This window comes from Thamnophis sirtalis, unplaced genomic scaffold (assembly GCF_051295495.1).
Source record: "Thamnophis sirtalis isolate CommonGarterSnake01/CBP01778 unplaced genomic scaffold, rThaSir2_p1.2 scaffold_3, whole genome shotgun sequence".
Classification (NCBI taxonomy): Eukaryota; Metazoa; Chordata; class Lepidosauria; order Squamata; family Natricidae; genus Thamnophis; species Thamnophis sirtalis.
The window spans coordinates 173148405-173280904 of record NW_028261383.1 but is presented as its reverse complement, the minus strand read 5'-3'; the positions used below and the strand labels follow the sequence as shown (position 1 = coordinate 173280904).

Here is a 132500-nt window from a genome sequence, read left to right as displayed (position 1 = left end):
AGATTTTGTCCAGTGTCTTAGTGCAACTAAGTTGTGCTGTCAGTTAACAAGTCAGAGAAAGCCTGCAGAGCATGGTTTCAGAAATTCTTTTCAGCCCCTTTGCCACTCATGGCCCCCAGAGAGAGTGAATTATATTCTGTAGAAGGAAAAAAAAACATGTTTTCTCTCTGTGTATATGTGAGGACCTAATTGGGGCAGGTGCATACATATGGGTACGTGGGAGTATGTAATCAAGGTGGATACTGTTTTCATGTGGCATTTATGTGCACAAGGCAGATGGCACATGGTTCACCCTGGGTCATGTGACCAGAAGAGTAGTAGAAGGGGGCTTAGAATGGAGGAACTGGCAGCATTTGGAATCTCTGTTCAATTGTCCTTCCCATGAGTGCTTGTGTGGAGAGGAGGCTTTTTTCTTTCTTTCTCTCCACTCCAAGCTGGATCAGGCCTGTTTCTGACCCTGATCAGCCAATAGTAATTTATTCAATAATAAGTGATCACATATCAGGGACGTGCAGTCACTAGAGGCAAGGGAGGCGTGGCCTCACCAGTCATGAGGAAAAGGAAAGGATTTTAAAGAATTTTTTAAAAATAATTAAAGCTAAGGTAGTTGCTGCCAGATTCACAGTGACTTGGAACAGTGCTTTGTGTTAACCATAGGAGGAGGCCAGAGAACTAGGGGCCTCTTTTGCATAAGGAATTTTTCGCCTTTTAGGGATAACCAAGGGTTAACAAGCAAAGAATTCCTTATGCAAATGAGGCACGTGTTCTCTCGCCTCCTGTAGAGGGCATTTTTAGAGGCTTTTTAGAGTTCTCTGGGAGCAATTAGCTCAGTCTGACTCAGAGCTCTGGCCTTTCATGAGGGGAGGGCAGGGCAGGGCAGGGAGAAGCAGAGTTGAAATCGTCTCTGAAACAGCTGGAAAAGGTGCATGTGTGGGGAGGGGGGAGGAATTCAAAAAGTTTGATCGGAAGGCAGCAGGGGAATGGGGGGGGTATATGGCAGAGGAGCTGCTTTCAAGCCTTTGGAAAATATATCCAATCCAACTTCTGTGTTTGTGTTTGAGAGTGAGTGAATGAGAGAGGGATCGAAGTTCTCTGTGTGCGTGTGTCTGTTTGAGAGAGGGGGGAGGGTGGGAGGAAGGAGGGGAGGGAGAAGAAAAAGAATGGGAAAACTTATTTTGCAAGGGGGAAAAATGCTGTCGCTTTAAATCGGAACTGAGCATGCCTGGCTGTGGAATTCTGGGAGTTGAAGTCCACAAGTCTAAAAAGTGCCTCACCAGGGCTAAAGCTGACCGCACGTCACTGTCACATATTAACCTAATGCAACAAATGCAGGCATAGTCATGCAGCCTTCTATCTGTATTCTGAAAACAGACAGGAAATTAAAATAACAGATGGTACAGCAGATGTAAAAAGTGCCTCTGTTTGAATTTTTCCATGTTTTATTATTCCCACAGTTTAAAATGGCACTGCAGTTATTTCCACAATGTAAACTTTATCATTCCATTATTAGCTCAAATCCAAAGACAGTAAAAATCTTGTGTTACTTTTAATTTTCTCTGTCTGAAGATATGTTTGAATAATATGATATAATCTTTTTTTTTAAAAAAAAAATGCTTCAGGAAGTTGTGGGATTTTGAAGGTGGAAATTTTAAAAACCACAAGATCGATACATATACATATATATAATTTGGTTTTAATTTACATGTCTCAAACAGGGTGGAAAGCAAAAGCTTTCCTACCCTGATAAGGCAACTGTGAACTATGATAAATCTCAAGAGAGTCAAAGATTACACAGGTTGAAACAGCAGTAGTTTATCTCCTCTCCCTTTTTCCTTCCAACCCCCCCCCCCTCCTTTCCCTCCCACTAAATAGTACAGAGTCCATCTTCACCATTTCTTCTTGTGCTCATCCATGGAAACTCCCCCAGGTCCTAATGCCACAACAAGCAGCAGGCCACCAATGACAGACATGGTCTGGAAAAAGTCATACTTGAGGAAATCATGAAGGGGGCTGTAGTTGGGGATGTGCCAGAAGGCATTCTGGATCAGGTTGATGATGAAAAGCCAGACCACCAGAGTGAGAGCAGCAAGCTTGGTCTTGAAGCCAATGGCTACCAAAATAATAAGAGCCATGCCAAAAATATCTTGGAAAATCTGGGAAAGGAAAGGACAAATGCAGTATGTTAGCTCCTTACAAATTCTTGCCTTAATGGCAATTCCCCCCCCCCTCTCCCGCAGATCCAAAATATACTAAAGATACAATTTCAGGATTTTAATTTGCACGAAATGTACTAGAACAAGACAAAATAAAAATATAAAATAAATTGTCACACTCTATTCTATATTGTGTCCATGCGCACACACCTGTCTGTCTGTCTGTCTGTCTGCCATGATTTACTTTAGTTTTACTGTAAATGTTAAGAACGGCAAAGTGTAATGCAGTGGTTCTAAAGAAAAAATAGACCTTGGAAAGAAGGAAAGAAATGCTAATGATGTTTTAGCAAAAGAGCCGCAGGATAGGACCCAAATCAGACAGAGTTTTAAGTTCTAGAACAACAGTCCCCAACCTTTCCATGAGCCGTGGTGGCACAGTGATTAGAATGCAGTATTGCAGGCTAATTCTGCTGACTGCCAGGAGTTTGATCCTGACCGGCTCAAGGTTGACTCAACCTTCCATCCTTCCGACTTGGGTAAAATGAGGACCCAGATTCTTGGGGGCAATATGCTGACTCTGTAAACCGCTTAGAGGGGGCTGTAAAGCACTATGAAGCAGTATATAAGTCTAAGTGCTATGGCCGTTGCTTTCCAGCTTGGCAGATTGATGGGGGGAGAGGATGGTTCTGTAAGAGCAGCTTGTGCAAATGCGTGCACCTGTTTTTCTCGGCCCACTTCTGAATGGGCCATAACCCAGTCATTGGCCGCAGCCCGGGGGTTGAGGACCCCTGTTGTAGAAGATTCTTCCATTCCTGTCTTTCATCACTACTGGAATTTGAGCAGCCTGGGCTTATAAACCAGTAAGCAGTTGAAATTCGCTGGCTGAGAAGACTTGCTTAAAACTGAAATATCCAATTAATTGTCTGATTTAATCTTGAGGGAGTTAATTCATGAGTAGTACTACAGATAGTCCTTGACTTGACCATAATTGAGCCCAAAATTTCAGTTGCTAAGTGAGTTTTGCTCCATTTCACAATCTTTTTTTGCCAGAGTTATTAAAAGTGTCACTGCAGCTGTTAAGCAAATCATGTGGTTGTTAAGCAAATCTGGATTTCCCCATTGGCTTTGCTTGTTGGAAGCCATCTGTGAAGGTTACAAATGGTGATCACATGACCCTTGGATGCTGCAAAGATTGTAAATACATGCCGTATGCCAATTGTAAATACATGCCAAGTGCCCAAATTTTGCTTGTGTGACCATGGGGATGCCGAGGTGGCGCAGTGGTTAGGGTGCAGTACTGCAGGCCACTTGAGCTGACTGTTATCTGCAGTTCAGCGGTTCTAATCTCGCCAGCTCAAGGTTGACTCAGCCTTCCATCCTTCCGAGGTGGGTGAAATGAGGACCCGGATTGATGGGGGCGATATGCTGACTCTGTAAACCGCTTAGAGAGGGCTGAAAGCCCCATGAAGCGGTATATAAGTCTAACTGCTATTGCTATGCTGTAATGGCTGTGTGAAAAATGAAAAAAAATGAAATGAAATGAAAAATGATTTTCAGTGCTGTTGTAACTCTGAACGATCACTAAACAAATGGTTGTAAGTTATGAATTACTACCAGTACAGGTCGTCCTCAAGTTATGATGGCTATTGGGACCAGGATTGTCCTCACTAAGGGATGTGGTGATAAAGTGTGACATGTGAGCGCATTGCTTAGCAATGGCAAACTAAAAAATCCTGATGGTTCTTGTAACCCCACGACATGTGGGTTTTTAAGCAGGAAGCGAAAGGAGTCCCGGTTGAGGGTTGAGTGAAGCTTGGTGTAGGTTGTGCATGAATTGGAAGGTGCTACAACGAGCTATGAACACAGGGAAGCCAGGGAAAGAGGATGCGGAGTGCATGTGTGACTGCAAATGCAGGGAAGCCAGGGAAAGATGGTCTTCTCTAGGATGTGTTGGTGGGTTCCATCACAAAACCGCTTTCGACTAAACCGCGCTCGACGAAACCGCATAGCTGACGTCATCAACAGCGCGACAACAGCGCGGAGACAGAAGCACGCTGTAAACGCTAAACCTAAAATTAACCCCTAAACCTAAACCTAACCCCACTAAACCTAATCCTAAACCTAACCCTTAACCTAACCCTAAACCTAACCCTTAACCTAACCCTAACCCTTAACCTAGCCCTAAACCTAACCCTTAACCCTAAACCTAACCCTTAACCTAACCCTAAACCTAACCCTAAACCTAACCCTTACCTTAAGTTGAATCGGCTTGCTTTCAAAGCTCTATTTAAAGCGCCCTTCTTTCTCTGCGCTGGCTGTTGTCGCCCTGTTGATGACGTCAGTGACGCGGTTTAATCGGGCACAGCTTAGTCGAGCGCGGTTTTGTCGTGCCACGGTGTTGGTGTGAGTGCGGGAAGGTCAGGGAAAGTGACCGGGAGGCACACGCGTTTAAGTCCAGGGGCAAGTGAGGGTGTAAGTGAGTAAAGAGGAAGAAGAGCACAACGGGAGTTTTATCCAAGTAACGACGGATGCTGCGAGTGTCTGAATTTCGTCCACATGATCATGGGGGGGGGGAGGATTGCAACTTTGAGGACTGGTTGTTAAGTCCCTTCAGTGCCATCATAACTTTGGCCAGTTGCGAACAAATGATTGTAAACTCCATACTTATAGAGTGACTACCTGAACAATTCCTTAGACAGAAAATAAACAAAACGACACGCCACTCACCATGAAAGGACTGAGTTCAAAATGCAGGAGGGTCATGAACATGAGAACAAGGAGTAACCGGCCACCAAGTTGCATGTACTGCCGCGGTGAGATATCGTCCACAGTAGGAACTCCAGCAAACATAGATTTCCCCTCAGAGCGAGATTCTGCAAGTAATAAAAGCAATCCACCCCCAACAGCCAAATTCCTACAAAGAAGAATGGGGGGAAGGAAGGGAGGGGCACTCAGTATCATTCTTCAGGCCAGGATAGAAGTATCCAATGTCATAATTTGCATCAAAGTAATACCTGGCACCTAGATTTTCCCTAGTAACCTTTTATTACTTTCTAACCTTATAATGTTTAACTGTGAAGGATTTGATGTTTTTTTCCCCCCTGTATAGCATATATCACAAAGTAAAACGTATAATTCTGGCCTCGACGGTATAAAGGACCAGTCACCATAACAGAAAGCAGAACGGGGAACCATAACATAACCTTTCACGAGTTTGGTTAATAATCTCCTTAATGTATTGAAGAGTTAAAAGTAAAAAAAAGGTCAGTTGTAGATACTTTTATTTGGTTCCACCACAAAACCGCGGTAGACAAAAGCGTGCTCGACGAAAGCGCATACGTGACGTCATCACAGCGCGATGAAAACATCACGCTGTGAGCGGTAAATTTAAAATTAAAGCGAAAACCTTACCCTAACCCCCCCCAAACCTAACCCTAAACCTAACCCTTAACCTAACGCTAACCCTTAACCTAACGCTAAACCTAACCCTAATGCTTAACGTAACGCTAAACCTAACCCTAACCCTTAACCTAACCCTAAACCTAACCCTTACCTTTATGTGAATCGGCTTGCTTTAATTTTATTTTAATTTCAATTTAATTTATTTTTAATTTTTTTGTCGCGCTGCTGATGACGTCAGGTACGCGCTTTCGTCGAGCGCACTTTTGTCTACCGCGGTTTTGACGGGTCACGCTTTTATTTCTCAGTGTTGACATTCTTTCAATAGGCAGGGGCTCGTAGAAACAAATTTAATTCAAGAGTGCTACATGGAGAATATTGAAACAGAAACAGAATTTAGGTAGGCACTTCTAGAGTAAAAATCACAAGGCAGTTGGATCAAGTTCCTCCCGGTTACTGAGTTGTGTATCACTAAACTGCTCTCTTGGCGCTAGACCAACCTAGCTCTCCCATTTATTCCACAGTAATTTATTTCTATCACCAGCCTGGCAATAAAGCTCTTCTCAGACATAAATGTAAACACACAAAATGTTTACGTTAATTAAAATTAACACCCTTGCTTTATACGAATACAGGGAATCTTTGCCAAAATATCTAGCCAGTTTTCCTTGGGAAGACCGAACAGATAGGGCCTTGGGGCTTCACTTACCTCATTAAGAACTTGAGGTCCCATAAAATACTGTAGACAATTGTCTGAAAAACAAACAGATGTTGGGATATAGTAACTATATGGACACCAATTACCATTTTGGCTGAATAGCTATGAACAATTATTGCAAGGCTTCATTTTATTCACTTTTGAAAACCATTCCTCCTTTTCAAAGGACCACTGTGCATGTTAACTGGACACATTCATACAACTAAATCTGTGATTTAGGCTTGGTTCTTTCATCTTCGGCTGGGGTCTCAGTCCTCCTTGGAATGGGCTAATAAACTGGCATCACCCTATTTTTTTTTCCCTAAATGATCAGAAACACAGTAACTCAATCAAAAGCAGTTGGGAGAGCTACTCCTTAAATAATCCAGCAGCAATGGGAGGTAACTGAGTGGGAAGTTTCCAATTTGTAGCCATCTTAAATGAGGAGAAGTGATAGCTAAGCATGGTTTAATTCCTCCATTTAGGTTTAGATAGTAGAACCTGGGTTCCCAAACTGCTGGTGAAATACCATTATGCTATGCTTTTCTTTTTTACAAAATAAAATTTAAATATATTAATTATGAAAGTGTTGAAATACAGAGAGTATGAAAAATTAAATTGAATGCAAAGAAAGCAGAAAAAAAGATGACATAAAAATACTGTTTAAATTAAAAAGCAAAGGAATCATATTGAGAAAGAAAAAGTGGGTTGCATCTTCCCCTTCTCTTCCCTTTTTGCTGCTAACTATTAAGACTTTGTTTAGATATTTGATATCTTATCTATATCAAACACTAGTCACTTTTTAAAGTTTCCGTTTAAATCCTAGAAAAAAGGTATTCAACATTTAAGTCTGCCTTGCTCTGTAAAAGTATCTGTAAACATATATTGTAAATATATAATGGCAATTTTGCCATTGCAGCATATTTTCCAATATTAGTATCCCAATCCAATATCATAGCCAAGATATCTATTTTCCAATATTGTGGTAGGCTTATTCTTGCTGCAGTTAATATGTATCTTGCTAAATACCGGTAGTTTTTATTTATATTTATTAGGATTATGCTTAGGCTGTTTTTACTATTTTTTTCACGCAGTTCTTTTCAATACTTTGCGAGATTTTTTGCATGACTATCTCAGGTTACAAAATGATATTTTGTATTATGGCATATCCAACATTCGTGGGTTTTTTGCTTTATCTATTTTGGCAATCACTGGCAATGTTATAGACCACCTGTAAAACGTTTTATATCAATTTTCCCTTAAACTGTTTTGCCCAACATTTCTGACATTACTTTATTGTTTCTCACATAATAAATCTGTGATGAAAGTAGAAATAACTCAGAATAATGTGGTAACAATCACAAGAATCATGAAAAAACATTCTATATTCATTCTCCCCCTAAAATACCCAGAAGCTCTAGAGAAAAAAAAACATTGTCAATTGACTATTTAATATGTACTAACCAAAGCTAGTTGATAACGTTATTTAGGTTTCTAATAATAGTTATACAAATAGCTGTAATATTTTAGACTTTCACAATACATGTAGAAGTCTGCATGAGTCCCGTATATATTAAACTGTAATGTGATTATAGAACTAAATCCTGTGAATGAATTGCACCACACATTCCGGCTGTGGGATTTGGATATTATTCTGTGTAATTTTCAACTTACCTGCATAAAAATAATTCCAAATAAGCCAAAACATGCATAAGGAACAAACTTTCTTGCTAGGACAAACACACACCCAGCTAAAAGAGAAAAAAAAAGAGTAACTTTGGTAACAGGAAACTAATATTCTGTGAAATTAAAAAACAGAAACTATCTCTCTTACGGTTCTTTCCAATATTTAGCTTTAAATAGCTTAATATTTTTTACTTTCAAAAAAGCACAAATAATTTATTTTCTCATGTTGGTTTTGTTTCATATGGACTGAACCATCTACAGGTAGTCCTCACCTTACAACACTATTGGGATAACTTCCTTTGCTAAGGGATGTCATGGTGAGTCACAACTGATTTTGCAACCTTTTTTTTACTGTGGTCGTTAAGTGAATCACATGGTTCAGAGGTGGGTTCCTATCAGTTCGCACCTATTCGGTAGAACCGGTTCGTCAAATCTACTGAACCGGTTAGAAGAGGTTCCACCAGTGGACCCGGAAAGCAGGCCACACCTACAGAAGAGGTTCCAACATTTTTTGAAACCCACCACTGGTCCTTGGATATGATTATTCTACACTATCATGCTCCTATTTATAAAACTCAGTGCCTCTGTGAAAGGTAAGGATGACTCCTGCGTTTGTGGTGCAATCAGAACATTGCGTGTGTTGAAGTTGTTTTAACGCAAACCAAAGATGCCTTTTAAAAAACAAGTTTGCATCCTATTCTTATGCAGGCCAGTGCTGTGTGTGGGGTAATTTAAGGTGGTTCTGACAAGTCTCGTCGGCATCTTCATATCCGGTCACATGGGCGGCAAGCCACTCCCATCCAGTCACATGGGCGGCAAGCCACTCCCACAAAGGAGGCCACACCCACAGAGTAGGTTCGAACAATTTTTGAAACCCACCACTGACATGGTTGCTGGGACATTGCAACCATCATAAATACATGAAGATTGCCAAGCACCCAAATTTTGATCACATGACCAAGGGGACACCACAACAGTTTTAAGCCTGAGGACCAGTTGTAAGTCACCTTTTTCAACACCATCATAATGACCATTTGAATGGTCATTAAACAGTTGTAAAACAAGGACTGCTTGTATTACATGTAGCAAGTGCACGCATGCAAACTTAAGCTTACCAGGGGCCCTTTTATGACTTCTATTTTTTTAGATGACATTAGAGACTATTATAGCAGCACCTTCCTGATCTAGAAAACTATATAATCAGTACTTAAGTACTAATCGGTCTGGCTCTGATTAAGACTTGAAAGAGGTGCATTGGATAAGTTGACTATACTAGAAAAAACATATTAGAAGGCAAAGGCAAACTGCTCCTACAACAGCATGGATCCAGTTACATCTGACTCAAGGAAATGTTGGCCTCTTTTACTATCTTGTTTTTTTTCTGGCTAAAATTTCAAGAATAAATGTGGAGTTATCCTTAGTTTATTAACCTACAAACAAACCCAGTTTTTTTAAACTGGACTCTTGTTCCAAGAAACTCAAGGCAACTTAAGTTAATCCACCTTTCTGCAATAAGCTTCATGCTGGAGGACAGATCTGAGGTTCAATTAAAGTTTTGTTCTCATACTTTGGAGTATGCTTTAATTCAGTGGTCTCCAACCTTGGCAACTTTAAGACCTGTGGACTTCAACTCCCAGAGTTCCTCAGCCAGAGGAGATGGGGCATAAATAGTAAATGATTTTTAGCCAATTATAATAACAAGGAAATGTCAATGGACATTGTTTAACAATATATACATGCTATGGTATTGGCAAAAGTAACTTGGATATAAATTCTAAACAGTGAGATGGGGAAAAAGTGGGGGGGGGAGGTTTAGAAACTTTATTAATTGACTTTTATTTAAAATATGTTATAAAGGTGTAATGTTATTGGAGGATTTTTTGAAATAGCTAATGAATGCCATTATGTGGTTGTGTCTTTAAGTATGAATGATTTGAGGTAAAAGCACGTTCAAATAATTGTAGTCAAATGAGAATTGTGGTACATTAATGGTAAGATATACAAAGATTTTTGATTTAAAGCGTATAATCTAATATGAACTATAAGTAATGACTGTGGAAGAAATGCACGAAAGTTATCTGTAACTAATCGACACACTTTCTACAAGATGTAATGAAGGATGATTCTTTTTTTGTGTTTTTGTTCAATTAAAATGAAATAAAAATTTAAAAAAAAAAATTCAGGCATTTGGCAGCGGACAGGGTTATTTCAACTCCTCCATCTGCGTATCTCCTGCCTCATTTCTGTCCTTTTGGCTGCCCTCCATTCAGATGCCCCCTGTTAACCTTTAGATAGATAGATAGATAGATAGATAGATAGATAGATAGATAGATAAATTTATTTATAGGCCGCCCTTTTCCCTGAGGGGACTCAGGGCGGCTTACAACGTATAGGGAAGGGAGTACACACAATGACATATAAAACAGTACGTAATTAAAAATAGAAGCAACATTCATCATTCGGGAGGGGACGGATTATAATCTTTAACCCCAGGCCTGACGGGATAGCCAGATCTTGAGGGCTGTGCGGAAGGTCTGGAGGGTGGTGAGGGTACGAATCTCCATGGGGAGATCGTTCCAAAGGGTCGGAGCTACTACTGAAAAGGCTCTCCTCCGCGTAGTCGCCAGTCGACACTGACTGGCGGATGGAACTCGGAGGAGGCCTAATCTGTGTGATCTAATAGGTCGCAAGGAGGTAATTGGCAGGAGGCGGTCTCTCAAATACCCAGATCCACTACCATGGAGGGCTTTATAGGTGGTAAGTAGCACCCTGAAGCGCACCCGGAGGTCAACAGGTAGCCTTCCCCATCTTGCTCTCTCTGCTGACCATCCACACCTGGCCTGGCCCCTTCATAAGGCAGCTGCTGGCCTCACAAGGCCTTCTTCCCAAGGGGGTTTCCTCACAAGACCTTGGAAGGAAAGCATGGTCAGCAGCTGTCTTGTGAAGAACCAGGCTGTGTGTGTCCCCATCAGCACTGGGAGCAAGAAGACTGAGGGTCAGCTGGGGTGGAGGAGCACAGGGTGGCAGTGAGGGTGACTGCATCTTCATGCTACACTGAGCTGGAGTTGCTGGAGCTTCTCATCATTGTGTTGAGCTGTGGTCGCTGCGCTGCTGTGCTGGGGCAGCTGGGGCTTCATGCTTTCTTACTAGTGGGTAGGCTTTGTCAATGCTGGGCTCATCTCCACACCCCATCAAAGCCTCACAGGCAAGTTCTCCAGGAACACTTTCAATGTGAACTGTAGAGCGTGCATCGGAAGGGGTCCTTGAGAATCGGCCAGCAAGCTTTGAAAGCTGTTGTCCCTTTCTGAGGCTTTACAGGAGAGAGGCAATGAGACACAGCTGGTGTGTGGAGCCCTGGCAGATAGACTGGATGTACACATGGAAATGTGTAATAGTTGTAGTTGTAGTTTATTATGATTTATAGGCCGCCCTTTTCCCTGAGGGGACTCAGGGCGGCTTACAATACATGGGAAGGGGGGTGCAAAACAAAAACACAAGACAGTGCATAAATAAAAATAAAACAATAAAACACAACTTTCATTCAACATTCGGGTGGGGCAAATTAGAATCTTATCCCCAGGCCTGACGGGATAGCCAGATCCTAAGGGCTGTGCGGAAGGTCTGGACGGTGGTGAGGGTGCGAATCTCCACGGGGAGATCGTTCCAAAGGGTCGGAGCTGCTACTGAGAAGGCTCTCCTCCGCGTAGTCGATCTAATCGGTCGAAGGGAGGTAATCGGCAGGAGGCGGTCTCTCAAGTACTCAGATCCACTACCATGGAGAGAGTGTTAATAGATTGAGCCTGCTGAAATGACGCAAGCTACCAGGAGCTGGGTGGGAGGGGGACGAACGACTGCACTGGAGAAAGATGGCTAAAGGTTCAGCTGGGGATGATTGGGGTAATTGGCAGAGTAGCAAAAAAGAAACAGGTGAAGGAAGATAGGCAGGTGGGAGTTAATTGAAGCAGAGGTGAATGCAGCAGGGCAGAAGTACCCTAACCCTAAAAATGGCATTATTCTGGCTTAATGACTGCAACCAAGAATACTGGAATTATCGTCACTAAACAACACCATCATGTAACATTCAGTCTAAGGACCATTTACACTGAGCAATGAAAATTCATCCCAGTTAGGGTGGTTAGGATAGGACTATCTGCATGCATAGTTACAAATTTTCTAAGCACACACTAAGTTAAAATAGAAAGAAAAGTACCTTTGCTAACAATAAAAGAAATGCACCAACAAAATAAAACAGAGGGTCTCATTTTTTTCTCATGTCCAACACTCTATCCATTACCTTAGTGCTTTTTTGAACATTTTAAATGAATTGTGTAAATATTATATTAGAGTAAAATACTTATTCATTTTTAGCAAACTGGGTTTTTCTGAATGCAGCCCGAAGGCAGGGGGAGAGTAAATTCATTCCTCTAATTCAGTGTTTCTCAACCTTGGCGACTTTAAGTCCTGTGGACTTCAACTCCCAGAATCCCCCAGCCAGCTTTGCTGGCTGAGGGATTCTGGGAGTTGAAGTCCACAGGACTTAAAGTTGCCAAGGTTGAGAGACACTGCTTTAATTAACTCCTATTCCCAGTACAATTTTCCCAAGCCTTCTAATTTCATCCTATTGTCTCACAAATACAGACATGAAAATTCACTAGCAATAAGACAGAACAGTCTAGTTTATATTCAGAGAGATGTTCTTGAACGTACGGTAAGGAAAATACATCCTAAAAAAAAAAATCAAACCATTGAAATCTAGCCCCAATTTCTGCCTCAAATTCTATGGAGGACACTACCTCACTGTCAGTGTTCTTCCTAACCCACCAAAGAGAGGTTCTTACCCAGCTGTCCACACATATTGATTAAGACAAAAAGTGTGGCTACGAGTATGCCGCTTCCCCAAGATATGTTGATGTAGTCCCGCTGCTCATTCCATTGGAACCACATCCTGATGCCATCTTCCAAAAATGTGCTGATTAGGCAGAGGTGAGCCAGATGAGGTAGTACATGCTTTGTCACGCGCAAGAACTAGAATAATAGGGGAGAGGGGAATAGCATTAGAGAGCCGTAAGGAAAGAAGTTAATTTTAACAACAACAGTTGGTCAAGGGATTTTTGGATATTTGAGCATTAAAAAGCAGCTACACTTGCTTCATTTATAGATGCAGAAAATACAGTTTTACTCTTGGTGCAAAGTCACTTAGCATTAGGATTAGAAAAAGGTCACGATACCTCAACTTTAACTAAAGCTAAGCTACCAACCACTCTGCTTTTTTTAAATTTCACCTGAATAAGGTTTTGTCCCTTCTAATATGTGTACTTAAAATGAGGTGATGAAACAGAGTACAAGTGAATAGAAGCAAGATCAAAATCTACTGATGGTGTTTTGGCTCATTTTCACAGTCAGCAAGATGATGATGATGATATTTCTTTATTAAATTTATAATCTACCTGACTCCTAGAGATATTGGATGGTTAAAAATTGTTACAAATATTTAGAATAAGAAACCAACACAACACAAAAAGAAACAAAGATTACAGAGATATCAAATTTGGAGGGAAAGAAAAAAAAAAAGCAGATCCTCCTGAGCTAGCCGCCAGATCTGAAATATCAGTGGGGTAGAGGTAATTTAAATCTAAAGGGGGAGGGGGGAAATTCATTACAGAGTGCAGGTGCGACTCCCAGGTGCCAATAGATGGCATTGTTTAATTGAAAGAACCCAGAGTCTCTCAACTCTGCCAGGTTGGATTGGCCTGGCAAATACTGTGGGAGTCAGACCAGAGGTGGGTTCCTACCAGTTTGCACCTATTCGGTAGAACCGGTTCATCAAATCTACCGAACCGGTTAGAAGAGGTTCCACCAGTGGACCCGGAAAGCAGGCCACACCTACAGAAGAGGTTCCAAAATTTTTTCAAACCCACCACTGGTCCTTGGATATGATTATTCTACACTATCATGCTCCTATTTATAAACCTCAGTGCCTCTGTGAAAGGTAAGGATGACTACTGCGTTTGTGGTGCAATCAGAACATTGCGTGTGTTGAAGTTGTTTTAACGCAAACCAAAGATGCCTTTTAAAAAACAAGTTTACATCATATTCTTATGCATGCCAGTGCTGTGTGTGGGGTAATTTAAGGTGGTTCTGACAAGTGTCGTCGGCATCTTCATATCCGGTCACATGGGCGGCAAGCCACTCCCACAAAGGAGGCCACGCCCACAGAGTAGGTTCGAACAATTTTTGAAACCCACCACTGAGTCAGACCATCTCTCTTCTCTATGGATTTTAATCGCCATTGAGTTGAATGATCACAACTAAAATGATCACAACTAAAAACTAAAACAAGCAATACCCTCTGGCTGATTTTTGCTATTTCTTTTTCATTCTGTTTCAGTATTTCCTTCCTATGAAATATGAGCATTAATGTACTGTTAGTTTTAGAGCTAAATGAAATTCTGCATGCTGGTTTATAGTATTGAATTAGTATCGTTAAAGTGTAATAACTCAGATTCAGATCTGTAGTTGTATGTGCAGATTGGGTCAGTATATAAGACACAAGATGCAATATATACGTAATTGGCTCTAATTTGGAGTATTATATTGTGCTTAGATCTAATTGATAGACATGTATAGCCAATACAAAAAAGCATGTAGGTCCTGGAAGCTTAACCTTTGGAATCGATGGCTGTCTAATTAACAATTAGATATTTAAGTCTTGATTTTCTTTTCATTGATTTCTAAGTCCATTGTTTTCAGATTATCGGCTTCCAATTACTGATTAACATGGTCTGTTTTGTTCTATCAAGGATCTTAAATGTTCTTCAATAATTATCCATAATGTGAGTATGAACTCCGTGTAGAATAGTTTTAAAAGCACTATAAATATCTTTGTGCATGGTATTTGGCATCTGCCTTGGTGAGCAGAAATCATGAAGGATATTTATACTTTAATGCTTTCCTCTAATTAACGAACCATTTGTCCTACTTTAGGAAGTCTTTTTTTCCTCAAAAAATAATATATTTAGCTGTGCCTTCCAATCAGACAATTTTGTTTTAATCTAGCTCTAATTCTGACTCAAAATAAATTGCTTATTTTGACATCTGTTATCCAGCAAAATCAGACTGTGTGGACATACAACATTGAGGTAGGAAAAAATTAGATTTCAAATAGGTTGGTCTATTTGATATTGCTTTATTTAAAAATCTATTTCCCTAGAAGCCAACTATTTACTTTAAACAGCGATCTGCGGGGTCTGATCAAAGGATTGAATATATTCACTTATCTGTGATTTATCTAAAACTAGTTATGTAACCTGTGGGCTCCTATCCAGAATCCAGACCGCAACTTACTTTTTTTTCAGTTCTTAGTCAGCAGCACTAACTATATTGCGGGTAACATACTTATTCATTAATTTGCCTTTTTACTGAGTTTCCAAAATTTTCAGTTGACTATAAACTAAGCTTTATAGTAAGCAAAGGAAACGTCAACATTTATCAGTATAATAAACACTGAATCCACCTAATAGATACAAGGATGCATGTCGTTTCCATTTTTAAACCATACAATTCCTGAACTGATACCACTGGTGTTTTTTTTTTTAAATCCAAGGTTTCAAAGATGGATCATCCATAATTGCTTTAAAAGAAGATGACAAAGTATAAGACAGTTTATATTTCTGGACCACTGAGAATTGTTCTTCTTAACATGTTCCTCTATCTTTATGTTGTTATTCAGTGCCAGATTTATATGAACGTCTCCATACACAAAGTACTCCTCCTTTGACTGCTTTTATAATATTTGAAAGCAATGAACTCACGTATGTGCGCCAGAAGAGGAATAGGCGACGGCGTGTGTGCCAGGCAACATGGCTCCATGTGCCACTTTGGCCACGCGTGCCATAGGTTCGCCATCATGGGTATAACATACTCTCTGGCCAACACAAAGTGGAGATGCAGATACAACTTTCTGCATTTGCCATTTTAAGGCAGAGATGGGAAATCTGCAGCTCCAGAGCCATATATAGTCCTTAACTTTTGAACAAACCATGTCTGTTCAAAACCAAGAGCAGTTTCTTGACTTCTTGAAATGGGCAATTATAATCTAATATCTACAATAGGCAGATTATACTAGTTTGAAACATACATTTTCCCTATTCACTATTGTGATGTGGTTTCATTTTTTATTTTGCAGCCATAAAACTCCTAAAAAATAAATGTTCTGTTACCTCATTCTGTAAAGGTAGTCCTTATATTACAATCATCTGTTTCGTAACCATTCAAAGTTACAATGGCACTGAAAAAAGTGACATGACCAGTTTTCACACTTATGACCGTCGCAACATTCTCATGGTGGCATGATCAAAATTCAGGTGCTTCATAACTGGCACGTATTTATGACAGTTGCACTGTCTCGGGGTCATGTGATCACCAGTTGTAACCTTCCCAGCTGACTTCTGACCAGCAAAGTCAGTAGGGGAAGCCAGATTCACTTAACAACCACATGACTCACTTAACAACTGCAATGATTCACTTAACAATTGCAATGATTCACTTAACTGTGGCAAAAAAGATCATAAAATGTGGCACAACTCACAACTACCTTGGTTTGTTGTTAGTTGCAAAGTCGTGTCCAACCCATTGCGATCCCATGGACAACGTTCCTCCAGGCCTTCCTGTCCTCTACCATCCCCCGGAGTCCATTTAAGCTCACGCCGACTGTTTCAGTGATCCCATCCAGCTACCTCATTCCCTGTTGTCCCCTTCTTCTTTTCTTCCTCAATCTTTCCCAGCATTAGGCTCTTCTCCAGTGAGTCCTTCCTTATCATTTGATGGCCAAACTTTTGAGTTTCACCTTCAGGATCTGGCCTTCTAAAGAGCAGTCAGGGTTGATCTCCTCTAGGACTGACCAGTTTGATCACCTTGCAATCCAAGGGACTCACAGGTATCTTCTCCAGCACCATAGTTCAAAGGCCTCAATCCTTTGGCGCTCAGCCTTCCTTATGGTCCAACTTTTGACAGCCATACATTGCAACTGGGAAAACCACAGCCATGACTATACGGACTTCTGTTGGCAGGGTGATGTCTCTGCTTTTTAGTATGCTGTCTAGATTTGCCATAGCTTTCATCCCCAGGAGCAAGCATCTTTTAATTTCTCGGCTGTAGTCCTCATCTGCGGTGATCTTTGAACCCAGGAAAATAAAATCTGTCACTACCTTCATTTCTTCCCCATCTATTTGCCAGGAATTGAGAGGGCTGGATGCCATGATTTCTTAATGTTGAGTTTCAAGCCAACTTTTGCACTCTCCTCCTTCACCCGCATCAAGAATCTCTTTAGTTCCTCTTCACTTTCTGCCGTTAGAGTGGTATCATCTGCATATCTGAGGTTGTTGATATTTCTCCCGGCAATCTTAATTCCAATCTAGCCTCGTCTTTCTCATGATGTGCTCTGCATATAAGTTAAATAGGCAGGGTGACAGTATACAGCCTTGCTGGAATCCTTTCCCAATTTTGAACCAATCAGTGGTTCTGTGTCCAGTTCTCACTGTTGCTTTTTGACCCGCATATAGGTTTCTCAAGAGACAAATAAGATGGTCTGGTACTCCCATCTCTTTAAGAACTTGCCACAATTTGTTGTGCTCCACACAATCAAAGGCTTTCGCATAGTCAATGAAGCAAACTATGTTGTTTTTCTGGAAGTCTCTAGCTTTTTCCATGATCCAGCGTATTTTGGCAATTCGATCTCTAGTTCCTCTAGCATCCATTATTTAGGAAAAATATAAATCTATGCATCGGTCAACTGAGACACAGAATGGAGTGTCAGTATGGATCATGGGCACTTAGATGAAAGATGGCCTTCAATTTACAACCAGAACCGAGCCCAGAATTACGGCCATTAAGTCAGGCCAAACATTAAGCAGGTCATCATGTGTCCAACCCAATTTCATAATTTTTTTTAGGTGGTCATTAAGCAAATCACCGTGATTAGATGACACCACGTTCATTAAGCGAACCCACTGTCTACAATGGGAAATCAGAAGTAAACACCAGTTTCTAGCAAAACAAAAATTCATTCATTTTGATTGTATGACCATGGGATACGGCTAACAGCCATATATGGTAAATGCAGGCCAGTTGCCAACTACTTAACGTGCAATCAGGTGACCGCGGGGGGGGGGGGGGAGGTGTTTTCAAATCTGGATTGTAAATACTTTTTTGGGTCTGTTGTAACTTTGGATGCCCACTAAGCAACTGGCTATATGTCGAGGAATACCTGTACTGTACTTGTATACTAAGCTTGCACTCATATTGTGTATGCTTATTTTTTAAAGAAAGGCCTATATTATATGTTTTAAAATAACATAGGAAACTTGTAATTGTTCATATTCAAAAATGTGCTGATTGCCAGGAGACTGCAAGGCAGGACATAGCACGCTTTGTTCCTGCTGCTGAGTAAATGAATCTGTCTTCCTAGCTAGGTTCACTGCAAAGATTAAGAGAACAACTCTTTCATTATGGAAAGACCTTATGTGTATATCTATAAAGATATCTTTAATGATATCTTTTTAAAAAAATCTACTGAGAGTAGATTTATATATCTAATTTAAAGTAGACCGATTTCTATAAATATTAGTACAGTGTTTCTCAACCTTGGCGACTTTAAGTCCTATGGACTTCAACTCCCAGAATCCCCCAGCCAGCATAGCTGGCTGGGGGAATTCTGGGAGTTGAAGTCCACAGGACTTAAAGTCGCCAAGGTTGAGAAACACTGTACTAATGTTTATCACATTCTTTATTTGCGGATTCTTCTGGAAGAACTGAAACCACCTAACATGGCTCCATCTTCATAATCATTTACGTAAATAACCATCCCAGTCTATGCCTACATGTAAAATTTACCTTCCCTTGCCCACTGTAATTAAAGCATGGAAAAGCACAGTGCGTGCTTTCACTGAGCACACTATAAATTAGATTTATGAAATAACCTGCAATTGTGGTGTATGGAATTCCTTCTGCACAGATGAATTTAGTATTGCCTAAATGCAGAAGACCTGGATAAATGAGCCTGATGCAGCTTGACCTCAATCTGGTGGTGGCAGCTCCTTTGATACACTCATAACATATACATCTCTGCACATGTGCGCTTTCAAGTCAGTATTATTCCTGGTGATTGCTTACACTAGTCCTTGCAGCTTCTAAGTGGTTTGCCATTGCCTTTCCCCCAGGGCTGAGAGCGTGTGACCGGCCCAAGGTCACCCCAGCTGGCTTTGTGCCCGAGGCAGAACTAGAATTTACAGTTTTCCTGTATCTAGCCTGATGTCATAGTCACTACACCAAAATGGCTCTCACACATATCATGAAGGCCATAAAAAAAGAGAGAAAAATCAGAATGAACAATATAAGAATATATTGCTTTAACTTAAGATGCTCTGTAGTTCTTAAATGTCACAGAACCAGTTTTCTCAACACAAGACTGCAATTCTTTGACACAATCAGTTTGTTTCAGCACTGAATTTCATAACCATTTGAAACAAAATCCCTAAATAAGGCACCGAGTGCATGCCTTGCAAAATCTCAGCCTCTCTCTCAAAAGAGGGCAAATTCATAGGCTAGGCCAGGGCTCACCAACCTTCCGGACCTCAGGGACCACTAAAATCATAATTTTAAATCCCGCAAACCACTAATATGATTTTTTTTAAAAAGATAAATAGTATTTAGTGCAATATAAAAAATGCAAATAATTTTTCCGCGGACCACCAATGGTCCACACGGATCACCAGTTGATGACCACTGAGCTAGACCACAAGAGCTGGCAAGGAGTCACCCTAACAGCTGGCTAGCAGAGCTGGATGAGGTACAAGCCAGAAGGTTTCACCTCCGTTGCGCATGTAGCTTTAGGAAGGCAGCAATTTTTCCCAAGTCCCCGTTGCACCAGACTTTTATCAATGTTCTGCCTTACACTGCAGTTGTTAGGTAACCCAGATAATGTGCCCAACACCCTTTGAAATCTCATTTTGGAATAATTTTATTTTTCTTTAAAAGTTTTGTATGGCTACTCACCTTATTAGTTCCCGCCAATAAAACCCACTAACTACAAAATTATAACCCATAAAAACAAAAACCCAAACGCCTCGGTCACCCCCTTGAGGTGCCCCACAATCAGCTGTAGATATCTCATCCCAGGGTCTGGGTAAAATGCCAGGGCTTGATGGGCTCCGGGAAGGCTAAAACGGTGGGGCCTGCTGAATCATGGAGGGAGGGTGATCTGTAAGCAGGGCTGGGTTCCTGCCAGTTCTAAGCTCTTCCATAGAAGAGGTTCCACAAATCTACAGTGCCGTTTAGAACCGGTTCCAGCTCCCTCCCCCCCGCCCGTCCTCACATCATCAAGATGAAGAGCGAGAGGAGGAACTCTGGGAGTTGAAGTCCACAAGTCTTAAAGCTGTTAAGTTTGAACACCCCTGGGTTTTTTTTTCTAAAGGGTTAGGGGGTGCAAGGGCCTTGTAACTTGACAGCTTTAAGACTTGCGTGCTTCAAATGCCAGAGTTTCTGAGCCAACATTTTGGTTGCTAAGCAAGAGCGTTGTTAAGTGAGTTTCACCACATTTCACAAGTTGGCCATGCCCACCCAGTCACATGGCCGGCAAGCCATTCCCACAAAGCAGGCCACACCTACAGAAGAGGTTCTAAAAAAATTGAAACCCACCACTGTCTGTAAGGTAAGGTAAGGACTATGGAAAAGGACTATGCTTCTGAGGTCCCACTGTATGGCAAGATTTCAGGGAAGAGACTTGGAGAGAGCGTGAGTTACAGTCCTGCTTTAGCCATGGAAGTCAGCCGGGGTGACTTTGGGCCGGTCATCTCAGTCCAACCGCCTTACAAGGACGTTGCTGTGGAGGCCAACGGGAGGAGGAGGAATGCGTGTTTTATCACTTTGAGTTATTGAGAAATTAGTAAACGGACCTGTCCTATCTGATCTGGTAGGACGGGCATATATACCCTCAAGAGAGGAAAGAACCCAGTGTGCTCTGTAGGGCTTTAAAGGTGTGAACCAGCTCCTTAAAATCACACCTGGAAGGAAACAGTGGAGACTGTCAGGCGGCAAAGCATTGAGGGGGACTCGATCGTGACCAGCGGATGAACTTGTTCTCAGGCTTTCTGTTAAGGCAGATGTCTCCAACCTTGGCAACTTTAAGACCTGTGGACTTCAACTCCCAGAGTTCCTCAGCCAGCTTTGCCAAGGTTGGAGACCCCTGATCTAGACCACTGTTTCTCAACCTCAGCAGCTTTATGTTTTGTGGACTTCAGCTCCCAAAATTCCCCAGCCACCATGCTGACTGAGGAATTCTGGGAATTGAAGTCCACAAAACATAAACGGGCTGAGAGGTTGAGAAACACTGATTATAGACTCTTCTCATTTATGTTCAGCATCCCAATTTCTATGCCAGATGGCTGGTTTTCCAATATTATTGCCTAAACTAGAAGGCGCTTCCACACAATATAGGCTCCTGTGGCTATCAGTTGCAAAACAGCGTATACCTATTTTGCACTCCCCAGTCTCCTAATGCAGTGGTCTCCAACCTTGGCAACTTTAAGACCTGTGGACTTCAAATCCCAGAGTTCCTCAGCCAGCTTTGAAATGTCAAAACATGGTTGAAATAAACAAATTTATATATAGACTCGCAACACAAAGAGATATGTTGTATATAGGCTTCAATTTATGAAAAGTACCGAAAGAAGGATATTGCCACGTTTAGAGAAAGCCAGAAATATTCATAGAAATACCAAGCACGTGTATTTTGATCTCCTAATCAAATTTTGTATTAATTGATATCTATTCCACCAAGTTATTTTTTTAATTAATTTTTTTTATCTAACACCTCTTTTAACATATGAACAAATTTCAACCATAGAGCTTTGGTTCTCTCTATATAGACCACATGTCTATAGTCTATGGCAGTGTTTCTCAACCTTGGCAACTTGAAGATGTCATTCACATTCGCTGGCTGGGGAATTCTGGGAGTTGAAGTCCAGACATCTTCAAGTTGCCAAGGTTGAGAAACACTGGTCTATGGCAATTCACAGTTAGCAACAGGCTCCTAATCAGTTTATAAGTGTGACATAATGGCATGATGTGGTCCTTGATAAAACATTGTGTGCACTAAATAGGGTAGATTTATTTCCAATCTAGCATTATAAAAATGTATGTAATGAAAATAACCAATTAAGCTTTGCTGGCCGAGGAACTCTGGGACTTGAAGTCCACAAGTCTTAAAGTTGCCAAGGTTGGTGACCCCAAGCTGGCTGAGGAACTCTGGGAGTTGAAGTCCACAAGTCTTAAAGTTGCCAAGGTTGGTGACCCCAAGCTGGCCGAGGAACTCTGGGACTTGAAGTCCACAAGTCTTAAAGTTGCCAAGGTTGGAGACAATAGCAGTAGACTTATATACCGCTTCATAGGCCTTTCAGGCCTCTCTAAGCGGTTTACAGAGAGTCAGCATATTGCCCCCAACAATCTGGGTCCTCATTTTACCCACCTCGGAAGGATGGAAGGCTGAGTCAACCCTGAGCCGGTGAGATTTGAACCGCTGACCTGCTGATCTAGCAGTAGCCTGCAGTGCTGCATTTAACCACTGCGCCACCTTGGCTCTTCAAGACCCCAAGTTGGCTGAGGAATTCTGGGAATTGAAGTCCACAAGTCTTAAAGTTGCCAAGGTTGGAGACCCCAAGCTGGCTGAGGAATTCTGGGAGTTGAAGTCCACAAGTCTTAAAGTTGCCAAGGTTGGAGACCACTGTGTTAAGGCACCCAGAAACTCCACACCTGCCTCACTGAGAGAAGTTAACGACCTGTGGACTCCAGGGGGGAGGCGGATAAGAGGTGTGAGGGAAAAAATTCACCTTTCCTCCTCCCGAAAATTAAAGGGGGGGCGACAGGAGACTTAAAAGGCAGGAACTCTCCATGAGGGATTCGCGCCTCAATGGCCCAAGATCGCCCCTCGTCTCTCGTTCTCGTTATGTCCCTCAGCGCCGCTTCCATCCCCGCTGCCTGCAAAGCATGGGCACACCGCGGCCCGTCACTGTCGAGGCGGGCAAGAAGCGAACGGGGAGGGTCGGCGAAATGGGCGTGATGATGCACCAACTCTCCCCCACCCCCCTACTCCCGAGGAAAGATGGTACGGCTCCCCTCGCTGGCTCGTTCGCGGAAGGAGTAGGTCGGGCCAGACCATTCAAAGCTCGGGGGGGGTGGGGGGAGGTTCTCACCTGATCAGCGACATCTTCGGCGGCCCCCATTAAATCGCCGTTAGGCGCCATTGCGGGAAAGGCGCGCGACCCCAGGTTACCCACGCGGGCTTCAATCCCCTTTTGGGTCTCTTCGCTGAAGGGCTCCGCGAGAAAGTGGGAGGGGACAGCGCGCAAACCAATCACACACCCAGGGGGCCCTGCTTGTGCCCGCCCCTTTCCGGACCACGTGGATTGAGCCTCCGTTAGCTCCCCTAAGACAAGACCGGGTTGGCTGTTGCCGTGCAAGATAGATCTAGGAAAGAGTGCAGAGAGTTAAGTAAGAGTCGCCGCCTCTCGTAGACTTTACAAAGCGCTCCAAAGTCCCGAGCTGGATAATGGAGCGGAATTTCCCATCCCGTTTTTCAAATCAGTGCAAAAAAAAAAAAAGTACGAAGGATTTTTTTCCCCCCCTCACAGATACGATAAGTAAGAGCAACGCTTCCCGCACGGAGAGAAACCGAATCCTCGGGCCACTCTTGGCTTTTTGTATCGATCCCCGTGCTCGTTGCCATGGCAACATTGCAAAAATGGGCGCTTCGGCCTGTTCTCAGGAAGGAGAGTGTTTCACAAGAGCCAGCAGAGCCGAAGCGACGGGAGAAGGGCGAGCGCCACGTGTACAGCTCCCATAAACCGCGGAGGAAATGGCAAGCGTTAGTATTTTGAGTGACGCATACTTTGATGCTGAATCCTTAGGGGTGGAATTCACTTTTGGGGCAATACGTCAATCGCCATATCCGCAGTGTTTCTCAACCTTTGGCCACTTGAAGATGCCGGACTTCAACTCCCAGAATTCCCCAGCCAGCGAATGCTGGCTGGGGAATTCTGGGAATTGAAGTCCGGACATCTTCAAGTTGCCAAAGGTTGGGAAACACTGCCTTATGGTACATTAAAAGCATATCCTATTTTTTGGAAAAGGATCAAAAATTGTGGCTGGAGGCAATAACAAGGGTTAAAATAGATTGGAAACCTGAAGTGTGTTTTTTTATTATTAGGAATTATGTCTGCGAAATACAAAAAAAGAAATCCAGTATTTTAATACTACATATAATTACGGCGGCAAGGATTGCCTTTGCCCAGAAATGGAAAAAACAAACTAACCCCAAATGAAGATGAAATAATAAGAAAGGTTATGGACTGTGCCGAAATGGATAAACTAACTAAAGAAATACAGGGAAAGGGAAATAAATGACAGTGAAGATATAAAGCATAATGTAGGTAAATAATATTTGGTCATAAGTAGCTAAGTTTAAATAAATAAAGAAATGTACATAAAAATGGGAGAACGAATAAGGAGATTGTGAAAGATAGAAATGTATAGAAGGGAAAACACTAACTGCAAAGAAACTGATTCGGAACTGCGGTATATGATATACGATGGGACTTATTGTTCCTATGTTGTTTTTAAGTTATGTGTTTGTTTTTGTTGATGTGCTTATGTGTTTAAAATAAAATAAAAATTATAATAAGAAATACAGGGAAAGGAAGAATCAGAATTCTACCAGATATGGGATAAATGGTATAGGTGGGTGGAGGAAAGAAACAAAAAGCAATGAAAGACTATAACAACAAAAGCATAGCAATAGCAATAGCAATGGCAGTTAGACTTATATAGCGCTTCATAGGGCTTTCAGCCCTCTCTAAGCGGTTTACAGAGTCAGCATATCGCCCCCACAGTCTGGGTCCTCATTTCACCCACCTCGGAAGGATGGAAGGCTGAGTCAACCTTGAGCCAGTGAGATTTGAACCGCTGAACTGCAGATAACAGTCAGCTGAAGTGGCCTGCAGTACTGCACCCTAACCACTGCGCCACCTCTGCTCCTAGCATGTCCTAAGGGTGTCTCAACCATCTGTGCATGCCTCCTGCTTGGTGGGAAGAAAGCAGCTTGTATTTGTCTGCAAAATAGTTTCAGATTCTGAATAGCATGAGGTACAATTAGGCATTGATTGCCTCTTTGTGACATAGAGCCACCAGTATGCCCAAAACTGATCAGTTCTCCGTAGGGTATGGAAACCAAGTCTTATTTTCTCTGTCTTGCTAAAAAAATGCTATGTGAAAACCTTGATTGATCATATTAGATTGTTGGAAGAAATGTCCTTCTGGGTTCGGCTCCAAGTGGGGAAAAAGACACTGGAGACACGGAGACTGCTTGGAAAGATGGCTTTAATGGTGGACAGGACCACATGGCTTGAGCCCTGAACAGAAAAGGTGATCACATGCTTCAATGTTGGTGGAGAAGAAGAGAAGGAAGGGCTGAGATGCTGAAAGTCCCTGGTTTTATGCCCTCTCTGGCCTTTGATCTTGAGCTTGTATTCTGATTGGTTGTCAGACTCCCATGGAGCCATGCAGGGGCAACTCTCTAGGCTGCGTTTTGAATCCAGGTTTGGTTGAGTTCTCAGATGCCACGTAGGGAGTTGGGTAAAGTGCCAATATTATCATGCCTTAATCCCATCCCTCTGGAGCTGAAGGGGAGAACTCTTTGTTATGTAAGGTGGACTAGTTCAGGCTTTAATGGCCCATTGACAAAGTGGGGTGGGCAGGAAGCTGCAGGCAGCTATTCTGTCTTTTAAAACATGTTTCTTCCTTTTAACATCCAGAGAAATATTCTGCCTTTTCAATATTTCCTAGGATATTTCATTTTTTTTCTGGGAGAGGGCTGGGTGATAACTTCCTACAAGGTGATGCAAGTCAATATCTATGAGGCCATCAATTGATGGCACTAATAAAGGTATGTGGAAGATTATGATTTAGAATGCCAGAGGAGTAAATAGGAAGGGACAAAGATGAAAGGAAGGGATCTCTTGAGTCTGTGAAACTAAGAATAAAGGAAGGATGTAAAATAGGTGAATGAAAGTGTAATGGTCTGATGGAGTGCAGTCTTTGTGTTTTAGATTCTGGGCACAATTTCAGAGAGAGAGCCGAGGTGGCACAGTGGTTAAATGCAGCACTGCAGGCTACTTCAGCTGACTGCAGTTCTGCAGTTCGGCTGTTCAAATCTCACCGGCTCAGGGTTGACTCAGCCTTCCATCCTTCCGAGGTGGGTAAAATGAGGACCCGGATTGTTGTTGGGGGCAATATGCTGACTCTGTAAACCGCTTAGAGAGGGCTGAAAGCGGTATATAAGTCTAACTGCTATTTCAGGTCCTGATTGTCTGCAAAGCCCTAGATGACATAGGACCAGATTATTTATAGGACTGCCTGATCCAAGGGTACCTGCCTGTCCCAAAGGCTTCCCAAAAGGGGGGTGTGTGTGTGCACTCCAACTGATGGGACGGGGGCAATATGTTTTCTCAGTGCTGGGACCTGCGCTTTGGAACAATCTTTCCCCAATAAATGGTTGGGCCTGAACCTTCTTGCCTTTAGAAAAGCAGCTATCACCTGGCTCTTTCTCCAGGCCTTTTGATTACAATGAATAGACTTCCAATTGAATAAGTTACAGTATAGTTTAGCCCGAGTCATTATTTTATTATTTTAATTAGTTTCTAATGTGGTAGGTTGTTTTTCACTGGGTTTTGTGTTCGTTGTAGAAGATATTTGCATGCCATCTGGAGTCACACTGTTTGAGTGGCCAGCTAAATGCCCTTGATAAATATCTAAACAACATCAGTGGAAATTATTAGACCGTCAAATTGGGGAGTATTTGAAAAACTCAAACTGTTACTTATTCATATCATATTTTATTTCCAGATAGATGAAAAGCATACTGAAATACTGTGATTTGTATGGCATTGTGCCTTTCACAGGTGGGTGACAGTTGATATTTCTAGTTAGGTAGCAAAACATTTTGCTACACACAACAATGGAAATGTCAAAACATGGTTGAAATAAAAAAAAATTATATAGAGACCCGCAACACAAAGAGAGATGTTGTATATAGGCTTCAATTCATGAAAAGTACCGACAGAAGGATATAGCCACGTTTAGAGAAAACCAGAAATATTCATAGAAATACCAAGCACGTGTACTTTGATCTCCTAATCAAATTTTGTATTAATTGATATCTATTATACCAAGTTATTTTTTTATTAATTTTTTTTATCTAACACCTCTTTAGCATATGAACAAATTTCAACCATAGAGCTTTGGTTCTCTCTATATAGACCACATGTCTATAGTCTATGGCAGTGTTTCTCAACCTTGGCAACTTGAAGATGTCCGGACTTCAACTCCCAGAATTCCCCAGCCAGCATTCGCTGGCTGGGGAATTCTGGGAGTTGAAGTCCAGACATCTTCAAGTTGCCAAGGTTGAGAAACACTGGTCTATGGCAATTCACAGTTAGCAACAGGCTCCTAATCAGTTTATAAGTGTGACATAATGGCATGATGTGGTCCTTGATAAAACATTGTGTGCACTAAATAGGGTAGATTTATTTCCAATCTAGCATTATAAAAATGTATGTAATGAAAATAACCAATTAAACCAATTTTATATTATTTCATAGTATGTTTTGACAAATGCTCTTATAGTTGTAGGATAGTTGCCACTATCATATAAATTAGCATGTACCCACTAAAATACAGAAGAACAAACCTCTTAACTAGCAAATTGCTCGTTGAAATAATGGCCAGGAAAAGGGTTTCATACTCCTGCTCAAAGAACATGTGGTGGGCATGGCTAGGAAAGCTTTTTTGCCCAACATTGGTCTGTGCACCAGCTGTGGCCTTTCCTGAATCAGGACTCTGTGTGCTTAGTCCTGCAAGCCCTAGTAATGTTTTGGCTGGACTACTGCAATTTACTTTACATGGGGCTACTCCTGAAATGCATTCAGAAGCTTGAGTTAGTGCAGAGTGTGGCAGTGTGAACAGTCTTTGAGGCCTCTACAATGGCCCATGTTCCACTGCTACACGAGGAGCTGCACTGGTTGCTGGTTTGCTTCCGGGTCAGTTCAAGGGTCAAGGTGTTGGTTATGACCTTTAAAGCCCACCATGGCGTGAGTCCAGATTACTTGATGAACCGTGTCAACTTACTAGGCCAGGCGCATCTTACTAGTGCCAGCAAAAGAGACTTGTCTGTCAAGGAACTCTGGTCGGTGGGATCAAGGAGAAGTCTTCTCTGCCTCAGCACCAGGGGTGGGTTTCAAACATTTTTCGAACCTACTCTGTGGGTGTGGCCTCCTTTGTGGGAGTGGCTTGCCAGCTATGTGACCTGGTGGGAGTGGCTTGCCAGCCATGTGTTTGTTTTCTTTCTTTCTTTCTTTCTTTCTTTCTTTCTTTCTTTCTTTCTTTCTTTCTTTCTTTCTTTCTTTCTTTCCTTCTTTCTTTCTCTCTCTCTCTCTTTCCTTCCTTTTGTCTCTCTGTCCCTTTTTTCTTTCATCTCTCTCTCACACTCTTTTTCTTTCTTTTTTTCTTTCTTTCTTTCTTTCTTCCTTTCTTTCTCTTTCTTTCTCTCTCTGTGTCAGTCTGTCTGTCTCTGTGTGTGGGGGGGGGCAGTGGTGGGTTTCAAAAAAATTTTGGAGCCTCTTCTGTAGGTGTGGCCTGCTTTCCGGGTCCACTGGTGGAACCTCTTCTAACTGGTTCGGTAGATTTGACGAACTGGTTCTACCAAATAGGTGCGAACTGGTAGGAACCCACTTCTGCTCAGCACCGGAACATTCTGCCCCCCCCCCTCCCGCGGTGGAGATCTGCCTCCATCTTCCTGTTCCTCCATAAGTGCTGGCTCTGCCCATTGGCCTGGGGACACAATAGGGGAGTATCACATTGGAGGTGGCTATTATATTAATAGCAGAGCCCACCTCCCCCTTTGCTCCTCCTGCTGCCTCCCTGCCCATCTTTTAATTCATATTGTACTTTCATTATTTGTTTTTATTGTTTCATTATTTTACAGTAGTTCTATTTACCTTTTTTATAATTTTACATTCTACATTCTAAGCTGCCCAGAGTAGCCCCACCGAGAGATGGGCGGCAAACCAATGCAATTATCAAATGTAATAATAAATAAGTTATTGAAGAAACCTCCAATATGTGCCATCCAGCCAAACATTGTGGCTTTGATTCTAAAACAAATTCTCTCAGCGGGTCTTTCAATCTACAGTATTTTATGGTTCCTTCAATACAGTACATCAGTGTTATTTCTTCTGTAATATTAAAGGAAGTATTGCATTTGGGGCTTGGTTCCCATGATGTTTCATTTTATTTAGGATTGGGAGAACTTTGGATGGGCAAACAAACAATGTCCATATTTTGCTTCTTTGCATTTCTTAAAATGAAGCTCGTTTCCTTTTTCCCCTGTATAATAGCGAAGGGGAAGGCTACAGTTTTACAAAAGGAACTCAACCATTAGAATCACTACTAGGCCGTGTCCCACAAACTAAAGATCTAGCTTGGCTTGCTTTCCTGTAACACGAAGAGCATTGGTCTGTAAAACAGTGAGATATGTGCATCTTCAGTATTTTGCACAGCACTACATTCCGTCCCTTTTCCAGGCCTGCTGGATAATCCAGCAATCCCTCCCTTCCCAGTTGGCTTGGCTATGAGCAGCTAATCCTAGTGCAGAGAGTGAGGACAGGCAATAAGAAACACTATAAATAACCACCTGGGAACATTAAGTTCTATGCTGATGCATGTTATATAATGAATGCACTGCTATGACCTCCCCCAACCCACTGTACACACATGTTCACCCTCCTTGCTGGTCTTTTATTTCTTATATTTAAAAAAAACAACTTATCATTCTTCATCCTTCTGCCATTCTACTTTTTCTCTTTCCTGGAGTGGCATAAGACATTTCGAGGGGAAAAATATCACTCTAGTTTTCTCACTGTTTTTAGAAGGCGCTTTTAGTGCATTTCAATGGAGTGTAGAGCAACCACAAAAAAAAAAAAAGAAAATCAGATGAATCTGCTCACAATGACTAGGTTGCCTTTCCTTATCTTTCAGGCTCCCCTTGTCTCAAACCAGCTATCCACAGCATTGTGCTTTAATTCAAAAGCAGGATTCTCCCTAATTAACATAAAGGACCTCGTTAGAATTTACATTGTTCTTTGTTTCATATTGATAATCCTTTCCTTGGATAGAGCTGTCACGTCTCGAAATTCACCACAACTTTTTAGAGTGAATTTCAGCTACCCATTCACAGGTCAGATAAGAGAACGAGAGGATCCAAGTGTTATTAAGCATACTGTATTTATTTATTATCAAGATTTATATGCCGCCCAATCCCAAAGGACTCCGGGCGGCTTACAAAAAAAAGATAGAAAAAAAAGAGAGAAAAAAAGACAGTTTAAAATCACAACATAAATTCATTCTAATCGGGGCTGGACCTCAACAGTGAGGTCAACAGCCCCAGGCCTGCCGGAACAGCCAGGTTTTTCAGCTTTCCTGAAGGCCATGAGAGTGGGCGAGGTCCGGATCTCTGGGGGTAGCTGATTCCAAAGAGTTGGAGCCCCTCCGGGGGCCTGCCAGCCGGCACTGTCTGGCTGACGGCATCTGAAGGAGGCCCAATCTGTGGGATCTTACTGTATGCACCCAGCCTGATAGCATGGCACCTTAGCATATGTTCTTCATGGGTAATAATGTGTTGTTTCTGTTTTCTCCCTACCTCATCTGTGGGTTTTTTTTGTTGATGTTTCCCAGCTGTTATGAAACGATCTGAGATACAGTACAAGGTATACTGGTTTGATGCCAGTCCCTTACATAACAGTAATAAGTGCTTGCGTAATCTATGGAGCGTGTTTGCAAGAGAGAGGCTGGGAAAGAGGTGGATTACATCAAGTACACCTGCACAATGCGATGGCAGTTTGCCCATTTGTTTGAAGTACCTTCCACCTGGCAAAAAAAGTTAATCACATCCTGGATCAGCGCTTATGTAATCCTAGGAGAGGATTAAGCGAGAATCAAAATCTCGGTTTCACTGGAACCGCACTGCCAAAACAAACACAAGCTTGAGCTTGCAAGTAGATACTGAGGATATAAGGCATTTACTGTACACCTCATATCTGTAACTCCATTTTTTTGTGTTCTCCTTTTGGGCCATATGGATTCACAGGTTGGAGTCATGCTGTAATACTGCATGATAGAAAACATATTTTCAAGGTTCTCGTGTGTTTCACATTCAGATATTGCTTTCGCACAATTTCCAGCACTACAAATCGAAAGATATTGTAAAACTAGCCACTCTATTTCATTTACTTATTTATTTTATATGGTTGCGCTCAAAGACGACAGGCAGACAGACTTAAAAGGAAAGAACTTTATCAGTCCTGGCTCACACTGGCTGCGAGCCCAAAAATAAACATAAATAAAGTCTCTGGCAAGAAGATAACAGAATGCAAAAACAAAGATCTCTTACGGCCAAACCAGGTGTACAGAAAGAAAGCAAATCACTTCTCCAAGTGTCTCTTTGAATCAGGGTTACAGAAAGCAAATCACTTCTCCAAGTGCCTCTCACAAACAAACCACGACCGATGAACCATGAACCATGAACGAACGACGAACGTTGACTTCTGCAACCAGGGCGTGGCACCATCAGTCCTTTTATCTCCAGAAGACGACACTAACGAGCCCCAGCTGCATTGTTATTCCTGCATCCTGACTCAACTCACAGCAAACTGCTGCTGAGTCACAACAGTTGCCTATCTCAAACAATGATCCTAGGTGGCTCAGAAACAATCAAAAACAGGAATAAACACACACCCAACCGTCCCACCAGCGCTTAACGGATGTAGTGCACTGAAAAAGCAACAGAAAAAAAAGATGAGAATTGCAAACAGATGATGGCCCTTTTTAAATCCCACCCCTCCCCCTGCAGCTGCAGTGGAGAAGCCTTTATTATGTAAAGTGGACTAGCTTTGCCTTTTTAATGGCCCATTGACAAAGTGGGGATGGGCAGGAAGCTACAGGCAGCTATTCTGTCTTTTAAAACATGCTTCTTTCTTTTCACATCCAGAGAAATATTCTGCCTTTTCAATATTTCCTAGGATATTTCATTTTTCTGGGAGAGGGCTGGGCGATAACTTCCCACACTAGCTACTGTAAATAATTATCATTTTAACACACACAGACCATACTTGTTCCATTTTGTTTGCCTCTTTCATTTCACCTTCCTCCCATCAGTACTAGTTTCCTAGAAGGTGCGAGTAAATTATTACCTGCTGTAGGAAGCTGCCAGAACCACAGAGTGGAAGAGGTGATGGAAGAATACAAAAGGACTGATGGTGGGAAAGTTGATACACAGAAGAGAATCAGTGGAAAGCTGGTTGATCACATCAATACCTACAGGATCAAGTCTAGATGCACTTAATTTTTCAGAAAATATAATAATAGTAATAGTAGCTATAATGTTGGATTTTTTAAATGCTTAAATGCATTTTCAGTGATTTCAAATTAATCTCAATATTCAATTAAACACAAAATATTATTCATTCTTTGCTCACCATTAGGGAAGGCAACTGAAATATTGTGCAATTCTACTTAGAATTACTGAAAACACATAGGAATGCATTTTTAACTTACATGTGGGTCTCTAGAGGGCTAATTCAATTCAAAATAAAATCACAGAAAGTATCTCAAGAATTATAGTCCAAGTTCAACTTTGGATACCTGTCAGTATTTCATCCCTCTGTTTCATTTGGCCTCTCTTGATTCCTATTCCAAAAGATGAATGCAAGTTGCTTAGTGATGCTAAGTGATACATCACTTAACAGCAGGGGTGTCAAACCCAATCATGTCGCGGACTGGATCGTAATGTATTGTGACATTTTTTTCCCTTTGTGAAGCTGGGATGGGTATGACCTGTGCGGGCCATATCCGGCCCATGAGCTGCCAGTTTGACTGACCTGCCTTAAGAGTTTATGCTATTCACCTCCCTTAATTGCATTTCAGAAACTAGTTCTATACCGTATCAGTAAAATGTTCTGAGTGCGTATACATTTGGAGATAAGTCCAATGAATTGTATAGGAACTATAAGTAGTCCTTGACTTATAACCATTCATATAGCAACCATCTGAAGTTACAACAAAGTTAAAAATAAGTGACTTATGGACTGGTCCTTGCACGGATGACCACTGCCACAGTATCCCTATGATCATGTGATTACAATTCAGGTGCTTAGCAACTGTGCGATTCGCTTAACAACTGCAGCAAAAGACATAAAATCGTGTGTGACTCAATTTTAACTGCATCACTTAATGATGGAAGTTAAAATTGTGGTTGTAATACAGCTGGCGAGAGAGAAAGGACCATTTTGCTACTGGAAAGACACTGGTTGATAATGCCACTCGATGATAAAAATTAGCTAACTTTTGATGATTAATAAGTAGGGATTTTAGTATTTTCTGGACTGTTTTAGATCATCATTGAATGTTTATTCGTTAACATATAATTTACTATGATATTAATAATGAAATGATAACCTTAATTAGGATAAATAACCGGGCCATAAATTGTAAACTAATATTTGGTGAAAAGACTTATAAAACTTGCAAATTATTTGTTCAGATCTTGTTATGATAATAATTTGGATCAGAAGAGAGGAGATGTGATATAAATAGCAAACAATTGGTTTTTTCCCCCTTAACTATAATAACGAGAAGGAAGTGTTAATGTATAATTTTGGTGATTATTAACTAGAAATTCAACATCTTTTAGATTGTCTTAGACTTTAAATGGTTATTTTGTTAATACTTATTAATAAATTTCTGTTTAGAGATGGTTATAAAGGTAAATCTCTCTTGGGCCTGTTGAGAGGAGAGGTGAGAAAAATAGTAAATAATTTTTTAGCTAACTACAATAACAATAAAGAAATGTTAATGGATAATATTTAATGATACCTACATACAGTTGTATGTAAAGGTAAAATGGACAGAAGTGTTAATCTGTGAGTTGGGGTGGAGGAGAGGGAATGTTAGATATTTTTTAAATTGATTTTCTCTTAGAATATGGTATAAAGATGTAAAGTTATGGCAGATTCATTGAGACTGGGAAAAAAAATGCCAGTAGGTGGTTGTGTTTTTAAAATCCTAATTAAATGAAAATTGTGGTATAGTGACAGTAAAACATACTAAATTCTATAATGTACAACCTAAACTGAATAAAATATATGTAACAATTTGTGGAAGAAACGCACGAAATGTACCTGTAACCAGTGGATACGCTTTCTACAAGATGTAATGAAAGATTATTATTTTTTTGTGCTTTTTTCCTTAATAAAAACAATAAAAACTTTTTTAAAAAATTGTGGTTGTAAGAGGGTTTCCATTACAGGGCTGAAACATGCATAGAGGAAGACATACCTTCAATTTATAGCCCACATATATTTTGTTGACTACATTTGCATTATTCGGGTGACCCTGAGGACACATAAACCTCCAAGTGTGTCAACACCTCTCTGAAAGGATGCAAATGACCAGCTGTCTGTAAGAAATATAAATCCTTACCTCCCCCCCCCCCCCAGCCCCATAAGAGCCGGGGTGGCGCAGTGGTTAAATGCAGCACTGCAGGCTACTTCAGCTGACTGCAGTTCGGCTGTTCAAATCTCACCGGCTCAGGGTTGACTCAGCCTTCCATCCTTCCGAGGTGGGTAAAATGAGGACCCGGATTGTTGTTGGGGGCAATATGCTGACTCTGTAAACCGCTTAGAGAGGGCTGAAAGCCCCATGAAGCGGTATATAAGTCTAACTGCTATTGCTATTGCTATCCAGTCAGAGCTGAAGAAGCTTCTTGGATGAGAAGCGAAACATCTTCAAAGAAAAACCAGAAAGTCCAGTTGCCTCTTGAAAAAAAGCATCTTTGGGACAACCATGAACTGGATGGCAGAGAATCTCCATAGAGCTGAAAATGACTTTCAATGGCACATAATCAGCCACTCCAGACTGCCTCATCCTTTCTTTTATTTTTGACAACTTTTGCTTATTTTAAAAACATGTTACCCTCCTTCCCAGCAATACAGTCAAAGATCCTTTGGCCTAAAAGAGCAGAGGTGGTGCAGTGGTTAGGGTGCAGTACTGCAGGCCACTTCAGCTGACTGTTATCTGCAGTTCAGCGGTTCAAATCTCACCGGCTCAGGGTTGACTCAGCCTTCCATCCTTCCGAGGTGGGTGAAATGAGGACCCAGACTGTGGGGGCGATATGCTGACTCTGTAAACCGCTTAGAGAGGGCTGAAAGCCCTATGAAGCGGTATATAAGTCTAACTGCTATTGCTATCTATCCATCCATCCATCCATCCATCCATATCTATCTATCTATCTATCTATCTATCTATCTATCTATCTATCTATCTATCTATCTATCTATCTATCTATCTATCTATCTATCTATCTATCTATCTATATCCGTCTGTCTGTCTATCCATCCATCCATCCATCCATCCATCCATCCATCCAATCTCTTATTTATCTATCTATCTAGAGCCGAGGTGGCGGAGTGGTTAGAGTGCAGTACTGCAGGCCACTTCGGCTGACTGTTCAGCGGTTCTAATCTCACCAGCTCAAGGTTGACTCAGCCTTCCATCCTTTCCGAGGTGGGTAAAATGAGGACCCGGATTGTTGGGGGCAATATGCTGACTCTGTAAACCGCTGAGAGAGGGCTGAAAGCCCTATGAAGCGGTATATAAGTCTAACTGCTATTGCTATTTGGCCCCTGTGAACGGGGAGGGGAGAGGAAGGGGAGGAGGGGAACCCGAACTGGAGGCTTTGAACGAGGAGAGTCCTGGCAGATTCCCCAGCCGGAGGCACCGGCTTCTTGCTGCTGTGCTGTTATTTGCTGACTGCGCTGCCTGTTGTCCTCCGGAGGCTCCGGCGAAAGCCGAAGCGGTGGAAGTCGCCCGGCGGCACGGAGCCAAAGGTTCCTCCGGGGGCAGCCCGAGGCGGTAACGCAAGACACCCCGGTGTGAAACACGAGCCGAGCCGCTGGCCTGGCTCGGCGGCTCCGCGCTTCCTTCCCTCTGGCCGGCTGCCGGAGTGAACTCGGGTAAGGCGGCGTCCTCGGCTGAACTCCGCTCGGCGAGGGCGTCTCCGATGCGCTGGGGAGGCGCCTCTCAGGGGCGGAGGCGAATTGTCGCTGCGGCGCCCCCCCCCTCCGGTCCCAGACTGCGCAGCGGACGCCCTCCGGCCAAGCGAAGGGACGCCGCCGGGGCGGAAGGGAGACGCGGGCCCGGCCGCAAGACGCCTTTGGGTGGGCTTCTCTCTCTCTCGGGGGCCGCAGCAGGTCGATTGAGCCCAAAGCCTCGCGGGTTCTCTTTGGCTTCCAAGCTCTTAATGGGTGGGTGTGTTGTGTTGTGTTGTGTTGTGTTGTGTGTGTGTCAAAGTGACGCTTGTACACGTCGCTCTCCTGTTTGATCCCAGATCTTCTTGCTCCAAAGAATCTCAGGCTTGGGAAGGGAGACTTATACTCCGTCTGCGTTTTTGTGTGTTTGTGTGTGTGTGTGAATCTCAGGCTTGGGAGGAGAGGGTTATACTCCGTCTGTTTTGTGTGTTTGTGTGTGTGTGTGAATCTCAGGCTTGGGAAGGGAGGGTTATACTCCCTCTGTTCTTGTGTGTGTGTGTGTTTGTGTGTGTGTGTGTGTGTGAATCTCAGGCTTGGGAGGGGAGGGTTATACTCCGTCTGTTCTTGTGTGTGTGTGTGTTTGTGTGTTTGTGTGTGTGTGTGAATCTCAGGCTTGGGAGGGGAGGGTTATACTCCGTCTGTTTTGTGTGTTTGTGTGTGTTTGTGTGTGTGTGTGTGAATCTCAGGCTTGGGAGGGGAGGGTTATACTCCGTCTGTTTTGTGTGTTTGTGTGTGTTTGTGTGTGTGTGTGTGTGTGAATCTCAGGCTTGGGAGGGGAGGGTTATGCTCGGTCTCTCGGTTACTCGGAGGTTACCCGTAGTTACGAACAATTATTACACCTTCGCGTGTCAGGAGGCTGTGCAGGATATGTAGGTCGCTCCTGTTGAGAACTGGGTCAACCCATCCCTCCTCCCTGCGCTTAACGACCGAGGAGGCTTTTCCCAAGGGCAGCCGCGCCGCTCCGCTCCTTTGTTCGTAGGCTTGTAGGATCTTCCTCTTTGCCCCCTTTCATTCCGTCCCGCCGCCGCCGCCGCCCTCTTTCCCTCCCGCTGCCCCTCCGCCGCCTCCCTGCCTTCCGCCGAAGCGCCCACGAACCCGTTATGAGCTCTACGGAGAACGGAAGGGAAACACCCCCCCCCCAGCGCCCCCATCACCATAAGGCCTGCCCGGCTTTCTCCACCGATCCGTGGGAACAAAGAAAGCAGCACCCGCTTCCCCCCCCCCCCTCCCCAGCTCCCGACCAGGAGATGCGTTTCTGGATCTCTTTCCATTCAAGGCTTGGAGGTCCCTATCTTATTAGGGACGGGAGATGCCTCTGAGCATGTGCAGAGAGAGAGAGCGTGCTTCCCTTGGACTTTTGAATGGCTAAGCAAAGTTTTCTCCCATCTGCCACTTGGCATAAGAGGGTTTTGAGGAATTGGAAGATAAACTGTCTGTGAACAAGTTTAAACTTACCTGGTTATTTATCTCTTAAAAAAAAAAAAAAAAGAAATTAAGGGATGAAGTATATGATTTAAACAATGTCAAATCATTTTAATCATAGGAATGTCGATATGCTTATATAGTTTGCTTATATAGTACTTCGTGACCCGTCAAAACCGCGGTCCACTAAAGCACGCCCAATCAAAGCGCGTACGTGACGTCATCAGCAGCGCGACAAATAAAATTAAAAATAAATTAAATTAAAATTAAAATAAAATTAAAGCAAGCCGATTCACATAAAGGTAAGGGTTAGGGTTAGGGTTAGGTTAAGGGTTAGCCTTAGGTTTAGCGTTAGGTTTAGGGTTAGGTTTAGGGTTAGGTTAAGGGTTAGGGTTAGGGTTAGGTTTAGCGTTAGGTTAAGGGTTAGGGTTAGGGTTAGGTTAAGGGTTAGGCTTAGGGTTAGGTTTAGGGTTAGGTTAAGGGTTAGGGTTAGGGTTAGGTTTAGCGTTAGGTTAAGGGTTAGGGTTAGGGTTAGGTTAAGGGTTAGGCTTAGGGTTAGGTTTAGGGTTAGGTTAAGGGTTAGGGTTAGGGTTAGGTTAAGGGTTAGGCTTAGGGTTAGGTTAAGGGTTAGGTTTAGGGTTAGGTTTAGCGTTAGGTTAAGGGTTAGGGTTAGGGTTAGGTTAAGGATTAGGGTTAGGGTTAGGTTAAGGGTTAGGGTTAGGTTAAGGGTTAGGCTTAGGGTTAGGTTTAGTGTTAGGTTAAGGGTTAGGTTTAGGGTTAGGTTAAGGGTTAGGCTTAGGGTTAGGTTTAGGGTTAGGTTAAGGGTTAGGTTTAGGGTTAGGTTTAGCGTTAGGTTAAGGGGTTAGGTTTAGGGTTAGGGTTAGGTTAAGGATTAGGGTTAGGGTTAGGTTTAGGGTTAGGTTTGGGGGGGTTAGGGTAAGGTTTTCGCTTTAATTTTAAATTTACCGCTCACAGCATGCCGTTTTCATCACGCTGTGATGACGTCACGTACGCGCTTTCGTCGAGCGCGCTTTAGTCTACCGCGGATTTGTGGTGGAACCATAGTACTTGTGGGTGCGGAATATTGTGACACCACAAAGTGCCCGCAGTGATGATATAAAGTCGGGAAGGGAGGGAGGGTTGGAGGGGGGAGGGTTGCGGTGCGGGGAGGGAAAGGGAAATATTTGTAAAATTTATTAAAACTCTTCAATTAAAAAAAGCATATTACATCTTATTAACTGATAAATTGTTTATAATCTATGTGACATGTAATTTGCAGATTACATGCACAAAACCTGCAAATTACATGTCACATAGATTATAAACAATTTATCAGTTAATAAGATGTAATATGTTTTTTTTAATTGAAGAGTTTTAATAAATTTTACAAATATTTCCCCTTCCCTCCCCCCACCCAACCCTCCCCCCTCCAACCCTCCCTCCCCCCCAACTTCCCAGAGCAAAATACAAGGTATAAACATTTAACAATCATAACTAATATAAGCTAACTAACTATATAGCATCCTCCCTCCCTCTTGTACTTTAACTCCCCTTTTATTAAACTAAATTTAGATAAATTATAACATTCCTTGTTCATTCATAAGCTAATTGAAATTTCTTAGTATGATATTTATTTTGAATGTAATCAATCCATCTTCTCCATTCCAGCTTGTATTTCTCATCTGAATGGTCCTTCAAATATGCTGAGATTTTCGCCACCTCTGCTAAATTTACTACTTTTAACGTCCATTCTTGAATAGTAGGGAATTCTTCCTTCTTCCAGTACTGATAATTGTAATATGTTAACAACCCATTGTGTTTGTTGAAACCTTCTGAGATTGGTTCCACCACAAAACCGCGGTAGACAAAAGCGCGCTCGACGAAAGCGCGTACATGACGTCATCACAGCGCGACGAAAACATCGCGCTGTGATCGATAAATGTAAAATTAAAGCGAAAACCTTACCCTAACCCCCCCAAACCTAACCCTAACCCTAACCCTAAACCTAACCCTTAACCTAAACCTAACCCTAAACCTAACCCTTAACCTAACGCTAAACCTAATGCTAACCTAACGCTAAACGTAACCCTAACGCTCTAAACCTAACCCTAACCCTAAATCTAACCCTTACCTTTATGTGAATCGGCTTGCTTTAATTTTATTTTTATTTCAATTTTTAATTTTTTTCGTCGCGCTGTGATGACGTCACATACGCGCTTTCGTCGAGCGTGCTTTTGTGGACCGCGGTTTTGACGGGTCACGCTGAGATTGCCTGAAATTTTTTTGATGAATTGAGTGAGAAGTTCCTAAATTCAGATCCCCTTTTAAATCCTATATTAGTCTAGTGGTCCAGCCACTCTTAAGTATCTGACGAAGTGAACTGTATGTCAAAAAAAGTGCTACTAGGCTTCTGATTTTTTTGGTCATCATAAACTAATCTAGCTCTTCTCATACAATATCTGCAAGTGGTGATAAGAACAGTGTAAATTTTAAGAAATACTACAGAAGCAGTGTGTGGTTTAATGCTGTAGCGCTGTGCATATAAAATCCCCTGGATTGATTAAAAAAATGTATATTTTTTTGTGGAATTCTCTTCACTTACCTAGATGCAGTTCTAACTACTCAAACCTCTATCGGAAGCCAATATTCTGTAGCCAGTCCATTTGTACTCAATGGAAGATCCACGTTGGAGGAGATCAGGAGTATGTTGTATTTCCTCTGAAATTGTTCTGAAACATTAGACCTAGTGCAGCACGTGACTCTTTTTAAGTACGGAGGCGTGCGCAGAATCCATGCTGCTGCTATGGTCATCGATGTTGTTAGATGTTAGAAAAGAACTTTGGGCAATGCCAGTAGAAGTATTTCATATTCCTTCTTTTCCCAAATGATAGATAGGTCAGAATAGAGCTGAATATAGAAGAGCCGAGGTGGCGCAGTGGTTAGAGTGCAGCACTGCAGGGCACTTCAGCTGACTGCTATCTGCAGTTCGGTGGTTCAAATCTCACCGGCTCAAGGTTGACTCAGCCTTCCATCCTTCCCAGGTGGGTAAAATGAGGACCCGGATTGTTGTTGGGGGCGATATGCTGACTCTGTAAACCGCTTAGAGAGGGCTGAAAGCCCTATGAAGCGGTATATAAGTCTAATTGCTATGGCTATTTGCTATAATATATTGTTGGCTCTGAGTTTGGAGTGTTATGTTTTCAGAATAAGGCATAGCTATCTTAAAACATTGATTGCTTCACGAGTTGCCACTCAGTAGCCTGAAAATCAAGGCTCCCCCCACCTACCCCAAGGCTCAAAAATGCCTCTCTTAACTATCTAGTCAAGGTTCTGGTCTCAGCCCTTCCCTGCAGAAATGGCTACCTATGACCCAGATTCCACTGGCATAGGGTAAGCATCAGTCAACAAGCAGGAATCAATGTTCACAAGAGGAATATGGAGTTCTCCTTCTGTACTCATGAGGCCTTTTCTCTCTTGCACCCAGCCGTGACCCAAACATGTCCTACCAATGACTATTTCCTCATGATGGTAGAGTGCAGCACTGCAGGCCACTTCAGCTGACTGCTAGTTCAGCGGTTCAAATCTCACCGGCTCAAGGTTGACTCAGCCTTCCATCCTTCCGAGGTGGGTAAAATGAGGATCCGGATTGTTGGGGGCAAGAGGCTGACTTTGTAAACCGCTTAGAGAGGGCTGAAAGCCCTATGAAGCGGTATATAAGTCTAATTGCTATTGCTATTTGCTATAATATATTGTTGGCTCTGAGTTTGCAGTGTTATGTTTTCAGAATAAGGCATAGCTATCTTAAAACATTGATTGCTTCACGAGTTGCCACTCAGGTAGCCTGAAAAGCAAGGCTCCCCCCCCACCCCCAGGCTCAAAAATGCCTCTCTTTACTATCTAGTCAAGGTTCTGGTCTCATCCCTTCCCTGCAGAAATGGCTACCTATGACCCAGATTCCACTGGCATAGGGTAAGCGTCAGTCAACAAGCAGGAATCAATGTTCACAAGAGGAATATGGAGTTCTCCTTCTGTACTCATGAGGCCTTTTCTCTCTTGCACCCAGCCGTGACCCAAACATGTCCTACCAATGACTATTTCTTCATCATGGTAGAGTGCAGCACTGCAGGCCACTTCAGCTGACTGCTAGTTCAGCGGTTCAAATCTCGCTGGCTCAGGGTTGACTCAGCCTTCCATCCTTCCGAGGTGGGTGAAATGAGGACCCGGATTGTTTGGGGCGATATGCTGACTCTGTAAACCGCTTAGAGAGGGCTGAAAGCCCTAGGAAGCGGTATATAAGTCTAACTGCTATTGCTATTGCTATTGCAGTTCAGCGGTTCTAATCTCACCGGATCAAGGTTGACTCAGCCTTCCATCCTTCCGAGGTGGGTGAAATGAGGACCCAGATTGTTGGGGGCGATATGCTGACTCTGTAAACCGCTTAGAGAGGGCTGAAAGCCCTAGGAAGCGGTATATAAGTCTAACTGCTATTGCTATTCCATCCTTCCGAGGTGGGTGAAATGAGGACCCGGATTGTTGTTGGGGGCAATATATGCTGACTCTGTAAACCGCTTAGAGAGGGCTGAAAGCCCTATGAAGCGGTATATAAGTCTAACTGCTATTGCTATTGCTATTATTCCAAACTCGTACTTAAGGCAGGTCAAATTTGTTTTCGGTGGCTCTAGTTTTGCTGCTGAACCTTTTTTTTTTTAATTGAAATTTTTTGGAAAAAAAAACTTTTACAAATGTTTAGGTTTAGGTTTAGGGGTTAATTTTAGGTTTAGCGTTTACAGCGTGCTTCTGTCTCCGCGCTGTTGTCGCCCTGTGATGACGTCAGCTATGCGGTTTCGTCGAGCACGCTTTAGTCGAACGCGGTTTTGTGGTGGAACCCTGAAGAAGACACCCCACTCCTTTGGCTGATAATTTATAGCATCACCTAGCCATTGCAGATTTGTCTGCATTAGCATGTAATCACCATAGCAATCATTGAACGAAGCTATAAATCACTTGCATGGATAGCTACAGTATATTGTGCAGCATTTTGCAGCCCGTCATAGCTATTACATGTATGCTCTGTAGTTCTGCCAGTTCAAGGCCTTGCGGATAAGTATTTCAACTCTGCCAAGTTGAAACAGCACACGAGGGAAGTAAATAACATTAGGGACGGCCCTAGGAGAGCAAAGTTGTGGCTTTTCTGGTGATTTTGTTAACTGAATTGAGTTTTTGCCAAGGCTCCTTCAACAGGATAGCATGTCTTGTCCTGTTCTTGGACAGGATGTAGCAGATGAACTGGGTAATAGGGGAGCCGTGGGTGGGAGAGGTGGTGGCGTGTTCCCAGTTACGACAGAGCCTGGAATGCAGAATAAGGAAATAAACCGTTTTACTCTTTTTTAAAAGCCAGGCAAAGGGTTGAAGATAAACACTTCTATTTGCTCTTGGAACCTGGGCTGATTGTAAACAGTAGAATCCATAGTGATATTGCTCCCTGTTTCTGTCACTTATTTTTCTAATGTGTTTTATATATATAAAATATAATTTTATATATGGTTTTTTTTTAATTTGTGCTGATAAATAAATAAAGGGAGACTAGTATAGATCTATTTCAAGCTGTTTAGCTCTCATCAGCTAGCCATACCCTTACTGGGATTTGAACCTGGGCTATATTACATACTAGGCAGACATCTTAGCCATTAGGCCATAGGCTCTTATCTGTTATCAGCGAAGACAGGGTGAAAGGTATCTATTGGATTTTTACAAATCTAATTATACACACACACACACACACACACACACACACACACACACACATATATATATATATATATATATATATATATATATATATATTACAACCCCCGGTATGCCCAAATATGGGAGGAAGATCACTACTTCCATTCTCTGTCCTTCGGCTCGTCACAAGAGACCATCCAGACAGAACCCAATTTTTTTTTTACTGTTGCCTTTTTGTTACATTTGTTATATTTGTGCTGATAAATAAATAAAGGGAGACTAGTATAGATCTATTTCAAGCTATTTAGCTCTCATCAGCTAATATATATATACCTCACGTGCTACTGTGGCTGAGGAACCCATCCTTTATTCATGAATTAAATTTTATGTAATGTGCTCTACCCGATCACAGCTTTAATGTGATGTTACCCAATGCTAGTGTATGGATTTTGATTTTGTTTCTTATTGAAGAATCTTTCCTTTAAAAACAAAAAAACAAAAAAAAATCTCCACCGTGGATAGTCTTTAAAGAAATCCATCACAGCGCAACAACAGCGCGGAGAAAAAAGCACGCTGTAAACGCTAAACCTAAAATTAACCCCTAAACCTAAACCTAACCTCCCTAAACCTCATCCTAACCCTTAACCTAACCCTAAACCTAACCCTAAACCTAACCCTAAAGCTAACCCTAAACCTAACCCTTACCTTAAGTTGAATCGGCTTGCTTTCAAAGCGCTATTTAAAGCGCCCTTTTTTCTCCGCACTGGCTGTTGTCGCCCTGTTGATGACGTCAGCGATGCAGTTTAATCGGGCGCGGTTTAGTCGAGTGTGGTTTTGTCGTGCCACGCCAAACAGCAGGCTGGCTGTATGCATGTCCTTCTCTTGGACCTTGCTGCCCCTCCCGAAGTAGGTACACTGAGGAAATCCAGCTGTAACATGCTCTGATTTGCTTTCCTTCTTCTCATCTTGCAGACTTTGGGGAGATGGATCTGCCTTTAGAGGAACCTCCAACCCAGCCTCCCTCAGAACCACTACCCGCACCTCCAAATTCCACGCCGGTGTGTGAGCTCCAGACTGCCGTGTCTTGTTTTACAGAGGAGACGGCGTCTTTCCTCTCCGTCAATAACTTGTTAAGCCAGTCCTTGCTCAGGGCAGCTGGCAGCCTGGGGGCCCAGCAGAAAGATCAAGGGGTGCCCTCGGCCATGGCCCGGCGCAAGCGTGAATTCACCCCAGATGAGAAGAAGGACGATGGCTACTGGGACAAGAGGAAGAAGAACAACGAAGCGGCCAAACGCTCTCGAGAGAAACGGCGGGTCAGTGATTTAGCCCTGGAGGGACGGGTTTTGGCCCTGCTGGAGGAAAACGCCCGCCTGAAGGCAGAACTCCTAGCTCTCAAGTTTCGCTTTGGCTTGATCCGGGATCCAGTAGATCAACCAGCACTTACCCTGGCCGGTGAACTCCATCGGTCAGCCACTCTGCCCCAGCACTTCACAGGGGCTCCTGAACTACCCCACTACCCTGGCACCTTCCACCCGGAGCCAGCTACCAGTTCTGAGGACTCTGGTTTTTCCACGCCAGGAAGCTCCAACTTGGGAAGTCCTGTCTTTTTTGAGGAGCGCGACAGGACAGAGGAAGGAATTATGTATGAGAGGCATTGCCTAGTCCCCGAGGCTTCAGCTGATGGAGCTGATCTGGGCCGTGTTGGCCGTTACGACTCTGGGGAGAGCGTCAAAGGTCTTCCCCACAAGTTGCGCTTCAAGATAGCGGTAGGGTCAGAGGAGATAGCTGGAGAACAATCTGGACCTTGCCCACCTTCTTCACCAGGAGGAACATGGAGAGGGCTGGTGACACGGAAAGAGGCACCAAGCCCAGGGTGTTCTGCAGGTACCCTGGCAGTTGAGAGTACTTGTGAAACGGAAGTCCCCGGGGGCCCTCGAGAACCTGAGCCCCAGGCAGAGAACCGCTCCCTCCACTGTCAGCTGGCCTCCCTTTCAGCTGAAGTGGCCCAGCTGAAAAAACTCTTCTCCGAACAAATCCTCATCAAGATGAATTGAAGTGGGGAGGCAGGTAGAAGGAAAGGGGTCACTTTTTCTCCCCTTCTTTTTTCTAGGACTACCAAGTATTGGCTGCAAAAAATTGAATGACCACTAGATGGTAGGAAAGAGCTAACTTTTTATTCATTTCTTTGCTGCTGTATGAAGTGGTTCCACCACAAAACCGCGGTCGACTAAAGCGCGCTCGACGAAACCGCGTACCTGACGTCATCACAGCGCGACGAAAAAAGCACGCTGTGAGCGCTAAAGCTAAAATTAATCCCTAAACCTAAACCTAACCCCCCGAAACCTAACCCTAAACCTAACCCTGAATCTAACCCTGAACCTAACCCTGAACCTAACCCTAAACCTAACCCTGAACCTAACCCTAACCCTTAACCTAACCCTAAACCTAACCCTTAACCTAACGCTAAACCTAACGCTAACCCTTAACCTAACCCTAAACCTAACCCTAACGCTTAACGTAACCCTAAACCTAACCCTAACCCTTAACCTAACCCTAACCCTAACCCTAACCCTAAACCTAACCCTTACCTTAACGTGAATCGGCTTGCTTTCAAAGCGCTTTTTAAAGCGCCCTTTTTTCTCCGCGGTCGTTGTTGTCGCGCTGCTGATGACGTCAGCGACGCGCTTTCATCGGGCGCGCTTTAGTGGACCGCGGTTTTGTCGTGCCACGGTATGAAGTAGTCAAGAATCGTGCAGCCCAAATCTTCTATCCTTATTTTCCTCTTTTACCCCATCTTCCAGTGCTTCACATGCATACATTTGCATACATTTGCATACATTTAACCCCTGGGAGTTTACTTTTGTTGTAAAGATTTGCATTAAGGGAAGCCCTTCCTCCTTTCCTGCTCTTTCACATTCTACACATTGATTTCCCGTACATGTATAGTTAAGGGAGGCCACCCAGCGTGGGAATGCTTGGTTCAGTTTTGGTGGGGTGAATGGGGGCACAGCTACTGCTGGTATCCCGGAGAAAAAGATTGATGTGGCTCTGCAGTTTGTCAGCTTTTGGGGAACTGTCCTTTTTGCCATACCTAAGAAAGATGACACTCATCCAGATCGGCTCCAGTTAGATACACCTGTCCTTAAAAAGCAGGCGTAGCTACCCAGGTGCATTTTGGATGCTAGAAATGCGGATCTGAGGGGAGAGCCGAGGTGGCGCAGTGGTTAGGGTGCAGTACTGCAGGCCACTTCAGCTGACTGCTATCTGCAGTTCAGCGGTTCAAATCTCACCGGCTCAAGGTTGACTCAGCCTTCCATCCTTCCGAGGTGGGTGAAATGAGGACCCAGACTGTGGGGGCGATATGCTGACTCTGTAAAACCGCTTAGAGAGGGCTGAAAGCCCTATGAAGCGGTATATAAGTCTAATTGCTATTGCTATTGCTAAAAGCTCTTCCTTATTGATCTCCAGCAGCTGTTACACAAGGTGTATATGTTCTGCAGAAGACCGTTTGATCAGAGCTATGTTAAATGGACTGCAAAACTCTGAATGACCACTGGGTGGCAGACGAGAACCATTTAGTGATGGCCTTGAATTTTGTATCCTACATCTGGTTTATTAGTGCAAGAAGTGTGACCATTAAAACAAGCCATACAATACAACATAAAATTTAAAATATAAAACGCGATCAAAATACATAACAATTGAAACAGACCTTGCCCGGGAACTAGTAACATTCATTGCATTCTCTCGTGCTGCCATGAGGTTCTCAAGTGTGTGTTGATCAGGATACAAAGGGCAGGTATACAAATGTGTTGTCTGCCTGTCACCACAGTTGTCAAGGAGCCTACCCGAAGAATGTGTGCTGTTAACACATTTGGGTGTCCCCTGGGCAACAGCTTATAGCTGGCTAATTGATCCAGAAGCATCTGAAGGGTAGTGCGTTGTTAGAGCTGGTAGCCCTAAATATGGTCTTCCATGAAGCTAGGCGTGTACTATATTCCTTTAAGAGTTACATTAGTGGCTCTCGTGATCTGGAATTCTGGGAAATAATCATTAGAAAATTGTTCCTGAGACCAACTAGATTCCAAGCTGCCTTTTGTAGCTTCTTTCTCCACATTCGGTTTGTCTAGGGAGACACTCGAAGTAGATCACAATGCGTGACCCGACAAAAGGGCGAACGACAAAACCGCGCCCGACTAAACCGCGTCGCTAAAACCGTGACGTCATCAATGAGCCGACAACAGCGCGTCGGCAGAAGGGCGATTTACAAAAGCACGTTGGCAGAAGGGCGATTTAAGTTAAGGTAAGGGTTAGGTTTAGGGTTAGGTTTAGGATTAGGTTTAGGGTTAGATTTAGGGTTAGGTTTAGGGTTAGCGTTACGTTTAGGGTTAGGGTTAGCGTTATGTTTAGGTTTAGGTTTAGGGTTAGGTTTAGTTTTAGTTTTACAGCGCACTTCTGTCGCCGCGCTGTTGTCGCCGCGATTCAGCGCTCATTCGTCGGAGCGCTTTAGAATACGCGGTTTTGTCACCGCGGTTTAGTCGGGCGCGGTTTTGTCGTTCGCCCTTTTGTCGGTGAACCATCACAATGAACATTCAGGTAGTCCTCAATTTATAAACATTTGTTCAGCGACCGTTTGAAGTTACAACAGTACCACTGGTGCTTGTACTTCCAACAGTTCCAGCATCTCCCAGTCATGTCATCAAAATTCAGGCGCTTAGCAACTGGTATGTATTTACAACAGGTGCAGCATCCTGGGGTCGCCATTTGCGACATTCCCACATGGCGTCCGATAAGAAAAAAAATCAACGGGTAGCGCCCGATTTGCATAACAAATGTTCGATTCGCTTAACAACTGCAGTAATCCGGTTCACTTAATAATCACGACAAAAAAAGTTTGTAAAATTGTGCATAACTGACTTAACAACCGCCTTGCTTAGCAATGAGAATGCTAGTCCTAATTGTGGTTGTTAGTCAAGAACTACCTCTGCATCAGCTGTCAAGATGGGTGAACCCAGGAAAATTAGCAAATTGGTTTAGAGCAAGGCCTCCGGATTTCTCCTTACTTTTCCCAATACTTCAGATGTGCCTGGACGTGACCCGTCAAAACCGCAGTCCACTAAAGCGTGCCCGATTAAAGCGCGTACCTGACGTCATCAGCAGCGCGACAAATAAAATTAAAAATAAATTAAATTAAAATTAAAATAAAATTAAAGCAAGCCGATTCACATAAAGGTAAGGGTTGGGTTTAGGGTTAGGGTTAGGTTTAGGGTTACGTTAAGCATTAGGGTTAGGGTTAGGTAAGGGTTAGCGTTAGGTTTAGCGTTAGGTTAAGGGTTAGGGTTAGGGTTAGGTTAAGGGTTAGGCTTAGGGTTAGGTTTAGGGTTAGGTTTGGGGGGGTTAGGTTTAGATTTACGCGTTAATTTTAAGTTTACCGCTCACAGCATGCTGTTTTCGTCGCGCTGTGATGACGTCACGTACGCGCTTTCGTCGAGCGCGCTTTAGTCTACCGCGGTTTTGTGGTGGAACCGTGCCTGGAAACTGACTCTGAGGTTTGAGAATGTGCTAAAAGTACTCTGCACATGCTCCCGTTCTCTTCTTGATTCATATTTCATCTGTTTCAGTGCGAAAATTTGACATTGCAAGTATTCGTTGAAGAACTGTTAGCTGTTTTTGAAGTTTGTTGTTTCAGTGATTTAATAAACATTTGGATGACTGTATCCTCACCATGTATTCCTTTTTGAAATATGAGTACCATACTGTATTTTAGTAAATATTTTCAGTTGTCAGCAGAGTGCTAATGTTTTTTTCTAACTTTCCCATCGCTTCCTCCTCCATTTTTCTCCTCCAGGATAGTCTTGAGTGGTGAAAAGTTGAATGAAACTCTTAATAGCTTCTGTCTGCAGTCCTAGGAACCTTCTATCTGGGAGAATGAAAAACATGCCTTCATATAATTTATTGTGGTGATACCTCTGTTTAAAATCCTATTTTAGATTTGACTATAATGGAAAGAGACAAGTCTCCCTCCCACCCAATTTCATCTGGAAAGTGTATACACTATACATACACAGACACGGAGAACAATTAAGTGTGTCCTCTGGCAACACTAATGCCGCATATAACAGATAATCAGGCTGTATGACCTACTTTCTATTCTATGAAGAGGCAGCGTCTATCATTTCTGAAATGATAGTCCAAAAAGCCAACTAAGTCTTCTACAACTAGGTTTTTATTTCTGCAAGTATTAGAATTTTAGTTCCCATATTAGCCAGGGATCGTAGGAATTGTAAGTTTGTAAGTTTAATTTTATTTATAGGTCGCCCAATCCCGAAGGACTCCAGGCGGCTTACAGACGGGAAAAGAAAGAAAATAAAAGAAAATAAAAATAAAATAAGACAAGTTAAAACGACACAGATACATTCATTTCAGTCGGGGGTGGACCTCAACAATTGACGTCTTCTGGACTGAAGGCTAGTCTTAACTGCCTGAAATGAGCCTTCTGTCATTTTGTACAGAAATGTAATCTGAAATCAGCTCTCTCTTTTCTCATTGCATAATTTTTGCGGAGGTGAAAAAATCAGAAATGTTTGCTTTCCCACGAAAATTACTGCATATAGAAAGACAAACTTACGCAATGAAATTTGAATGCCTGTATCCTAGCTATAAAAACTAGAAGCAAGTGCTTCATTTAAATTTCTTTTACTCTGTTTGGAGTAAAATATTTCTTTGGAAGGATAAGGCCGTCTATTGCTTATTATTATTAAGATAGTTTTGATCGTTTTCAAAAACTTTCCAGAAGTTTTTGTCGGAATATCTCTACTTGGCTGCCTCTTCTTACCCACCCATTGGGAACAGAATCAACCATAAATGCCTCCAAGGGTGCGATCATCTCCAGATGTGCAAGTCCAAGCACGATGGGCATTGTGGCCTGAAACATCTGTAAATGTTGGGGCCAGAAAGCCCGCATGCCGTTTAGCTTATTTTTCTCCATACCTCTTCCATTTTTTCCATTGTGTCCACTTGATTGAAGTTAATTTTGCAATGTCCTGTTATATTCCGGGAAACACCGGATCCCCTGCATTACACAGCTGTAATAAAGAGAGGTACCTGCAGGACAGGTTAAAAAAAAGTCAAGAAGACAGCCATGACAGTGTGATGGAAGCTCTGTTTTTTTATGATTGGGCAGCGTTTTGATCACACCATTGTGATCAACGAGCTCCCTGTTGAGATCCGGACCCTTACTACCCTCCCGGCCTTCCACAAAGCCACCAAGTCCTGGCTGTTCCAGCAGGCTGGGGGGAGCTGAGAAGCATCTGCCTCCACGGAAATTGTGAATGTTGGTTTTGTTTTTAATTATGTTGTCTTTGTCTTGTTCCCCCCTTTCCCTTGTCTTTTGTGAGCCGCCCGGAGTGGGCGGCATACAATAAATAAATAAATAAATAAATAAATAAATAAATAAATAAATAAATAAATAAATAAATAAATAAATAAATAAATAAAATAAAATAAAATAAATAAAATAAAATAAAATAAAATAAAATAAAATAAAATAAAATAAAATAAAATAAAATAAAATAAATAAATAAATAAATAAATAAATTGTGGTTTTCACCTTGATTTTTTGCTTTCATTCAGAATAGGAAAAAAAAAATTAAACATGATTCAAATATAATAGATAAAACCACAAACAAAACGTTGTGCCAAGTGCCACTTGCTTCCATGATCCTTGTTTCTGTAATCAGTTGCAACAAAGCCATTGCCTTACACCTTCAACCCAGAAGTTGAGACGGGTATATATAAATAAAGTACAAATAAAGTTAAACTTTCTGCTGATGTGGAAGAAGAAAACAAAGCAATTTTTTTTTAATGTAGTGGCTTCTGACAATAAATGTGCTGTCTACGCAGTGAGAGTTTAAAATTTCAAGGGCAATTTGTTCCTGGAGGCAAACGAGTTACTCCAGTATTTTTCATGTTTTAGCATGCTGGCTGGGGAATTCTGGGAATGGAAGCCCACGCCTCTTAAAGTTGCCAAAATTGAGAAACATTGACACACTCATTGTAGAATCATTGAAGAGGAACCGGATTGATTTGACTCGACTCTTGTGCCTTAACTATTGGCTGCTTCCCCCACCCCCCACCCCTCAGTTAAACTTAACTGCTTCTGCACCTTTTCAGACTTCCTTTTCCATTCTTTGCTCCCAAGATCTGTATTGCACCAACTTGACTTGTACTAAGGTCAGGGCTGCCTCATGGAATCGTAGCAGAGCTGCTCTTAGGATTGGGCAGGTGATAAGGAAGAGAAGGAAGCAGAGAAGAGGTGATGGAGGATGCAACTATAACTAGATAGACAGATAGGCAGCCAGATAGACGGATGGATAAAGAGAGAGAGATACGCAGGCAGATAGACGGATGGAGAGAGAAAGAGGGAGAGAGGGAGAGATACCATAACTAGATAGACAGATAGGCAGGCAGGTAGACGGACGGAGAGAGAGAAAGAGAGATAGGTAGGCAGGCAGATAGACTGACGGAGAGAGAGAGAGGGAGAGATACCATAACTAGATAGACAGATAGGCAGGCAGATAGACAGACAGAAGGAGAGAGAGAGAGATATCATAGCTAGATAGACAGATAGGCAGGCAGATAGACGGATGGAGAGAGAGAGAGAGAAAGAGATAGGTAGGCAGGCAGATAGATGGACTGAGAGAGAGAGAGGGAGAGGGATACCATAACTAGATAGACAGATAGGCAGCCAGATAGATGGATGGATAGAGAGAAAGAGAGAGAGATAGGTAGGCAGGCAGATAGACGGATGGAGAGGGAGAGAGGGAGAGAGGGAGAGGGATACCATAACTAGATAGACAGATAGGCAGCCAGATAGACGGATGGATAGAGAGAAAGAGAGAGAGATAGGTAGGCAGGCAGATAGACGGATGGAGAGGGAGAGAGGGAGAGAGGGAGAGGGATAGCATAACTAGATAGACAGATAGGCAGGCAGATAGACGGATGGATAAAGAGAGAGAGATACGCAGGCAGATAGACGGATGGAGAGAGAAAGAGGGAGAGAGGGAGAGATACCATAACTAGATAGACAGATAGGCAGGCAGGTAGACGGACGGAGAGAGAGAAAGAGAGATAGGTAGGCAGGCAGATAGACTGACGGAGAGAGAGAGAGGGAGAGATACCATAACTAGATAGACAGATAGGCAGGCAGATAGACAGACAGAAGGAGAGAGAGAGAGATATCATAGCTAGATAGACAGATAGGCAGGCAGATAGACGGATGGAGAGAGAGAGAGAGAAAGAGATAGGTAGGCAGGCAGATAGATGGACTGAGAGAGAGAGAGGGAGAGGGATACCATAACTAGATAGACAGATAGGCAGCCAGATAGATGGATGGATAGAGAGAAAGAGAGAGAGATAGGTAGGCAGGCAGATAGACGGATGGAGAGGGAGAGAGGGAGAGAGGGAGAGGGATACCATAACTAGATAGACAGATAGGCAGCCAGATAGACGGATGGATAGAGAGAAAGAGAGAGAGATAGGTAGGCAGGCAGATAGACGGATGGAGAGGGAGAGAGGGAGAGAGGGAGAGGGATAGCATAACTAGATAGACAGATAGGCAGGCAGATAGACGGATGGATAGCGAGAAAGAGAGAGAGAGATAGGTAGGCAGGCAAATAGACGGACGGAGAGAGAGAGGGAGAGAGAGAGAGGGATAGCATAACTAGATAGACAGATAGGCAGCCAGATAGACGGATGGATAGAGAGAAAGAGAGAGAGAGATAGTTAGGCAGGCAAATAGACGGACGGAGAGAGAGAGGGAGAGAGATTCCATAACTAGAGAGGGAGAGAGATTCCATAACTAGATAGATAGGCAGGCAGATAGACGGATGGAGAGAGAGAAAGAGAGAGAGAGATAGTTAGGCAGGCAGATAGATGGACGGAGAGAGAGAGAGGGAGAGGGAGAGGGATACCATAACTAGATATACAGATAGGCACAGCAGATAGACAGACAGACGGATGGATGGATAGAGAAAGGGAGGATATGTATAATTAAGGTGACCAGAGAGGCTGCGGGCTGGCAGTAACCGCTACGGCCTAGCTTCTCCCCCCCCTCCCCGGTCAATATTGTTCCTCTTTACCAATCTGAAAATCTGGTCACCTTAAACTACCCTCCAAAGCCAATTGGAAGCCAGAAGCAAAAAGCAGTTCTAACAGTTCCAGGAGCAAAAATCCCCCAATCAGCCTAAATCCTGAGATCACAGTTAGCGGAGGTTGCTGACTCCTCTCTGTTGACTTTCGCTCTGGTTCTCACCAAAGAGTGAGCAAGCAGTTTTTGCCACGATGGGTGGGGCTGAAAGAAGCCAATGCACAGAGCCAGAGGCAAAAGTGAGTGGAGAGACACGCCCAATCGCTCTCAACATCCCTGTTTTACTGACATTAAATAATAAGAATAGAGATGCCGAAAACCATTGACTATTTCCTGGCACCCTGAGGTCATCCAGATGTTTGTAGCCCAGATCTGGTGGTCCTATGTTTAGCATAGCTGAGGCTGCAAGGAATAGACCCATAGCTCTGGATAGATTCCCCTGCCGGAGGGTGGTAGTGGTGGAAGGCAAAAATTAAGCCAAGGGCCACATGACATTAGTCAAATGTCCATTGAGTCTCCAAACTTGCTGCTTTATCGTGATAAATCCATAGTGTAAATCGACAGTATGTGCTTTCCCATATGTCCCAGCCTTTAATCCTCTTTTTTTTCTCATGGTGGTCATGTTCGCCAACCCTTTACACTTGACATACTTCTTTAGCAATTAGCAATAGCAATAGCAGTTAGACTTATATACCACTTCATAGGGCTTTCAGCCCTCTCTAAGCGGTTTACAGAGTCAGCATATCGCCCCCACAATCCGGATCCTCATTTCACCCACCTCGGAAGGATGGAAGGCTGAGTCAACCTTGAGCCGGTGAGATTAGCAATAGCAATAGCAGTTAGACTTATATACCGCTTCATAGGGCTTTCAGCCCTCTCTAAGCGGTTTACAGAGTCATCATATTGCCCCCACAGTCTGGGTCCTCATTTCACCCACCTCGGAAGGATGGAAGGCTGAGTCAACCTTGAGCCGGTGAGATTAGCAATAGCAATAGCAGTTAGACTTATATACCGCTTCATAGGGCTTTCAGCCCTCTCTAAGCGGTTTACAGAGTCATCATATCGCCCCCACAGTCTGGGTCCTCATTTCACCCACCTCGGAAGGATGGAAGGCTGAGTCAACCCTGAGCCGGTGAGATTAGAACTGCTGAACTGCAGATAACAGTCGGCTGAAGTGGCCTGCAGTACTGCACCCTAACCACTGCGCCATTTTGTTACCAGTGCAAAATGTTTTACAGATGGCACCTGGCACCAACAAGGTTAGCTAAAATCTTAACAAATACCTCCCCAAAATGTTGGAAATGAGAATCAATACACGGAACATATTACCATTTATGGTGGACCTGTGAGGAGGCTAAATTTTTTTTGGAAAAGGATCAGAAATTGGCTGGAGGCAATAACAGGGGTTAAAATAGAATGGAAACCTGAAGTTTTTTTTATTAGGAATTATGTCTGCGAAATACAAAAAAGAAATCCAGTATTTAGTACTACATATAATTACGGTGGCAAGGATTGCCTTTGCCCAGAAATGGAAAAACAAATTTAATCCCAAGCGAAAATGAAATAATAAGAAAGGTTATGGACTGTGCCGAAATGGATAAACTAACTAAAGAAATACAGGGAAAGGAAGAAACAGAATTCTACCAGATATGGGATAAATGGTATAGGTGGATGGAGGAAAGAAACAAAAATCAATGAAGGAATATAACAAAACTCAAAAACAATTTGAGTAAAATAAGTAGGGTTATGAGTAAAATAAGAGGGTTAATGGTGAAACCCAAATGAAATACAATAGAAGGGGAAATAATATAAGGTGAGTGGTATCGATTGAGGATTGCTATTATAAAGAACAGGAAGCTCCTGTTCATATTGTATAAATGTGATGTACGTCTAATTTTTGTGTGTGTCTATTTTACATGTTTGTTAATAAAAATCTTTTTAAAAAAGTAAAAATAATGAACCATGATAATAAACTCACTATTACAGCTCAAAAAAATAAAAATAAAAAGTTACATAAAATGTTGATGGATAATCTGCCCGGGACAAAATAGACAATGGAGAAAGGAAAGGAAAACTGGTTTGTTTACCAGTTCAAGTATTATATACACACTATATTGCCAAAAGCATTCGCTCACAACTGCTTCTGATTATGTGGGTGGGTGAGAGAATACTTTTGTCAATATAGTGTGTGTGTGTGTGTGTGTGTGTATATATATATATATATATATATATACAAATACAACATATGTTTGTGCTGATAAATAAATAAAGGGAGACTAGTATAGATCTATTTCAAGCTATTTAGCTCTCATCAGCTAGCCACACCCTTGCTGGGAATCGAACTGTGCTGTATTTGGGCATACCGGGGGTTGTAACTCTAAATAAATACAACATACATACATACATACATACATACATACATACATACATACATACATACATACATACATACACACACACACACACACACACATATATATATGTTGTATTTGTGCTGATAAATAAATAAAGGGAGACTAGTATAGATCTATTTCAAGCTATTTAGCTCTCATCAGCTAGCCATACCCTTATTGGGAATCGAACCTGTGCTGTACTGCATCTAACTCTAACATACATATACATATACATATACATATACATATACATATACATATACATATACATATACATATACATATACATATACATATACATATACATATACATATACATATATATTGGAGTGGGTGAGAAAAGTCTTTTTTAACTTCATTAAGAGATAATTCTAAGAGTATTATGATATGACTGAAGAGATAGGGTTATTTTATCTTCAGTTTTTCTAAAAACCAGAAAGGAAGTAGATTGTTCCTGAACAGTAGATAAGACCAGCATGTCTCCAGAGTAGGCTGGGGAGCCTTGTGAGGGGCAGAGGGGGTCAGCAGAGGGACATTAGGAAAGTTCTAAAATGGGGGGTACCCACCATGGTGCAGGATGGTGAGAGATGCAGCCAAGGACACTCACCGAAAGATGGGACTGGATCAGTGGTGGGTTTCAAATTTTTTTTGAACCTACTGTGTGGGTGTGACCTCTTTTGTGGGAGTGGCTTGCCAGCCATGTGACCTGGTGGGAGTGGCTTGCCGGCCATGTGTTTTTTTTCTTTCTTTCTTTCTTTCTTTCTTTCTTTCTTTCTTTCTTTCTCTCTCTCTCTCTCTCTCTCTCTTTCCTTCCTTTTATCTCTCTATCCCTTTTTCCTTTTTTTCTTTCATCTCTCTCACTTTTCTTTCTTTTTTCTTTTTTTTATTTATCTCTTCCTTTCTCTTTCTCTATGTGAGTCTGTGTGTGTGTGCGTGTGTGTGTGTCTGTGTATGAGTAGTGGGTTTCAAAAATTTTTGGAACCCCTTCTGTAGGTGTGGCCTGCTTTCTGGGTCCACTGGTGGAACCTCTTCTAACCGGTTCGGTAGATTTGACGAACCGGTTCTCCCAAATAGGTGCGAACTGGTAGGAACCAACCTCTGGACTGGATGAGGCCACCCAGCTGGTCAAGGATGTGTTTTTCCAAAGCAAATCTTCCACACCACTGGTATTTATTTAATCTCATTTCTTTGCGTGGAAGGATGGGGCCCATTTGGATAGAAAATAGCAATGTGTCATTGTAAAAATCCATGGGAAAATGGAGTAAGAATCTTACAGAAATAATTTTACCCAAGTGATTAGTAAACACAAAGTTGCTTGCTCTTCCACCCAATGATTACCATGATTCACCAGCATGGCAAGTTTTGCCTCAGTTTCTTCCATGCCCTGAACTCCATGATTTGTTGGGCTGAAATAACAGATTCTGAATATTATAAATGGCCAATTATTTCCATTATGTTATTTTACTACCGTGGTGGTGGTGGTGGGACATTCTTTGGATATTCTGAACCCCAACACCAGGATATGCTCCATTTTTGCAACCATTCTGTTCTGCAGAATCCAAGATTTCCCCTTAGATGGTGGATTAAGGGTTTCTTGACAGATGACAAGTTTGTGGACCCACTGGCTTGGGGTGCATCTTGATGTATTTATCTAGCCCAACAACAATTTCAGGGGTCTTTTCTTAAAATGATTTCTTTATTGAAAAACATAATACACAAAAGGCATACTCTTAGTCATATGCATGGTAACAAGGAAATCATCATATATGTTAGAGCAGTGTTTCTCAACCTTGGCAACTTGAAGATGTCTGGACTTCAACTCCCAGAATTCAGATATAATAAACAGATTATATCATTGCTTCTTCAGTCATAAACTATCTGGAATTTCTTAGTCCCATATTTATTTTGAGTATAGTCAATCCATCTTCTCCACTCCAGTATATATCTCTCATTTGAATGGTCCTTGAGATATGCTGATATTTTAGCCATCTCTGCTAAGTTTGTAACTTTTAATGTCCATTCTTGAAGAGTAGGCAAATCTTCCTTCTTCCAGTGTTGCGCCACCAACAGTCTTGCTGCCATTATTAAATGCAAGATCAAGTTAGTCTCTATAACTGTACAATCAGTAATTATACCTAACAAGAATAACCGAGGGGTAAACTTTATTCTTTTTTTAAGAACATTTTGCATAATTCATAAGTCACTTTTTCAATGCCATTGTAACTTTGAACAGTCCCTAAATGAATGCTTGTAAGTTGAGGACTACCTTTACACATTGATAAACACGTTATCCCATCTCTAAATAGCATGACTGTCACAGTCTGAATTCCAACCACTGTGGATGAAATTCACTCATGTTGCAACACATACATGATGAAAAATGTGACCATTATGTGCACACCAGTGGTGGGATTCAGCTGGTTCGCACCTATTCGGGAGAACCGGTTGGTCACTTTCTAAGCAGTTCGGAGAACCGGTTGTTGGAAGAAATCTCATTTTATTTTTTTCCCCACTTTACAGGGCTAATCCTGTAAGGAAGGCAGGAAGGAAACATTCTGGTGTTGCTTCTAGCCTAATCTTTATTGCCCTGCTTACAGAAACTGCCTCTCTAGTTAACCTTCATTACCATTGTAACAACTAAGGCGAAGCGCCCATCGACCTGAGTGACATTGACTTGGCCACGCCCACATGATCACATGACCACTAAGCCCCACCTACCCAGATAGTCATTAGGGCAGAGAACCGGTTGTTAAATTATTTGAATCCCACCACTGGTGCACACAACATGTTCCACACAACTCTGACCTCACTATCTGGCCCATAGTTAACCATGGTACAAATACTATGTTGAAACTGGGACGCTGGTGAGAATGCGGAGAAATTAGAACACGGTGAGATTTGGAGCACCGATGCGCTTGTCTGAAAGTCTTGGGTTTCCTACAATAAATGAGTAACAATTGTTGGAAGCGTTGGGCCAGGATACGGTGTACGGTGGCAGAAAATGGGACAGTAATTGCACCCCCCCCATATGAGATCATATTCAATCATAAGGATACACCAATGCCAAGTCACTAATTTATAAAGTGTTAAATGATCTGAGTGAGAATGTATTCATTTACACCCCATTTTTTAAAGAGGGGCCATGTGGCCTGAGCCTAGTGAAGTGCAAATTAAGGCAGACAAACAGACCAAGTTCTTGCTTTTCATGTTGTCTCATGCACCATATCGTAGAGATGCCCTAGCACGTGAGCAGAGCTGTGCCTGATTTTAGCTGATGAAAGAAATGTCCTTCTGGGTTCGGCTCCAAGTGGGGAAAAAGACATGGAGGCTGCTTGGAAAGATGGTTTATTGGTGGACAGGACCACATGGCTTGAGCCCTGAACAGAAAAGGTGATCACATGCTTCAATGTTGGTGGAGAAGAAGAGAGAAGGGCTGAGGGAGGGGCTTGCTAGGCTTTTTATACCCTGTTTAGTCCCACCTCTCTGTTTCCTGTTCCTGTGTAAGAAATGTATTCTGATTGGTTGTCAGACTCCCATGGTGCCATAAGGGGGCAACTCTCTAGGCTGGGTTTTGAATCCAGGTTTGGTTGAGTTCTCAGATGCCATGTGGTCAGTTGGGGCCAATATTATCATGCTTTAATCCCATCCCCCTTGAGATGAAGGGGAGAAGTCTTTATTATGTAAAGTGGACTAGCTTGGCCTTCTTAATGGCCTATTGACAAAAATGGGGATGGGCAGGAAGCTGCAGGCAGCTATTTTGTCTTTTAAAACACGTTTCTTTCTTTTCCCATCCAGAGAAATATTCTGCCTTTTCAATATTTCCTAGGATTATTTCATTTTTCTGGCCGAGGGCTGGGTGATAACTTCCCACATAGCCTCAACTCTTTCCCTGCATGGCTCAATATTCAGCCCAAAGTAGTACAGAAAACGTTCTCCAATCCTCTCCTGCAAAACTGGACTTCTGGAGCTCGGAAACATATATATTACTGCTCACTCACAACCCCGAGGGAGAAGTTGACCCACTCACAGGATTTGCTCCTAATAATTGCTAATTTTTTTTTACTTTTATCCCATGAGGGTCATCAGCTCCATCTTTTCCCCAATTTCATGCTTGGAAAGTATGTTTAAAATAAGGCCTTTAATAAACAGGAAGTTTTGGGGCAGGAGAGAGGAAGCTGCCAATCCGCTGAAGCCACAATTTTGCTGTCAAGGGAAACCTTTGTTCCTCCTCCTTCATAACCACTTTAAAGGCTTCCCAAGTTGGGTTTGGATGAGTAAGTAGCTTTTTACTGACCACATAATTTTTCTAATTGACTTGTCTGGTATATTTATTTATTTATTTATTTTACGCTGACCATCTCACCTATAAGGTGACCCTGGGCACCTTCCAAGTTATAATATTGATCTATGTCCTGTTTTAATTTTTTAATACTGTACTAATACTTCTGTTTGTTCTTAAGCTCACGTAAATTAAGCAGTTTTGGAAGGATTATTTATATGTGATGAAAAGAAATGTCCTTCTGGGTTCGGCTCCAAGTGGGGGAAAAGACACTGGAGACATGGAGGCTGCTTGGAAAGATGGTTTATTGGTGGACAGGGGCCACATGGCTTGAGCCCTGGACAGGAAAGGTGATCACATGCTTCAATGTTGGTGGAGAAGAAGAGAAGGGCTGAGGGAGGGGCTTGCTAGGCTTTTTATACCCTGTTTAGTCCCACCTCTCTGTTTCCTGTTCCTGTGTAAGAAATGTATTCTGATTGGTTGTCAGACTCCCATGGTGCCATGCAGGGGGCTACTCTCTAGGCTGTTTTGAATCCAGGTTTGGTTGAGTTCTCAGATGCCATGTGGTCAGTTGGGGCCAATATTATCATGCTTTAATCCCATCCCCCCTGGAGCTGAAGTGGAGAAGTCTTTATTATGTAAAGTGGACTAGCTTGGCCTTCTTAATGGCCCATTGACAAAGTGGGGATGGGCAGGAAGCTACGGGCAGCTATTCCGTCTTTTAAAACATGTTTCTTTCTTTTTCACATCCAGAGAAATATTCTGCCTTTTCAATATTTCCTAGGATATTTCGTTTTTCTGGGAGAGGGCTGGGTGATAACTTCCCACATATGGAAATGTAATTTAAAAAAATCTCAGACAAGATGGGTTTTATTTATATAGATGGTTAAAGTTCCTACATTTATTATTTTTATTAATAACCCAAGCTGCCAAACATACATATTATTCCTTCCTCCATCTACTTTTTGCACAGCCACCCCCCTGCAAGATGAGCTGAGATAGAGATAGTGACTGTCGTAAAGTCACCCAGCCAGCTTATATGATTAAGATGGCACTAGAACTCACAATTTCCTGGTTTCTAGACTGGTATCTTAACCACTAGACCTAAAAATATAGAGCTTTATAAGAACGACAAATGTTCTTAGTATGTTCTATCAAGTCAATTAGATATGGCTAAATACTATGACCTATAAGCCACAAACTCTGCTCAGTTAAAATAATTTCTGGAATTCCCATAACGAGCAATCTGTTTCCATTAAAATGTATCTATCAGAATGGTACATAGAGCCCACCTTCCCTTAAGCTCTTAGAGCAGAGAGAGATATATATTGTTAATGTCCCCCGTCTGCATCTATAATTAAATGCACCTTTGCCAGCACACAAGTAATCACAATCTCTTCATGTTTGGGCATGTCTAACTCAATGTTTATTTTTCAGGATAGAGGTTCTGAAATTGTTCACGACGCCGAGGGGAAGCATATGGCCTCTGTAGCAGACAGACAGACTTGGAAGCATTTCCCACCCACCAGCTAAGATTAAAACTCACGACGTAACTCCCCAAAGCTGTAGATGAAGGAAGAGAAGATACGAGCCTTTCTGTCACATCACCTCCTTCGCCTATAGATTCACTAGTTCTCCCACAAAGCACACAGTCCTTGATTCCAGTGGTCTCCAACCTTGGCAACTTTAAGACTTGTGGACTTCAACTCCCAGAGTTCCTCAGCCAGCTTTGAAATGTCAAAACATGGTTGAAATAAACAAATTTATATATAGACCCGCAACACAGAGAGAGATGTTGTATATAGGCTTCAATTCATGAAAAGTACCGACAGAAGGATATAGCCACGTTTAGAGAAAGCCAGAAATATTCATAGAAATACCAAGCACATTTTGATCTCCTAATCAAATTTTGTATTAATTGATATCTATTCTACCAAGTTATTTTTTTTAATTATTTTTTTTTAATCTGACACCTCTAACATATGAACAAATTTCAACCATAGAGCTTTGGTTCTCTCTATATAGACCACATGTCTATAGTCTATGGCAGTGTTTCTCAACCTTGGCCACTTGAAGATGTCCGGACTTCAACTCCCAGAATTCCCCAGCCAGCATTCGCTGGCTGGGGAATTCTGGGAGTTGAAGTCCGGACATCTTCAAGTGGCCAAGGTTGAGAAACACTTCTTTAAGATGTTTTTTCAGGATTATTTAAACTTGTAATTCAGAACTCAAGGAACTCATTCCAAGAGGAATGTAAACTTGTTCCATTATGGCTGCATTCTCACAACACACTCAGCATTCACTGGCTGGGGAATTCTGGGAGTTGAAGTCCGGACAACTTCAAGTGGCCAAGGTTGAGAAACACTGGTCTATGGCAATTCACAGTTAGCAACAGGCTCCTAATCAGTTTGTAAGTGTGACATAATGGCATTATGTGGTCCTTGATAAAATATTGGGTGCACTAAATAGGGTAGATTTATTTCCAATCTAGCATTATAAAAATGTATGTAGTGAAAATAACCAATTAAGCTTTGCTGGCTGAGGAATTCTGGGAGTTGAAGTCCACAAGTCTTAAAGTTGCCAAGGTTGGAGACCACTGTTCTATTCCAGTGTTTCTAAACTTTGGCTGCTTGAAGGAGTGTGGACTTCAATTCCCAGAATTCCTCAGCCAGCATGATTAAGGCTAGGGAATTCTGGAGATTGAAGTCCACACATCTTCCAGCTATCAAGTTTGAGAAACACCACTCTAGTCTCTTTTTCCTGTTATACCACAAGTCTTAAAGTTGCCAAGGTTGGAGACCACTGCTCTATTCCAGTGTTTCTAAATTTTAGCTGCTTGAAGGAGTGTGGACTTCAATTCCCAGAATTCCTCAGCCAGCTAGGGAATTCTGGAAATTGAAGTCCCCACATCTTCCAGCTATCAAGTTTGAGAAACACTTCTCTAGTCTCTTTCTCCTGTTACACCAGTAGGCGGCTGATTGTACGTGACACATGTGTACACAGTGCTGTGCCCTGTGAGCCCGTTCTGAGTAGGGTCAAAGCTCATGGAAATTCAGATCCTTTTCCCGAGTTTAAAACAGGGAAGAGAGAAAAGGCTCAAGTAAATACTTTTTGGTTTCAAAAGTTTTATTTCTTTTAAGGCAAACATTTCATCATTCCTCAATCAGTAAGACATCGAAGTACAATTTTTTGTATGTCAAAATAATTCTAGTTTACCACCAAATTCTCGTCTAGCCTAATATATACCCCTCCCTCCCTCCACCCTCTCCCCCAACCCCCCTCCACCTTCCCCCCCCCCAACTTCCCAGAACCCGTACACGGTATGGATTTCTAACAAACACAGTCTAAAATCTGTTGAGAGAAAAAAAAGAAATAAAAAATAATAATAACATTCTACATTGACCTTAGCTTCTTCTTGCTGAACTAACTTTAAACAATTTAAATCATTTCTGATCTTAAGCATAGGCTAACTGGAATTTCTTGGTCCCGTATTTATTTTGTATATAGTCAATCCATTTTTGGATTGTGAAGTGCTTTTTCTTGACTTATGCAACGCAATGCATTAATGCAACGTCTCCCTTCCCTTCCCAAAGGTTCTTACAAAATAATTCGGATCCTTTTGTCAGCCTTTTACCCCCCAAAAAGGTGAGAATAGACTCAATGCTTCCAGCTTCAACCTTAGGACTAAACGCTGAAAGCTATGAAGAAGTAGAGGAAAGAGCCCGGGGTGTGTGCGTCTTCCCAGCCACTGGGGTATATATTGGGGTTCAGGATCAGCCCTCTCCCCTGCCTGCCCTTCGCTCCTTTTCTTCTTCGCTACAACTGGTAGGAAACCCTCGCCTTGCTTCGCTTTTAAGCGATTGTTCCGGCGCAAGTGGCGCGTTCCGGCTTTCAGCTTCAGCCCCCGCCGCTGCCCTGCGATGATGCCTCGGCCCCGCGGAGCCCCCGCCGGGCAGGGAGTCTTTTCCTACAAAACAAGCCAGCTCTCTGGCTACACGTCAGCAGCAGCCGAGATGGGTTCGAAGCCAGGCAGAAGCGAAGTCCTTAAGAGGGGCAGGAAGGCGGCGTTGCAGCGCACGGACGCGCTTCTTCGGTGGAGCCAAGCGACCCTCGGGGAGCTTCCAACGTTGGACGCAAAGCGGGCGAGGCAAAGAGGGAGCGGCTGGCTGGCTGGCTCCGGCTCTTCCCCCATCAGCGGCGGCGGCGGAGGCGACAGCGCCTCCCGCGTGGCTCTTGGCTCGCTCTCCTCTTGGCTCCGGCCCAGCCCCTCTCGCCCGCCCGCCCGCTCGTCCGCCTCGCCTCTCCCCCGCTCCTCCTCCTCCCCTCGGTTTGTTTTGTGCGGCGACTTCGGGAGCGTGACGGAGGCGCTTTGGAGCGCGCTTATGCAACCGGCTGACCTACTAACACACATTCGCCCGGGGAAAGAAGTAGGGCGGCGGCGGCGGCGGCAAAGACGCACGGAGACTCCTTCCCGCCGCTGGAGAGGTGGCCGAGGAGCGCCTGGAAGAGGTGATTTCACGCGGACGCCGTGCGGAGGCTCCTCCAAACCCCCCCCCCGCTTGCAGACCCCCCCCCCTGGCCTGGGTGGTGGGTGGGTGGGGGTCTCCCGGGGGAGCCCGGCTGGTTCCTTGCGCGCAGGAGTTGTCGGCGGGCACGGATGTGCTTTGTTTGCGGGCAAAGGTACATGGCGGGCATGCGGCGCTGGGCTCCTGGTTCCCCTCCCTTCAGCCCCGTTCAGACAAGCTCTTTGGCTGCGCCCGCTTGGAGAAGGGCTGGGCGGCGGAGGGGCCGCGCTTAGGCGTATCTGGGTGGGTGGGTGGGTGGGTGGGTGACGATCCCCTTCCTCGCCTCTGGTTGCAACAGAAACACTCCGGCTCTTCCCTTCCCTTCCCGACTGAGCTACATTTGTGAGGATGGGTCGAGGGTGCGTGGTGGTCGTGTGGAGCGGAGGAGGGAACTCGGGAAGGCTTCTAGACCGAGCTTTTGAGTTGCTGGGAAGAGCGAGTGGTAACAACAGTGACACGTATGTGGCTCGCCTCGGGAGAGCGATGCGAGTACTCTGGGTCTCCACGACCCTTCAATCCACGATTGGCCTTGGGGTTTGCAGCCTCGCCCTGCCAGATGGTCTCTTGAGGAGGGTGCAGAGACCCTCTCCCCAATCACGACCCACACTTGGCTTAGCAAGAGGATGCAACTACTAGGAGCTACAGAAAGAGGGCCAGGAAGGGTTCTTCCCTTTCTTCTCTAAATGAAATTCTCCACCTGACCACAGGAAAGTAAATAAGGAACAGGAAGTTTGTAATCCAGTGACTGGTTGGCCCAGAAAGGTTTCATCCCTCATTCCATAATGCTTGTGGCTGTTGCAAGTCAATAAAAATCCTTTTAGCTTCTGCAGGGCTGGGAGAGGAGATCCAGTGGCTTCCCTGTAAGCAACTGGCCCCTTTCTGATTAGGAGGATTCTTGCAGATAAGTGAAGTAAGTGGGATTTGTTACGATTTTAAAGTGTACAGTGGGAAGGATTGCTTAATACGGCTTGCTTATTATTGGAGTGGTTAGGAAATCCTGATTCTGCTTTTCAGATGATAAAACTTGAAAGCAAGTAAAACGAAGGACTATCAACTATTCCACTCAGTACATTATTTATATTTTTCTATATATATATTTTTAAATCCAAAATCCATCAATGCAGAAAAAAGTACTTTTGGTATTGCTCGTTAAGCCACCTTTATTCATCCTGATCTTTTTCAAATGTGTTATTGCAACACCACTGGTTTAATTAAATTTATGCCCCCTCTTTTGTCCATTTTTATTCTTAGAACAACAGCCCTGTGAGGTAGGTTCAGCTAAGAATCAGTGATTAGTGAAGAATCAGTCACCCAGTGGACATCCATGGCCTGGTTCTAGTCCAGCACTTTAGCCACACACTAGATCTCCTGCTGTCCTGTTCTCAGTTAGTCTGCAGGCAGGAGAGTTGAGAGAGTTGCAGTCTAATATAATAGCAATAGCAATAGCAGTTAGACTTATATACCGCTTCATAGGGCTTTCAGCCCTCTCTAAGCGGTTTACAGAGTCAGCATATCGCCCCCAAGAACAATCCGGGTCCTCATTTTACCCACCTCGGAAGGATGGAAGGCTGAGTCAACCCTGAGCCGGTGAGATTTGAACAGCCGAACTGCAGAACTGCAGTCAGCTGAAGTAGCCTGCAGTGCTGCATTTAACCACTGCGCTACCTCGGCTCTATAATTGGAGATAAGGTGCCATACTGGACTGGTTTTAAATGTAGAAAAATAATATTGTTTCTCTACTTAATTAGTAGTAAAGAATACTACTAATGTGATACATTTCTTCCTGTTTAAAGGGACACGAGAATATTTCCATGTAGTTTTTATGTTTTGTGTAACACTTCCTGTTTCTAAACTTAAAATGCCCTTTTGAAACATACCTTTACCATAATATATTTAATACTCAGAAATATTTGAAACACTGATAGGTCCAATATGTACAGTAGTGCGCAACTAACTGATTTTGGATGAATAAAATCACCAAGCAAATCAGATAGAGAATCTTCCCTCCCTCCTACAAATTTAATCACAACGGCTGGGCTTGGAACAAGGCTTAAGTAACTAATATTCTGGATTAATGCAATACGAGTAACAAATTAATTAAATGTCTTTATACAGGGAAGTGCCCAGTGTGTTGTGAGTTTAAATGATGGCATGTCTGGGAGGATAACTGCACTGACATAGCTACTTCAGGCCAGGAAATCAATAAAAGCCTTTGCATTATAACATCATCACACATACATTCTCATTTGGGTGTCAACGCCATCCGCTGTGAGCACTGCTATCTGCAAACCCATATGCATTTCCCCCCCCCCCCTCAAGCTTCTTAGGGCAATTTTTACAGTGGCTCCTCCATCCCACCATCATTTTTATCTTTGCAAGAGTCCTGGAATGTTTATTTTGGAGGGTCTGACTTTATGCTGTATGCTTTACATAGGATCGGGATTTTGAACCCAGGACTTCCCAGCCTATGCCTACAGCTAGTCAGCAAATCATAATCTCTTGATCATGGTTCCTTGGTGGAGTGGAATGGAGGCCCTGGCTGAAGAGGTGGAGCTGAGGAGAGGCATCCATGTTGCCGAATGGAACCTGTGATGCTGCGGTTGGAGGCTAAGTATAGAGCAGAAGAGGCTGTGATTCTGCATTTAATTGGGAATACCTGTTTTGTTCACCCGCTTTCCAGGCAGACACAAAAAAATCAGGCAAAGGTTTGGCTAGCAAATCTCTGGATGAAACATTCTTCTTCTGCCCATCCGTTCTGCCTCCGTTCTCTTTCATTGGCTGTCTTCCAAAATGAAAATCGGGAGAAAAAAGATTTTGGCCTCTCCTCTTTGTTCCTTGGGTAGGTATTCCTTACCCCATCCTATGCACTAAGCACTCCATAGAGCCATTCCAAGGCATTTCAATAGCTGTGCAACACTTGCAATCGTTTTCAAGAGATCCCGTAAAAAAATTCTTAAGAGAAATCTGTAAATGAACTCAGGGGGAACATTTTTTTAAAATTTTTTATTTTATTTTATTTTATCAATTTCATATATACATTCACAATTATATGATCTCATAACTGTTATTAACAATATGTATTTATAACAATTTTTCCCTACTGTTGACAATATACTTGAAGATTGCTTTTTTATCATCCCATAGATCCATCTTATCTTACAACGGTCCTACTCTCCTTCCCTCCCTCCCTCTTTCCTTCCCTCGTTTCTTCTCTCCTACTCCCCTTCCTTCCCTCCCTCCTTCTCTCCTTCCCTCCTTCCTTCCCTCCTTCCTTCCCTCCTTTCTTTTCTCCTTCTCTCCTTCCTTCCCCCTTCCTTTCCTCCTTCCTTCCCCCCTTCCTTCTCTCCTACATTCCCTCCTTCCTTCCCTCCTTCCTTCCCTCCCTCCTTTCTTCTCTCCTTCCTTCCCTCCTTTCTTCTCTCCTTCCTTCCCTCCTTCCTTCCCTCCTTCCTTCCCCCTTGCTTCCCTCCCTCCTTCCCTCCCTCCTTCCTACCCCCCTTTCTTCTCTTTCTTCTCTCCTTCCTTCCTTCCTCCTCTCCTTTCCCTTCTCTCCTTCCCCTTCCTCCCCTTTACCCTTCCCCTCTTCTTCCCATTCCTCCCCTCTTTCCTACTCTTACATTCCCTCCCATTCTTCCTCTGCCTTTCCCTTTCTCCTATTCCTCTCCTTTCTCCACTCCTTCCTATCTTTCTCAGGGGGAACATTTGTATTTGCTCCATTCCTCATTTTATTCAGAATACAGGATAATCTGTACAGAGTTCCCTAATTTTATTTTACTCTGCTACAAGCATCAGAGGCTGGCCTGACAGAGAGTGATCCTTACCCAGATCCCAAAGTGAGATTCCAAGGTTGAGGGTGGGCTTGGGTCTCCTTCCTTCTAGACCAGTGGTTCCCAAACTTGGCAACTTTTAAGACTTGTGGACTTCAACTCCCAGAATTCTCCAGCCAGTAGAGCTGGCTGGAGAATTCTGGGAGTTGAAGTCCACAAGTCTTAAAAGTTGCCAAGTTTGGGAACCACTGTTCTGGACCAATACCTTCACCACTACACCCCACTGCCTGGTGCATATTTCAACATGGTCTGTATAAGGGTGAGGCTACATGCTAACGCTTAGTACAGAATGATTGAGCAATTTTTGCTTTAGAAACACTGCCTGATTCAAGACACTTAGCTCAGCTGGCCAAATTTTTGCAAACAGAAAAAAAAAGGGGGTTGCGTTGTAGACATGCGGTAGCTGCAAAGGCAGTTGTGAAATCTGAATTCTGGAAGCTTGGTTGGCATTAGATAATTCATATGCATGATAAATTTTCTTTTTTTAAAAAAAAAAACCAGTCTCCTACTTAATATTTGTTTTTTAACAGCAGCTTGAGTTCCAGCCACAGCAAGCCACGATTCACTTCACGTATGCAAAAAACCCTGCCTGGTGATTTTTGTGCAGAGCAAACTGTTTTTTAAAAGGCAAAAGAACGAGCCAAGCTATTTTCCCTCTTGATTAGTTGGCAAGCTTGTCTACCCGTTTATTTTTAAACAACAGCCGAATGTGTAGAAAACAAGCAAGGGGAGTTTTCTCCATTTCAGAAAGGTTTCCCTGTTCATGACTGTATCTGCAGGTGCCGTTGGAAATGTGTACAGGTCAGTGGTGGGTTTCAAAAATTGTTGGAACCTACTCTGTGGGTGTGGCCTCCTTTGTGGGAGTGTCTTGCCACCCATGTGACCGAATGGGAGTGGCTTGCCGCCCATGTGACCGGATATGAAATTATGAATTAGGTTGGTCCAAGTAGCTGTTCAGAAACTCTGGCATTGAAGCATACAAGTCTTAAAGCTGTCAAGTTACAAGATCCTTGCCAGTGGTGGGTTTCAAAAAAATTTTGGAACCTCTTCTGTAGGTGTGGCCTGCTTTCCGGGTCCACTGGTGGAACCTCTTCTAACCGGTTCGATAGATTTGACGAACCGGTTCTACCGAACTGGTGCGAACTGGTAGGAAGCCACCTCTGGTACAGGTGGTCCTCAACTTAAAACCATAACGGGGGCCCAGAACTTCCGTTGCTAAGCAATGAAGTCATTGTGAGACGTCGTGTGATTTCACCTGATCTTATGGTATTTTTTTTCACTGTGGGTGTTAAAGCGAATCCAGCTTCCCCCATGGATTCTGTTTGTCAGAACCCAACTGGAAGGCTGCAAATGGTGATGATATGATCCTGGGATGCTGCGATTGTTGTAAATAAATATGTGCTGGTTGTCCAGTGTCCAAATTGTGATTGCATGACAGCAGGGACACTCCAAAGGTCGTAAGTGTGAGAGAACTAGCTGTAAGGCACTATTTTCTGCAACTTTGAACAGGGGTTGAACAAATGGTTGTAGCAATAGCAATAGCAATAGCAGTTAGACTTATATACCAGCCCTCTCTAAGCGGTTTACAGAGTCAGCATATCGCCCCCACAGTCTGGGTCCTCATTTCACCCACCTCGGAAGGATGGAATAGCAATAGCAATAGCAGTTAGACTTATATACCGCTTCATAGGGCTTTCAGCCCTCTCTAAGCGGTTTACAGAGTCAGCATATCGCCCCCAACAACAATCCGGGTCCTCATTTTACCCACCTCGGAAGTATGGAAGGCTGAGTCAACCTTGAGCCAGTGAGATTTGAACTGCTGAACTGCAGATAACAGTCAGCTGAAGTGGCCTGCAGTACTTCACTCTACCCACCGCGCCAGTTGAGGACTACCCGTAAACTGAAGTCTTAAAAAACATTGCAGCTCAGTTGCAACTTGGGCTTTATCGGCGTTATCAAGGCTGTGTAGAGCCTGCTCTTGTGAGTACTCCCTCTGAGGTGTACTTCAATGGGGAAGGGAAAAACAAAAGTCATAATCATAATGGGAGCGGTTACTTTCTATTGTACGCAGAATGAAAAAGGTTTTGAAACCGCCTAACTCTGGGTCATTCCTTGTCATACTTCAACTGCTCAGGCTTTTCTGGAAAGTCTGGCAGGCCGAAAAGAGAACGATGGAATTTGACACTGGGATGCGAAATGTATTTCACGAGTATTGCAGGTAGGAGTGGATGGGAGCGAGAGGGAGAGGTTTCATTGACCTGTCGGGCACCTGTTGCTCTGCCCTGCTGACCAAGCTTCCCCAGGTTGCCCTAAGCGGCGAAACCTTTCAAGCCAAAAAAGAAAAGAAGTTCAGATGAGCCGTGACTCATCTTCCAGACGAGATCCATGAAGCATTTGATCGATTTTACATATAGCAATAGCAGTTAGACTTATATACCGCTTCGTAGGGCTTTCAGCCATCTCTAAGCGGTTTACAGAGTCAGCATATCGCCCCCAACAACAATCCGGGTCCTCATTTCACCCACCTCAGAAGGATGGAAGCAGGGGTGGGTTTCTCGCCCCGTTCCAACCGGTTCGGTTGGAACGGGGCCGGCGGCGTCCTCATGCACGCGCGCAGTGCACGCATGCGTACTAGTGTCTGTGCGATGCTCCAGCTGCTCCTGGAGGATCGCGCAGGCGCTGTATGCGTCCTGCGCATGAGTGGAAGCGCAGAACTCGTCAAAACCAGGTAAGGAGCGCGGGCGGGCGGGTGTGCCCTTCGCCGTTCCCGGAAGTTACTTACTTCCGGGTTCGCCGACCAACCGGTTCGCAGGGACTGCGGCGAACCGGTTGAAACCCACCCCTGGATGGAAGGCTGAGTCAACCCTGAGCCGGTGAGGTTTGAATAGCCGAACTGCAGAACTGCAGTCAGCTGAAGTAGCCTGCAGCGCTGCATTTAACCCCTGCGCCATCTCGGCTTGACTATAACCCCTTCAAGAGACCCTTCCCATTTAAAAAAAAGATACATGAACACCCACCCATTCGTTTGACATCAGTGCATTATGTTTATGATTCCCAGTCGCTGAATATAATGGGGGGAAAAAAAACTTTAGGTCAGAACAAGACCTAGCAATGATGATGATGATGATGATGGTCAATTGAAACACAGAGGCCCAAGTTGTAACAGCAACTTCTCTGGGGCTATTAGATCTGGGTTGCAAAAATCTAGACCGAAAGCCACAAAGGTCCTAACAGGAAGCCCCTCGTTCAATTCTGGAGCCGACCGGAAGTCCGGTTCCCCTACCATAGAGTCTCCTCCTAGCACAGCATCCTTTTCCCTCTACCTGTCCTAACCGAAAGCCCTATCAATTGTGGAGCTGACTGGCGACACGGAGCCACAGCAGAGGGATGAAAGAGCCACACGCGGCTCCAGCCCCTCAGGTTGCTGACCCCCTGATCTAGTCAATCACTAGGTGGCAGAAATGAAATAGAGAAAAACTTCCATTCTTGCTGCTATGTATTTGTCATCCAGACTCTTTTGGTCAATCAATCTTTGCCTAGATTTGCTATTATTGGAGTAACTTGACCTTTACCAGCAGGTTACTACACTTGCTTTACTTGTGCATGCTAAATTGGCTGGTTCCTTTCCACTTGGTATCTTGATATTTCTGCTTAATTTTATCTTGGTTAGTCCTGAAGCAACCTGTGGCTTTTTTTCTCCCATTGCCCATAGGACCATTGGAAACCTTTTGCTCAACACAGATTCCCCTATGGCTCCTCAGAATCTTTCTTGCTTTTTTTCTTTTTCCTTTTTTATTGAAAATTTTGGCTTTTACAATTATTTACCTCCCTCCCCACCGTCTTCCCAGAACAAATACAGGGTATAAATCTTTAACAAAGATGTTCTAAAATAAACTTAAAACAAGTTAGTATCCTCTTTCATTTGAGCTTTAACTCCTCTTTGCTAGGCTAACTCTAAACAGATTATATCATTCCTTGTTTCTTCAGTCATAAACTATCTGGAATTTCTTAGTCTCGTATTTATTTGGAATATAGTCAATCCATTGTCTCCACTCCAGTTTATATTTCTCGTCTGAGTGGTCCTTGAGATATGCTGATATTTTAGCCATCTCTGCTAAGTTTGTGACTTTTAATGTCCATTCTTAAATAGTAGGCAAATCTTCCTTCTTCCAATATTGCACCACCAGCAGTCTTGCTGCCGTTATTAAATACAAAATCAAGTTAGTCTCTATAACAGTACAATCGGTAGTTATAGCCAACAGGAATAACTGAGGGGGTAAACTTTATCCTTTTTTAAAGAACATTTTGCATAATCCACCGTATTTTTATCCAAAATGCTTTAACCTTTTTACAAGTCCACCATATATGGTAATACGTAGCATCAACACAATCACATCTCCAGCATTTAGGTTGTAAATTCGGATACATGCAAGCCAGTTTTTTAGGATCTAAATGCCATCTATAAAAGATCTTATAAAAGTTCTCTCTCAAATTTTGGGCTTGTGTGAATTTTACATTTCTTCTTCTTTTTTTCTTGATTGAGACTTGGGACAGATTGTTATAACTGGGCCATCCTCTCGTCACAGCGTTATAATCTGCATTTACTTGTTGAGTTGCTAGCCAGAAGGTTCTTCCCCACCCCCCACCCCCCAAAAAGTGGCAGTATGGATTGTGATGAACTGATTATGCAGAACGTGGAGTAGATGTGGAAAGCAAAGGGAAGGGGGGGGGAGGCAGCTGAAGGGTGGTGGCTCAGCTCCAGAGTTCCCGACAGGAACAGAACATTCCTGCTTGGAAAGTGGAGACACGATCTGCAACGGTTATTACATCACGAAGCAGTTGTGTGGGAAGCCCTACGGGGAGAGAACCTAGAGGAGGGAGTGATATTTTGGAAGGGGCAAGTCAAGGGAAGGAATCCGCAGAGCAAAGCAAACCCTCCAGGAGGAAGCGTTGGCTTGCTTCCTTGCAGGGAATTTGGGATTAACTTAAGTACACTGAAATCCTGTGACCCGTCAAAACTGCGGTCGACAAAACCGTGCTCGACGAAAGCGCGTACCTGACGTCATCAGCAGCGCGACCAAAAAAATTAAAAAAATAAATAAAATTAAAATAAAATTAAAGCAAGCCGATTCACATAAAGGTAAGGGTTAGGTTTAGGGTTAGGGTTAGGGTTAGGTTAAGCGTTAGGGTTAGGTTTAGCGTTACGTTAAGGGTTACCGTTAGGTTTAGGGTTAGGTTTAGGGTTAGGTTTAGGGTTAGGTTTAGGGTTAGGTTTAGGTTTAGGGTTAGGTTTGGGGGGGTTAGGGTAACGTTTTCGCTTTATTTTTAAATTTACCGCTCACAGCGCGATGTTTTCGTCGCGCTGTGATGACGTCACGTACACGCTTTTGTCGAGCGCGCAATTGTCTACCGCGGTTTTGTGGTGGAACCCTGAAATCCATTCCAAATAAACCAATAGGAATATTAGTCCTGCCATCCTAGAATTTTGCAGAGAGAGAGAGAAACTGGCCATAAAATTGGTTGTGGATAACTTCTTGTTGCTGGGAAGTGGGAGAATAAAGTGAAGTTGACAGTGGGTATCTGGGACGTTTCTTTCAGTGGATTTGAAGAATCTTAGGTGGGTGTGGTGGTCCACAGACCAAGAAGCTAATAACATGGAATTTGGATTGTGTCATAGTAAATCTGCTTATTTCTAAAGCACCAAAGGCATTTCCCCCCCCCTGCAGGAGACAAGCAAAGTTTCCTTCTGGAAGTTACCTGTCATAATGAGAATGGCATCAAGTTAGATCCTCCGTTTTCTGTGTGGGTAGCCCATTATCCAACACACTGATTAGCATCATACTAGTTATTCAAGAAGGGAAAATGCCCTCTGGTTTGCCTGGCTTCAGGGCCTTGAAAAGAGAGAATTCCTGGGCAGAGATTGAACAGAAGCTCTTGCCAGCATAACCTTAACTATCCTTATTTGCCAAAGATATAGCATTATAGGGGCACGTTTAAAAGTTCAGCTCTGTGATAGCCATGGCGTTGAAGAAAGATGTCCAGAGACTTGATACCCCAGCACTTATTAATCCCAGAAGCTTTAATAGCCCCTTGCTATAAATTTGCTGACATGACCTCATTTTTCCTTTAAGACAGTGTTTCTCAACCTTGGCAACTTGAAGATGTCCGGACTTCAACTCCCAGAATTCCACAGCCAGCGAATGCTGGCTGGGGAATTCTGGGAGTTGAAGTCCGGACATCTTCAAGTCGCCAAGGTTGAGAAACACTGCTTTAAGATGTTTTTTCAGGATGATTTAAACTTGTAATTCAGAACTCAAGGAACTCATTCCAAGAGGGATGTCAACTTGTTCCATTATGGCTGCATTCTCACAACACACTCAACTAAATCTGTTCATTGCCGTGTTCACATATCCTGCTGTGTCCAGACAAATAAATCATGTTATAGTTTACCATGATAGCCTGAGCCGGTAATAATAAACATTGGGTTCTTACAGCAAATGGAGTCACAAACAGCCTTATCCTATATTAACTGGTCTAACGTATCGTATAAACCTAACATGGATGTCAATTTGGAGGTATGCCCTCGTTGATTTCATAATCAGCCCCGTGGCATGACAAAACCGTGCTCAACTAAAGCGCGCCCGATTAAACCGCGTTGCTGACGTCATCAACAGGGCGACAACAGCGAGTGCGGAGAAAGAAGGGCGCTTTAAATAGCGCTTTGAAAGCAAGCCGATTCAATTTAAGGTAAGGGTTAGGTTTAGGGTTAGCTTTAGGGTTAGGTTAAGGGTTAGGGTTAGGTTTAGGGTTACGTTAAGGGTTAGGTTAAGGGTTAGGGTTAGGTTAAGGGTTAGGATTAGGTTTAGGGTTAGGTTAAGGGTTAGGTTAAGGGTTAGGGTTAGGTTTAGGGTTAGGTTAAGGGTTAGGTTTAGGGTTAGGGTTAGGGTTAGGGTTAGGGTTAGCTTTAGGGTTAGGTTAAGGGTTAGGGTTAGGTTTAGGGTTAGGTTAAGGGTTAGGGTTAGGTTTAGGGTTAGGTTAAGGGTTAGGATTAGGTTTAGCATTAGGTTTAGGGTTAGGTTTAGGGTTAGGTTAAGGGTTAGGGTTAGGGTTAGGGTTAGGTTTAGGATTAGGTTTAGGGGGGTTAGGTTTAGGTTTAGGTGTTAATTTTAGGTTTAGCGTTTACAGCGTGCTTTTTTCTCCGCGCTGTTGTCGCGCTGTGATGACGTCAGCTACGCGGTTTCGTCGAGCGCCCTTTAGTCGAACGCGGTTTTGTGGTGGAACCAATCAGCCCTTCTGTTCCACATGCTTTTCTGCTTACAGTCAGGTTTGATTTTCAGAACTTCATCGTACTCTTACATGTTATTGCACACTCGTATCCCTTTCCTTTGCGCTGAACGATTTCTAGCCATTCGGCTTTTTATTACAGGAAAACCCCCAAACAGAACTTGGTTTCCAAAGTGAAAACGTTCGAAGGTTGTGTTGTTCTCTTTTAATTTGGAAGCCTGCCTGTGACACTTTTGTGAATGCGAAGCACTTGGCGTTAGTTCAGATGCACGCTTATCTCTTGCTTGGCTTTTGATTGCTGCTCTTATGTAAGCGTACAACTGTATTTTTATTCTGATGCTAGATTGAATTGGTAAAATGCAGCTCCTCCTCTGTTGAGAGCTCAAAGTGAGCGTCTCTCTCCTGACCTCTTTGGAATCCTATCAGACCTTCTGCCCCAAGGGGGTGACGCAGACTGAGAAGTAGGTCAGCTTCCTATTCATGCCTGAGCTTGTAGGATCCTCGTTGTATACACCCAATCCAGCTTAGTAGTAGTCCCATGTGCCCTCTAAGACACGCGGCCAGGCCCTGTAGGCAGATCAGGGTGTGGGATTTGGGCTCAGCTGGGAAAAAAACACTCTTTCTCATTCTGGGTCAAGGCAAGGAAATAATACGTGGACCTAAAGGGAGTATGTCACCTCTCTTTGACATCAAGAACCCAGGAAGGCCGGGGATCTGGTGCACCCCAGCACAAATTGATAGCCATCGCACCCTTTCGATTCAGAACCAGGTGATGGGATTTGGGAGACCAAATAAAAGGTAAAGTTAAAAAACAAAAAAAGCCTGAAAATGGAGATTGCTCCCTCCTCCATGCTGATCAACCATCTTTTTCTTGTAAAGAATAGAGCAGAGTCCTCTTTTTCATCCTTCTTCATATATATATGATTTTCTCCCAATGATTTTATATTACATATCTATGTATCTATCTATCTATCTATCTATCTATCTATCTATCTATCTATCTATCTATCTATCTATCTATCATCTATCTATCATCTATCTATCTATCTATCATCTATCCATCTATCTATCATCTATCTATCCATCTCTATATCTATCTATCTATCATCTATCTATCTATCTATCTATCATCTATCTATCTATCTATCTATCTATCTATCTATATCTATCATCTATCTATCCATCTATCCATCCATCCATCCATCTATCCATCTATCATCTATCTATCATCTATCTATCTATCATCTATCTATCTATCATCTATCTATCTATCTATCAATCATCTATCCATCTATCTATCTATCATCTATCTATCTATCATCTATCTATCTATCATCTATCTATCATCTATCTATCTATCTATCTATCTATCTATCTATCTATCTATCTATCTATCTATCTATCTATCATCTATCTATCATCTATCTATATCTATCTATCATCTATCTATCATCTATCTATCTATCTATCTATCTATCTATCTATCTATCTATCTATCTATCAATCATCTATCTATCTATCATCTATCTATCTATCATCTATCTATCTATCTATCTATCTATCTATCTATCTATCTATCTATCTATCTATCTATATCTATCTATCATCTATCTATCATCTATCTATCATCTATCTATCCATCTATCCATCTATCAATCTATCATCTATCATCTATCTATCTGTATAAAATCTAATAAATAATAAAAATAAATAAATGTATAAAATCATTGGGAGAGTTAAAGAACATCTTCTGAGGCCTATGAATTTCTATGAGTAAAACTTAGAAATCTTGGTTTTATGTGTAACTGCTGATGTAGCAGTTACTATTATTATGAATTAAAATCGTTACAGCTACTCACTGCAAGAGACTGTTAGATTTGTTGCCTTTTAGTGAGGGGGGGTCTGTCAGTCTATCCTCCCCTTGGATCTTTGCTCTCTGACGGTCATTTTCTAAAGACTGAAATTTCCTCTGTCTAACTGGAGGCTAGTCTATTTTAGTCTATTTAAGCAGACTGCTTTGTTTAGTATGCTGCTGGTAGGGCCCGCTGCATAAATGTTAAGATTTCTATTTGGAATACATACAGTGAGCCTCATGGATTTGTGAGGCGTTCTTTTGTCCACGGAAGAGGTTTTGTAGGGCAGGAGGGGTGGCAAGGAGAGAGGAAATATCTTCTAGAAGAAATGCCCAGGTTTGAAAAAAGAAATGTGTGTTCCAGGAAGACGCTTGAATGAAACATGAACATCAAAATGGAAGCTGATATGGTTCGGTGGATGCATTTTAATTTCGCCCAAGATTGTTCGAAAGCTCACAAAACATCGACGCTTCCTCTGTAGAACTCTTGTTTGTGGCTTTCTCTGTAGAAATCCTGGACCATCCAAGATACTGAAACTGCTGAATCTGCTTGGAAATTGGAGCAAGGCTGATCGGGGAACTGACTAGTTATCAAGATGGCTCCAGGGCCAATTGTTAGGAGCATTTTCTCCTCTTGGTCGCCAGTATTGCCTCCTCTGCCTCCCGCTGCGATTATTTCTCTGCGAAGAAACAGTTTGTGGGCCAGTAGGTTGTTGGCGCTGTGCCGCGCTCTCTTATTCTGGAACTGTTGTGCAATCCATAACCATCAGACCTGTTTTGACTGCCTGGCTTGATAAATATTCAGTGTTTACTGACCTATATTCCTGCTGCCAGTGCCTGGTGCGCGCTAGATCACGTGCGAAGGGAAAGAAAGGGAGGGTTGCCATCATCGCGGGGGAACCGTGCGTGCCACTGGGTACACATGGCCTTGCCTTCTCGGGAAGGAGAGGCTTCGGCATTCCTATCTATGTGTCACGGTGAATGTGGAAGGAAGGTTTGGGGTGGTGTCCTTTATGCAACCTGTCTGGCTTGCTGGCCAATCCTTCAGCGCTCAAAAGGGGGCTGGAAGATTCCCTGGCTTGGATCTCTCGGCTTCAAGGTTAAAAATCCCTTCTTGCAATTCACTTCTTGCAATCTCCTTTATTCTCCCTCCCTCCCTCCCGGTGGTATGAGAATTAGGGGAGGGTTTCTCTCCCTCTCTCTCTCTCTCTCTCTCTCCCTCTCTCCCTCTCCCTCTCCCTCTCTCTCGGGGTGCCTGTATGTGTGTGAGAGAGATGGGAGAGTACATTTGTGAATGAAATGGAAGTAAGTGGCACATTTTGGGTGTATCAGAGTGGCATCGTCCCTACAGGGATGTCTATATGCAGAGATCTCCGAGGGAAAGAGGGGCTTAGAAGAGGAGAGCCTTAATATAATGAGTGCATCCCTGTGATCTGGAAAAGATCTCCTTTGCCTTTCTTGGGGATATGTGCAATTAGGAAAGTAGTTTTTCTCTTGTATGTTTGGGAGAGATCTCAATGTGGGTGCAGCATCTCTGGGGTGTGGCACGCTTTGGGGCTGGGACAGGGAAAAGGTGGGGCATATATTTGGATTGCCAAGCAGAAATTACAACTGAATGTAGTTCTGCTTTGTAGGGTCGTGCCCTCCCCCTCTCCCCCCCCCCTGGGAGAGGCAACCACACATTTGTTTCTGAGGGGAGCCGGAATTTGGGGTGTGGCCCGTGCAAACCGAGGGCCACGGTGATGCTGCCTGAACCTGCTGGATTATGTAAACAGAGCCCGGGGTGTGTGACAGCACTAGGCAGAAATGTAACACCCTCTTTTTTTGTATCCTTCCTCCCTAGGCGTTTCTGCTGCCTTCTGGGCCTGACCCAGCAGTCGATGTTGATTCTCCACCCGTCCCGCTGTGCCTCTGTTGTCCAGCCACATCCAGCGTTCCTGTTGTTGTAGCGTTTTGGCGGCAGAGTCACTCCGGCGTTAACTGAGCTGAAGACTGAGGACAGTAAAACCCTCCCAAGGAATCTGGAGACGGTCCCTTTTCGGCGGGTGATTTAGAAGATGGTCTCCTTCTATCGGACAGTTCGTTTTCCATTGATGGGAGCCCAGATCCCGCCTGACTGTAGCAACTGGAGGACAGCTCAAGGCCATATTGGATACAGCTTCCCAGGCAAGACAGCTTGGTAACAGTTTGGGGTGCACCGCTAGGAAGAAGTATCCTGCGGGACAGCAGGAGCAACCGCCGCCACAGTTCCGAGGAAGGGAAATTCTCCAGCGGGAGACAAAGTGCATCTGGACGTTTTGCCCCCACTTCCCTCCCTTCCCCCACCCACCCCCGTGATGGAGAGCCTCAACTCCCCCACATTATGTGTGGCCGGGAACTTTCCCGAGTTCCATCCCAACGGCATCATTCAGAGAGCCCGATCTTTGAAGAGCAAGCCGAACGCTAACTGTCGGCGAAAGCGTGAGTTCATCTCCGACGAGAAGAAGGATGCCAGCTACTGGGAGAAGCGTCGGAAGAACAACGAGGCTGCCAAGCGTTCCCGGGAGAAACGGCGCTTCAACGACCTGGTCCTGGAGAATAAGGTGCTGGCACTCAACGAGGAGAACGTGCGGCTGAAAACGGAGCTGCTGCAGCTGAAGCTGCGTTTTGGCCTCATCAGCACGACAGCCTTCATGGAAAAGAGCCAGCAGCTGAGCACTGCCAGTGCCAACAACCCAGCACACTTATACGGTGTCAGCAGCGGCAGCAGTTTGTATCCTGGTTCCTTGTCCCGAGCTTCCCACTCAGAGGATTCATCTGAAACAGAGCAATCGAGCCGGGACAGTGTAAGTGTATCGGTAGCCAAGTATTCCCCCCGGGACTCTCTCTCTGACCTGTCTGATAGCTCATCTCGGGACAGCCCTCTCCCCCGGACGCTTGAGGAAGCCCAGGCCATCCATCGTGTCTATGGGGATGCCCCCTTGCAGCCTTACCCGGACCCCAAGGTCTCCGTTCCCCGCAGCGTCATCCTCTTCAGTGCCAATGGCTTCACTGCAGTGCCCCCTCCGCAGCCCTTGCTTCCTGAAGAAGTGGGGCAGGCAGAAGGCTGTGGGAACCAGAGTCCCCAAAGCCACTGTAGGGGGCGTGATCCTCACTGCTCGCAGGGGGAGCTCCAGTCGCACTCAGGGTATTGCTCAAAGCCCCAGAACTGTAGTGCTTCCGATGGTTATTTGGAGGGCGAGCACATAAAGAAAGTTGAAGAGCCTAGATCCCCCTTTGAGGGTTACACCAGTGAGGAAGGTGAAGAGCCCTCCTGGGGATGTCCCTCTGCTCCCTTCCCCGTGCCGCTGGACACCCACCCTGACGTGAAGACCGCGGCTCTCCCACACAAGCTTCGGCTCAAGTGCAGAGCGCACAGCAGTGGGGTTCATGAACCATTCCCCGGATCTAGCCCTGCTCCAGCTAGCTGCTGCCAGGGAGCCTCCGCAGCCTCCGATTGGGACGGTGACCGACACGAGGAGATGTCGGCCCTGGTGCGGCAAGCCTTGTTTCTGAACGAGCCTCCCGCCTCCAGTGGCAACTTGGAAAGACTTTTGTGTCAGGGCTCAGGGCTGCCCTCAGATCACTCGGTCCCAAAGGACCATGTCGGCAGGTGGGAGGATGCTTGTCATGAGGATGGCCCCAGACCAACTTGAAGAAGACACCTAGGTCTGGATAAAGATTTGGAAAGTAAGAAGAAGAAATTGAACTGGGTGTTGGTACAAGAAAGGGGTTTTTTACATGGCCAAGCGAGCATTGGAGAAGAGGGCCATGGCTGACCTGCACCTGCTGATTTCAGAATCGGGGGGGAGGGAGAGGGGAGTAGGGATCATGAGATGGCAAAAGAGGGTACGTAGGTTGAACATGGGGGAATAGGGTGGGGTTGTCTCAGAAAAAGACTTTGGAATTACTAAGGTATACTGGGTGATGGGACTCCTATTTTCTAAGGCTCCAGAATTCAGTGTGTAGATGAGATGTGATTTACGGGGTGAATGCCAGAGGTGGGTTCCTACCGGTTCGCACCGGTTCGATAGAACTGGTTCGTCAAATCTACCGAACCGGTTAGAAGAGGTTCCACCAGTGGACCTGGAAAGCAGGCCACACCTACAGAAGAGGTTCCGAAATTTTTTGAAACCCACCACTGGCTGAATGCCTAATGGTATTCTAACTTGATAACAATTCTGGCATTGTGGTTGATTGGAGAGTACCCAAACATTGGCCTCTAATCATTCTGTACTGATGTTAAGGTTCTCGGATACCCGAAGTAAGGACGCCTAAATGGATTGTCAGTGACTGTATTTTCTCTGTCAGAAATTGCTTGACCAAACCAAGCATTGTGTGTTTTTAATTACTAAAATAAACCTGCAGAAAAATGTTAAGAAATGCTTAAGAGTTGTTGACTGACTTGCGAGCAGAGGAAAATTGACACGGAACACAGAGGTGGGCACCTAACTCTTTTAAGGGCAAACATTATGCCTTTCCATCCAAGATCTTCACCAAGAGAAATAAAACAACACGACGTATACTAAAAATAGCCAATGAATTAATAAAATAACAATTGTTTGGAATGGTGTCCCTAGAACTTTCATGTAAGATCAGGATCAGGCCACAAATTATTCTTCATAAATGAATGGCAATCTTAACGGGTTTGAAACCAGCAAAGAAGGATCTAGCAATGTGCTGTTTTCTCTGAGCTTCTGGAAAAATTTGGTTTCACCTCAACCAGAAAGCGGCGTCTGAAGAGGTCAGGGTGCAAGGAAGTTGCCCTCTCTGGTTATGTAGAGCTAAGAAGGCCAAGCTTTAGTAACAAATTGATAGCTAATATAATTCTTTCAATACCAGCGTAATGTGTTTCTTGTATCTTGTGCCAGTAAATAGCATTTGTTTGTTTGTGTTCCAAGTCTTCCTTCTAGTTGTTAAGCACAGTTGACATAGTTTTAATCATTTGGGGGGGAAATCATCTTTCTCTCCATGTGGATGTGAAATATTTAAGTCTACAAGCAATGGATATTTGAGAGGGTGATGAGGGGTTCGATTAAGCTGCCTTTCAACTTTTGATGTTCATCGTGTGCATTTTATTTTCTTAGAGGAAATGTCTTAAATTTTAGGGGGGAAAAAAGGATTCTTGTAATGGAGCATTAGTGTGATTGCTATTTAGTACAGTAAATCCTTGATTTAATGGACCTCTGCTTAGTGGCTGTTGAACTTAATTAGCACTGAGCTATACCCTAAAATACTGGCGAGTTCTGTTTTTGGCAGGTGATGTTTGGCCACAAAATGGGCATTATTGTTGTGAGTAAAGGAGGTTTTCACATGTGCAAGTGTGTTGGGCGGGGGGGAGGGATTCCAAAAAGCCTGTTCCTTATTTAAAAGTTTTTTTTTTAAATGCTTGATGCATTTATCAAACATTGAACTTTAACAGGCAACCCTTAATCTTGCTATTAGATGGTGGTGGTGATTATTTGCAAGAGAGGCGTTGTGATTTAGCTCTGGGAAGACAACCATTTTTGTATTAATTCTATTCTAATGAGACAGGACAAAGACTATCCCACACCTAAAATTTCTGATTTCTTCCATCATACATGTGTACTGTTAGTTGCTTTGGACAAGGAAGACTTGAGCGAGAGATAGGAGTGATGCTATCCTCTTATTTTAAATCACTTGCCCATCACCTAGTTTTCGGCATCACTGACAGGCCTATTAACCTCTTTTTCAAAGCTGGACTTTCTCATTTGGTTGAATCTGTGGGTGAGGGTAGGATTATCCATGATTACCTGGGAGGGGGGGAGAAGGAAAACTGTGTCATGAAAAGTAGGTCACTAGCGCCCCCCCCTCCACCCCCACCTGCGCACGCACACAAGCATGCAGCTCGAGGCTGGCTGAGAGCCAGTGTTGTATCAGGAAGGCAGGCCCTCCACAAAGCCTAGCCTGCGTTGCCATAGGAACAGTAGCAGCTGAAAAGGGAGCAGAGAATCAAGAGGGAGCGTGGCCAGCCTGAGATTTTTTTTTTTTTAATATGGCTCTGCCCCAGTGGTGGGATTCAGCCGGTTCGCACCTATTCGGGAGAACCGGTTGTTAACTTTCTAAGCAGTCCGGAGAACCGGTTGTTGGAAGAAATCTTTTGTTTTTTTCCCACTTTACAGGGCTAATCCTGTAAGGAAGGCAGGAAGGAAACGTTCTGGTGTTGTTTCTAGCCTCATCTTTATTGCTCTGCTTACAGAAATTGCCTCTTCGGTTAACCCTTATTGCCATTGTAACAACTAAGGCGAAGCGCCCATCGACCTGAGTGACATTGACTTGGCCACCCCCACATGATCACATGACCACCGAGCCCCGCCCACCCAGCTGGTCATTAGGGCAGAGAACTGGTTGGTAAATTATTTGAATCCCACCACTGCTCTGCACTGACTACTAAGGGAACCTGCTGGTTTGGCCATATTCAAGGGCACTACAGGAACTAGCAATAGCAGTAGCAGTTAGACTTATATACCGCTTCATGGGGCTTTCAGCCCTCGCTAAGCGGTTTACAGAGTCAGCATATCGCCCCCAACAACAATCCGGGTCCTCATTTTACCCACCTCGGAAGGATGGAAGGCTGAGTCAACCCTGAGCCGGTGAGATTTGAACAGCCGAACTGCAGAACTAGCAGTCAGCTGAAGTAGCCTGCAGTGCTGCATTTAACCACTGCGCCACCTCGGCTCATCACCTCGCCCGTCAAAAGAGGAGGATGCAATGGAAGTCAAGCGGTGGTGCCAACTTCTTTTTTTCATTATTATTACCAGCCTATTACACAGACCTTTTGCAGATGGCTATGTTCCTCTTGTGAGGGTGAAAGAGTAGGGCCACTCATGGCTGTATTGTAGCAGTGCGCTGTACACGGAGCTGCTCTTGAAGACCACACAAAAGTTACCCTTGCTCCCAAGGGCTGTGGTACATGCCGTGTTGGGACGCCCCTCGGTTTGCCCATATCACGTTGTGGCAGTGCAAATTGTACTGGCTCCCGTTTTCTTTCTAGATGAAGCCCTACATGCACAAGGCCAGGTTATTTGCATTGGGGGGGGTCGCGCTCCAGGCCCCTTCCTGCCTTTTTTAAAGCAGCCCCAGCTCTATGGAGCACCAGGCCCCTGCATTTGGCCAGCCCCACCCTTTTAATTTGGCTCCTCCCCCAGCACCGGGGCGTAGTGAGATTGGTTATCGGTTGCTGGAAATGGTTGCTGGATGCATTGGACAGCAATGGCTGAGGTGCAGGATTTGGGCTTGATGGTATTTATCGGTTCCACCACAAAACCGCGGTCGACTAAAGCGCGCTCGACGAAACCGCATACCTGACGTCATCACAGCGCGACAAAAAAAGCACGCTGTGAGTGCTAAAGTTAAAATTAACCCCTAAACCTAAACCTAACCCCCCGAAACCTAACCCTAAACCTAACCCTAAACCTAACCCTTAACCTAACGCGAAACCTAACCCTAACCCTAACCCTAACCCTTAACCTAACCCTAACCCTTAACCTAACCCTAACCCTTAACCTAACCCTAACCCTAACCCTACCCCTACCCCTAACCCTTACCTTAACGTGAATCGGCTTGCTTTCAAAGCGCTTTTTAAAGCGCCCTTTTTTCTCCGCGGTCGCTGTTGTCGCGCTGCTGATGACGTCAGTCACGCGCTTTAATCGGGCGCGCTTTAGTGGACCGCGGTTTTGTCGTGCCACGGTATTTATCGTTGTTGTAACTTCCTAGAGTTGTGGTTTTTTTTGAGATCACACGCATCTTTTAAATTAAAAAAAAACACAAAACCCTCTACTCAATTTGTAAATCCATAAAATGTTCAAGAGTGGAATGAAGTGCAAAAAACTAACAAACATTCAGGCAACCCTTCAAGAAAAGGGGCATAAATTTAGAGGTTGGGTTTAATATGATTTTTAAAAATGTAACCTCCCCAAACTTTTGTAGCTGAAATTCTGAATTTATTAACAGTGGCGGTATATGGAACACACCCATTGTTAGCTGTAGCATTGGCAGAAACTTTCATTCATTTTGGAAGCATTATAGTGATGTAATAACCATATTCTGCCAATTACCTCCCAAAGACCCGTTAGATCGAACAGGGTCGGCCTCCTCCGGGTTCCGTACACCAGCCAATGCCACCTGGCTACTACCCGGGGGAGGGCCTTCTCTGTAGCAGCTCCGGCCCTTTGGAATGAACTCCCCGCGGAGATCCGGACCCTCATCTCTCTCCAGGCCTTCCGGAAAGCCGTCAAAACCTGGCTGTGCCGGCAGGCCTGGGGTTGATGAGTTCCCCTCCCCTCTCGACTGGTATGGCTGTGTGATTTTCGTGTATTTTAATTATGTGTACTGTTGTTTATGTTCCCTTTCCCCTTTGAGTTGTTCGCCGCCCTGAGTCCCTCCTGGAGAAGGGCGGCATACAAATAAACCAAATACAATACAATACAATACAATTCAAACATACAGCCAAATAGAAATGAATTGCCCTAAAATAGCCGCCTCCAACAGGATGCCCTTTAAAACTTCTATAATTCCTGGACAGGATGGGTAAGGCTCGTTTAGGTTGCCAATGACTGCAATAAAATAATGCCATATAAAAGTTACGAATGTCATAGAACAGCCGAGAAAGGACGAGGGCATGAGTGACTGTGCACAGAGCATCCCGATCCAGAAAGGGGCGCAGAAACTGACGTATCAGGCGAACCTGGTAAAAGGCCCCCCTGGTCACGGCCATCAGGTGTTCTAAACTAAGCCCCCGTATCCAGGAGGACTCCCAGATTGTGGGCCCTCTCCGAGGGGCGTAACGTTTCTCCCCCTATCATCAAAGATGGAACAAGATGCACAAATCGGGATGACGGAAACCACTGCCACTCCGTCTTGGAGGGATTGAGCTTGAGCCTGTTCCTCCCCATCCAGATCCGCACAGCCTCCAGGCATCGGGACATCACGTCGAGGGCATCGTTTGGGTGGTTTGGGGTAGAGATTAAAAGTTGGGTATCATCAGCATATTGATGATACCATACCCCAAAACCACGGATGATCTCGCCCAGCGGTTTCATATATATGTTGAACAGGAGGGGTGAGAGAACCGACCCCTGGGGCACCCCATAAGTGACGTGCCTCGGGGTCGATCCCTGTCCTCCAGTCAACACAAACTGCGACCGATCCGACAGGTAGGAGGAGAACCATCGCAAAACGGTCCCCCCCATTCCCAACCCCATGAGTCATGGCAGTAGGATACCATGGTCGATGGTATCGAAAACCACTGAGAGGTCTAATAGGACCAGGACAGAGGAGCAGCCACTGCCCCGGGCCTGCCAGAGATCATCAACCAATGTGACCAATGCTGTCTCCGTGCTGTACCCAGGCCTGAAACCCAACTGAAACGGATCCAGATAGGCAGCTTCATCCAGGTACTGGGGAAGCTGACGTGCTACCACACTCTCGACAACCTTCGCTACAAAGCGAAGGTTGGAGACTGGGCGATAGTTGGCTAAGGAAGCTGGGTCCAGGGAAGGCTTCTTAAGGAGGGGTCTCGCTACCGCCTCCTTCAAAGTGGTGGGAAAGAACCCGTCTCTCAATGAAGCGTTGGTAATCGCCTGGAGCTAGCCTCGTGTCACCTCCCGAAACTAACCAAGAGGGACATGGATCCAGCACACAAGTGGCAGCACTGAGTCTCCCCATAATCCTGTCCATGCCCTCAGGGGGCCACAGGGTCAAACTCATCCCAGATAGTCTCCACAAGATTCATCCCCGTCGACTCGCCCGAATCTACCCAGTCAGAGTCCAAGCCTGTCCGAATCTGAGCGATTTTATCCTGCAGATACTGAACAAATTCTTCAGCCCTATCCTGCACAGGGTCATTCCCAGTTCCTTGGTTAAGTATGGAGCGGGTCACCCTAAACATGGCGGCTGGGCAGTTATCTGCGGACACGATAAGAGCGGAAAAAAGTTGCCGCTTTTATCGCCACTAATCTAGCAGTGTGAAGAGAGCTTTGTGCTGATTGTGGGGCAGGGAAAAAAATGAATATGTGATAAAACTATTGCTTCATCTCAATGGCAGTATTTGCCCTGGAGATGAAGCAGGGGAGGGATCCACCATGAAACCTACCATTTCAGTGTGAAGGTAGAAGCTTTGTGATTACTGGGATAGTTTTAATTGTTCCAGGGGCTCTTCGTCCTTGGCATAAGCATGTTGGTAAACTGGGCCAGGAGGCGTTAGCTGCCAGTATCTCCCTCAACCAAGAGGAAACAAGGAACCCAGTAACTAGGTGAGATCATCACGTTTGAGATCAGGTGACCGCCTAGTCACCTTTTCTCCTTCAAAGCCATGGCCTTCCAGACACTGCTGAGTCACTATATCAAGTGGGTGGTGAGAAGCGAAATCTCCACAGGCTTGTAAATGAGTGTCTGAAGAAAGGCAGCTGCACCTCCTCACCACTGATGAACCTGGGCTTAACCAGCACCTCTGTGGAAATTGTTATTAGGCATTAACCTCATTCTATGTAGGCATTCATGCTCTGCAAGAGACTGAGAGCAGCTGCTTAAGAGTTGGTGGGATTAAGAATGGGCCTAAGCCAAAGGCAGATGACTCGCAGCCCCCAGGGGTTCCCTCTTCCTAATATCAAAATGCCTTTGTAGTAAATTCAGTAAATTTCTAGCAAAAGTGATGGCCCTTGTTATGTGAAGGGGGTGGGGGATAGGATGCTGGGCAAATACACAGGAGAGAAAAATGTGACTTTTTTTCTCTTTATTCAACTTTTAAGATATATACTTCCCAAAATTTTCTGATGAGCTTCTTCTAGGTCAAGCTCAAATTTAATATTATAAATATAATACTATACTTTAATACTATAAATATTAAATTATGCCGATAGTCTACATCTCTCTTACTGGACTCTACTTTTGTGTACCATCACTTCCAGCAATAGTTTGCCACTTTCCTCAAAAAGCATCTTAGTATTTCAGACTGATCTTCAGCTACTCATTCACTGATACGGGATTATCCACTGGGAAGTTGTCCGTTTTTTTTTGTTTTTAGTTTCCAAGGTGTTTTGTGAGTTTGGGGAATAGGTCTTCATAACTTCCCTTATTTCAGTGCTCCATCCCAAGGTATGAAGGGGAGAGAGCTCCAGATCAGTCAGACTTAAGCGAGAGAAGACATGGTCATTTAGAAGCCACAGTGTGTGATGGACATGGTTCAGGGCTGGCAAATATTCGAAGATTCATTCTAATTAATTCTAAAATTTAGGACAATGACAGAAGTGGGTTCCTACTAGTTTGCACCAGTTCGGTAGAAGCGGTTCGTCAAATCTACCGAACCGGTTTAGAAGAGGTTCCACCAGAAAGCAGGCCACACCTACAGAAGAGGTTCCAAAATTTTTTGAAACCCACCACTGACACACACATACAAACACACAGACTCACACAGAAAGAGAAAGAGAGGAAGAAAGAAATAAAGAAAGAAAGAAAGAAAAAGTGAGAGAGATGAAAGAAAAAAAGGAAAAAGGGACAGAGACAAAAGGAAAGAGAGAGAGAGAGAGAGAGAGAAAGAAAGGAAGAAATAAAGAAAGAAAAAAGAAAGAAAAAGAGTGTGTGTGAGAGAGAGATGAAAGATAAAAAGGAAAAAGGGACAGAGAGACAAAAGGAAGGAGAGAGAGAGAGAACACATGGCCGGCAAGCCACTCCCACCAGGTCACATGGCCGGCAAGCCCGGAAAGCAGGCCACACCTACAGAAGAGGTTCCAAAAAATTTTGAAACCCACCACTGCCACACACACACATACACACAGAGACAGACAGACTGACAGAGAGAGAGAGAGAAAGAAAGAAAAAAGAAAGAAAAAGAGTGAGAGAGAGATGAAAGAAAAAAGAAAAAAGGGACAGAGAGACAAAAGGAAGGAGAGAGAGAGAGAAAGAAAACAAACACATGGCTGGCAAGCCACTCCCACCAGGTCACATGGCTGGCAAGCCACTCCCACAAAGGAGGCCACACCCACAGAGTAGGTTTGAAAATTTTTTGAAGCCCACCACTGGACAATGACCTTATCAATCAACCAGGTCTAGAGTCACAAATTTGACCAATGAAACCATTCAACTGGACCAGAGATAACCAGATCACATTGGCCAAGAATTGCTTTACTGTTTAGTAAGTGTGTTGGCCATATTGAAAGAGTAGCCCAACCAGTCAACCAGACCCAGTGACAGAATAGCCTAGTAGGATGAGTTGACTCTGCCCTAGTTTCCTTGCCTTGGCACAGAACGCCGTGTGAGAGGAGCCTCACGTGCACAACAGAAGCCCTGTTTGTAACAGTAACCTCCTGGCACAATGCCTTTGTTCTTATGTAACACCCGGCTCAGGCTGCTGGAGGGAGGAAGCCAGAGAGTGGAATGGGGAAACGATTCGGAGGAGCCATGCGACTCAGGCAGCACATGGAAAAGGCGAATATCCCTTTGGTTAAGGCTAGCTGGGACAACTCTACCTTTCAAGCCCAATTCCTTCCACACCCTGGTTTCTCACCAGTGGTGGGGTTCAAATAATTTAACCAACCGGTCCTCTGCCCTAATGACCAGCTGGGTAGGTGTGGCTTGGTGGTCTTGTGACTGGGTGGGCGTGGCCAACTCAACGTCACTCAGGTCGATGGGGCGCTTCGCCTTAGCTGTGACAATGTGATAAAGGTTAACCGGAGAGGCAGTTCTGTAAGCAGGGCAATAAAGATCAGGCTAGAAAACAACGCCAGAATGTTTCCTTCCTGCCTTCCTTACAGGATTAGCCCTGGAAAGTTGGGAAAAACAAAAGCAGATTTCTTCCAACAACCGGTTCTCTGAACTGCTTAGAAAGTTACCAACCGGTTCTCCCCGAATAGGTGCGAACCGGCTGAATCCCACCACTGTTTCTCACCCAAAAACTTTTGCCCAGTCTTTGGGAAGTTTAGGAAAGGAATGGGTGAGACAGGCACACCCACGTTACACCTATCCTCCGCGAGCTGCACTGGTTACCGATCGGTCTCCGGATACGCTTCAAAGTGCTAGTCGTCACTTATAAAGCCCTTCATGGTATTGGACCTGGGTACTTGAGAGACCACCTGCTGCCAATTACCTCCCACAGGCCTGTTAGATCGCACAGGGTCGGCCTCCTCCGGGTTTCATCTACCAGCCAATGCCATCTGCTACCACCCGGGGGAGGGCCTTCTCTGTAGCAGCTCCGGCCCTCTGGAATGAACTCCCCGCGGAGATCCGGACCCTCACCTCTCTCCAGGCCTTCCGGAAAGCTGTCAAAACCTGGCTGGCCGGCAGGCGTGGGGGTTGATGAGTCCCCTCCCCCTCTCGACTGGTTTGGCTGTGTGGATTTTCCGTGTTATTTTAATTTATGTGTATTGTGTTTGTATCCCCTTTTCCCCTTTTGAGTTGTTCGCCGCCCTGAGTCCCTCCCGGAGAAGGGCGGCATACAAATAAACTAAATCTTGAGATGAACCATCTGCTTTTCCATCAGGCATTTCCCCTTCCCAACCCAATAATCCGTAATCAGAGAAGGTAAAAGCCAAACACGCTGTACAGGTTGGTTTATTAACATGACAATGCTTCTCTGCCTGCGTAAGTCAAAGAGGACAGTTTTGACGGTCCAAGAGAAATAACTTTGCAGGCAGATTACGTGGCAGCTTCCTAGCTCCTTGGGATGGAAGATAGGTATATGTCTTTATTCACAGTACAGACATTAGAGCCAGCCTCTTTCATCGAGCACTCATGCATTACATCGGAGAGGGGAGCACATTCATACACATACACAGTACCTCCCTGTAAGGTAGGAGCTCCAACCCCTGGAGGTTCCCTCCTGTCTTCCCAATGCTTTGCTCCCTTATAAGGAAGAGCTCCTTAGCTCTGGATTTGGAAGGAAAACGAACTTTGCAAATGAAACGCTTTCCCCACCCACATGTTTGCCTCCCAATTCCCCAAAATTTAGGACTTCTGCACCGCTCCTTTTCAACATCTACACAGTAACACTGCATTGCAGACTTGCTTGGCGCAAACCTGATGCCTAAGAACTGGGCCAGCTCTTATGCACCTGGGAGAGGAGTTTACGGGCCAGGTGTGATATTGAGGGCCAAATAAAATCTGCCATGAAACCTTGCCAAGTGTGCCATGCTGTGTAGCTCCGGGCAGGCAAGTCAGCTCCGTGGGGACTGCATTTGGCTTAGGGAAGTGACTGAAGAGGAGCAGGGAGGTTGCAGGAGGGTTCTTGGGGGACATGGGATTGTGCTATCAGGGTAAATGGGGGGAGCGTGAATGAAGAGATGGTGAGGCAGGCTAAGAGGATTGGAATTGAGGAGAATCAAAAGGGGAGAGGGAAACAGACTCCTACTGTCGAGTTGATATTTGCATAGAGAATACCTCTCCTTCCAGTTGGAGAGGGAAAGCATTGGTGGTGGTGGGGGGGGGGGCGGCAGAGACCGTGACCCGTCAAAACCGCGCTCGACTAAACTGCGCCCGATTAAACCACGTCGCTGACGTCATCAACAGGGCGACAACAGCGCGGAGAAAGCCAGCGCGGAGAAAGAAGGGCGCTTTAAATAGCGCTTTGAAAGCAAGCCGATTCAACTTAAGGTAAGGGTTAGGTTTAGGGTTAGGGTTAGGTTTAGGGTTAGGTTATAATAATAGCAATAGCAGTAGACTTATATACCGCTTCATAGGCCTTTCAGGCCTCTCTAAGCGGTTTACAGAGAGTCAGCATATTGCCCCCAACAATCTGGGTCCTCATTTTACCCACCTCGGAAGGATGGAAGGCTGAGTCAACCCTGAGCTGGTGAGATTTGAACCGCTGACCTGCTGATCTAGCAGTAGCCTGCAGTGCTGCATTTAACCACTTGCGCCACCTTGGCTCCTAGGCTCCTAGGTTAAGGGTTAGGGTTAGGTTAAGGGTTAGGATTAGGTTTAGGTTTAGGGTTAGGTTTAGGTTTAGGTGTTAATTTTAGGTTTAGGGTTTACAGCGTGCTTCTGTCTCCGCGCTGTTTTCGCCCTGTTGATGACGTCAGCGACGCGGTTTAGTCGGGCGCGGTTTTGTGGTGGAACCGCAGAGACCAGCAGCTACACCAGGCAGTGGCAGCAGTGCTATTACCATTAAGACCACTTTGATACACTCCTAATGATATGGTGCCAGATCTGGGTTGCAAAATCTGAGAGCTGGGACTTCTTTTTCAAGGCAAAGCAACCGAGTCTCAGGATGAACAGAGGGAAGCCAAGGGGAGCAGGCTATTTTTCTCACCCACTGGACTCCATTGCCTCAGAACTGGTATCTGCAAAACGCTTCTGGATAAACCATCTATTAACTGCAACCTGATTTGAGGTCACAGCTGTACCCTTAAACATGACATTGCTACTTTGCAAGCACCATCACAAGCACGATGACGTCTTTGCCCAAATACCAGCGACCTAAATTCACGAGTGGGCAGGATGGCAACCTCGTGCGTTTTGACCAATGTGGCCAAGCGGCCACCTTAATTTTTTACAGGATCCCTTTATTGCAACTTAGCAGTTTACACGAAGCTCCTAGTACTTGCTCCTGTCCCTTTACGAGTTCCACAGTAGTCCCGTAATCCTTATCTGTCCTATATGCCAATTCGTAGGCTGTGCGCCCATTTCTCTCCTGTTCCTGATAGTCCTAGGAAGCCAACCAAGTTTCCAAGGTCACCCATTTCAAAAGAACAGGGAGAGGGGAAATTGCAACAGGAGTTTTGAGACGTGTTCCTGCACTTCTTCGAATCTGAGCTTCACACGCCCTTCCAGATTTACCAGTTTAGATTGCGGCATTCTCCCCAGTCATGGTCTGATAAGGCTTTTGTCAGAACCCCAACATCACAGTCTGAGAATCCACTTGCATAATGGGACTACCAGGCTGTGAGTGAAACTAAGGGCCGTGGGAGAGAAGAATGAATGAGTGGCTTGGGGTGTTGTGTCTGCCATCAGAGGCAAGGATATCGTGAAAATTTATCTTTCCAAAAACACTTATGGGCGGGTTGTGGTTTCATCCATTGCACTGCAAAAAGACAATCAAAGATACTTTGGGTACAAAGATGTCCCAAAAGCATCCCACATGGTACACCCCTGTTGAAGAACTGCCCGGAGCAAATCCCATTTCCCTTGAGCTTGCATAGTAATAGCAATAGCAATAGCAATAGCAGTTAGACTTATATACCGCTTCATAGGGCTTTCAGCCCTCTCTAAGCGGTTTTACAGAGTCAGCACATTGCCCCCAACAACAATCCAGGTCCTCATTTCACCCACCTCGGAAGGATGGAAGGCTGAGTCAACCCTGAGCCGGTGAGATTTGAACAGCCGAACTGCTGAACTGCAGTCAGCTGAAGTAGCCTGCAGTGCTGCATTTAACCACTGCGCCACCTCGGCTCTGTAAAACCTCCCAAATATCATGCCCTTAGATTCAGAAGTATTCTCCATCTATATTTTTGATTCTACAAATCCACTGCTTCAGGAGACTACCTTAACCATGTCTTCATGACAGGCAAGTTTTGTTTTTTTTGTCCCATTCAGGTATAAATAAATTTAAAAAAAAATCAGCTCCTCTTTGGGATGGAAGAGATTTACAACCCCACAACTAAAGGCTGACCCACTTACTCCACCTGCTAACTCACTTGCTATTCCAATTGCTCACATGTGAAGAACATAACCGTGTATATAAAACCAACAATTCATCGTTGAAATTAGGAAAGCAAAATGGAATCAAGAACCAGCCTCACCTGAAGCAGAAAGAAAGGCGACTTTGTTATGCGGGTGGAAGAACTGAGGACGTGGATATGGGAGCTGCTCGCTCGCAGTTCCTTTAATGCTACTCTTGACAAGAGCCCTCCTGTCAACCCCCGTGCCCCAGTGCCAATCATTCCGTGACAAATGTGCATGAAATCGGGACCCTTTGCATGCAGAGATTCAGATGCTCCACTGGACTTTTCGAACTTTGTGAAGGAGCAAAACTTGCCGAGTTCAAACATTTGCCTGGTGTTCTGCGGCCCAATTCTAACTGTTTCCCTAAACGTCCATTCTTATTACTTTTTATTATACAGATTTCAAGAAATAGCCTGAAGCACAGAACAATGGGTGTGAGGTTGGGGGAAGGGAGTGATCACAGTATTAACCATTTCATGTATAGTTTCACTTGTATAGGTGTGTGTGTATATATATATATATATTTATATATATATATTTGTATTTATATTTATATAAATATTATAATATAATATATATATATAGAGAGAGAGCGAGAGATATGTATAGGTACTTTACAAGGCTTATGAGCAGACGTGCCATTCGCGAAGGGATGGCTGAGGCCGGGAGGCGCTATTGCCGCTGCTCTTTGTCGTCACGGAGAGCGTAAAGAGCGCCCCCTTCCAGCTCTGTTGGGAATAGAGCTTAGCTACCTTACCGCTGCCATCACCGTGAAGGCAAAGACGACATTGGTGTTCTACTAGTATGGTCCTGGGGGCGGGGGGGGGAAGTGCGGGGCAGAAGGGTGAGAAAAATCAACGGTCCTCCGGTTCAGTGAGCAGCCCCTTTCTTCTCCAGGGTGGGAGCTGGGGGTGGGGGCGTGTCTCCTGCACACTTGCTCCCCGATGCCAAGACAGGAAGCTCTTCTTTCCCCCGTTTCCCCTTCGCTTCGGCCGAGCTTCGCTTGAGTCCGTTCTTGGTTTCCTCTGGGCAGAGGCAACTGGGTTTTTTGACACAGGTCCCCAACATGGTGTGCTCTTCCACGACCTCCAAGATCCACTTCTCCTTGGGCGAGCCCGTCTTGTCTTGCACGGGGGCTTTTCCTGGAGGGCCAGGATCTTGGATCTCCTTCGGTTCCAACACGATTGGGACAGGGCCCCGTGGGATCACGTCTGCCTCCAGGCTGCCTTTCCTGCCTTGCTCGTGCTCCTGGACAGGGCTCAGGGCTTTAGTCAGGGCACGGTTTGCTGCTACAAACGCCTCCTCGGTCTGCACAGCTTGGCTCCTCCTGCAATCCCCAGGGACAGCATCCGGCCCCCTTGTTTTGGCATTGGTCTCCAAAGCCGCCTCTCCATCTCCGACCCCAAAACTAAGGGGGGATTCCTGCCGTCCCAGGCGCCGGGTGGCCAAGGGCTTCGGAGCGCCAGATTCACTGGGACTCTCCCCATCTGACTCAGCTAAGCTGTGAAGGCCAGGCTCCCCGTAGAAGTCTTTGCGATACTCAGAGTGCACCACTTCCAGGCTATGCTTTCTCACCACCACCTTCTTCTCCGCGCTTAAGAGAGAGCCCAGTTTTTCCGCTGATTGCACCCGCTTCAAAAGGGGGGAGCGGGGGGGCTCTGCGCTCTTGGGGCGTGGCCGTACCACCGGTGGTGAAGAATGAAGCTTGGCGGGAAAGCTCTGGGTGGTGTTGGAGCTGCCCACGGTATGGCCGGGAAGTGGTGGCGGTGAAGACTGTGTAGGCGAGGGCGTATGCGCCAGAGGGGAGAGGGGAATGTTTCCAGCTGACTTGCAGCGGGCCGAACGGTACTGGCGATGCAGTTTGGGAGATAGGCCATGCAGAGTGCTGGGACGCATGTGGTGGGACGTGGTGGCGGGTGAATTGGGTGTACTGGAGGCTGGGGAACTGCTCTGAGAAGAGGCACCTACAGAGGGATAAAGAGAGGAAAGGTGAGATGTACCACGGAGCCAGTGGTGGGATTCAAACAATTTACCAACCAGTTCTCTGCCCTAATGACCAGCTGGGTGGGTGGGGCTCAGTGGTCATGTAATCATGAGGGCGTGGCCAACTCAATGTCACTCAGGTCGATGGGCGCTTCGCCTTAGTTGTTACAATGGTAATAAGGGTTAACCGGAGAGGCAGTTTCTGTAAGCAGGGCAATAAAGATGAGGCTAGAAACAACACCAGAATGTTTCCTTCCTGCCTTCCTTACAGGATTAGCCCTGTAAAGTGGGAAAAAAATAAAACAAGATTTCTTCCAACAACCGGTTCTCCGAACTGCTTAGAAAGTTACCAACCGGTTCTCCCGAATAGGTGTGAACCGGCTGAATCCCACCACTGCATGGAGCCCTTTCTCATGCACCATTTAGAGAATCAGAAGAGGTGCAAGGAAACGGCACAGGGCTTCCATCTTACAGACCCACCGGACGATTGACCAGGGCATGTTCCTCATTCACACATTTTTACACCGATCTAGATCAATGGCTCTTAAACTGGGAGTACTACGGCCTTATCTTTGGGGTATTGGAACAATTTGTAATGGCTTATTTGTGAGTTAAGGATCCAATTTAGGACTGCAACTGCTGTATTTCATGATTTCTTTAAGTGAGAAATGCAGAGTAGAACCTTACAATCTCTCTCAAACCTACTACGCAGGATTAGGTGGAAAGGCCACCGGGGGGGGGGACGGGACTCCTAACTGGCAATGGAAAAGAGCATTTTACCAAAATCAGACCTTTTGAGGATGGGAAGTGGAGAATCTTTGGCTCTTTTGATAACGCTGATTGGAAATGCTAGCTAATATAACCATTGGGCAATCCTAGAAATTATACCAGCAATCTTTGGATTACTGGTTTCCCATCTGAACTAAAGAATATCACCATTTTTTTTAATGAAAATAAAGCTTGATTTAAAAAAAAGAAGCCAGATGCCCCAGCTATGTCTTTAGTCTTCTTTAAAGGCCAAGAAAATTATTCCCAGCATCTAAGTCAGTTCTCATTATCCTTCTAACCCCCACCATCTAACCCCATCTAATCCCCACCAATAGCAACCACAGCTGTCCTAACCACTTACCTAGGTATGCAGAGTCAGGAGTCGACCGCAGGCTCTGGGTGGGTGAACGGGCACCCAACCCATGGGTGGGTGAGCCAGGCAAACTATCGCTGGAGGATAAGGAGCGATTCAAGGATGATAAGCTACGGCTGGTGTGCAGCAAATTTGACTGCTTGGTGATCTTGCGGAACAAGGAGCTGCGCTTCTTGCTGCCAGAATGAAGAAATCACATTGAGCAGGGAATTATTTGGATCGGGAGGCACTTCAAACGGTTACTCAGGCCCTTGTCACCTCAAGGCTGGATTATTGCAACGCGCTCTACATGGGGCTACCCTTGAAAAGCGTTCGGAGACTGCAGCTAGTCCAGAATGCGGCCGCGCGAGCGATATTGGGTGTACCGAGGTACACTCGCATTACACCTGTCCTCCGCGAGCTGCACTGGCTACCAATTGGTCTCCAGACACAATTCAAGGTGTTGGTTATCACCTTTAAAGCCCTACATGGCCTAGGGCCAGCGTACCTTCGAGACCGCCTACGGCCACATACCTCCCAGCGGCCAGTAAGATCCCACAGATTGGGCCTCCTTCAGATGCTGTCAGCCAGACAGTGTCGGCTGGTGGGCCCTCGGAGGAGAGCCTTCTCTGTGGCTGCTCCGACTCTTTGGAATCAGCTACCCCCAGAGATCCGGACCTCACCCACTCTCATGGCCTTCAGGAAAGCTGTAAAAACCTGGCTGTTCCGGCAGGCCTGGGGCTGTTGACCTCATTGTTGAGGTCCAGCCCCGATTAGAATGAATGCATGTGATTTTGTGATTTTAAACTGTCTTTTTTCTCTCTCTCTTTTTTTCCCCTTCTTTTTTGTAAGCCGCCCGGAGTCCTTTGGGATTGGGCGGCATATAAATTTTGATAATAAATAATAATAATAAATAATTACACTACATGAACTCCCAATGAACATAAGAGGGGATCATCAAGCTATCCTTGATACACCTTGTTCGTTGCTTTCGTTCCCCTCCTGTCCTCTCTATGCTGCTCACCTCTCCTGCCCTTCTTTGCTGGTGCTTCTCTTGTTTCTTCTAGCCATTTTGGACTTGTAGCTGCTCTTGCGGGCTGGTCCAATCCGGATGGAGGTGTTCTCAAAGGGCGTAGTAGTCACCATCACCTTATTTCCACTCTAGGGGAAAGAAAGGTAAGCTAGCTGTAGGAAAGTAAGAGAAACACCGTTTCTCGGCCCCATCAGAGGCTCTCCCCATTTCTTGCATACTTCTGCTTACCTTCAGGATGAGTTCTACCACCTCGGTGTGCACCAGACCATGTACTGGCTCTCCATTGACATGAGTAATGAGGTCCCCTGCACACAGACCTGCCTCGTGGGCTGGACCCCCTTCCTCCACATGCTGCCAAGACAAAAAGCCAAGAGAAGGTCTCTCAAGACCGCTGCATCTCATTTATTCACAGGACAACAGGGTCGTCGTTGTGACGGGAGAGTCCTTGCGACTGGTTTCCATCTCATTGGCTACAAGGCTCTTTCTTGACCATTTCCCTACCCAGAAGGTCTTCTCACCCAGACAATGTGATCCACGCTGTAGACGTCGCTGTCCCCCAGATACACACGGATGGCGCGCAGCGTGAAGCCATACTTCTTGCCCGACCGTTGGATAGTGATTGGTGAACGCAAGTTGGTGACTGCAGGAGAGTAGTCTCGGGATGGGGAGGAATCTCGGGATGAAGGGTTAGAGGAGAGTGACCGGGGAGACATTGGGCTGGCCAGTGGTGAGCTGCTGTGTTGCTCCACTGAAAGGAGAGAGAAGAAGAACATTAAGGGGGAAGCAAGATGCTTTCCGTGGACACAGAGGACAAGCGCACCACAGGGCTCTTTGCTTCCCTGCTGTAGTAACTGGAGACCAGTTTCTTGTGGGGTTTGGCACCAGCCTAGCTCTAACCTCTTATTTTGTTCCCTGCCAGCTCCCAGGACCTTTGTGGCAAGGGAGCGGTACAGAATTTAGAGCACTGGGAAGCTCCTGGAGGACAGGTCACCTTAAAAATTGGTCCGTAGAGGGTTTTTAGTGAGGATCAAAGTGTGTTTCCAAGGTGGGGCGTGGGAGGAGTCACTGAATGGGTATTGTTACGGCCCAATTGCCTGGAGACTGAGTTAAATCTGAGGACACTCCCTCTGTTCCTCCTGGTGACTCCCCAGATTAACCTCAGTCTTCGGCCTAACAGGAGCTATTCAGTGACTCTCCAGTCATTTAGTTTTTAGTTTAGTATTTTTGTAGTATTTTTTTTCCCCTTTCTAGGTTTTTGCAGGAATTTTTCCTTAGCTACCTTTTATTTTTGCCTCTTCTGCCTCGGTTTCGCGCCCTTTTGCCAGGCTGCCTAAGCGCCTTCCGCGCTCGTTGCAGGCCCCGCAACACCGGCACCCAGTGGAAGGGCCCCCCCCGAAAGCTGCCGCCCGGAGCTCCTGAAAGCTGCCGTCCGGAGGAAGGCTCCAGAGATAAAAAAAAAATCCAGTACAGATAGTCCTCGACTTATGACCGTGATGGAACCTGCCCATTATGGTTGCATGTCGCAATGGTCTGCAACAAGCTTCTGTTTGCTTGTGTCGTTTCTGGAGCCTCCCTAAAAAAAAACAGACCCCTTACAATCTTGCGAGAAGGTACTACTGGCTTGCAGAATAGCACGAGAAAGCTGAGCTTCCCTTTGCATCACATCTGCAGGGCTCCTCTGTGTGCTGGTCACTTCTGCTAACTGTCTTTAGGCTCCCATTGTGTGGCTGAGCGGCTGGCTTGGGAGCAGGCCGAGCCTTGCAGGGACCCAGTGGGATGGGTGAGGGTGATAGGTGGAGTGTCCCTGCGGTCGATGGTGAGGATAAGCAATGGTGAGGGCACTTGTAACACAGTGGTGGGTTTCAAATTTTTTCAGAACCTCTTCTATAGGTGTGGCCTGCTTTGTGGGAGTGGCTTGCCGGCCATGTGACCGGGTGGGAGGGGCTTGCCAGCCATGTGACCGGGTGGGAGGGGCTTGCCAGCCATGTGACCGGGTGGGAGGGGCTTGCCAGCCATGTGACTGGGTGGGAGTGGCTTGCCAGCCATGTGACTGGGTGGGCATGGCCAACTTGTAAAATTTGGTGAAACACACTTAACAACACTCTTACTTAGCAACCAAAATGTTGGCTCAGAACTCTGGCATTTGAAGCACGCAAGTCTTAAAGCTGTCAAGTTACAAGACCCTCGCACCCCTAACCCTTTAGAAAAAAAAAACGCCAGGGGAGTTCAAACTTGACAGCTTTAAGACTTGTGGACTTCAACTCCCAGAATTCCTCCTCTCGCTCTTCATCTTGATGATGTGCAGACGGGCGGGAGGGGAGGGAGCTGGAACCGGTTCTAAACGGCACTGTAGATTTGTGGAACCTCTTCTATAGGAGAGGTTAGAACTGGCAGGAACCCACCCCTGTTGTAACAGCAGTAACTTTGAAACCAAGTCATATAAGCATCTTGGGGGAAGGGGGAGGGATCTCTTGTAACTTTGAATGGTCCTTAAGCGGCCAGTCATAAGTCGAGGGGCTACTTGTATTGTGTTTTTCTAGCTGGAAATGTTTCCCCAAATAATGCATCGTTGGGATATTTTAGGCGACTCTTAAGTACATGGTACTGACACACACAGGGAACTATGAGGGCTGCGGGTATGGTGCATTTTCAAGCTGCCCACAGGCTTCCCTGGCACAAAATACGCCCTTCCAGTTCCTAGCCTTGATGGCTAGAGTGATCCAACCGAATGTGTGCCAAGCAAGACCTCAGTGGGTATGACTGAATCAAGATTCTTGCTACTGGTCAGGTGAGGAGATTTGGGGTGCCTCCCCCTAGCTTATTGACCTCTTCCCATAAGTAACAGAAGCAGAGGGTTTGAACAGAAACATCAGCCATGCAAAGAACGTTCTATCAAGCAAATCGGCTTCCTTTGCATAAACCCTACAAGGAGTTGCAGCATTCCACTTGTGTTGTGACAGGCTTTTTTTTGCAGAATACACACAGCCCAGCAACTACACTAGAAGAAGAGCCAAAGGGCAGGGTGGGTGGGTGGAAGAGCTCATGCAAAGCCACAAGACAACCATTACGGGGATGCTACTGAAGGCAAGTTGTTCGGTGTTGATTCCTATTAGAGTGGGGAGAGAGAATCCCTGGACCAAAGAAATGGGGGAATCTAGAGGTGCTCAGGGCTCAGAAGGGTGAAGGGAGCATGATGTGCAAGAGAGGGGAGTGTGCCTTAAGCCAGTGGTCTGTGTGGTGGGGCAAAGACAGAAGGTGACTGGAGGGTGTTCAGTGAGTGTGGGCAGGCCGGGCTCACAGGAGGATGGCATAGCTAGGGGTTTGGGGAGTGTGTGTCGGGGGGAGGGATGAAGAGGAGGAGGAGGGGGCGTACCTGTGGGGATTATGACCGACAATGCAGTAGCTGAGGCAGATTTGATGACCTTGCCCCCTGTGCGGGAGCTGCGCTTCTCAGCCGTGGCGGTGTCCCCTGAGAACTGTTGGTGCCGGGCCCGACGCAGCACCAAGTCATTGGTAGCTCTGGGGGCAGATGGGTCCAGCTCTTTGGGGGGCTGTAGCTCACCCGCTTTTGATTTATCGCCTATTGGGGAGGGGAAAGAGAGGGACGATGACTCAAGCCCTGGATCACAGGACCACACTCAGGGAACCCCGCCTCCAAACAACAGCCACAGGGCACCACCACATGAATGGCCCACCATCACCTCCCCGCCCCCCCCCCAGAGGGCATTGCAAGGACTACAGATCCACCCCAGTTCTTTGAAAGGACCACTGGCAAATAAACCACAATGCTGCTCGTCACACCCTTCCCACGGTTCACCGACAAATGCGCACTCGACAAAAGCACGGCGACGAAACCGCGCTGAGAAAACCACAAGTTCGAAAGCGCGCCGACGAATGAGCGCAGAAGCACGCCGACAACAGCGCGCCGACAAAAGCGCGCTCTAAACCTAACCGTAACCCTAACCCTTACCTTAACCCTAATCACGCTTCTGTCGGCGGTTTTTTGTCGACGCGCCTTTGTGGATGCGCTGTCGACGTTGCGGTTTTATCGCCACGGTTTCGTCGGCGCGCTGTTGTCGGGCGCGCATTTGTCGGGTCACACCTTCCCACAACAACAGCCTTCGTCAACCTGATGCTGTTCCGTGTGTTGCTTCAGCATTCCCAGCCAGCATCATTAAAGAAAGATAAAGCAGCAGGTAGCAGGATTCAATAGAAAGTGGAGATTGCGATGTGAGTATGCATGTTGCCTGTTTGTGTGCATGTACACCAGCGTGACCCCTCAAAACCGCGGACCACAAAAGCGCGATCGACAAAATCGCACATTTGACGTCATCACAGCGCAACGAAAAAGATCGAAAAATTGAAATAAAAATTAATAAAAATTAAATTACAGCAAGCCGATTCACATAAAGGTAAGGGTTAGGGTTAGGGTTAGGGTTAGGTTAAGGGTTAGCTTTAGAGCGTTAGCGTTACGTTTAGCGTTAGGTTAAGGGTTAGCGTTAGGTTTTTCGTTACGTTAACGGTTAGGTTTAGGGTTAGGTTTAGGGTTAGGTTAAGGGTTAGGGTTAGGGTTAGGGTTAGGTTTGGGGGGGTTAGGGTAAGGTTTTCGCTTTATTTTTACATTTTTCGATCTTTTTCGTCGCGCTGTGATGACGTCACATACGCGCTTTTGTCGACCGCGATTTTGTCGTCCGCGGTTTTGTGGTGGAACCGTACACCGAGGCCTTTAATCTGTATCCTCCTGTAACTCGAAAGGCTTAAGCTTAGGTTTCTGGTCCACATACTAATAGGAGCGTTATGAAAAGGAATGACAAATGACAGCTGATCCTTTAAAGGGTGAAATGTGCTTGCCTTGGTATTGCTATTGCTACACGCCCAAGAGGGCTCTTCATGAACAGGACAGTCTCGTGGTCTGAAAGAAGGTGCTGTTACGCAATCGAGATTGCCACAGAGTCAAAGCTGTGCAATTCAAGATTCTCGGGCTGCAAAACTCTTAGAAACCTTGTCAGTTTTTTTGCTGACCTGTTACACAGCATGCAAAGGGATGGAATGGCTCCTGTTTATTCCCCTTGGGACTCATCACCAAGGATGTTGTGAAGTGGCTTGTGCCTCGCAACTGTCTCTCTGTTCCACAAAGGGGCAGAACCACTTTTACATCGGTTCCAAAGGCATTTGTAAAGCAGAGCTGGAGTTTAATGGTTAGGAAATCCCAAATTACAACCTACCATTCAGGGGACTCCAAATTCAGAACAGTGAGTGATGGCAGCTTCCAAAAACCACATCACATTTGGAGACCCTGAACACTTACAACTCAGAAGCCTCTTGCTGGAGAGGAACCAGGTCTTCGAAGCATCGAAAGCCAAGCACAAGGGAGAGCAGACTTCTAGTTCAGACAGGAGGCAAAGCTTCTACTGTGCAGAGTTTCTTATTAAACGTGTCTCCTGGTTCTCTTTTCCCACATTAAGTAAGACATACCTTTCTTTTTAGATTTTTTTTTTTTTAGATTTTATTTATTATTTATAGGCCGCCCTTTTCCCTGAGGGGACTCAGGGCGGCTTACAATTCATAGGAGGGGGAGTGCAAGACAAAACATAAGACAATACGTGAGTAAAAAATAGAAATAAAATAATAAAATACAACATTCATTCAACATTCGGGTGGGGCGGATTAAAATCTTTATCCCCAGGCCTGACGGGATAGCCAGATCTTAAGGGCTGTGCGGAAGGTCTGGACGGTGGTGAGGGTACAAATCTCCACAGGGAGATCGTTCCAAAGGGTCGGAGCTGCTACTGAGAAGGCTCTCCTCCGCGTAGTCGCCAGTCGGCACTGACTGGAGGATGGAACTCGGAGGAGGCCCAATCTGTGCGATCTAATAGGTCGAAGGGAGGTAATTGGCAGGAGGCGGTCTCTCAAGTACACAGATCCACTACCATGAAGGGATTTATGGATGGTAAGAAGCACCTTTCTTAGCAGCAACATAACGATAACATGTAGCTCCAACCTTTTGTTTATGATACAAAACTCAGCTATGCAAAACGAACTCAGCTATGCAAAACGAACACCACTATGTTGTAAATAAAATGGCGTGGGGAGGGAAACAAGTTTCTAAAGCTAAACCACGCACACATTCTCTGCTAAAGGGAAACAAACACGACTGGGATAAAAATAAAATAAAACGGGTTCGAACAACACTGTCTTTTTAGGGCTGCTAATATGAAGAAGTGGCTCTCTTGTTTCTGCAGAAGTAAGGCAGCATGGAAGCTTTTATGCATACATAAATAGGCACACAGTTGTAGAAGGAAGCGTTGCGTCACTCAATGCCACTAAATAGCAATAGCAGTTAGATTTATATACCGCTTCGTAGGGCTTTCAGCCCTCTCTAAGCGGTTTACAGAGTCAGCATATCGCCCCCAACAACAATCCGGGTCCTCATTTTACCCACCTCGGAAGGATGGAAGGCTGAGTCAACCCTGAGCCGGTGAGATTTGAACAGCCGAACTGCAGAACTGCAGTCAGCTGAAGTAGCCTGCAGTGCTGCATTTAACCACTGCGCCACCTCGGCTCTTAACGTTTGAAGCCATCCCTCTCAAAAGGAAGAGAGTTGCAATGCTCTTAAGAGCATCCAAAATCTTCCATCTCTGGGTGTATGTGCGCATGGGAGCACAATTCCTGCCTTAGGCATCCCAGTCAAAGGCCAACTTTAATATCCATTGCCACTATTCGGATACGTTGCTTGAACATGCACTTCTTGCAACAGCTGCGCTACCAGTGGGAGTGGGAGGCAGGGCGGAAATATGCATTTTCTCAAGCCAAACCCTGCGGCAGGCATTTCAGAAAAATCACGATTTCCTCCAAACAGATGCCTACGCTGGGGAACAAATCGTTGAATTCCCTCCCCACACACACACACCTGCTGGCATCTGGGCATCCAGGTTGCAGTATCTACTGGGAAGACAACCAGACTCTGAATAGGTATTTCAGGTAAATACTGAAAAGGAGCCCCCGGGGGCTTGGAAGCAGTCAAAGGTGACTCAACCGACACTATCCAGGTGCTGTGCTATCCAATACTTCCAGGGAAATGAGATCACTTTGACCAGGAATGCTACTCCTCCCTAGAGATTGGAAGGGAGCGGATTTGGGGCCTAGAAAAGAGAGGTGAAAAGAATGGTGGTGGACCAAAAACTGGTTTAAGCCTTAGTGCAGAGATCCTGCAATGTAGGAATGTAGGAAACCTTTGAATCTGGCTTCTTCTTAGCCCATCAAAGCCACAGGGTGGTTGTTGTTGTTGTTGTTTTGGCAAACGGCTACCTACCTTGCCATAGCGTGTACTCACCAGCCTCAGTCTCCACAGGAGCAGGGCCCTGTGCAACGTCTCCTGCTCCTTCCTTGCTCTCCTTGCCTTCAGACTGAGGGGTGGGTCCTACAGGCCCATTTTCTGCAGGAGCCTTCAACGGCCCCTTGCCGGGGACCTCGTTGTCACTTTCCAACGGCACAGCAAAACGGTTAGTGTCCATCAGGGCAGAGAAACGGCGTCGGGCTCCCAGCGGGGGACTCGAATCGCTCTCGGTGTAGGATGACTCCGAGGCTGAGAGTTGCTTCCTGTGGGACAGAAGCCAGCAAACTGACTTAGCCTTGAGATGTTTGGGCCAAAGCAGGGGCGGGTTCCGGCAGTTGCTACCGCTGGTTGGCTCGTGGGTGCTTCGCGCATGCGCTTGACGCATGCTGTGCATGCATGCGCAGCGCAGCGCAATAAAAATGGCTCTGCGCCTGCGCAGAAGCAAAACACAAGATGGCGCTGCCGTAGGCGCAGCCCAAAGAACCAGTTTGGGGGCGTGGCAGGCCTGGGTCACTGCCGGTTCCAGCGACCCAGACCACCAAACCACTATCGCTTCGGCTGAACCAGGCCGAAGTGGTAGGAACCCACCAGTGGTGGGATTCAAATAATTTACCAACCAGTTCTCTGCCCTAATGACCAGCTGGGTGGGTGGGGCTCGGTGGTCATGTGATCATGTGGGCGTGGCCAAGTCAATGTCACTCACGTCGATGGGCACTTCTCCTTAGCTGCTACAATGTCATAAGGGTTAACCGGAGAGGCAGTTTCTGAAAGCAGGGCAATAAAGATGAGACTAGAAACAACACCAGAATGTTTCCTTCCTGCCTTCCTTACAGGATTAGCCCTTTAAAGTGGGAAAAAACAAAAGGAGATTTCTTCCAACAACCGGTTCTCCGAACTGCTTAGAAAGTTACCAACCGGTTCTCCCGAATAGGTGCGAACTGGCTGAATCCCACCACTGGAACCCACCACTGGAAGGTTGTCATGAAAAATTCTGCCAGGGTTAACTGAAGTCCTCAAGTTTCATCAGGTCTGGTTCACTGAATATCAATTTGGTTCTGCCTTAGTCCATGATAACAAATTGTAATCAGTGAGGTTGAAACTGGGCCCATGAGCGCTCCTCCTTTTGGTTGCTTTGCATCTTTAGAGTTAATACTACGTGAATAAACAAGACCTTGTAAAATATGACCTTCTCTCTTAATAAATAAATGTAATATTTATTACATTTTATCATTAGGGTTTTTTTTTCTTGAAAAGCCATCTAGGTTTCATTGGGACAGATAAGTTTCTATTTCTACTCGCCAAAAGACGTTTTGATTGAGTTCTTCTTCCTTTTCAATCATTTTTTTAAAAAATAAGAAAACATGTAAAATGAAAAGCAGCACTTTTTACACCTCTTCTATTTCTCTCCCTCCCCTTCCCGCTCTCTCTCACACACAATTAAGCTGCTGCTGATTATGCTAGATGTATGAGCCGTTTTCTCACTGCCACATCACCAAGGATTTGAATCAGTGGTGGGTTTCAAATTTTTTTAGAACTTCTTCTGTAGGTGTGGCCTACTTTGTGGGAGTGACTTGCTGGCCATGTGACCAGGTGGGAATGGCTTGCCGGCCATGTGACTCGGTGGGCGTGGCCAACTTGTAAAATGTGGTGAAATTCACTTAACAACGCTCTTGCTTAGCAACCAAAATGTTGGCTCAGAAACTCTCGCATTGAAGCGTGCAAGTCTTAAAGCTGTCAAGTTACAAGACCCTTCTTGCACCCCTAACCCTTTAGGGAAAAAAACTCTCAGGGATGTTCAAACTTGACAGCTTTAAGACTCATGGACTTCAACTCCCAGAATTCCTCCTCCAGTCATGTTGGCTCAGGAACTCTGGCACTGAAGTATGGAAGTCTTAAAGCTGTCAAGTTACAAGACCCTTGCACCCCTTTAGAGAAAAAAAAACCCAGGGGTGTTCAAACTTGGCAGCTTTAAGACTTGTGGACTTCAACTCCCAGAATTCCTCCTCTTGCTCTTCATCTTGATGATGTGAGGACAGGTGGGGGGTGGGAGCTGGAACCGGTTCTAAACGGCACTGTAGATTTGTGGAACCTCTTCTATAGAAGAGGTTAGAACTGGCAGGAACCCACCCCTGATTTGAATGTTCAGAAAGAGTCCTCCCATCCTTTGTTGCTGAGTGGCAACAGCCAGCTCAGCAGATCTCCTCAAACCCACACTGATCTTCTCTTTCCCTAGCCACCCTAAATATAATCCTGCTGCCCTGGGAAAGGGGCAGTCACTGCAGAACAGCCCAGGTGAGACTCACATTTCTGGAGAGCTGGTGCGCCAGCTCTTGTCCCGAAGCGTGAAGCTACCGAGGCTTTCCCGTTTGCTAAGCCGGTCGTCCTTGTGTTTGTTGCTCTGATCCCTCTTGGTGACACCTGAAGTCTTTTGCTCATGCTGGGAGAGGTGCTCCATACTGCTGTACACCTGGAATAAAAGGGCACAGCAGAAGAGGAAAGAGATAGCAATAGCAATAGCAGTTACAGGAGGTAATTGCACTCAGCTGGTGGTCATTAGGCTCCTCTCAAGACTATAAAAGGAATGATTGTGCACACGCCCCTTTGCAGGAGTCAACATATTCACTAAAGTTGGAGAACTCTCATGGCTAGCTTGGCAGGCTGGATTGCTGCCAATAGCAATAACAATAGCAGTTAGACTTATATACCGCTTCATAGGGCTTTCAGCCCTCTCTAAGCGGTTTACAGAGTCAGCATATCGCCCCCACAGTCTGGGTCCTCATTTCACCCACCTCGGAAGGATGGAAGGCTGAGTCGACCTTGAGCCGGTGAGATTAGAACCGCTGAACTGCAGATAACAGTCAGCTGAAGTGGCCTGCAGTACTGCACCCTAACCACTGCGCCACCTGGCTTGTACCAGTCTAATAAGAAATATTAGGGGGAGATATACAACACAATCCTATTCAAATACACCTCCTTTCCAAAGATAGGAATAAAAACCCTCTTCCCAACACAAGGATTAATGATGGGCCTTCGCACCTGAGCCAAGGTGGCGCAGTGGTTAAAAGCAGCACTGCAGGCTACTGCTAGATCAGCAGGTCAGCGGTTCAAATCTCACCGGCTCAGGGTTGACTCAGCCTTCCATCCTTCCGAGGTGGGTAAAATGAGGACCCAGATTGTTGGGGGCAATATGCTGACTCTCTGTAAACCGCTTAGAGAGGCCTGAAAGGCCTATGAAGCGGTATATAAGTCTACTGCTATTGCTATTCGCACCCTCCTGTTGGCTAATTCTCCCACTTTCCAGTCTATCCCAGATCACTTTCTCCACCTATCAAGGACAAAGTATTTAATAAATTTAATTTAGTATTTAATAAATTTTTAGGAAGGAAAATCTCAGTAAGAAGTCATGTAGAGCAGCGTCCCCTAACCCAGTGTTTTTCAACCTTTTTTGTGCAAAGGCACACTTTTTTCATGAAAAAAATCACGAGGCACACCACCATTAGAAAATGTTAAAAAAATTTTTAACTCTGTGCCTATATTGACTATATATAAAGTAATTCTCCCACGGCACACCTTACACTATGTCACGGCACACTAGTGTGCCGCGGCACAGTGGTTGAAAAACACTGCCCTAACCTTTCTGCCTCAATGGACTGGCAGTGATTGTGGAGGCAGTGATGGCAGGGGGTATGGTTTCGCATGTGTAACCTAGATCCTGCGCGTGTGCAAAAGCTTCATTTGCACATGCGCAGGTTCTAGGTTATGCTCACCCAGCACTTGGGTGGCCCAGTTCGCAACAGGTTGCAGACCAGTAGGGTCTGCGGACCAGGGTGTTGGGGAGCCCTGGCCTCTGATATAGAGAATTGGCCAGAGAAATTAAGCCCCCCTCCCCTGCATATCATTTCGTATAACTGGACTCCCCTTAGTTTAGTTTAGTTTAGTTTAGTTTAGTTTAGTTGTATTAAACTTGTATGCCGCCCTATTCCCCAAGGGGACTCAGGGCGGCTAACAAACTAACTAGGGAAAAGGGGAAGTACAAAAAACAAGAAGACAAGACAAATACAAAAAACAAATTAAAAACTCGTCAACAGCCGCACAATTCGAGTGGGGCTGGGAACTCATCAGCCCCAGGCCTGCCGGAACAGCCAGGTTTTAACAGCTTTGCGGAAAGCCCGAAGGGTGGCGAGGGTCCACGGGGAGATCGTTCCAGAGGGCCGGAGCAGCCACAGAGAAGGCCCTCCCCCGGGGGGGTCGACTGTCGACACTGGCTAGTTGATGGAATCTGGAGGAGGCCTAATCTGTGGGATCTAATTGGTCGTAGGGAGGTAGACACAATCTCAGCAAATATGGAGGTGGGAAAACACAGGGCAACTTATATGTGAGGGAAAAGGTATTTCATAGGACTGTGGGATAACCATCCCCAATCCATGCTTCCTTATGCTTCTTTGTAACATTGCAACATAAAATATCTGCATATCCATGATATAAATCTCAGACTGAATCTGTTTTCATTTCAACCTTGTATAATCTTTTGGATAGATCAAGCTAATAATAAAAGCAGCAGAAGCATCAACCATTTCGCAGAATTATTCAAGTGTCTGCACATTTTATCTTCAATCTCGGCTTCAGATTTTGAGGCATTATTTGTTAGCTTAAAAAAGATACAGGATATAGTCAAATAAAGGAGGGATAATGATGACAACATATATATTATTTATCAGCACAAATAAAACACACACACACACACACACATATATATACATACATACATACATACATACATACATACATACGTTATATTTGTGCTGATAAATAAATAAAGGGAGACTAGTATAGATCTATTTCAAGCTATTTAGCTCTCATCAGCTAGCCATACCCTTGCTGGGAATCTGATGGCTAGCTGATGAGAGCTAAATAGCTTGAAATAGATCTATACTAGTCTCCCTTTATTTATTTATCAGCACAAATATAACAAATGTAACAAAAAGGCAACAGTATAAAAAAATATTGGGTTTCTGCCTGGATGGTCTCTTGTGACGAGCCGAAGGACAGAGAATGGAAGTGTGATCTTCCTCCCATATTTGGGCATACCAGGGGTTGTGACTTTAAATATATATACATATACATATACATATACATATACATATACATATACATATACATATACATATACATATACATATACATACACACACACACACACACACACACACACACACACACATAATGTATGGGTACAATATAAGGAAACTAGATGAAAATTGCCAACGGTGATTTGGAAAGGAGGATTAGAAAAGTTTGTTATTAAAATTATGGATGTTTAACTAGAATAGGACATAAGGATTCGGTGTTATTGGAGGATTTTAGAAATATTAAATGAAATGCCAGTATGTGGTTATATGTATTAAATCTTGGTATATTTTATGATGAAGGATGTTTAAATAATTATAGTCAAATAAAAATGGAGGTATAAGGGTAACATGTATAAATATTTGAGTTAAAATTCTTGAGCTAATATGAATTATGCTCGATGACTGTGGAAGAGATGCACGAAAACCTTTGGTAACCAACTGATACACTTTCTACAGTATGTAAAGAAGGAAGATTTTATGCGTTGAAAATAAAAACAAATTCTATTTTTAAAAAAAAGATTTAAATATGCACTTTAAAAACGGAAAAGATCGTCCTGTGAGATGGGTGGCTATGCAAATGTAATAATAAATGAACACAATTAAAATGCAGGTGAATAAACCAGGATATGAATCTAAGTTGGCTTCCCTATCTTGGTTTTAATGGAAGCCAGTAACTGTATTTTCTGGTTTGTGTTTACTGGGAACAGTTTGCAACCTGCTCACATACCCCATGGTTCTTACAAAGCAAATAGCAAACTTTGGTTGCCCTAACACTTTTCCTAATTCAGTGATGAATATGAATCTGGCACTCTCCAAGTTGTGCTCTAAACGGTTCCACCACAAAACCGCGGTCGACTAAAGCGCGCTCGACGAAACCGCGTACCTGACGTCATCACAGCGCATCACAACGAAAAAAGCACGCTGTGAGCGGTAAAGCTAAAATTAACGCGTAAACCTAAACCTAACCCCCCCAAACCTAACCCTAAACCTAACCCTAAACCTAACCCTAAACCTAACCCTAACCCTTACCTTTACGTGAATTGGCTTGCTTTAAAAGCGCTTTTTAAAGCGCCCTTTTTCCTCCGCGGTCGTTGTTGTCGCGCTGATAATGATGTCAGCGACACGCTTTAATCGGGCGCGCTTTAGTGGACCGCGATTTTGTCATGCCACGGCTCTAAACAACTGGATGGGTCACAGAATACCCATCCCTGCTCTTGATATGTACTCCACAGCATTGGCGCAAAGGTGTTACAAATCCAAATCCATATTTATTATTAGATTTTAAGCCCTTTTTTTTATTTTGTACAACTACAAGGGGCATCCATAGTGCTCCCTCCACTTATTTTCTCCACCATAATCAGCTGTGGTTGGAGGATAGGGACGAACTGGCCCGAAGTTCACCCAGCCCGTTTCCATGCCTAAGGGAAGACCAGGACTCAAGGTCTCCTGGGCATTTTGTCCTAATCCTTTATTCTCAACACCCAAAGTGGCCGTCAGGAAGAACTGCAGTAAATAAGGGCTTTTACCTTGCTGAATCTGGGAGAACAAGATGAAAACTGGCGTATCTCCACTGGTTCATCTTCGGTCGTATCTTCATCATCGTAGGAATTAATGTGGTGGTAACGATCAGAGCGGGCTAAAGTGAGAAAGAAGACCTCGTGAGGCTCACAGAAATCCCGGTAGTGTAACTTCTGGCCCAATAATTCTGCTTCTCTTTGCCCGCTACTCAGTGGTGGGTTTCAACATTTTTTGGAACCTACTCTGTGGGTGTGGCCTCCTTTGTGGGAGTGGCTTGCCAGCCATGTGTTCTCTCTCTCTCTCTCTCTTTCCTTCCTTTTGTCTCTCTGTCCCTTTTTTCTTTTTTTCTTTCATCTCTCTCTCTCTTTTTCTTTTTTATTTCTTTCTTCCTTTTTTTCTCTTTCTCTCTCTGTGTGAGTCTGTGTGTGTGTGTGTGTGTGTGTGTGTGTGGCTCTTTGCCTGTCTCTCCCTCCCTCCCTCCCTCTGTGTCTCTCTATGTGATTCTCTCTCTGTGTCTGTCTCTCTCTCTCTCTGTGTATCTCTCTCCTCCCTCCCTCTGTGTCTGTCTCTCATTCCCTCTATCCAGTAGTGGGTTTCAAAAAGTTTTGGAACCTCTTCTGTAGGTGTGGCCTGCTTTCCGGGTCCACTGGTGGAACCTCTTCTAACCGGTTCGGTAGATTTGATGAACTGGTTCTACCGAATAGGTGCAAACTGGTAGGAACCCACCTCTGCCGCTATTTAAGTGACCTTAAGTAAACAATATCTCATTAGAGGGTGCTCTTTCCCATGCGCCTAGAAAGAGTTCTCTTTTAATGTCTCGTGAGTGACTGGACTACAAGAACAATGAAAGTAACATTTCTCCTGTCAGAATCGCACAGATCTTGTTTTCACAAGACAGTCAACGTCATAATATACAGATAGAGGAGTAGACAGATATGCTTTAAAACTTTTCCTGGAATAGAGGCAGTGTCTTTTCACAGTGCCAGAACGTTGGCTCAATGGATGCCAGTTGCTGTCTAGGAAAGTGCTTTTCAAAATTAACAACTTTTACAGATAATCCTTGACTTTACAACCAGTGGCTTAATAATAGTTGAAAGTTACAACAGACTCAAAAAAAAGTTGCAAATGCTTCACTATCCCCAATGGTCACGTGATCACATATCAGGCAACTGGCTCATATTTACAACCAGTCATATGATCATGTTTTGAGATGATGATTATTTTTTGCTGTTTTTTTGACAAAAACCGCCTATTGGATAAGCCAATTGTCAGGCCTGCAGTGGTTCCTTTAAGAATCTTTGACCTGCCACATTCTCATTAAGGGGGAGGGGGGAATAGCAAGGAGTAGAATGTGTTGTTTTAAAAATAAAAAATTCCTTTCTAGAAGCTCAAGGTCATCTTTTGTCTCCGCACCTTTGCACCTGACCGGAAGCAGCTGGGTGGAGACGCCAGCGTGGAAGAAGAAGATTGGACCATGTGATGGATTTGTGGGCGTGGGGAGAAGATCATGAACTTTTAACTGGGTGGGATTCTGATGTAATTTCCAGAATTGGGATTTCATAGCATAATGCCAAGATGTCTGATTTATTAAACTGGAACTTTAAGGATCGTTTTGCCTTGGACTCTGATTTAATTCTACATGATACTTGGAATGCTGACATTATCCCAGTTCTCCCTTAAGAGACGTTATCGGCATCCCAAGCTGGGAAGCTGTCAGGGGGTACTGAATCCAATTTGGCTTTGTGTGACCACACGATTCATTTAATGATCATTGTAAAAATGGTCATAAAATGGAGCCCAGGCCAATAGTGATTCACCTTATGATTGCAATGACCGATGAGTAAAATTCTGGATTCAACTGTGGTTGTAAGTCAAGGACTACTGGCTGGGGATTCTGAGATGTCCAGACATCTTAATGATGCCAAGGTGGAGAAACAGTGTTCTAGGATGTTTTCCTGCCTTTTCTGGAAATATCAGACAGCTATTCTGCTTGGCAAACAAGAATAATTCCACTAAACTACATAGCCTTCCACCACCCCCCTTCCCCCTTGTTGTGGTCCCTATGAATATTGCTCATTCACAGCTGCCATTTTATCAAGAGAGGAAACAAAATTACAGAAGTATTTGGGATCTTTCTATAAAGGCCAGGCGAGTGATGGGTGTATTGACAGGGACAGCTGGATAACTGACTTCAGAGGAGTTCAAACTATTAACCAAAATATTCAGGTTTCTATAAAGAAGAAACAGAATTAGACCAGATATTAACAGGGGCAGATTAAAAACTAATAAAGAAAATATTTGTTAACTATCAAGATGGAAGATGAGCAAGTAAAGGAGACAATGATAGTATGGGCTAAAAAATTTGGTTATCCAACTGAGTTAGATAAATGGCAGAAACTATGGGATAGAAATTATAAATTAACAACGTCAACTGCATATAAAGAAAACCTTTATAAAATGTTTTATAGATGGCATTTTCCACACTAAAGGTTAGCAAAGATGTTTAAGGATATGTCTGCAAAATGTTGGAAATGCCATCAGATACCTAGTTTGTAATATCATATGTGGTGGACATGCCCCAAAGCAAAAACATATTGGACAAAAATACATACATGATTGGAAAAAATGGTAGAGCAACATCTTGATCTGAAACCAGAAATATTTTTGTTGGGCATTTTACCGAATAAGTACAATAAAGGGAATGCATCTTATTTTACATGCATTGGCTGCAGCTAGAATTGTATTTGCCCAACAATGGAAAAGTGAAGCGATCCTACGGATGAAAATGTGATTGAAAAAAATACTAAAATGTGCAGAAATGGACAGGCTAACACAATTAAGAAAAAGAAAGAAACTGAATATTTTTTAACCTGGATTTATTTTGTCAATGGTTAGCTGATAAAAACAGGAATTAGAAACGGGGAAATATAAGGAAGGGATCAATGATATAAGGAGGTATGTTAAAATGGATAAGTAGTTATAGTTATTATTGTTACTATCATTATTATCATCAGCACCGTCAGCATCATCAATACTAATGTAATGAACACTGTTGTAAATATTTTGATTACTATCTCCTAAAACTATTTGTACTCAGACAACACACTGTGTAATTGAAAATGGATTTTTTATATGTTATAAAATAAAATAAAAACTTGGTGGAAAAAAAACCAAAATATTCATTCGAGGCAGGGAGCTTTTAAAGAAAGGTTAACACTTGCTGTCAAAATAGCTGGTGTCTTCCTCGGATTCCAGGTGAGGAATGAACTCAGCTTTCTGCCTCAGAAGCCCATTCCAATCTAGTTCTTTGAAAAACGAATGTTGTTTCACTTCATAGGCGCCACCTGTGTAAATGAAAGAAAACAAGGGTTTGCTGTCCTCTACTGGACAAAATCGAAAATCACTTTAAGTAAAAAGAATGAGCCAAGCAGCTATCATGATGCTTAGCTAAGAAATTTGGATCCTGTTGCCAGAGATACTTTATGGAGAGAAAGGATGGGGTACTGGGAATGCTTCAGTGGTGGGTTGCTCAACCCGTTCCAACCGATACGGTTGGAACGGGGCTGGTGGCGTCCTCGTGCACGCGCGCAGTTCACACATGCGTCTTAGTGCCTGCACGATGCTCCAGCTGCTCGCGGAGAATCGCGCAGGCGCTGTATGTGCCATGCGCCTGCATGGAAGCGCAGAAGCCTTCAGAGACCGGTAATATAGCAGTAATAGCAATAGCCGTTAGACTTATATACCGCTTCATAGGGCTTTCAGCCCTCTCTAAGCGGTTTACAGCGTCAGCATATCGCCCCCACAGTCTGGGTCCTCATTTCACCCACCTCGGAAGGATGGAAGGCTGAGTCAACCTTGAGCCGGTGAGATTAGAAGAGCCGAGGTGGCGCAGTGGTTAAATGCATCACTGCAGGCTACTGCTAGATCAGCAGTTCAGCGGTTCAAATCTCACCGGCTCAGGGTTGACTCAGCCTTCCATCCTTCCGAGGTGGGTAAAATGAGGACCCGGATTGTTGGGGGCAATATGCTGACTCTCTGTAAACCGCTTAGAGTGGGCTGAAAGCCCTATGAAGCGGTATATAAGTCTACTGCTATTGCTATTGCTAGAACCACTGAACTGCAGATAACAGTCAGCTGAAGTGGCCTGCAGTACTGCACCCTAACCACTGCACCACCTCGGTTCTCTACCTCTCCACCTCGGTAAGGAGTGTGGGTGGGCGGGCGGGTTCACTGTGGGCGGGCGGGTTCCGGGTTCACCGACCAACCGGTCCACGGGGACCGCTGCGAACCGGTTGAAACCCACCCCTGGAATGCTTGCTATGACCATAGTTGGTCAACCCTTTGAAGCCTAAGAAGACAGAAAACAACCTCTCTCCTGATGAGCTGGAATGCTCTACCCATAGCTCCTTCACTCTCTTGTCTGACCTTACCTGCTCCCAGGCGGAGGAGAGGATTGGTTTGCAGGAGGCAAGAAATCAGATGCTGAGCATCGGAGGGGAGCGCCTCCTCTCCTTCTGGCCACAAAATGTCATCTGAAAGCAAGGAAATAAAGACAGGCTGTTGCAATCGGATAGTGGCGCTCGGGGAAAGCAGATTAGGTCGAAGAGGCTGGAAATAGGAGGGGTTATAAAAATAGTTCCTCCTACTGAGGCTGCAACTTAAATGATGCAATTTAAGAATAGCAGGAGCCGTATCTCAAAACATCGGCTCTACACAAAGCTTCCCTCACAATATCATGTTGCTCTTCACTTCCTCCACCTTACTGCTTTATCTATTCATTCGCTGGCTGGGGAATTCTGGGAGTTGAAGTCCGGACATCTTCAAGTGGCCAAGGTTGAGATACACTGATCTAAAGGAAAAGCCACCTTTGAGATGAACCTGTTGACTTCATGGAAATGCCCATGTGGTCTTCTTGGCAAAAAAATATATATAGTAATTTGTATTTCCTCTGCCTTTTTTAAAAAAACTTGTCAGTTCAGTCTAAAATCCACCTACAAACGTGGAACAAATTTTAAAGTAAGTAACTGTTGTGACTCAGCAGATGTCTGCTGTGAGTCTTGTCGGAATGCAATGATTAACGACGCAGCTGGGGCTCGTTAACGGGGTTTTGGAGATAAAAGGACGGATGCTGCCACGCCCTAGTTGCAGGAGTCAACATACGTTCCTTCGTGGGTTACTTGGTTCGTACAACATTGCTTCTTACACTTGGATAAGTGCTTCGGTGATTCATGTAAACCTGATTCGTGGAGAACTTTGGAAGAAGTGCATTGCTTGTAAGAGTTTTTGTTTGGCATTCTTGTCGGAGACTTGTATTTATGTTATTTTTGGGCTCGAAGCCAGTTTGAACTGAGAACTGATAAAGAAAGACTTCCTTTTAAGTTTTGTCTGCCTGCGTTTGTTAACGAGCCGTGAAGGGGGGACAGAACAATAACCAATGAGCCTCTAAGAGAAGCAACGCTTGTTCTACGTACCAGTGATGACTTGGCCAAAGAGCTCTTCAGGAGTGTCTCCAAAGAACGGTACACAGCCCACCAGGAATTCATAGAGGATGATGCCCATGGCCCACCAGTCCACGGGCTTCCCGTAACCTTGGCGAAGGATCACCTCGGGTGCAATGTATTCTGGGGTCCCACACACCTGTTGAGATAATTGTCTTTATTCAGCTGTCAAAAATCCACTGAGTGTCAGGTAGCTCAAAACTTGCAAGTGCATATGGTGTTAATTGGTTCAAATTAAATTTGAGAACACTATAATTTTCTCTCTTATTTATTTATTTATTTATTTATTAGACTTATATACCGCTTCATAGGGCTTTCAGCCCTCTCTAAGCGGTTTACAATTTTTTTTTTTAGCAAATTGAGTCAGCAACTTGCCCCCAACAATCCGGGTCCTCATTTTACTCACCTTGGAAGGATGGAAGGCTGAGTCGACCTTGAGCCGGTGAGATTTGAACCGCTGAACTGCAGATCACAGTCAGCTAAAGTGGCCTGCAGTACTGCACCCTAACCACTGCACCACCTCGGCTCCTTACATATAACACAATTCGACATTGTTTTTTCCCCCCTAAATATAGAGGTACTGATCTGTTAAAATGAAGCAGTAAAGAAAGCTTTTCTTTGATCATTAAAAAGTCAGCGTGCTAAATAGTTAGAAGTCCACCACAGATGTTAAAAAATGAAAAAAAAGATTGCTGTCAGTTGCAATATCCTTTTGTATTATCAGATATTTGGCCTTCCGTAGACCTCTTTCAAGTGGCATAAGGACTGTGCAATACTTTGTATGTTTTCTCTATTACTGTATTTCAAGTGAAAACACATAACCTCAGAGCTGGAATAAAAGAAATCAGAATGGAAAATCTACTAGGTTTATAGATATATTCATAGATTCAGCATGGCTCAGAAACAGTGGTGGGTTTCAAAAGGATTTAGAACCTCTTCTGTAGGTGTGGCCTACTTTGTGGGAGTGGCTTGGCAGTCATGTGACTGAGTGGGTGTGCCCAACTTGTAAAATGTGGTGAAACTCACTTAACAACGCTCTTGCTTAGCAACCAAAACATTGGCTCAGGAACTCTGGCATTGAAGCGTGCAAGTCTTAAAGCTGTCAAGTTACAAGACCCTCGCACCCCTAACCCTTTAGAAAAAAAACAGGGGTGTTCAAACTTGAAAGGTTTAAGACTTGTGGACTTCAACTCCCAGAATTCCTCCTCTCGCTCTTCATCTTGATGATGTCCGGACGGGCAGGGGGAGGGAGCTGGAACCGGTTCTAAACGGCACTGTAGATTTGTGGAACCTCTTCTATGGAAGAGGTTAGAACTGGCAGGAACCCACCCCTGCTCAGAAACCAGGAGACTGTGAGTTCTAGCCCCATATTAGGTATCAAGTCCACCTGGGTGACTTTGGGCCAGCCATTCTCCCTCAGACCAAACCACTTTGCAAGATTTTTGTGGAGAAAATAGGAGGAAGAATTAATATTAGGTATATTCGCCATCTTGAGTTAAGGGGCACAGTGGTTAGAATGCAGAACTGCAGGCTACTTCTGCTGATTGCTGGCTACCAGCACTTTGGCAGTTCAGGTCTCACTGGCTCAAGTTGGAATCAGCCTTCTGTCTTTCCGAGGTTGATAAAATGAGGACCCAGATTGTTGGGGACAAAATGCTGACTCTATAAACCCCTTAGAGCAGGCTGTAAAGCACTGCGAAGTGGTATATAGGTCTAAATACTGCTGCTATTGCTATTAATAAAGTAACAAAGATGGGATAAAAATCTAATAAATGCATCAATAATAAAATAACGCATCACTACTTTCATGCAGTTTTCTGACAGCTTTAGCTTTTTGAGTATCTGACTTTTTTTTTTTACATTTATTATACGCGCAGAATCAGATAACAAACAGACTTAAACAGGGCTCCACCTGTTTGTCTAGAAACTCCCTGGCATCCTTCTCAATATGACCTTCATACAGGTTTGTGGTAAGGCTCATCAGCCCCATCTTGGAAAGACCAAAATCCGTCAGCTTGATATGTCCCATGGAAGTGATAAGTAGGCTGTGGAGAAAGCAGAGGAACAAACATCAGAGAGAACCAATCATAGCCACTTCCTAAAAACACCTAAAGACAGGCCTGGTCTTTTAACTTCATACTTGTCAGGCTTGAGGTCACGATGGACGATGCCATAATTATGCAGGTACTCCAGGGCCAAGACGGTTTCAGCAAAGTACATGCGGGCCATTTCTACAGGCAGAGCCCCAATGTTCTTCAACAACGTGGCACAATCCCCACCTGCTAGGAGGAAGGTGAAATGGTTAGGGAGATGGCTAGGATGTCATTCTGTTTAGCCAGCTACTCTCTCCAGTTCTTCGACTGAAACTCGCGGTCTCAAGAATGTAAGAAGTATGATTCTGGAGACTGTTGTTAGCCTTCTTTAGCAGATGCTTATACGAGACCCACAAACAAAATAAGTATATAAAAACTTCTTCAAACACCTCTATCTGCACCTGATATTCAAACATATTGTAATCAGACATTATAATTTTTTTATTTTATCAATTTCATATATACATTCACAATTATATGATCTCATAACTGTTATTAATAATATGTATTTATAACAATTTTTTCCCTACAGTTGACAATATACTTGAAGATTGCTTTCTTACCATCCCATAGATCCATCTTATCTTACAACGGTCCTACTTCTTCTTCCCTCCCTCCCTCTTTCCTTCCCTCGTTTCTTCTCTCCTACTCTCCTTCCTTCCCTCCTTCCTTCCCTCCCTCCTTCTCCCTTCCCTCCTTCTCTCCTTCCCTCCTTCCTTCCTTCCCTCCTTTCTTCTCTCCTTCTCTCCTTCCTTTCCTCCTTCCTTCCCCCCTTCCTTCTCTCCTACATTCCCTCCTTCCTTCCCCGCTTTCTTCTCTCCTTCTCTCCTTCCTTCCCTCCTTTCTTCTCTCCTTCTCTCCTTCCCTCCCTCCCTCCTTCCTACCCCCCTTTCTTCTCTTTCTTCTCTCCTTCCTTCCTTCCTTCCTCCTCTCCTTTCCCTTCTCTCCTTCCCCTTCCTCCCTTTTACCCTTCCCCTCTTCTTCCCATTCCTCCCCTCTTTCCTACTCTTACATTCCCTCCCATTCTTCCTCTGCCTTTCCCTTTCTCTTCAGACATTATCTGAAAATGGGAGATAACAGCCTCAGTCAGAAGGCATGCTAAGCCAGAAGTTTGGGGGATTCTCAATTATTGGTGCATACCAATTTATTATGGCCTTTTATTACGTGACCCGACAAATGCACGCACGACAAAAATGCACCAACAAAACCGTGGTGAGAAAACCGCAACGTCGAAATCGTGCCCACAATAGCGCGCCAACAACAGTGCGATTAGGGTTAAGGTTAGGGTTAGGTTTAGGTTTAGGTTTAGGGTTATTACCTTGTTTTCGCGGTGTTTGTTGATGGCACGCTTTTGTCGGCGCGCTGTTGTCAGCGCGATTTCGACGTTACGGCTTTCTCGCCGTGCTTTTGTCGACACGCTTTTGTCATGCACGCATTTGTCGGTGAACCCTTTTATTATTATGATAAACCAAACTTGTAGGGCTCATATTTATATGGTAAGTAGATGTTGATAGCCTTATTCTCCATGAATTTGTCCAATTAAAACCTAGCGACACGTTTACCTTTCTTCCTACCTAAAACCTGAGAGACCGCCTCCTGCCGATTACCTCCCTCAGACCGATTAGATCTCACAGGTTAGGTCTACTCCGGATTCCATCTGCCAGCCAATGTCGGCTGGTGACCCCCCGGAGGAGAGCCTTCTCTGTTGCAGCTCCAGCCCTCTGGAATGACCTCCCCGTGGAGATCCGGACCCTTACTACCCTCCCGGCCTTCCGCAAAGCCACCAAGTCCTGGCTGCTCCAGCTGGCCGGGGGGCCTGTGAAATATCCAGCCCCACGGAAATTGTGAATGTTGCGGTTTTGTTTTTAAAGTGTTGTCTTTGTCTAGTTTTCCCCCTTTCCCTTGTCTATTGTGAGCCGCCCGGAATCCTTCGGGAGTGGGCGGCATACAAGACAAATAAAATCAAAATCAAATCAATCAAATTTTTTGTAATATTTTACAAATTATGTGTTATCGATTCCTGTATGTTTCTGGGTAGCAAAAATTCCACGGTCAAGCACATCAAAACTCAAAATAGAAGTTGCGAATCCTATTAAAATGTAATTTAATGAACAACCTCAACGACAATTGCCTTTCCATAGAAAAAGCTGCCTTGGCTAGCAGTTGTGAATATTTTAAAGGTAAGAGTTAAAAAAAATGTCCCACCGAAAACATAGGACCAATTGAATGGGAGTAAGTGGATTCCAGGTTAACTTAGAACTCCAGGTCTATGCCACATAAGGCCTGGCACACCTGAATAGACTTTTTAAGCTTGCTAACATCCATTGCTTTATTTTGTAGAGCAAAACTCATAATTTATCAACAATCTATGTGGAGATCTGTATTACCAGCTACTACCTATATAGGTTATGCAAACCCAATCATAGACAAACCACACTCAATCTCAGTCCCCATTATTGAAATGGGAGTTTTTACAACCAACAGGCATCATTTTATATTTACTTATTTTCTGCGTTTTTCATTGTTCCTTTTCCTAATTTGCCAACCTAAGTAATCTAACATTATTAGCCAATTTGCTACTTCGCTTTCATCAGCTAATTTATAAACAAGTTAAACAAGCACCAATCCCAAATACAGATGCACTGGCTACACACACTGTACATTTTGTTCTTTTGAGCCAGTTACTAAGCCTTAAGTGGGTTCACCTTTTACCCCATAATTGTTCAATTTGTCCAGGAATCTTTGTCAAAAGTTATCCAAAAGTCCAAGTAAGTGGTATCTATTTGATAACTTTTACAACATGTTTGCTAATATTCTCCAGCCATGTTAATTCTTCTTCAGGAAAACCTAACCTATATACTTGACAATTCAGTGAGTAACCATGTTTTCCAGCAATTTATCTGTGATTTACATTAACCTAACAGGCTTGAAATTCCTGAGAATCTCATTTACTCAGATTTCCCCCCCCCTCTGACTATTTTTCAACCCTCTCATAGGAAAGCCTGTGAAATGTTATGAATTATGTTGGGAGTATACTCCTAGGCTATATATATATATATATATATATATATATATATATATATATATATATATGTATGTATGTATGTATGTATGTATGTATGTATGTATGTATGTATGTAAGTAATTAACTTTACTATAAGAATGAGTCAAGAAAGCTCTCTCTCTCTCTCTGCTTGTCCTATGCTTGATGACTTGATGACTGGAATGTGAACTGCGACTGTAAGCTATTGTTTGTTCTTTGAATTGTGTTTGGACTAATATCTACTATCACTGCTTGTGAAGCAATTATCAGTAGTAAAGCTACTTGTTTTTACTAGCAGTGTCTGAAACTCTATTCGTGTGTTTCTACTAGCAACATTCTTTCTCTCTAGCTGTACATTCCCTTGCACTACTTTCTGTCTCCCAACCGAGATACCCCTAACAAATGGTATATTTTTCACTACAAGATCATCAATTGCACATTTGAGTTTTTTGAGATTTAAATAAAGAGCTTCCTATTTTGTCTACCCTATTTAGGTCCATGCCTCAGACTTACTTTCTGAAAGTATCAGCTCAGGTAGTTTTCTGCCCTATATCTTCTAGAGGGAAGACAGATGGAAATAATTCATTCAGTTCTCTGCAGTCCTTATCTTCCTTCTATATTTCTTTTCTTCCTTTGTGATGTAATAGCCCAGTTAGTTTTTCCTGTTTTAGATGTAATTATTGTTAATTGTTGCTTTTAACAATTAAACTCAACTTTCTCTTTTATAACTCTCATTATCTGTTCATTTTGTCCCCTGGCCTCTTCTATTATCTTATTTACACAGAGTTTGTAAGACAGTGATTATGGACTGCATGATCTCTGGATTTCAAACCTTAATTTCTTCATTACAAAAATAATACAGGATGCTAAAATGTCTTCTGAAATTCACAATCATAAAGTCTTCTACAACTTGTCTTAATTTGCAACTGTTGGAAAACTCTTCTCAAAGTTTAACCTATGTTTATTTGGTTAATGAAGGATGCATATATTTTATACTTAATAGTATTTGCTAATAATTATTCTTGGAAGAGTGTTTCTGCAAATCGCATATGTAAATTTTAATGTGGAATTTAAAGTGATTGATGTGAACTTGTCATGCTACAGAATGAATCTGCTATCATGCTAACTCCTCCTCACTCCTTTATGTGAATAAAGAGCAAATTAGATGTACCATTTACTCTGAATTCCTGTTTAGGTGTTCTCCTTTCATAGGGAGGAAAACCTGTTTTTCCCCTCCATCCACTAAAGGGAGGAAAAATTCTGTTTTTGCATACTTGGCCTATTTATATCAATCCTCTTGATTTAAAAACTCCTTTCCTGCCTAGTGGAAAGGACTGGTTTTATTAATAGGAAAAACAAATTGGTGGATAATGTGATGTGATTTCTTAAAATTAAAAATAATTCTGGCTGTATTAAAATGAATAATAAATCAGTAGGGCAAAAAGTCCAGTCCAATGGCCACAACAGTATCCCTTTTGCAATCTTCAAATCCTGTCTAGTATGACACTATTTTGCAATTTTGCAAGGTCAGGGGATGAGTCAATGAAAATGGTTGATTAGAGCTAACACATTTTCATTTGCAGAAGTTGTATATTCTTGTAATTCATTTCATTGCCTTAAATATATTAGTTATAAGGTAAAGGTTTCCCTCGCACCTATGTGCTAGTCATTCCCGACTCTAGGGGGCAGTGCTCATCTCCGTTTTAAAGCCGAAGAGCCGGCGCTATCCGAAGACGTCTCCGTGCTCATGTGGCTGGCATGACTAAATGTCGAAAGCGCATGGAACGCTGTTACTTTCCCGCCAAAGGTGGTTCCTATTTTTCTACTTGTATTTTTACATGCTTTCGAGCTGCTTCGTGGGCAGAAGCTGGGATAGGTAACGGGAGCTCACTCCGTTCCGTGGTCTTAAGGATTTGAACTGCCGAACTGCCAACCTTTCTGATCGACAAGCTTAGCGTCTTAGCCACTGAGCCACTGCATCCCTTGTTTGCATTAGTTATAAGGCAATGCCTAATTCATTGCCATTGTGTAACTATTGGTGGATTAAGTTTAATATGCTTTTTTCAGATGCTTTCCAGGCATACAGTGGGGTTAAAAGAGATCCAAATAGACCAAGTCAGAACATGGATCTCTTGAGAATGAGGAAATCTGTAATGTCTTAGAAAGACAGGCTAATGGGGTTGGCTGCGGTACAGAATCAGTCTTGTCTTCCTGGCTGTAGCTGCCCGATTCAGTCAGGTATGGAAAACCTATGCCAAGTTCTCAAAAGTTTTTGTAGTGTGGTATCTGCATACATGCCAAATGATTTTCAAGTCCAACCAAAAAGGCAAGTTGGAAGAAAATAAATTTGTCAATGTCCCAAGCTTATTGGAGGCGATAGGAATTTATTGGATACTAATCCTCTTCTCTTCATATTTTTTCATCTCAGCTCTTAAAAGTTCTTCAAGTGTTCTCTGCAAAGTCAGGGCTGAGTCTTTTCAGCGTCTTCGAGAGGTTGTATCACGTGATCAAAGAGCGTCAACAGGATATTAGACTATAATTTGGACGTGGACAACTTCAATGGTCATAATTTCCAATCTAGAAAGTTATATATTAAGTCAATACACTAGGTAAGTGAGCCCAAGAGTGTCCGTGACCTGACAATTGCGCGATAGACATATGCGCGCTGACAAAATAGCGCCGATTAAAACGCGACGTCGAAATCACGCCCACAAAATCCCGACGTCAAAATCGCGCCGACAAAAGCGCGATGACAAGCACAATAAAATCGAAAAATTTTTAGGGTTAGGGTTAGGGTTATAACGTACGTATACGCCTCCCACTATGTTAAAGGCCCAGCACACTCACTGGGCTGTCTATAGTTTGTTGATGACGAGATTTTGTCGTCGCGCGTTTGTCGTCGCGATTTTGTCGAAAATCAATTAGCGATTCTGACGCCGCGATTCTGACGCCGCGATTTTGACGTCGCGGTTTTGTTGGCGCGCATATGTCTATTGCACATTTGTCGGTGAACCAAGAGTGTCTACCTGGATGGAACAGCTGATTTTCAGAGTTGCAGGCAAAATCTTGCCTCACCTTACCTGAGCATTTCAGGGAATAAACATACATTCTTCTGTACATACGATATCTGCTTAAGTACTAAGTTACGGCCACCTCCTAACTATCATTCTTGTAGGTAATCTATTTCTTGACACATTTATTATTATATTTAAGTAAGATATTTGTTATATTCTTTAGGAGTTCTTACAAATAAATGTGCTGTTAAACTTAGTGTTTTCTTTATAAGGTAGCCTTTTCAAACCAGCTGCTTCCAAATAGACTTACATCACCTATAATGCTGCAATCAGTACTGCCTATGTCCAAACCAGAGATTACAGAAGTTGAAGTCTAATATATTTGGAGTCCAGTTTGGACAAAGCCGTAAATGACCAGTATTTAGAGCATATCAATGCAACCAATTCCCATGGATTGCTGCTAACATGACATAACTATGATAACAGCCGAGGTGGCACAGTGGTTAAATGCAGCACTGCAGGCTACTTCAGCTGACTGCAGTTCTGCAGTTCGGCTGTTCAAATCTCACCGGCTCAGGGTTGACTCAGCCTTCCATCCTTCCGAGGTGGGTAAAATGAGGACCCGGATTGTTGTTGGGGGCAATATGCTGACTCTGTAAACCGCTTAGAGAGGGCTGAAAACCCTATGAAGCGGTATATAAGTCTAACTCCTATTGCTATTGCTATTGCTACTTGCCACAGTGACACAGTGGTTAGAATGCAGTACTGCAGGCTACTTCTGCTGCCAGCCGGCTGCCTGCAATTTGGCAGTTCGAATCTCACCAGGCTCAAGGTTGATGCAGCTTTCCATCCTTCCGAGGTCAGTGAAATGAGAACCCAGATTGTTGGGGGGAATATGCTGACTCTGTAAACCTCTTAGAGAGGGCTGAAAGCCCTATGAAGCGGTATATAAGTCTACCTGCTATTGCTATTGCTAACTCTTGCACGATATTGGATGGAGACTTCCATAAAGACTTTGCATCTCACAGGTACCAACCCTTACAAATTCTGAGACTGCGTACCTTCAACATACTCCATGACCATGCAGAGGTACCGCTTAGTTTCAAAAGAGCAGAACATGCTGACCACGAAGGGGTTCTCTGCAAAAGTCAGAATGTCACGCTCCACAAAGGCTTGTTGGATCTGATTGCGCAGGATGAGGTTCTGCTTGTTAATTTTCTTCATGGCAAAGCGCTGGCGGGTCTCTTTATGTCGCACCAAATACACCGCTCTGAGAGAGAAGAAGAAAGCAGAGGTCAGCAAGAGGCATTTTTAGGTTCTGCCCCAAAAGTCTATATTCGCCTGCCACAAAAAAGGAAAATCTTGCAAAATCCATGTATCACAATCCTTCTGTAAACTACCTTTTATTTTCATCAACTTTAAAGAAAGATTGCGGAAGCCTTCATATTTATTAGAGTTCACCTCCTTTTATTAGCTGGCTAAAAAAAATCTAACATTTACAGAATGCTTTGTACAGGAGAAAATTAAACATGGTTATACATCTGTCTAGTGTACTTTGCTACAGCACATTTTAATATAGAAAAATCTACTACTCAGCGGGAAGTCAGAATCCAGAATTATCCTGGATTTGAGATCTTGGTCTTGGAAAGAATACCTCCTCCCACCTATTCACTGACATTGTCCTCAGAGCAGAGGTGGGTTCCTACCAGTTCACACCTATTCGGTAGAACCGGTTCGTCAAATCTACCGAACCGGTTAGAAGAGGTTCCACCAGTGGACCTGGAAAGCAGGCTACACCTACAGAAGAGGTTCCAAAAATTTTTGAAACCCACCACTGGTCCTTGGATAGGATTATTCTACACTATCATGCTCCTATTTATAAAACTCAGTGCCTCTGTGAAAGGTAAGGATGACTCCTGCGTTTGTGGTGCAATCAGAACATTGCGTGTGTTGAAGTTGTTTTAATGCAAACCAAAGATGCCTTTTAAGAAACAAGTTTACATCCTATTCTTATGCAGGCCAGTGCTGTGTGTGGGGTAATTTAAGGTGGTTCTGAGAAGTGTCGTAAGGCATCTTCATATCCGGTCTCATGGGCGGCAAGCCACTCCCATCCGGTCACATGGGTGGCAAGCCACTCCCACAAAGGAGGCCACACCCACAGAGTAGGTTCAAACAATTTTGGAAACCCACCACTGCCTCAGAGGTTCTCCTCCAATTTTCCATATAGCCCCAGGGATGCTAGTTTCTTCTCGAGGAATGTCTTCATCAGAAAGGCTTGTTCGGGCACTTATTCATACCTCTTCAATATCAGGCTAAATTTTATTTTATTTATTCATTAATCAACTAATCCAAATAGTGAACTTGCTTTCAAAATCACCTATTTTTATGGCCTCTTTGAACCACTGTCGTAATTTATACTCCAATTTGCTACAACTGCTATAATTTTCCCCTTCTGAGCGACATCATCATGGTAAGAAACAGAATGACTGGCTCAAATAAACATTTGGAGGCCACGCGATTTGGAGCTCCAATTGTCGACCCAGAAGCAAAGGTCCTTTCCTGCAGCCAATGGACCAGTGGTGGGTTTCAAAAATTGTTCGAACCTACTCTGTGGGTGTGGCCTCCTTTGTGGGAGTGGCTTGCCGCCCATGTGACCAGATAGGAGTGGCTTGCAACCCATGTGACCGAATATGAAGATGCCGACGACACTTGTCAGAACCACCTTAAATTACCTCACACACAGCACTGGCATGCAGAAGAATATGATGTAAACTTGTTTCTAAAAAGGCATCTTTGGTTTGCGTTAAAACAACTTCAACACACGCAATGTTCTGATTGCACCACAAACGCAGTAGTCATCCTTACCTTTCACAGAGGCACTGAGTTTTATAAATATGAGCATGATAGTGTAGAATAATCATATCAAAGGACCAGTGGTGGGTTTCAAAAAATGTTGGAACCTCTTCTGTAGGTGTTTCTGCTTTCCGGCTCTACTGGTGGAACCTCTTCTAACCGGTTCGGTAGATTTGACGAACCGGTTCTACCGAATAGGTGCAACCTGGTAGGAACCCACCTCTGAAATGGACCCAAGGAACCTGATGCTAAGAGTGCACTCACCCATAGGCCCCGTTGCTTATAAGTTTAATAGTTTCAAAGTCTCCTTCTCCTGGCGGCTTCTTTGGCTTCGGAGTAGTCCCACGGCTCTGCAACATTAAACATTCTGAGTGTGAGGCCATAAATGGTCCATAAGGAGGCAACAATTCAGTTCTAACAGAAGTTTACCTTATAGGATGCTTTTAAAATACAAGTTAACGTTTGAATCGTTCAGAAACAGGAGTCATTTTGTTGCAAGAAATGACAGGCGTTAGACTTCTCAGGATACAGGAAAAGTTTATTTGGCAGCCAGGTTCAGAAAGCTGGCCCATGGCTTAGCATTGCAAGTTCTGAACCACCTTCGTTATCGAAGCACACGTTCTTATACATTCTCAAAGGCAGCGCAACACGGAAATCCTTAACACATTTCTTAGTGGTTACCTTGAGGAGAAAGCCTTATAAGGAGATGGGGTCTTACTTCTCCTTTTGTTTCAGGTATGAAGTACGTGTCAATAACGAACTTTAATTGAACCTTGTGGTTTGGACTTTTGACATAGGTTTTGACCTAGGGACGTTGGCTAGAACATCTTGTGGTTAGGCATTTGCTTCCTGTTCTTTTGCAAGCTCCAACTCTGTCTATGTGGCTTTTTAATATAGAAGTAAAGGGGCCCCGAGAGGCTGTCCAGCCTGACCCAGTAGGTTTCACACTTAATGTCCAAATCTCACTTTACGTCCTACTTTATCTTCATTTATAAATTATTCATTTATAAATGCAGAAATATCAAAATTTAAGAAGAATCAAGTGCGCAATGAAATACAGTTAAGCAACAGCATTCAAGTCCTAATAAAGCATATATATATATATATATATATATATATATATATGTATGTATGTATGTATGTATGTATGTATGTATGTATGTATGTATGTATGTATGTATATTCAAATCCCAATAAGGGCATGGCTAGCTGATGAGAGCTAAATAGCTTGAAATAGATCTATACTAGTCTCCCTTTATTTATTTATCAGCACAAATAACACACACACACACACACACACACACATATATGTATATGTATATGTGTGTGTGTGTGTGTGTGTGTATATATATATGTATATATATATATATATATATATATATATATATATATATATATATATATATATATAGATTTTTTTAAAAAAAACACATATCTATCTATCTATCTATCTATCTATCTATCTATCTATCTATCTATCTATCTATCTATCTATCTATCTATCTATCTATCTATCTATCTATCTATCCAGGCAGAATCTCTGTTCTTCAGTAAAGAGCTACTATCATAGGTATGTTCATCACAGTCTCACCAATAAAGAACAGGAAACTTAGAATAAAGGTGCAAAACCTTTTCTAAATTGCAAACCACAATAGATCTCGCAGTGGCCTAATTATGAGCTGATACCACACTCCATAAAAGTAGAGCTAAGATAAAGTATGAGGGAAAAAGACCAAAATTATGAGCCATTCTATGTAAACTTTTAATCTTCCATTGGAAGTTAATCCGAGCCGAGGTGGCGCAGTGGTTAAATGCAGCACTGCTGGCTACTTCAGCTGACTGTTAGCTGCAGTTCGGCAGTTCAAATCTCACCCGCTCAGGGTTTGACTCAGCCCTCCATCCTTCCGAGGTGGGTAAAATGAGGACCCAGACAGTTGGGGGCAATATGCTGACTCTGTAAACCGCTTAGAGAGGGCTGAAAGCCCTATGAAGCGGTATATAAGTCTAACTGCTATTGCTATTGCTATTGCTACATTTCAGCACTTCCCCCCAAACGTTAACTGCTTTAAACTTTAAAATGTGAGATGTGAAAATCCTAAATCAGCCTACAGGTTTTACTATATTTAGTCAGTAGTTGATTAACTAGTAGGATTCCAAATTAAAGGCGCATTTATTTCACTTTTTATTGAACAAAATATTAAAGATAGCCTGTCCTTGTAACAAGCAAAGCTGGCATTTGTTTACTACGTTGTACATAATTTCAAACATTCTTCAACAGCTCAAAAACCACACACACCCCAAAAAGGTTGAAATATAATTAAACAAATCCATGAGAGTTTGAACGGCTGTATTTTAGTTGCCACCTGCCCCTCATTCCAAACAACCAATGTAAAAATAATTGTTGAAACTGATGGAGGCTTGCAATATTGTGAATTACTGGATAAATAGCATTATTAGTTGTCCAAGGGGGAAAAAAAGTAAGAAAAAGGTAGTGGGTTAGTGCAAATCTCTTCCACAAGCAAAACCTACGGCTCTTTGAAATTAGGTTTCTGATTTAGAAATAATATTTATTGTATCTTAATTAATTTTTTCTAGAGCACTGCGTGCATGAAACTTAAGGGGATTAACTTCTGCAAAGAAATGCAATCTATGTTGATTCTCTCATATAAATACATATTAATTTACATAAGACAGATGTAAAGCATCTTGGGGGGAAATTACCTTGGAAAGCTAAATACAATATAAAATGAACATATGAAAGATAAAATAGAGGACACAGTGATTGAGCAACGCCACTTCCACTACCAAAAGCAACACGGTTCTCTGGAGATCAGAGAAGTAATGCTGCTATTTAAGTAGCACCTCTCCTCACGAAGCATCCATATTATTGATGTTTAATTTATTTCCGATTGCTGCCAGTAGAAACAGTATAGAACTTCAGTTATATTCCTGAATTTCAAAGACTAGGAGTTCTAAACATGGGTGTCTGTGGAAGGAAAAGGCAAATGACATGTGCCTGGTAAATGCCATAATTTATGTTTTTACACCAATACAGTTTTTGAATATTATACTGTTGCAGGAAATGACAGGCGTTAGACTTCTCGGGATACAGGAAAAGTTTATTTGGCAGCCAGGTTCAGAAAGCGAGCCCGTGGCTTAGCATTGCAAGTTCTGAACAACCTTCATTATCGAAGCACGCGTTCTTATACATTCTCAAAAGCATTGCAACACGGAAATACTTAACACATTTCTTAGTGGTTACCTTGAGGAGAAAACCTTATAAGGAGATGGGGGTCTTACTTCTCCTTTTGTTTATGGAGTACGTGTCATTAACGAACTTTAATTGAACCCCTGGACTTTTGACATAGATTTTGACATAGGGACATCTTGTGGTTAGGCACTGGCTTCCTGATTCTTTTGCAAGCTGCAACTCTGCCTATGTGGCTTTAATATAGAAGTAAAGGGGCTCTGAGAGGCTGTCCAGCCTGACCCAGTAGATTTCACACTTAATGT

At 44.0% G+C, this 132500-nt stretch overlaps 4 protein-coding genes across 6 annotated transcripts; 2 read left to right on the top strand and 2 right to left on the bottom strand.

Annotated features, from left to right (window-relative positions):
• Positions 1-1419: 1419 nt before the first annotated feature.
• On the bottom strand, positions 1420-23329 carry LOC106545823 (surfeit locus protein 4). The gene is made up of 6 exons (XM_087710972.1): positions 23181-23329; positions 12774-12960; positions 7924-8000; positions 6262-6305; positions 4881-5067; positions 1420-2153 (listed from the first exon to the last, which is right to left on the bottom strand). The coding sequence occupies exons 1-6, from the start codon at positions 23229-23231 to the stop codon at positions 1887-1889; spliced, it is 813 nt and encodes a 270-aa protein (XP_087567098.1). The 5' UTR covers positions 23232-23329; the 3' UTR covers positions 1420-1886.
• A 1873-nt stretch (positions 23330-25202) lies between these two features.
• Positions 25203-45707, top strand: LOC106548500 (uncharacterized). 3 transcript variants are annotated; one of them, XM_087710969.1, is made up of 2 exons: positions 25203-26942; positions 44301-45707. In XM_087710969.1, the coding sequence occupies exons 1-2, from the start codon at positions 26891-26893 to the stop codon at positions 45380-45382; spliced, it is 1134 nt and encodes a 377-aa protein (XP_087567095.1). In that variant the 5' UTR covers positions 25203-26890; the 3' UTR covers positions 45383-45707. The 3 variants fall into 3 exon arrangements, with proteins under 3 accessions (XP_087567095.1, XP_087567096.1, XP_087567097.1); XM_087710970.1 differs by lacking the exon at positions 25203-26942 and adding an exon at positions 36170-36395; XM_087710971.1 differs by lacking the exon at positions 25203-26942 and adding an exon at positions 36227-36308.
• An 18850-nt stretch (positions 45708-64557) lies between these two features.
• Positions 64558-82567, top strand: LOC148048392 (uncharacterized). Its single transcript, XM_087710968.1, has 2 exons — positions 64558-64656; positions 79519-82567. Exon 2 carries the CDS (start codon positions 80012-80014, stop codon positions 81347-81349), a length of 1338 nt encoding a protein of 445 aa, XP_087567094.1. The 5' UTR covers positions 64558-64656; positions 79519-80011; the 3' UTR covers positions 81350-82567.
• An 11404-nt stretch (positions 82568-93971) lies between these two features.
• LOC106553330 (microtubule-associated serine/threonine-protein kinase 1) lies at positions 93972-129370 on the bottom strand. The gene is made up of 16 exons (XM_087708294.1): positions 129252-129370; positions 127196-127404; positions 120125-120263; positions 119897-120029; positions 117958-118123; positions 116917-117018; positions 115708-115830; positions 112495-112604; positions 108143-108306; positions 105837-106102; positions 101877-102083; positions 99022-99251; positions 98732-98854; positions 98495-98631; positions 97480-97667; positions 93972-96331 (listed from the first exon to the last, which is right to left on the bottom strand). The coding sequence occupies exons 1-16, from the start codon at positions 129368-129370 to the stop codon at positions 95238-95240; spliced, it is 3510 nt and encodes a 1169-aa protein (XP_087564420.1). The 3' UTR covers positions 93972-95237.
• Between the last annotated feature and the right edge of the window lie 3130 nt (positions 129371-132500).

Bases quoted from the DNA above. Each gene is read 5' to 3' on its own strand.
- LOC106545823 (XM_087710972.1), bottom strand. From the start codon at position 23,231: ATGGCGCCTAACGGCGATTTAATGGGGGCCGCCGAAGATGTCGCTGAT. The intron at 8,001-12,773 runs GTAAGAACCTCT...TTTCTCTTTTAG, and splicing joins CAATATGTGTGGACAGCTGG to CTGGGTGTGTGTTTGTCCTA. The intron at 6,306-7,923 runs GTAAGTTGAAAA...TTTGTTTTTCAG, and splicing joins TTGGAATTATTTTTATGCAG to ACAATTGTCTACAGTATTTT.
- LOC106548500 (XM_087710969.1), top strand. From the start codon at position 26,891: ATGAAAAGCATACTGAAATACTGTGATTTGTATGGCATTGTGCCTTTC. The intron at 26,943-44,300 runs GTGGGTGACAGT...CTCATCTTGCAG, and splicing joins TGGCATTGTGCCTTTCACAG to ACTTTGGGGAGATGGATCTG.
- LOC148048392 (XM_087710968.1), top strand. From the start codon at position 80,012: ATGGAGAGCCTCAACTCCCCCACATTATGTGTGGCCGGGAACTTTCCC.
- LOC106553330 (XM_087708294.1), bottom strand. From the start codon at position 129,370: ATGGCCTCACACTCAGAATGTTTAATGTTGCAGAGCCGTGGGACTACT. The intron at 120,264-127,195 runs GTACGCAGTCTC...TCCTCCTAGCAG, and splicing joins GGTCATGGAGTATGTTGAAG to GTGGGGATTGTGCCACGTTG. The intron at 98,632-98,731 runs GTAAGCAGAAGT...TCTTTCCCCTAG, and splicing joins TGGTAGAACTCATCCTGAAG to AGTGGAAATAAGGTGATGGT.